This window comes from Pistacia vera, unplaced genomic scaffold, assembly GCF_008641045.1.
Source record: "Pistacia vera cultivar Batoury unplaced genomic scaffold, PisVer_v2 Contig240, whole genome shotgun sequence".
Lineage (NCBI taxonomy): Eukaryota > Viridiplantae > Streptophyta > Magnoliopsida > Sapindales > Anacardiaceae > Pistacia > Pistacia vera.
Window position 1 is genome coordinate 744,267 of NW_022196047.1, and position 144,179 is coordinate 888,445.

At 35.3% G+C, this 144,179-nt stretch overlaps 4 protein-coding genes across 5 annotated transcripts; all 4 read right to left on the bottom strand.

Moving 5' to 3' along the window:
- Positions 1-27,358: 27,358 nt before the first annotated feature.
- Positions 27,359-32,040, bottom strand: LOC116131732 (selenium-binding protein 2-like). The gene is made up of 7 exons (XM_031417397.1): positions 31,748-32,040; positions 31,066-31,261; positions 29,944-30,171; positions 29,421-29,652; positions 29,216-29,323; positions 28,820-29,092; positions 27,359-27,920 (listed from the first exon to the last, which is right to left on the bottom strand). The coding sequence occupies exons 1-7, from the start codon at positions 31,893-31,895 to the stop codon at positions 27,639-27,641; spliced, it is 1,467 nt and encodes a 488-aa protein (XP_031273257.1). The 5' UTR covers positions 31,896-32,040; the 3' UTR covers positions 27,359-27,638.
- Positions 32,041-33,990: 1,950 nt separating this feature from the next.
- On the bottom strand, positions 33,991-35,931 carry LOC116131742 (pentatricopeptide repeat-containing protein At4g14050, mitochondrial). The gene has a single exon (XM_031417411.1). The coding sequence runs from the start codon at positions 35,929-35,931 to the stop codon at positions 34,099-34,101; it is 1,833 nt and encodes a 610-aa protein (XP_031273271.1). The 3' UTR covers positions 33,991-34,098.
- A 2,039-nt stretch (positions 35,932-37,970) lies between these two features.
- Positions 37,971-64,959, bottom strand: LOC116131730 (probable acyl-activating enzyme 16, chloroplastic). The gene is made up of 18 exons (XM_031417394.1): positions 64,536-64,959; positions 63,749-63,940; positions 55,707-55,821; positions 54,443-54,530; positions 51,978-52,189; positions 49,282-49,400; positions 47,939-48,088; positions 47,684-47,751; positions 45,882-45,987; positions 45,065-45,223; positions 41,728-41,781; positions 41,570-41,650; positions 40,860-40,997; positions 39,825-39,984; positions 39,007-39,086; positions 38,741-38,886; positions 38,372-38,429; positions 37,971-38,287 (listed from the first exon to the last, which is right to left on the bottom strand). Exons 1-18 carry the CDS (start codon positions 64,719-64,721, stop codon positions 38,195-38,197), a joined length of 2,205 nt encoding a protein of 734 aa, XP_031273254.1. The 5' UTR covers positions 64,722-64,959; the 3' UTR covers positions 37,971-38,194.
- Positions 64,960-84,120: 19,161 nt separating this feature from the next.
- On the bottom strand, positions 84,121-87,021 carry LOC116131752 (probable glucan endo-1,3-beta-glucosidase A6). 2 transcript variants are annotated; one of them, XM_031417437.1, is made up of 3 exons: positions 87,013-87,021; positions 84,542-85,826; positions 84,121-84,158 (listed from the first exon to the last, which is right to left on the bottom strand). In XM_031417437.1, the coding sequence occupies exons 2-3, from the start codon at positions 85,752-85,754 to the stop codon at positions 84,121-84,123; spliced, it is 1,251 nt and encodes a 416-aa protein (XP_031273297.1). In that variant the 5' UTR covers positions 85,755-85,826; positions 87,013-87,021. The 2 variants fall into 2 exon arrangements, with proteins under 2 accessions (XP_031273297.1, XP_031273296.1); XM_031417436.1 differs by lacking the exon at positions 87,013-87,021 and having other exon boundaries at positions 84,542-85,838.
- Positions 87,022-144,179: the final 57,158 nt, after the last annotated feature.

Genomic DNA, 144,179 nt, shown 5'->3' on the forward strand with positions numbered 1-144,179 from the left:
AGTCATGTGCACCAATCTAGCAATGATCAACGTTCCGATTATAATCGATGTTGCAAGCAATGCATTGACGAGCATGATAGCACCTATCAACCTAGTCATCATGACTCAACTTCGCGCATCAATGCGCATAATAGAGGGGGCTTACAAACAACAGATTTACAAACTTACCTACTCGAGGTAAGGCTGAACAGAGCCAGCCAGGGCAATCACAACGAAGACTTAGATCGAGTGCAGAAAATGTTCGATGACCTAAGAGCCCTCCAGAACAATGTAGTGGAAGAAATAGTGAGCTCTCCCTTCACATAGTAGGTTCGCTATGCCCTTCTTCCATAAGGATTCAGGGCACCAAAAAGTAAGTTTGACGGGAAAGGAGATCCTAAAGACCACCTCGACACTTTCAATGACATGATGGAGCTGCACCAAGTCTGTGACTTGGCAAAGTGTCGCTGCTTCGCGGTCAGATTTGTAGGGGATGCCAAGAGATGGTGCAAAAGACTCAAGGTGAACTCCATCAGTTCTTGGCAACAATTCTCCTCACTATATTTGTAGCAATTCCAAGCAAGGAGACAGTTCTCAATGCCGCTCAGCTACTTGAGCAACATTCATCAGGAAAGCGACGAAACACTAATCTCGTATTTAACAAGGTTCCAGAACGAGCAAGCAAAGGTCGTGGGTGCACCCGAAGAGTCAATCCAAACTTTCTAATTACAGGCATCAGGCCACAAACAGAGCTGTGGAAAGAGCTGCAAAGTGAAGATCACGTGAGCTTAGCCAAGTTTTATCTTATGGCTACAAAACACCAACGAGTGGAAAGCTCACTAATAGGCGTAGCTAGAAGCTAGTCGTGAAAAGCCCCAGACAAGTGACAAGGTCACTCATCAAATAAGTGGAGGGGCCAAGACCACAATAATAGGGACCAGAACAGGTCCCAAAAAGATAGAGAACATATAACCGCGGGGACAGGCAGCTTCTCCCACCTCTCGCAAGACGCAGAATGCACCCCCCTCACGCAAGACATAGCCCACATATATGAAATCTCTCGTAAGGCGAAGAGATTGCCCGCTTCAGAAAGAATGAAGGGGGCTTCGGGCAGAAGAGATCAGCAAAAATATTGCCAATACCACTGGGACATCGAGCACAATACCAATGAGTGTTGGGCCTTAAAGGATGTCATCGCTGACCTGATACGAAGGGGTCATCTAAAGGAATTTGTTAAAGAGTTACTAGCTCGCGAAAATGCTAGCAAACAAAATAACCAGGTCCAATAAGCCCCAGCCGATGCCAACAATCATGTCGCCTGACATAACGGGGAACTCAAGGCACAAGCAATATGCTCGAGAGGCCAGAATAGACTTGGCCCCCTAAGTAATGAGCTATGAATAGAAGCCACCAAAACGGCCCAGACAAGAGAGCGAGGTGGTATGATTCACAGTTGAAGAATGTGAAGAATCCCCTCGCTATAATCATGATGTGATCGTAATCGCAGCAAAGATCAATAATGCTAGAGTACTGAGGGTGATGGTCGATAATGGGACTACAGCGAACATCATTTTCTTGGAAGCTTTATGAGAAACAAGGTTCACGAAGAGAGACTTATGCGCATGTCCTTCGCCGCTCTATGGATTCACAGGGGACAGTCTGGTGCCCAAGGGAGTGATCTACCCTCCCGTGACTCTAGGGGCAGAGCCCAAGTGTTAGAATATATTAGTGTATGCCCTAGAAACCATTCGTGTTGTCGATTTCAAAGCATTTTGTCTTGTATCAATATATCATAAATAATAGAAGAAACAGATCTTCAATTCATATATATAAATTGATTCTTTTATTCAGTCATGCATTTAAAATAAAGTATGTATATGAACTGTCTAGATGATTCATTTAATCGATAAATGAATTATTAGAAAGGTTCCCTACGGAAGCAATATAATTTGGGCAACTATATTGTATATTAGGCATACTGGATGCTTCCAAAAGATATCATGAGTTGATATAAGTACGGATGATGATAATAGTCATGTCACCAGGGCATTAGTATGGATTAGCGGTTGATGAACTGTTTTTCGAACGTGACTGAATAATGACAAATCACTTGGAAAAGCATGTAGTCAATGATTTATCGTTTGGTTATATCAGTGCACGATGTAGTCCTTTGACCTGAGACATTGTGGTCGGATCCGATACTGATGCGTATGGTTTATACAGTGTATAAGTACAAAACTAGTCATGTTTCGTATGATAAAGCCTATTTGGTCATGCGTTGTTCATATGCGGAAATGAACGATGGTCAAGAAGGGATCCATTGACTCAGAAATATAGGATTAGGAGTACTGCTGACTCCATCCGAATTCGAGTTCTTGGACGAACGTCGATAAATGTTAGAAATCAGAATCTCTGGCCAGAGTCTATTATTAGTCATTCGAAAGAAAGTTCGTAATGACGAGTTCCGGACATATTGATCGACGATTCAGTAGAAGATTGAGTTTAGGATTTTGACGTTCTATGAATCCATACTCGATCAGGATATATCAATGGAGGGACTTTACCTGCATGGTACATATGATCTGAAATGGGTTCGATGAAGTATTTCTTCATCGTGGTTTAGGGACTATGGTGCATTGCTAGATGTTTACCATAGTCGTTGGGCCTCCAGACAGGTTTAAGGATTCATCCAGAACCGACTCACGGCTAATCCAAGGTGGACCTACATGGTCACACAAATAACCTTGAGAAGTTAGAGAATGATAAGAGAGTGAAATGATTATCCAAAGAGGGCTAGCACCTTTCGAGGGTAATGACAGGATTTCTATGGTAATAGTTACATATGATCTGAAATGGGTTCGATGAAGTATTTCTTCATCGTGGTTTAGGGACTATGGTGCATTGCTAGATGTTTACCATAGTCGTTGGGCCTCCAGACAGGTTTCTGGATTCATCCAGAACTGACTCACGGCTAATCCATGGTGGACCTACATGATCACACTAATCACCTTGAGAAGTTAGAGAATGATAAGAGAGTGAAATGATTATCCAAAGAGGGCTAGCACCTTTCGAGGGTAATGACAGGATTTCTATGGTAATAGTTACATAGAAAATTATTTGTGACATTTTAAGGGTTAAAATGGTTAAGCAATAATTAATTGTATTTAATTATTATATCTTAAAGCATTAAGATAAATGAGATGAACTAAAATAACCTTTTAATAGTTAAAGGGCAAAAGGGTAAAATTATGGTTTGTTAATGTAAACTAGTTTAGTTTACATGGGCCCTTGAATAATAAAGGGCAAATTAATAAATACTTGGGCTCCTTTTAAAATAAGATTTTATTGGGGCATGCAAGTGAAAAACAACTAATTACAAAATGGCCCATGTATATATAAATGCAAATGGTTGCATTTTAGGTTAGATTTTCATTTTGTTCACTCAAATGAAAAACAATCTCTCTCTCTTAAGGTTCGGCCACTTCTCACTCTCTCAAGGTGGTGTTAAAGTGTGGAGGATTCATCCTTTTGAATCTTGGCTTCATCAACCTTAAGCAAACGAGAAGGTATAATGTTTTCAAGCTTTGGTTGAAAAAAATTTGAATCCTATTAATCCAACCCTTTCATGCTTTCTATCTACATTTTCCACCACCTCTTCATAGTTTTCTTTCACCAAGATCAGGACGATGATGGCCGAATTCTTAGTGGTAGACTGTTCGACCACATACAATGTCATCCTCAGAAGACCGATCTTGGATGATTTGGGCGCAGTCACTTTAGTGCGCTACCAAGTAATGAGGTTCCCAACTCCTGTGGAAGTCGCGACGATCAAAAGCTGTAGAAAGGAATCTCGAAAATGTTAAAACCGGGCCAAATTTTGTACTAAAATGGCCGCTCCCAAGGACAATGGTCATTACAAAATTTGAGCCACACCCTAGACCTGTCGAGGATACCATAGATCCTCGCATCCATAGAGTAGACCTCGCAACAAGGCCAATAGAAGAGCTGCGAGAAATATGCGTTAGTGAGGAAGACCCAACTCGCATACTAAAGGTCAACAGTAGCCTAAGCAAAGAAATAGCTGATAATCTGGTAGGGTTTCTAAAGAAAAACCTCAACGTGTTCGTATGGGTGCATACGGATATGGTAGGGATCAGCCCCGAGGTAATGTGCCACAGATTGAACATCGACCCAACAGCTCAACCAATAAGATGAAAGAGAAGGTCTATGGATGCAGAGCGCTCTAAAACGCTTAAAGATGAAGTTAACAAACTCCTGAACATCAACTTCATTGGAGAAATGAAGTACCTGGTTAAGAAGTGGAATGGCAAGTGGCAAACTTGCGTCAATTTCACAGATTTAAATAAAGTTTGTCCCAAAGATAGCTTTCTATTGCCCCGGATCAACCAATTAGTAGATGCAACAGCTGAAAATGCACTACTTAGCTTCATGGATGCATACTTGGGATATAACCAAATCTCGATGTATCAAACCAATGAAGAACATACCTCCTTTATTGTTGATTGTGGGATTTATAGTTACAGGGTTATGTCGTTTGGCTTAAAGAATGCTGGGGCGACCTACTAGCGCTTGATGAACAAAATGTTCGCTGACCAAATTGGCAAAACTATAAAGGTGTATATCAACGACATGCTCTTCAAATCAAAGGTCGTCGAAAGTCACATTGAGCACTTGGGGTAAATGCTTGACATCCTCAGAAAATACAAAATGAAGCTCAATCCTCTAAAGTGTGCTTTTGAAGTAAGCTCGGGAAATTTCTCGGGGTTCCTTGTAAATCAGCAAGGTGTTGAAACCAACCCAAAGAAGATTCAAGCTCTTCTAGACATGAAAAGCCCGACCAGCATAAGGAAGGTACAAAGCTTGACAAGGCATGTGGCCACATTCAGCAGGTTTGTTTCCCGAGCCACGGATAGGTGTTTACCATTCTTTAAGACCCTAAAAGGGAAGAAAGGTTTCAAGCGGACGGATGAGTGCAAGAGGGCCTTCCAAGAACTGAAGAAACATATGGGACAACCTCCTTTATTATCAAAGCCCATCCAAGGAAGCCACTGCTATTATATTTATCGGTATCGCCATTAGCGCGGCCTTGGTACGTGAAGAAGGGGGAGTGTAGTGGTTAGTATACTATGTGAGCAAAAGGTTGCTTGACATAAAGACAAGGTATCCCAAAATCGAGAAGCTCGTCTATGCCCTCGTCATTGCCACTAGGAAATGTGGCCTTATTTCCAGGCGCACTCCATCCATATGCTAACAAACTTTCTGTTAGGGAAGATAATGCAAAAGCCCAAGGCATCAGGCAGGTTGACCAATGGATGATGGAAATGAGTTAGCATGATATCAAGTACATCCCAAGAATGGTAATCAAAGGTCAAGCTTTGGTAAACTTCATATCAGAATTCTCTTATTAGCCAGATGAGGAAATAAGCCCGCTAGGGGCAAGTAGCTTAGAGGGAAGTGAATAGCAAAAGCCAAAGCTCGATGATCTATGGTAGTGGACTATCTATGTAGATGGCCCCTCAAATGAGAAGGGGGCAAGAGCAAGGCTTTTGCTCGAAAGTCCTGAAGGAAACCTGGTCAAAGCCGTAGTAAGATTCGGGTTCACACCCTCCAACAACGAGGCTGAATACGAGGCGTTGCTCGTGTGGATTCGCCTCGCCAAGGAAATGGAGGTAGAGTCCATCAAGATTTACAATGATTCCCAACTCGTAGTCCACCAGATTACCATGAAGTACCAGGCAAAGGACGACAGAATGGCATCCTACCTCTAGCTGGTGAAGTCTGAGCTTGAGCAGATCCTTCGCAATTCTTCAGATCCCAAGGGAAAGGAATTCAGTAGCTGATGCTCTAACCTACCTAGCCTCTGCAATGAGCCAAGAGAAAACTGATTCGATACCTGTTAAGTTCCTCCCAAGTCTAAGCATCTCAATTTCACAAGAACCAGTCTTAGCGACAAGTCAGAGATACAGTTGGATGGATGCAATTATTGCCTACCTAAAGGATAGAATATTGCTTGAAAGGAGAAGTGAAGCTAGAACACTCCACGCAAAATCAGCTCGATACACGCTCATCAATGGCAAGTTGTATAAGCGTGGGTTTAATTCATCATTATTGCGATGTGTTGACCATGAGGATGTGGCGATGTGTTGACCATGAGGATGTGGACTATGTTCTGAGAGGGATCCATAAGGGCATTTATAGGAACCATGCAGAAGGTAGATCTCTAGCATACAAAGTGCTTCGTTAGGGTTATTACTGGTCAACAATTTTTTACGATGTAGTAGACTATGTGCACAAATGCGACAAATGCCAAAGGTTCGAAAATGTTCCGCAAGCTCCACCCCAAGAGTTAACTACTCTGACAAGCACCTAGCCATTCACAATCTGGGGTATCGACCTGATAGGCCCTTTGTCTCAAGGAAAATAGGGTTTTAAGTTCGCAATGATTGTTGTGGACTACTTCGCCAAGTGGGTAGAAACCAAGCCTCTAGTCACCATCACGTTGAACATGATGAAGGATTTCATCTACAAAAGCATCATTTATAGGTTCGGAATCCCCCACACTATAATAATCGACAACAAAAAATAGTTCGACAGTGAAGACTCCAGATCTTTTTGCGAATGGCTTGGTATTAAGAAGAGTTATACTGCTGTTTATCGGCCTCAAGCCAACGGCCAAGTAGAGGCTATAAACAAAGTTATCAAGCACACCATTAAGAAGAAGCTCAACGCCTTGCAGGGAAGATGATCCAAAGAATTGCCTGAGGCCTTGTGGTCTTACAAAATGACGGCCAGAAGCTCGACAGAAGAAACCCTATTCTCTCTATCATACGAGTGTAAAGCAATGGTGTAATGCTTTCTTTCTAGCTAGTATACTCGTAAAATAATCACTAAAACTCATTAAAAATATATATAAGAAAATACACATATATATACGAGTAATAAAGTATGGGCCCATTTTTAATTTTTCTTTATATACAAATATTTACAAAATATTCTCAAAAATAGCAACTTGACAGTGTAGCCCGACCCTTCCACTGAGTGACGTTCCGAGCGACCGCAACTCACCTATTACCTGCAAAACATTAAAAACAACGGAGTGAGCACTAATGGCTCAGTAAGTAAACCCACTATGCTACCCTTCTCTCTCTCCGTTGCTTAAAATTCTGAATTTTCTTTCCTTACATCACATTTCCCAATTAGTCTCTATTATTTCCCTGTTCTTCTCTTTGTTCTTTCTCTGTTCTTTCTCTATTCTTTCTCTGTTTTGCTCTCTATTTTTCTCTCTGTTTTTTAAATTTTTCACTACCCATGATAATGAGCATGGTATTATGCATATTCATGATGCAAATGCACAAATGCATAAATTATGCATTTTCTTTTCTATTTTTCTTATTCTGTTTTCTGTTTCTTTTTCTTTATTTCTTTCTTTCTTTTCTAGTCTTTCTTTCTATTCTTTCTTTCTATTCTTTCTTTCTTTTCTATTCTTTCTTTCTATTCTTTCTATTCTTTCTTTCTTTTCTATTCTTGCCGATCGGACTTGATTGAGGCATAGATTTGGAGCCTTGGCCATGTGAGTGAATTCTCTAATTCTGGGTATAGTCCTCATCCACACACACTTCTAACAGACTGTACATTTCTTCTTTCTAAATTCTGAGGTCGCTCACTAAAGGCGGCATGCATGTGGGACTATGTCACTCACGACTCCCCATCGCACCAACCTTCTCTTCTTTTTATTTTTATTTTATTTTTATTTTTTTTTACACTTCTTTAAGAAAAATTCAGATTTGAATATCTTTAATATTCTCATTTCTTTTTATTTTCTCTTTAACATATTTTAGGGCATTTTCATGCTCTTATGAATATGTATGCATGTAGATGGTTTCATGCTTATAATTCTTTCTAAATTCACATATTTAAATGCAATTATGCATTATGGAATGCAAACATGTCATTCTCTACCATCTACAAACACATCCCAAGGTAACACATAATCATACTCATACATGCACTTCTCCTTGGCATTTCATCATACAATTCATGTGCACAAATCAACACTAATTTGGCTACACTTCTATCTCTATTTTAGGCCACCAAAAATTTGGAATAAACTCCTCCATAATTAACACCAAATCTGCCCAAAATACACACTTCAAATTTTTCACTTCAATTCTTCCAAATCTCATCCAAACATTCATCAAATAACAACTACACCAACACAACTTCTCATGGATAGGTTCTAATCATTATTCAACAACAAATCCATCAACAATTCTACATATAACACATACATATGCATAAAGAAAGTTCTCTACACAACATAACTTAAATCATACTTAGGGTAGGATTTACTTACCTTTGATATGAGCAAATTCAACCCTTTAAGACTTACCTTTGATCAAACTCTCTTCCTCTTAAATCCTATGAGCATAAACCATCAAAATCAACACTTTAAAAACTAAAATTCACTTCTTAGTGCAAAGATCTTACCTATAGAAGCTCAAGATTGAAAATCCACTCAAAAACGCCCAAAACCTATGAATTTCCTTTGAAGAAGAATTGAAGAATTTGAGAGAATATGGAGGTGAAAGTGGTGTGCAAATGGGTAAGATTTGATATAACATAAAAATTATATATTAGTTTCCCATTTTGCCATTGCACTTTCTTTAAAATTCCATCTTTGTCCCTTAGTCAATTACCATAATGCCCTCATTTTTATTGCATTCTCCATAAAATTCTATCTCTTTTCACTCCCCACAATTTCAACTAATTTTGAGTGAAAATACCATTTTACCCTTAATGCAAGTTTAAGGCATTTTATTCACATTTTCTCAAAATAACTTTAGCAAAAATCAACTAGTGTATAAGAGCATAAATTAAATTACGTACCTCCATGTGGGCGTTACAAATGGCCCCTGTAAAAGTGGGGATCAATTCGTTCCGAAGGGAAGTTTACAACGAAGAAACAAACGAAGACCTTCTCCACCTGAGGCTAAACCTAATCAAAGAGCATCGAGCCAAGTCTTAGTTAAGGCTTGCTTCAAATCAGTAGTGAGCCAGGCGGTACTCTAACACCAAATTCAAGAACAGAGACTTTGAAGTGGGCGACCTAGTCCTCGGAAAGGTCGTCCAGGGTACTCAAAACCCAAACTTGGGGGCACTTAGGCCCAAATAGGAAGGTCTATTCAGGATCTCTAAAAAGCTCGCACAAAGAACCTTCCACTTGGAACGCCTCAATGGCGAAGCAATACTACGAGCCTAGAACATCGAGCATCTGCGAAGGTATTACCAATAAGGAACTCGGGTTCCAATCATGTTTTATTTTCTCTCGATCATTTTTGTAAGGTTGTTTATGGCCAAAATATTCTATCAATAAAAGAGGTATTATTCATAACTTTACTATGTTCGCCATTTTTATTCACTTGTTGTTTAGCATTTATCATTCATTGCTTCAAAAATCGTGACCTACACTCAGAGTCCAGAGTCTAGAAAAAGGCAACTTATCTCAAAAAGTCATGCCAAAATCCAACTCTATAAGGGTGAAATACCCCAAATCGATAAAGTTATACTTGGAAAAATTCAAGTAAATTACATCAAGGGAAATCGCCATAAGCCAATGACCAAAACTCGAGACGAACAATGGATCTGAAACCGGAGTTTTCGCATAAGATTTCCTCGCATATGTTCGAAAAGTTCCTCAAGAAGCGAGCTATGTATAACTTGGAGCAAATTCGGATTTTTCATGACAAGTCTGATTAAGACGATTGAAACGACTCTGTACGAATAAAAAAAAAAAAATTGTTTGACAAAGACTTGCAAAAATATCTTCCATTCATTATAAATTTTGATTACAAACTTAACAAAAAAAGAAAAGATACAAAAAAATTTTAAGCAGGTGGAGGAGCGGGAGCATCAGCGTTGGTTGGACCATGAAGCTCATCGCCAAATAGGAGAAAGGGTTCCTCGACGGTAGGAGTGACAACAACCTCTTTAGGGTTGGGAGCCTCACCCGAAGGAAGATCGATAACATTGGGGGGAAGTGTAGCTAAATGAGCTAGATCCTCGACCTCTTACTTATGGTCGGTTTCCTCCTCGCCTTCCTCAACTTCTTCAACTTCTTCAACTTCATCTTGGCCCTTACCATCAGGCTCAAAATCATCCGAGTATACATAAGTCATTCCCTGAGCTTCGGTCTTCATCCTATCGACCTCTTTTTGATAAGCTCGCGGAAGAAAGAAGAAGTCGATCAAGGGATGATGTAATAACTACTTCTTACTCAAATACTCATAAAAATATACATAATAAAATACATGTATAATAACATAAGTAGTTCGGCTCAAATTTTTCTTTTATTAAACATATACATTCTTTATCCAAAATTAGTATCATAAACAAAAACTATCAAAAACTATGTAGATAGTGTAGCCATTCCTCCTCGCGTGCCGACGTCCATCCGACCGTGTCCTCACCTAAATCCTGCAAAAACATAGAAAGACAACGAGGTGAGCACAAATAATGCTTAGTAAGTAAACCCTCTAGTCATCTATCCCCGTAACTCTCTCTCTCTACGTCTTTCCTTACAATTCTCATTTATTCTCTCTTTTATACTTCTCTCTGTTTTCTCTTTCTGTTTCTCTCTCTCTGTTTCTCTTTCTTAGAACTCTTTTCTACTAACTCTCTTTAGTAAGTCACGGCCCCATCTTACCGGGGGCACGACCTAGACTCGCTCCCGCTCTCCGTGACTTCTACTCGTTCTTAGCCGATCGAACTCGGTTATGCATGGATTCAGAACCCTTGGCCATGTGAGTATATAATCTCTCTCTCGGGTACTCATGGTTATAGCCCTCATCTGCATGCACTCCCACGGGCTACACCACTTATCTCTCTCATACTCATGCCGCTCTCTCAATGCGGCGTACATGCGGGAATACTCCACCCATTACTCACGGGTTCCCCATCTCACAACCTACTCTATTCTCTTTTTCTCTCTTTTCTCTTAATAAAGCTCACATTCAAAGTTCTCTACTCTTTTTATACTCTTTCTCTAATGCATAATTAATGCATATGGATGATTCATGCTCATTAATGCACTCATGAAATGCACAAATGCAATGTTGCATCAAGATAGTTATTCTGCATATGTCACACTAAAGAAGGAATAACTTGAGTTATACATATCATATTTCCATGATTTTGGTCTCGTTTTAAAGCTTAGAGACAGGGCTACAACTTTTATGTTTCAGTCTCAACCCAGTTCAATCTGTAAGATGCCCAAAAATCACTCAGAAGGTCATGGCTGTGACAGGGTAGTTTTCACTTAGGCATTTCATCAAACATAATGCATGCATAATTTAATTCTATTTTTGATACATCTCTACTTCTTTCTTTAACCATCCATTCATGGAGCAAAACTCCTCCACAATAAATCTAAACATGGCCAAGAAAAACACTTCAAATATTCTACTTAAATTCTTTCTAAATTCACTTGGTTACCACAACTTCACTTGGTTACCACAACTTCATTTCTACTTCTCATGGCTCAAATCTTCTCATCAAAAGCCATCAACTTATCAATAATATCATTCTCAACAATGAATCTCAAGCTCATAAACATAAGCATACATATCAATCATTTGATTGCTTGAACCTTAACTTGGGTTGGATTTACTTACCTTATGGGTAAATGGCTTCTCTAGCACTTCTCCTTCCCTTTTGTATCTTGTCTTCTTTCTACAACTTTAAACAATAACAACATAAGACTTTAACAAATCATAAGCAAATTCTCATCTAAAGCAAGAATCTTTACCTTAGGATGCTTTAGATTAAATCTCTACTAAAAACTACCCCAAAAATCCTTAGAAATTCTTGGAAGATTGAGTGGAGGATTGAGAGAAATTAGGGAATGAGAATGGCGGTGAAGATGGTGAAGAATGAAGGGCTTTCAACACTTAAACCCTTTTTAGCTCAACTTACATACAATCATTCCCATTTTGCCCTTGCTCTTTCTTGAAAATTCCATCTATGTCCCTTAGTCAATTCCAATAATGCCCTCATTTTTATTACATTCTCCATGAAATTCTATCTCTTTTCACTCCCCAATTTTTCAACTAATTTTGAGTGAAAAGATCATTTTACCCCTAATGAAAGTGGTAGCGTACCGAGTGCACCAAATTAATTAACCTTACTAACCTAACTACTAAATTGTATATAGGGTGAGCAAGGGCCGATCCCACAAGGAATGATTCGATTAAATCCTATATTATATGCCAATAACCACAATGAAAACAACACAATAAAACCCTAAACAGTGAACAAGACAACCCAACAGAGTAATGAAAGGGGTTTGTAATCAAGGCAAACTAAGCAAATCAAAGAAGTCTCTAATGGAAGAAAAAATCAGATTAAAAACAATCAGTTCTTGGTTCAAGATCCACCTAAACATACATTGGACACAAACTAACCGTAACACTATTCTATCTCGTTATTATGGAACTACTGACCCTAGGAAATAACAAGCTCTGTTACCCGAATTCTCCCTTAATCGTCACTACTGAAATAAGCTCTTCAAGTAGATCCTAACGCTTGAACAACCTAGAATAAGCTCTCTAAGTTTAATTCAATGGCAGCCTTAAGAATTAGGAAAATAGATCAATCTAAGCAACAATCACACAAGCTCGGATTATTTAACTTAGGTTATGTTATTCAAGATGACAGAATGAAAACTTGTCCATAATCATCTATCATCATGTGTTACCCATTGAATAGAAAAAGGACAATTACGGATCACAATTCCTAATTCTAACAGATAAAATTCCAATAAAATAATTCAGCAGTCCATTACTAAATCACCCAAACAGAAAATTATAAACAATTAAAACAGAATAACATAAACAATTCCAATAAAAACGAGATTAAGAATAATGTTACTGAAGTTAGGTTACACCAATGACATGAATTTAGGCTTCAAAATCCCCTTGAACTGAAGAAGGAAGATCAGCCTCACATCTTGACGTGGAAAGTAAAAGAAAACCGAAAAAACTAAAAACTACTGTTGTTCCCTTCTCTCTCCCTTTTTAACCTAACAATTCCTCAATAAATAACATGTGTTTTCCTTAATTATACCCCAAGAATCACGGAATTTCTTTCCTAGACGTTTCCTAGAAGATAGACTTCCAGATTTGTCAAAATCTTATCAGATATGGAAAACAAAATTCGTCTCCAGTTTGCACCAGGATTCTCGCAATGTAAAAGATCTTTTCTGGGCTCATTTACTTCATAAAAATTGTATTCCAGGATGTGTAGATGAATCTGGGCTTTTGAATCACCTGCTTTCGATACCTGACGCTCCAGTTAGGCCGATTCGAAGATTCAATACTCAGCCAAGAAATCCTTCCGCGACTAGGATTCCAGGTCCGGTTTTGCAACAACTAATGAAGACCCAAACGAACTCGGATTCTCGCCCATAATACCTTCTTGGAAATTTTGATTTGTCAACTTTACTTTTTCTGAAGAACACTTTTGCAATCGAGAAATCTGACTCTATGAAAAACCTAAAAAACACAGCACTGGTCAGAATAACAAAACTCTGGAATTTCCTAATCTTTTATCACTTATTTCCTAAAGTCCATCCAACTATGCCAAACTCACAAAATAAACTCTAATCAACTCAAATAGGCATAAAACATAACAAAAAACATAATATGCAAGGAATAAAAATATGTAAATTACACTCTTATTAGAAAGTTTAAGGGATTTTCTTCACATTTTTCTCAAAATAACTTTAACAAAATTCAACTAAAGGCCAACCAACCAAAAATAACAACATACAAGCTCAAATGAGAACAAATCAATAAACATTCAAGCAATGCAACAATAATTTAACTACATACCTCAAGCGAGGCATAACAGATGAGCTCCCCACAGTTTTTGCACAAGAAAGACCAACATTTCCCAAGCCCGTTTGGTGATGGCTTTATTTAGCTCTCCGATTTGAAGCCTAAGTTGCTTAGCCTATTCGGCATTTCGTCGAGCTTCAACTTCTTGGGCAAGGTCAAGCGAGACCTGTTTGAACTTCGCCTCCCAATCCAAGGCAATTTTTTGAACTGAGGAAAGCTCGGAGTTCAACTTATTATTGGCACCCCGCTGCTGTGCCAATCCCTTCTCAGCCTCAACTGCTTTGGCTTCAGCCTTTGCCATGTGGCCTCACTCACCTTAATATTATCAAGGAACTCCCTTTCCTTGACCCTAAAGGTTGCCATGTTTTCCCTAAGCCGCTCAAGCTTGGCATGTTCACTTCTTTCTCCTTCTCCGCAACTTGGGCCCTAGCTAAGGCATCCTCCTTCACCATCTCCACCAGCTGCCATCCCTGATGAGTGCCCTCCAATATGGGATAGCACTCATCATAGAGAAGCCTACTCGCCACGGTAGCCTAAAAAAAGAAAGGAGTGAAAGTCAGCGAGAAATAATAATAGCATGTATAAAAGGGGGAAAAGGACGAACTACTAGCACCTTTGCCGTATAACTACACACCTAAGCCAGTATTTGGGTGGGAGACGAATCCCTGACACCCGCGAAGGTTCATGGGGTGACAAGATCCTTGGCCACTATGGCCCCGATACTGATATGATCGGGGAGTTGATCAATTAATGCATCGACCGTAGCTCAAGCCGCCTCATCCATCTTCTTGCCTCCTTGCCGTGGCGAGCTGGATTTACTTCCCATGGTAGCGACAGCTTCGCGCATGAGAACAGACTTCTTTTTGGCCAAGTCGTTGGCCACACATTTCTTTGGAACTGCTAGCCTGCCCAAAGACCTTCTTGCCCGAGCCAACCTACTGCTCAGCCATCTTCTACTTTCCCGAGCCCCTCTAAGGCTTAGTCGATTTCTTCTTGCCCAAGCCATAATATAGCTCGGGTGCTTTCTATTTCCCCGAGCCTCTAGCTGGCTTGTGTACTTTCTTCGCCAACCTCTTTTGGGGCTTAGTAGTACCTATCCCACGAACTACCTTCAAGGTAGTCACGGGCTTCTTCTCACTTAGGCCTTCTCCAAGTTCGCCCCCGTTTTTCTTCATGCCAGTGACATCAGTGGGCTGCTTCATCATCGAAGCAGCCAGCGGTTTCTTGGCAGCCACATAAGTTGTCACCTTTTTCTTGAGACCTTTTGGTTTCTCGGCCCACATTTCTGCAAAAAAAAAAGAAACGAGCAATAAACGACCTACCTAAACAAAAGGAAGAAGTGCAAACAAGCGAACACTTACCTTTCTCAAGAATGGTAAAGAATTTGGCATTATCCTCACAAAATTCGTATGCCCTCAAATGAGGAAGCGAGATAATCTCCTTAACGTTGCGCTATCTGTCGGAAAAGTCGCTAAAGCGCTAAAGCCTCTGTAAGCTCGCAGCAAGGAGAAAATTTTGCTCAACCTTAACTGCAATGCAAAGAAGTTTGGTTAGTTTAACCAGCGAGCTTGAAAATGATCTTTGCACATAATGGGGGTCAAAGTCTTACTAGCTTCTGAAGCAAAAATGTCGGTCTCCCCAGCCTCGTAAAAGAAAAACTGAAAGTCCCAATGCAGGACCTTCTTTGGGACGTCGACCAAGCTGTTGAAACGTACTCCTTGCCTTGGAGAGGTAATACATCTGGTCTTGACCCTTCTTTAATCTATACAAATGGACGAGCTCCTCAACAGATGGCTTACCCAGCTCGACAATCATGTATACTATATACAAACTTATGATTATGATGTATGAATTCACGGACAACTGGAGAAGGACAATATCGAACCGTCTCAAAACGTTGTTGATGAAATGATGAGGTGGAATAGACACCCCACACCTCAAAAGAGTCTTAGAGATCGCCACCCATCCGGTGGAGAGATTCTTCTAGGGAAAAGTTCCCCAGAACCCTCAAGTTGAGTTAAGGTGCATAAGTCTCTCTTATACACCTCAAATCCTCGACATCAATCGAGGATTGTGATTCCCTCCGCACCTGTGAGCTGGAGACCATTTTGACTGAGCCAACTCCACAAAGGTGCGATCGGACGAACCCGCCATGTCAAGATCCGAGCTCCACGCATGACCTCCTTGAAAACCTTGGGGATTATGCCCTTGAGGACTACCGAGCCTGTAGGAGAATCAAACATGTGATCAATCATATGGATGTTGGACAAAGACATTGCTATAGCTCACCTTTGGGTACCTAATACAGAAGCGCACGTGTCAGAGCTCAAAAAACTTAATGACCTATCCACATTTTCCTTTCAGTTCAGGCACCCGAGATACCTCACGCCAGACAACAGACGTACGCAACCTACCAAGGATTCCAGCAGCCACCATGATAAACCCTCCTTAAACTCAGGATCATCGGAGACATACTTAAAACCCCTAATAAAGCCCTAAAAGACTCAATGCAGCCATGGCAATGGCCACCCTCAGCCACGAAAATCAAGAAAACAACTAAAGGAAGGGAAAAGAAACCTTATTGGAACAAGAGAATGGGATGAACTCGCTGGAAAGAGCACCGTGAAGACGAAGAAGCAGCAACATGGTGAGCAAGAACATTTGAGAATTTTTGCAAGATAAGTAAACTTTCTAACAAGCTCGCCCGTTTTTATAGTGGTTTGCATGGGAGAAGAAAGGGCGAGGCTCGATCATATGACGATCTATAGTGAATCTCGACCCTCCATTCGTCGAGCAATCTCGACCCTTGAACATGGCCACGTGTCAACCATCTGCTAGGGGCGATGAATCGTCAAACTGCCATGATCATAACTGCCACAACCGGGGCCTATCCTCTATCTTGCCATCTTTTGGGCTCAAAGGCTTTCCCCGCACGCTGGACACATTCCGCTATGGGTCCTTCTGGCCACGCCTCCTTCAGACCCTCATGGCTTTGTTTCGCTTCGTGGTCTTTTTTCCACCTTGCGAACGCCTCCCCAATGACTTAAACCTTGGTGGAAAAAAAACCACGACGCGAAACAAAGCTGTGAGGGTCTGAAGGAGGCATGGCCTTGGCCAAGGTTCAAGTCATGGGGGAGGCGTTCACAAGGTGGAAAAAAGACCATGAAGCGAAACAAAGCTATGAGGGTCTGAAGGAGGCATGGCCAGAAGGACCCATAGCGGAAAAATACCTTGGACGTGTCCAACTCGCGAGGAAAGCCCTTGAGCCTGAAGGTGGCAAGATAAAGGATAGCCCTCGATTGTGACAATAATCATTGTCGCACGTCGCCTCAACTCTGCGCGTGGACAGCTATAGTCGCCCACGCGCAACAAAAAGTAACTGCCAAAGGCTGTCGCATTTAATGCGACATGCCCGCGTGGAATTTACACAACTATCCTTTCTTTTCAAATTCTAAGTTTGTCAAAAGTGTCGCAAAAGAGAAAAGGTCCAAGTGTGGAGAATGTCAACTGGGCATGAGTCCAACTCTTAAAGCTCGACCAAATCTACATCCAATGCCCTACTAATGATGCCAAGCTTGATATCAAACCGAGCAACAGTCTTTGAAGCTCGAAACGAGCATCAAACACTATAGGGCAAATGTTGTGTGTGATTTTTCCACCAAGCTTGGAGTATTATGAGGTTATAGCCCAATCCAAGACTAGCTTGACTCTACCAAATGTCCGACCCAACATAAGCTCATCGAGCTATAAGTCGACCTAGCACAAGCTAGTCGCAACCAATCCTTACAGTCGTTCAACCAATTCACAAATAACTTCTGATCCTAGATATCTCGAGAAGGATCAGATCAACAGCAATCTTTGTGCAATCACAGCACCCAATCTTGAGAATATCGAAGTTGCATTTCAACTTAATTGTAATCCCTTTATTTTCGCTCTTTCCTTTGTACAAACTTTGTATATAAACCCTTCTTAATAATGAGAAAGAGGTTAGAAAACATTTCTAGGATTGTCATTGTAAGCTCTCACAGCAAATACAAAAAACAGTGGACATAGGCTCAAAAGTTCATCTCGTCGAACCACTTCAAAAATCTCTCTGCCATTTACTTTACTGCATTTATTATTCATTCACTGTTGGTTACTCATAATCACACACACACCAGTTCTGATCCCGTCAAGATCGATCAGATCACTCTAGTTGGTGCAGATTTCTATATCAACACTATTTGTATGAAAAAATATAACGAGATGAATATGAAAGAAGAGAAAATAAGTTAAAATTAGGAAGTTGGGAGGAAAAATGTGTAAAGAAAATATCTAATCAAGTCTGAAATTGGGGAAAATAAACTTAATTAAGCTTAGAGGGTTATTTTTACTTTTTAGTATTAAACGGGGTTTAAAGAGATTTTTTTTTTTTTTTTTTAATTATAAAAGAGGTATAGTTAGTTGTAGCTGGTGAAAATCAATTAGATAGGGGCTAAAATTCACTTCCCTAATTATACGCTTATTTTTTTACTCTCAAATAATTCAACTGACTAATTAATTTTTTATAAAATACTCTATTTTGTCCTTTACAAATAGGATAACAATTGTCAACAATTTTTCATAATATGAATAATATTATTTTTGCAATTTCAAATATGAAGTAAGTCTTCGTATCTTATTGATGAACCTAAGTACTTGAAATTCAACAAATCCGTAATTTTCTTCTCTTTTTTCTTAAAAATAATTTAGGTGAATTTTTTTTCGTTAACAATAATACGAAGTTTATAAAATAACTTCCTGTAAAAGTTTTCACAAACTGGAGCTATTATATTTATTGGGTGAATGATCCAGACTCTATCTGGGCTTGACTCTTGGAACTTGACCAGCCACAATATAGGAGTTTCTTCGTCGTGGGTATCGTTGAGGGGCTCGATAGTGCAAACAATGCACTCCATGAAGTCAAAGAGCTCATTTTCATAGGGTTTGGGCCTCTAAGGGTCTGCTTGGGAGTTTTTTTTTCACTGGTTTTGGGGGGTTTTTAATTAGACTGGTTTTGAGGTGTTTAAAAACCCCCACTTGCCAGATTTTTAATAGGTTGATTTTGACTGGTTTAAAAACCCCCCAAAACCAGTATATTGTATTTTTGAGGGGTTTATAAAACACTCCAATTCGGGGCATTTTGACTGGTTTAAAACTTTTATCCCCAAAAAACCCCTTTCCACTCCCTTTGTTGCACACAAATCTGTCGCTGCTGTTCACTTCTCTCTAGCACACAAATCTCTCAAATCTGTTGCTGCTGTTCACTTCTCTCTAGCACACAAATCTCTTGCTATTGCACACGAAGCGAGTGAATGGTTTTAGTTTGCTGCACACAACTCGTTTGAGTTTAATTAGATTTGGCATCAACCTTTCCTGTCTTTCTGTTCTCTGTGAATACAAGAGATAACGAGCCAAGAATTTTGGCCGCCACTTTTGCAACTGCAAGACCAGTAGCCCTCTAATAACTGTAAAAGTGGGGAGAAGATGGTACAGTTAGCATTAATGGTGCACTCTTCTTCTTGTTAATAAACTGGGAAATTAAAAGATTAACTTGTTGAGAGGATCTTTACATGTGCTGAGTAACATTAAAACTGTCTTGTCTTTGTTTAGATTAACTGTNACGAACTGGAGCTATTATTGGGTGAATGATCCGGACTCTGTCTGGGCTTGACTCTTGGAACTTGACCAGCCACAATATAGGAGTTTCTTCGTCGTGGGTATCGTCGAGGGGCTCGATAGTGCAAACAATGCACTCCATGAAGTCAAAGAGCTCATTTTCATAGGGTTTGGGCCTCTAAGGAAGTCGGTGGTTAGAATTGAGTTGGTTGGGCAACTCTTGTCTTCTATATATGTTATCATGATTTTCTACCTTCAGCTCCTTACAATGGTCACAATATATTATCTTACCATTAAATTAGGAAAAAAAAAATTGAAATCTTCAAAAGAACAGATGAATTGATAATTATTGTGTATTAGTGACAAGGTTGTAATTCCAAAAAATTATTGAAGACATATCAATGAGCTTTCTGTAAGATATCATGTTGTAAATCCATTAATTTGCCTTGAACCAAATGGGTAAACCTTTTGAGAGAAAACTGATAGTTGACCCACTTGTTATATTGATCCACGATTATTATTTCTTTCTATTTGGTCGAATCTTGTTTCTATTTCACGAAGATACACTGAAAAAAATGTTAATGCTTCATTTACAATGTATCATTCTATAGTTAAGCTTTTAGGCTTAATTTTATTTCTTACTGTTTCTTTAATGTCCCCTAAGTACCTTTCAAATGGATACATCCATTGACATGTAACAGGTCCAACAAGTTTACCTTCCAATGAGAAGTGCACAATAAGATAAACCATAATGTTAAAAAAATGCTGGTGGAAATATCCTTCCAAGCTTGCAAAGTATTAAAATTGAGAGAAAATGTCTGCCAAAGGATAATTTTTTTTTTTTATTAAGCCTATTGCAATGCCAACTAGCGTCACAATAGGGTAATATATATTATTTTTGTTTTAGAGAAAATTGTAGGAAAATGTCTTGCAAAAGACAAAAAGAAATTTTACTAAGCCTATTGGGACCAATGTGTCCGTATCGTGACCTATCGCGATAAGTTTCATCGTGAAAAATAAATTTTCTTGTACTATGGGAAGAAATTGAAGCTACAATCCCACATTGTTAAGGGGTGTGTTGTGCGGGGAATCCGGAGAGGATAATTCCCTATTAGGAGAGAAGATATTTAGATTGGCTCAATTTAGAAGGAAGATATTAAAATTGACTTGGATTCCAACTAAGACAGTCGAAGATCATGCAACTTCCTAATCTTACGTATTTGAATCTTACCTCAACTCTATCATGTAAATGGGTGCTATATAAACCCATCAGAACTTGTTTTCCTGGGGCGGGGCAATTATTTTAGGAAAAGATTCATCATTTGTAATTCTCATTCAATAAGAGAAACAGTGGACGTAGGCTCAAGATTCAAACTTGCCAAACCACTTTAAAAATTGCCTCTTGTCATTACTTGTATTTTCTCTTTAACTATTCAATTGCTGATTTTCATTAAATCACGCGCACATCCATTCTGGTTCCGACATGGTCCATCAGAATTCTTTGGTTGGTGCAGATTTCTGTATCAACATTTTGGAGCTAGAAGGAGGGTTTATCGTAGTGGCTGCTGGAATCCTAGGTAGGTTGCGTGCATTTGTTGTCTAGCGCCAACTATCTCGAGTGCCTAAACTGAAAATAAAGTGTGGATAAGTTGCCAAGTTTTTCGAGCTCTGACACATGTTTGCTTCTGTTTCAAGTACCCAGAAACGAGCTATAGTTATGTCTTCGTCCAGCAGCCACATGATTGATCGCATGTTTGACTCATCTGTGGGCTCGGCAGTCCTCGAGGGTATAATCCCTGAGGTTTCTAAAGAGGTCATCACGCGGAGCTCGGATCCCGATGTGCAGGGCTCGTCTGATCGTGCCTCTATGGGGTTGGCTCAATCCAAGCGATCTCCAGCTCACAGGCTACAGAGGGAACTACAATCCTTGATTGATGTCAAGGATTTGAGGCACACTAGAGAGACTTATACGCCTCAACTTAACTTGAGGGTTCTGGAGAAACAGAAGGTACCCAAGCAACATGATGGCTGAAGCAAGAAGAAGTAGACCAAGCCTCAAGGGGCTCAGGAAAGTAGAAGATGGTCGAGTAGCAGGTTGGCTTGGGTAAGGAGGTTGTCGAGTAGGCTGGCGGCCTAAAGAAGTCTATGGCTAAGGACTTGGCCAAGAAGAAGTCTGCTCCTACGGGCAAAACTGTCGCTGTCGAGGAAAGTAACTCCAGCTTGTCTTGGCAAGGAGGCAAGAAGATTGATGAAGCGGCTCGAGCTGCGGTCAATGCATTAATCGACCAACTCTTCAACCATATCAGTATCGGGGCCGCAGTGGCCAAGGATGTTATCACCCCACAAACTTTCGCAGGTGTTAGGGATCTATCTCCCACCCAGATGCTAGTATGGGTGTGCAATTATACGACAAAGGTACTAGTAGTTCGCCCTATTTACTCTTTTGTGCATGCTGTCATTATTTCTTGTTGACTTTCCATTCTTTCTTTCTTTAGGCTACCATGACGAGCAGGCTTGTGCAGGGAATCCAGAGAGGATAAATCACTATTAGGAGAGAAGATATTTAGATTGGCTCAATTTAGAAGGAAGATATTCAAATTGACTTGGATTCCAACTAAGGTAGCCGAAGATCATGCAACTTCCTAATCCTACGTATTCGAATCTTACCTCAACTCTATCATGTAAATGGGTACTATATAAACCCATCAGAACTTGTTTTCGGGAGGAGGGGCAATTATTTTAGGAAAAGATTCATCATTTATAATTCTCATTCAATTAGAGAAACAGTAGATGTAAGCTCAAGATTTAAACTTGTCGAACCACTTTAAAAATTGTCTCTTGTCATTACTTGTATTTTCTTTTTAATTATTCAATTGCTGATTTTTATTAAACCACGTGCACATCCATTCCGGTTCCAACAGGGTCAATCAGAATTCTCTGGATGGTGCAAATTTCTGTATCAACATTATAAAGTATGAGTCTGGCAAAGTGGTAAACATAGAGTTGTAGATCTTCAAGTAAGCTTTCCAACGGTTTAAGAATCATCCAAATCTGAAGTCTGCAGCTCAAGTTATTGTCAAGATATTGAAGCATATTTCAGATCGTGCGGCCAGATCTTCAGCTTCAGATCGCGCACCTAAATCTCCATGCTTTCTGATCGAGCTATGCTCTCAAATGAAGCTCTCCATGTTTTATGATCGAGTTGTGCTCTCAGATGAAGCTTTCCATGCTTTCTGATCGAGTTGTGCTCTTAGGTGAAGCTCTCCATGCTTTATGGTCGAGCTGTGCTCTCAGATGAAGCTCTCCATGCTTTCAGATCGAGCTGTGCTCTCAGATGAAGCTCTCCATACTTTCTGATCGAGCTGTGCTCTCAAGTGAAGCTCTTCATCCTTCTGATCGAGTTGTGCTCTCAAATGAAGCTCTTCATGCTTTCTAATCGAGTTGTGCTCTCAGCTCAAGCTCTCTGCACTTTCTAATCGAGTTGTGCTCTCAGATCAAGCTCTCCGCGCTTTCTAATCGAACTCTTCATGTTCTCCAATCGAGCTCTTCATGCTCTCTGATCGAGCTCTTTATGTTCTTAGATCGAGTGTTTTATGCTCTTTGATTGAGCTCATAAGCTTGCTCATTCGCTTGAGATCACCTGTTCAAGATCTCTCAGATCCCACCAAGCATAATTCGAGCTCTTTAGTTTGAGACTACAGCCTGTAGTGTGACAGCAATTTAGATCAAAGACATGAGTTTTTAAAGTCCAAACTCGTACTCCAAAAACTGGGGGGTTATTGTTGTGCGGGGAATCTGGAGAGGATAATTCTCTATTAGGAGAGAAGATATTTAGATTTACTCAATTTAGAAGGAAGATATTCAGATTGACTTGGATTCCAACTAAGGTAGCCGAAAATCATGCAACTTCCTAATCCTACGTATTTGAATCTTACCTCAACTCTATCATGTAAATGGGTGCTATATAAACCCATCAGAACTTGTTTTTGGGAGGCGGGGCAATTATTTTAGGAAAAGATTCATCATTTGTAATGCTCATTTAATAAGAGAAACAGTGGACGTAGGCTCCAGATTCAAACTTGCTAAACCACTTTAAAAACTGCCTCTTGTCATTACTTGTATTTTCTCTTTAATTATTCAACTGCTGATTTTCATTAAATCACGTGCACATCCATTCCAGTTCCGGCAGTGTCAATCGGAATTCTCTGATTGGTGCAGATTTCTATATCAACAAGGTGTTTTAGAGAAAAATTGAGACCACTAGCTAAAGGACTTTGTTGTGCTATTTCAAAGTTTGACTGAAAGTTTATACCTGGAGTAGCAAATACAATACAAACTAAGTGTGAGTTGTTCGTGTGCGTGGGTTTGTGAGTGTTAAGTTCTTAACTATTATATTTCGAAGGTCGTTATTGAAGAGTCTTTATCTGCAAAGTTTTAAACCCTCGGTGGAGAATGTGGAAGAGAAGAGACAAATCTAAAGAAGTTGTGTGAAGCCAGCACCTACAATTGTGAGTGATTGTGTCAATCATGAGTGAAGTATTTAGTAGGTCATCCTATGAGTATTTGATAATTTAACTTCATAGTGGACTTTTACTTTTCTTTTGTGGTAATTGGGTTCCCTGTGGTTTTTCCCTAACCACGTTAAAAATCGATGTCACGTGGATGTATTTTTGATTTGTTTGATTAGATTAATCCTAAATAAGTTGACTAATAACTAAAACATAATATGCTTTAGATTGTAATTGAACATTTATTGAATGCTAGGACTTATTAATGGGAGAACGACATTTTCCCATCCAAGGTTTGACGAAACAACACTTTTTCACCCTTTAAGTTTCAAAATGGCACTTTTCTACCCTTTGTCAAGTTCTGTTATTTATTTTCTGTTAATATTTGACTGAAAATACGAAAATATCCTTAAATTGTTTATTTCTTAATTAATTTATTATAAATTGAAATTTAGTTTAGTCAAAGTTTTTACTTGATTATTTATTAATTCAAGTGTAAAAATATTGTTTTTCTTTGTTTATTTATTTAATTAGAAATATTGATTTTCTATGTTAATTAGTAAAAATGAAAAATAATATAAATTAGTAAATTATTGAATAATAGTGATGGGATATTGATGACATTATAAATAAATATTAAGGTTATTTACCTTTAAACAATTCCATAACATTATTTCTAACTTTTTAGGTGGGGCTAATTATTTTTTCTTTTTTGACTTTTTGGCTAATTAAAAATAATAAAAATTTTATATAATCAAATATTTTAGGATATTTTCGTATTTTCAGTAAAATATTAATAGAAAACATAACAGAACCTAACTAAAGGTGGGAAAGCATCAATTTAAAACTTGAAAGGTGGGAAAGTGCTGCTTCGCTAAACCTTGGGTGAGTCCTTCCCCCTTTATTAATGAACTAGTAATTGATCTGGATGTTCAGAATTTATTCATAATCATGTTAATTGATTAAATAAGGAGTACACGACTTTTTCCCACCCAAGTTTTGGCTTAAAGACAAGTTTTCACCCGAAAATTTTCAAAATGACAGGTTTTCACTTTCCACCCATCCATCCAATTGTTCCATTATTTTTAACCGCTGAAGGATATAATAGTAAATTCAGTTTATTTTAATCTTTATCTCTTTTTTAAATATTAAAATATTTAAAAAATTATATAAATAAATAAAAATTTTGAAAGTAAAAAAAAAAAAAAAAACAGCGATTGGTCCACAAGTTGTTAGCCAACTGCTGCTGGTGGTTCTCAAAACCGTCCACGCCATCGTCGGCACTTTTGGGTGGATCTCAGGTCGATCTATCCAACAGTGCAAATAGGGGAGCCATTGTTGACGGCATTTGGCCGGAAAGTGGTAAACGTTTCCCGCTTTTATGGTCAAACACCGTCAACAACGACTCCAAAACAATCAAAAATCAACCACATCACCCGCCTTTCCCTTAGTTCAAATCATGGCCGCACCCTTGTGGATTCGCCTCAACGCTAGTGGTTGCTGAGATACTACAGAAACGAGTTCCAATCTCGCTTTTTTTCTTTTTTTTTTTTTTTTTTTGTCTCTTATCGACTGAAGGAGGTTAAGATTAGCGGCGAAGAAGGAGAGGGGAGTAGATGTGAAGATAAAACTGAATGGTGGTGGTGCAGGTACTGGTTTTGACGAAAAAACTTGAAAGAAAGGAGAGGTATTTGGGGAGAATTTGGGAAGAAGGAGAGGCAGGAGAGATGGAGAGATCCAATGGAGAATGAGTGATATGTATGAAGGAGGGGATGCAACTGGAGATGAAGAAGAAAGGTATTGAAATTGAATGGAAAGAAACAAAGGAGACGAGATGCAGAAAAATCCACGTCCAGAAATAGTGTGAGAAGAAGGAGAAAGAAGAAAGAAGGTTTTTGTTTTTCAACTTCATATAGGGGTTAAATGACATAATTTTCCTTTTAAGTGTTTATGTCCTTATACCGTTAAAAATAACAAAAAAATTGGATAGATAAGTGAGAAAATGTCATTTTAAAACTCTTCGGGTGGGAACTTGTCTTTAGGCCAAACCTTGGGTGGGAACATGTCGTTCGCCCTTAAATAAGAGGTGTAACTTAACTTTGACTAATCTTGATTGAAAAGATTAATTGATAAAAGATTTCCAAAACATGGAATTGGAACAATTACAAGGTATTGTTCAGAACCTATTAACCCCCATCTAGTTTATATATGTATATATGAAGTGAAGAAAATAAGAAAATAGTTTTGTCTTGTACACTTGATGTAGGTATTTTCACTTGTCCCTCATCCTTCAATTTCATACCCTTTTTATAGGGAAATTTAGTTTTGGGCAATTACTTATCCCTTACCCTTAAAAATCATGAAGCATTTCCTTGACCATGGCCCCTTTTTCTCTCAACTTCCTTTTTTTTAAGGAAGTGGATTTTATGCTGTGGAACACCTCTTATTTGCCCTTTGAGCTCCTTAAGCCTTTTATTTTGGGTCTAAAATAACTATTTTTTTTTAATATTTATTTATTACAAAATAACTGTCGTATAAGTGTGCTTTCTAAATCAATTTACTTGTTGCATTTTATATATATAGAATTATTTCATCTAAGAACCAATAATTAAGTCGGCAAACATAACTATTTCCATGCTTATCAACATGTATTGCCCATACATTTTGACCTTTCAAGAGGTTGTGTTTTGGTATAACTTGGATTCGCAATCCTCTTCTACACTCCATACATTTGGATTCACTTTTGCCAAGATGAAGAGCAAAGGTCATTACACCTTGTTGTCCTCTTGCATTTTGAGATTTACTTTTTATCTTTTCGGGAAATAGGATTGCTATGATGTGAAGATGGTTGATTTCTCAGTCATAATTGTCTTAATTCTTCTTTCTAACTTCATATTCAATAAGCATTGATAATAATGGCTGAGTTGTTGCATCGACATTACAGAATTTCTATCACTTTGTTCTGTGCACAAAAGTTTTTCTTTTATTTTGGGTAACAGTCATTCCATTTCAGAAATTTTTAGTACTTGAATGATCTGATTTTGGCCTCAAACTTTAAAAAAATAAGTGATACAATAAAATCTATATCATCGTGTTAACAGTCCTAGAAAAGATGCTTCATATATTCGGATGATAGATTCAACGTATAGAATTTGCACTCTTTGATTTGGCAAGCTTTCAATGACATCAAAGGAGCACTAAATTTCTGCTAGAACATCCTGTCCTCAAAACTAAACTGTAATATACAATGGCTAGTTGGACAAACAGCCATTAGCATGCGAGAAATATTTTTCATTTAGCCAAAACCTAAGAAGACGCAAGTTAAAATGTTATGAAAGTATCTTTTATTACTACTTACTAGCACCAGTTGCTCAAAGCGACTGGGCAGTTTTATTTACCAGCACTAATTGTCATCTGAGCTGATATGGAACTATCATTCCTGAGTAAAACAGACCGACTTTTATTACTAGCATAATAAACACATCCATCAATTTGTAATCTGCCTCAAGATGACGGCTAAAATCTACATTTATTTGCTAAATTGTTATTTTCTCCCAAGACAGTTCAGAAACCTTTTCATTGCTTGAAAGTTTTAGGATGCTTAAATCCATATGTCTGAAGTACAGTCACCACCAGGATACCTCATCTCATGGGCTAGGGAAGGACCATCAGGTTCAGCTTTGAAGTCCACGAAGAAGTTTGGGTTTATAGCCAGACCACCCTTCTCAGTATCAGCATCAATCTGTAACATGTGGGATCCCTTCTCCATGAGTTCAGGATAGAATTGGCGATCCCACGCACTAAAAAGTGAGTTGGTAGCATAGAGCCGCTTTCCATCCAAACTTAACTGTATCATCTGAGGTCCACCTCTCAAACGATGTCCCTATAAGGAAAAAAAAAAAAATAGAACTCGTCATTTCATACAAGGTAAAGTATATGGACAGGCCAAAAAAAATATTAGTATTAGTTGAATGTGTGCCTACAACATATACATAAAAAAGAAAGAGCGGGCAGGGGAGAAAAATGTATAATTTCAGAAGTGTATGATGTACAGCTTACATCATATAATTTTGTCACATGTTTATCGACAATAATAACTTGTTAGAAATATTAAACTGCATAATGATGCCTTGTAGAACAGCACTCCGATTGAATGGTAACACATAATCCACTTGCAAAGTAGTACACTCTTGCGTTTATAAAGACTACTTGTCTGGAAAGTTATGCAGTCGACAAGGCATTCATTGCGTTTGTCAACAGCTGCACTGAAGTGACTGGGAAACAAGAAGAGCCAACATGACCTCCCTAATATGCTCAGTCATTTATTGAGTATTAAAGATAGAAAATACAACCACAGAAAGAACTAGCTAGATTGCCATAATACTCCGGCCAGGTTTTTGCCTGAGCAAATAAAGGGTGACTACCTTCAGCATAAGTGAATCTAAATTTCCTGTCATGAAATGGGTACTAGTTTTTTGAGGTGAGGATATAAAGGAACCGGCCAGCCTTTCGGGTGAGGAAATAAAGGGTGATTAACATGAGCATAAGAAGCAAATCTAAATTTCCCATCATGAAATGGGCACTATTTTTCTTTTTTTGGACCTAAACAGAAAACCATCATGTATAAAGCACCTTAACCAACTTTTTTTATTCTGGAGCAAATTATTTAAGTGAGATGATTGACAGAGATACCACATAGCCAACGTTTTAGTTTCGCTACAATTCACATGAGTACAACCATACATCTGATAGCATTAAAATGGAAATGGAAATCACACAAACCTGGATCTCTGGAACATCAGCCTGCCATGTTTCACCATTGTCTTTCACAACCACTACTGGGCTTCCTTTTTGAATCAGCCCGCCAACCCATACTTGACCTGTCAATACAGGATTTTTTGGGTCCTCGATGTTATACTGTCGGATATCTCCATGAAGCCAGTTCACAAAGTAAAGAAATCGATCATCAAGAGAGATCAGAAAGTCAGTTATAAGTCCAGGCATTTCAGGAAGTATCCAATTTTGCACCTTCAATGGTTCCACTGATATAGCCACCTGCACAAGTATTTAACATATTAAAAGTGTTAAGGACTGGACCACTATAACAAGACAATACACCAAATATAAGGCCACACATTCTCTTACAAATGTACTTGTATAGAAATCTTATTTATATACCTCGTGGCTCCATGATCCATCTTGGGTTTTGAAAAATCTCACCATGTTACTTGTTAAGGCACACCCAACATACCCTGTATCTTTAGAGGGATCATGCAGGAACCTTGTCTGCAAATAAGTTTGATAAAAAGAAAATTATATTAATCTATAGTGACAGCAGCCACATATTAAAAGAATGAGATGTACACTTGTTTCTAAAAATTACCTCCAGGGGAATGACTCCAGAACTGCCAAGATCCAATGTTTGTTTTAATTCACCCTCTGGCCAGCTGTATACATACAGATGCTTTCCATAGAGACCATCTGAGACATGCTGAAGGTTGAAACCTTTGGTGAAAGCTGCAGGTGCTCCCCATGATGAGCTGATCATTGTCTTATGCCGCGGTTGGTACCAGAAATCATAGCCAAATTGAGGACTATGCCCTGGTTTCTCCCACCTGCAAAACACGTACAAGCCAAAGCCATAGAGTTACATACTATCTCCAAAACAATTTACTAGGTCCAGAATGCAATATATTTATGATTTTGCATTCATTTTATAATCAAAACAGTACCATCTCCACAAAATGTCTCAAGTGGATTGCAAAATCACTTATGATGAATGTTATAATTCAGCTTGAGTTTGAATCACTGAAAGAATGGAAGGAAAAGTCATAGTGTGAAAGGGCTCAAACTAGCATGATGCAACCAAATCACAACAAAGGGCTATATTAACAACATTGAATTACCTTCCTTTCACATTGAATTCTGAGTCAAGAAGAAGGAAACCATTTCCCTCAGCATTTCCGTCTTTATCTCCAATGCATGACACCATTATATCACCAGAAGCCAGGCAATGGGCTGTGTGTGGATATGCTAATCCTGTTTTCTGTACAATTTCTGCAGGTTCAACGACTTTATGCAAAGAGGGCGCCTTTGGATTTTTCAGTGTGTCAACTGCATAAATGCGACCAGATCTGAAAGGAACAATAAAATATAAATAAAAAGAGGATATCATACAAACTTTGGTACCTTAATATTAAGGTTAGAGAATCTATTGAAGAGATGGTTCCTAGTGCGACATTCCATGAAAGTAAAATTAGTATACATTGCTTTTAACAATCATTCAAGGCACTTTTATCCTGTAGAATGGTTTTAAAAAAAAAATAAATAAATAAATAAATAAATTGTAAAATCACTATAACTGATTTTGAAAATTGAAACTATATTTCTCTTCGAAGTCCAAGTAAATGGCATACAAAATCAAAATTAAATTCATATCAATTTTTAAGGAAAATAAGAGGACAAAAGGTAGACCTTTCAACAGAAGAAACATCAGACATCATCTCTACACTGGAACACACAAGTAAAGAAGAAAGCATGTAGAAACAAGTAAATTTGTAAAAATATATATATCAATTCTCTCAAAGTGATACAGCTGGGTGAACAGGAAAACAAAGGGGAATTGGTGGACCTACCAATATCAGCATCATCATCTAAATGTAGATCAAAGTAACAACTAGTTGTCAAGTAAGACTATCAACGACATGTGTGTTAGGGATAGTCATAGAAGGATATCTATGGTTAAAATGAACAAGTATAGATATGATAAGTATCCATTGCATGCACAATCAAGCACCCAAAATTATTCATTCAGATTATATTCTGACAAACTATAATCCAAATTCCAATTTGACTAATCGACTTGTATAACTACACAAAGAATCAACTAAAAGCCTCATGAATAGGATTCCCTAACGGTTAGATTAGCATTTCTTTGTGGAAGTGTTCCTCAATTCTGCATATAAATTACCAAAATAATTCAAGTTTTATTCCCCATCCCCGAAGAAAAAGAAAAGCAGTTCTCTTACACCAAAGAAGGCAAGACCAGAAAACGTCGTTGCGCAGATGAATCTCCGTGGCAAGAGCTGCACGAATTCCATCCAGAATGATGAAGTTCATCACCAACATATGGCATAGGCAGCCTGTGGATAATTTTTGAATAGGTAGATGAGGTAGGATCTACATCCACTGTGGATAGATAATCAGGCTTCTCTCTTCCAGTTCCTATGTACATATTGAACCATTAATAAGCCACTATAATACTTTGCAATTAACAAAATTGGTCTGAAAAAATATTGGGGATAAATCCACAGCAGTAATTTGGAAAGCTCTAGCTCATAGATAACAAGAGCAAAGAAAGGGCTAAAAATTCTATTTCATCTGAAATAAATTAGTACATAGCTGAGACATGGGGGTTTAGATTGAAGTAGCAAGTAGCTCAAAGCATTTCATAGAGGCATAAAAGGTTTGAAAAACAAGAAATTTTACTTTAAACCTCTCTAACACTCTTTTTCGTTTGGCATTTTCTATTCAGCAAATCAAAGAGAGCCAAAAAGAAGCTTAACCCCTTAAACTTCTTCGCAAACCAATTTTCAAAATAAGATCATAGAAAAACAATTTTCAAAACACAGAATAAAAAAGATCCACCTTTTTAACCAACCAAACATCTCAAGCAAAAATTTAAAGAAAAAAAATGTTAAAGAAGAATACCAGAGTAAACACAAGTAACATAGATAAGTTTCTCTCTGGGACCAGCCATGGCCTCAAGTGGGGTGGCATATCCGGGTCCATTCTTGCAGCATCCATTAGCATTATTGCTCACTGAACCGTTATGAATCACCGCAATATCAGTCGCCATTTCTTGTCCACAGTCACAACAACATGCAAGAAGTTGTATAATTTATGGTACTTGTACAAAGATTCATTACTTCTATTTTTGTAGTTTACGGTTTTTTCAATATGTATTTAGTCATCTTCTCCGTCGCGGTGCGATATGTCCAGGTGGGATGTATCGATTTTTGCGCTACTCTTATCGTCTTAAACAGTAATCTAACGGATAGTTTCTGTCCACGTGTATTATTAGACAATCAAAGTCCGTGACCGTGATGCGGGTTTGGTGTTCCTTTTGTCAAAGACTTTGACAAGGGATAAATGCCTTATATATTATTATATGGTTAAGACTTAAGCATGTGAAGATAGGCTTGCTTGAGTTGGAGACATTGGTAATTACATCAATAAAAATGGTATCTTTACAAATACTCCTACAAAGAGACTAATAAAGTAATATCATCCAAAAGAAAAAACAAAAAAAAAGAAAAAGAAAAAGGGAGAAAAATCATAAAAATCAATGATAAAGATTATATCTATATGTCTCATTTGTATTTGTCTTTATAAAATTAACATTGCTCTTACATAGACCTCCATGCTAGAGATACGTCCAACCTTTCTTGTTTCCGATAAGATTACTCTTTATCTCCATCTAGTTTGGAATTATTATAACTTTATAGCTCAATTTTGGAAATAATCACTTGAAAATAACTCCGAATATGTTTAGTCATTAAAAAAATAATTGGATCTGGAGGGCGGTGGTCAATGCCACTATTTCCACCCCTGATGGCCTACAGTTTCCATTTTTTATTTATTTCATAAAATAATTATTAAATTACTGTATATGTTTTGTAAGTGAAACAATATATATAACAGTAATTGAGGTATCTAAGGTTACATCGGAGGCTTAATTTTTAGGGCTATAGAATATCCTACAAATCCAATTAACTAAGATAATTACACAAATATGATAGGTATTTTTCCTACGACTCGAACACAAAATTCTTTGGATATAACGAACCTTAGTGACTAAAGAATTTGTCATCCGACCATTAAGAGAGAGGTTATATAACATAACGTGATCGTTCGGAGAAAGTCGATCCCAACCCCAACCCCTGAAGGGAGAGAGGTAAGTCCAACAACTTTATTTATAGTTAATTTGTCATTTACACATATAAAATCAGCTTTGAAAATAATTTGATTTAAAAGGTGTTGTTACTGGGCTTTAGAATCTTTTTATAAATCTGATCATAATTAGTATAAAGCTTAATGAGATTTAAAAAATCTCAGACTGGATGAATTAGCTCAACCTCTAAATTGCTTTCTTTTTTTTCTTTTTTTTTTTAATATGAAATGTGAAATATAAAAGAAGAAAAAGTGGATACGAATCCCATATTAAACATTTTAAGATATCTTTGACCACATTATTAAATTGAGATTAGATGAATAGGATAAAGAGTGAATGATTTGGCTTGGATGGTGTGAGTGTGATATGATGTGGATTTGATTATTTTTATTTAGATGATGGATTCTATTGTTTCTTTGATTCATAAAATATGATACCTTTAATTTAAGATAAGATAATTAATTTAAGATAAGATAATTTACATCTGTATATGATCTCTTTTGTTCCGCTATTATTGAATACAATTTAAGGGTACATTTTGTGATTTAAATATAATTTTAAAAAACTAACATACAAATTGAAACTTCTAAAAACTCATTTGATATAGGTTTCCAAAATTAAAATTACATATGTAATAAAGAAAATAACTATTTCCAAATTCTTTCCCACATTCATTGAATTGTAAAATATTTATAATCAGATATTTATGTCTCAATTTAAGCTAAAACTTCAAGGGGTTTGCTCCCCTTGTGATTTCGGATTCAAATCACAAGAACGGCTGCTAATATTGTTGGCCACGAACCACAGGATTTTCCCTGTTTCAGAAGCCTTGTTCGGGGTCGGAAGACTAGTCGAGATTGCACGTAAGCTAGCCTGGAAACCCCCGGTAACAAAATATATATATATATATATATATATTAAAAGGTTGAGGGAATGAATCAAATATGAAGTCCAGATTAATCTATGGAAAAGCTATATTCCAACATATGAGAGCAAGAAGTTAATATAATAGTTCATAACAAATGATGGTCGAAAAATCAATTATAAACTAAAACAATGGAAGAACGAATATGTCACAGCCTTAGATAGGACTTGAACACACTTAGAATTACCAGAAATCATTGCAAGAACACTTTCCATCCTTAAAATGATGATATCTGCTGGCATCTCGCACAACAATTTCTCTGTTTACAATACCGCTGATATGTTTCAAAACGGTATGACAATCTCCACAAACACGAAGATTTTTCACTATCCGTAAGACTGTCCCAGGAACACACTTTAGCAACCCATAAGCCACAGCCACCCTCTCACTATGCCAAAACAGCTGCTTCTCCTTCTCTTGCTGATCCATGTCATGTAATACCGAGCTAATATCAGGAACATAACCCCTTCTTCTCATTTCACCATCTAACTCCTTTAACAGCCCGAAAATCTTATCCTTCAAAGGATGATAAGGCTCCCCAGCATGAAACACTTGGCTTTCCTTTCCAGTGTCAATGCAACTATATCCCGGCTCCTTTTTCACTTCCATATGTGCCATCAACCTTCTCACCTTCGATACATGCTCCCACATAGCAGCACTGGCATAAACATTTGATAACAATATATAGGTTGAAGGATCTTCGGGTTTTAAGCTCAATAGCTGATTAGCTACCCTTGTTCCCATTTGGGTATTCCCATGCTGCTTGCAAGCACTTAATAAAGCTGCCCAAGTAGGTTCATCGGGCTTGAATGGCATTGCTTGAATGACATTCTCAGCCTCGGCAAGATGTCCAGATCGACTAAGAAGATCCAACAAACATGTATAGTGTTGCAATGAGGGACTAATCCCATAATCATCAGTCATAGATTTAAAAAGTTTACGGCCTCTGCTAACCAAACCTACATGACTACAAGCATAAATCAATCCAACAAAGGTCACTTCATTTGGCTTTACTCCAGCTGAAACCATCGCATCATATATGGCCAATGCTTCCTCAGCTCGTCCATGCTGAGCTGCACCAACTATAATAGAAGTCCAAGAAACAACATCCTTTCTTCTCATTCTCCCAAAAATGTTTTTGGCTGCAACAATATCACTACATTTTGCATACATATCCACTAGTGCATTACTTATAAACAAGCAAGACTCATAACCAAGAGCTATAACAAGGCCATGAATCTGCTTTCCAAGCTCCAATGAGGCTAAATTAGCACAAGAACCAACAATGCTTGAAAGAACTAAGGGGTCTACTATATCAACCCCTTCTCTTCTCATTTTAATAAACAAATAAAATGCATCAGTTCCATTGCCGCTGTGTACAAATCCAGATATCAAAGCAGTCCAAGAAAACAGATTTCTAACTGGGACTCTCTCAAACATCTCAAGAGCCTCATTTTTTCTTCCACTTCTAGCATACCCATATAACATGGCAGTCCAAGAAACTGAATTCTTGAACTTGATAGAATCAAAAACAGCCTGAGCATCATCGGGTAATCCACATTTTACATACATATCAACCAAAGATGATTTAACAACATCATCATCACAAAATGGCGATATCAGAAAACGGGCATGAACTTGCTTGCCTTGCCTAGGGGCGCCCAAGCTAGCGCAGGCCTTAACCAGGGTAGCGAATACGAAGTGGTCAGGCTGCAACTTATCAAGAGTAAACATAACGGGGAAGATGGCGAGAGTTTTGTGAGGGACATTGGCTTGGTTGTAAGCAGTGAGAATTGAAGCCCATGAGACATGGTCTCTGTGGAGCATTTCATCGAGCATGTGATGGGCGTCTTGAAAAAGGCCACATTTACCATATACGTCGATAATGGTGTTGGGTAACCGGCCACATTGAGTTAAGCCAAGTTTGAGAATTTGGGCGTGAAGTGATTTGGCGGTAAATGGCGTCTGTTTTCTGGCACAGGTTCGTAGTTGGGGAAGATAGTGAGAGATTTGCATTAATCCGCTCCTGCTTTTGCATTGTGTGGTTTTAGTACTTATTTTACTGAACAAAAGTAATTGATTATTTACACTTTCGTCCTGAAGGAGTGGAGTAGATTCACTTACGAACATTTTAGTCCAATTAGGTGAGACTTTTAATCAAAAGTCCATAGTACTCCTATTGTCTTATCAACATAAAATTAAAAAAATATTGAAAAAGGTAAAAGGTTATACTGTACAACTAAACAAATTTCAATTTTTCATGAGAGTAATAGTTGATATCCAAATATAATATAGATAACTTTTAACACATTATAAAACTTGTTTAATTTCATATTTATGAAACGATCAAAACATCATTTAAGTATCATTCATTATAATTATAAATACAAAAATTCATTAAACGAAAACTCAGATTGAACAACATAAAAAAATTAAAAACATTCAACTTTTTACCTTCTTTTATATTTTATTCATTTCTAATAAAATGTTAATAAGACAACAAAATTATTATAGAACTTTAATTAAAAAAATTCACACAACTATACCTTATACTTACTGTACTTGACGCAAATGGATCCAAGTAAAGGCTTGGATTCTCTTAATACAAGCTATATTGATTGCAATGTTTCAATAAATTGAGTTGATTTCCTAAAGCTAAATTGTATTGTTAAAGATAATTTTATTTTTCCCTTAATATTTTTGGTTTTCTCTTTGAGCAATACTACTCTTACAAAGACAAAAACAAAGAGGTCATACAAAGATAATTTCCACCCTTCATCTTCATGATTTCTCTCTCTCTCTTTCTTTTTCCGTTTTTTCTTTGTTTTTTCCTTCCTGGTGATGTCACTTTATAGCTCTCTTTGTATTGTCTTTGTAATGATAGCATTTTTCTTTCTCTTTTTGGAGTTTTTATCCATTGTTGAGTACTACGTGACAAGATAAATTATATACGTATATATCTTTGATTTGGATTATTTTGAGAAGGTACATGAGAAGGTAAATTGTAAATATCTTCAATTGAATTATTTTACAAATACCTTTCCAAATACGATTAGTTTCTCTAATTTTGTATCTTTCTTTTTCTTTTATCTTTATTGAGATATTGTTAACTAAAAGCAGTAGCAGTTATAGTATAATAATAAAACACTTTTAAAAAAAAATTATGTTACCATTGTTTAAAAACTATTTATAAAATAATTACTATTATCAATAGATGACAATTTTTCAAATAAAAAAAGAAAGAAGATGTACATTTAATTTAAATATAAATTTCCTCTGTCAAGTTCTGTGTTGTTTTATGTACGTATCATTTACCAATTCAACTCTTCATTTACACATTAAAACCACATAAAACAACATATTACTTGATATAAAAAATTAATATATCATAATGACATATTATTTGGAATAGAAAATTTAATATCATTTGGAAAGTTTATTATTATTCAATTTCAAAACACACAACAATTGGACAAATTTTTAGTTACATATGGATAAAACAATAAATCTATAAGAGTAAAATTAAGTTTAATTTATAAATAAAATAATCAAAATCTAGAAAAAAAAAAAAAAATTAAAACAACCAATACAAATTAAAAAAAAAAAGGGTCAAAAGTAAAAAACATCAAAATTTTTAATAAACTAAAAATTTTTCATTTAAATTTATAAAACTTTTAAAATTTGTGATAAAGGCTCTTTCAAAGTTCATCAAATAACCTTCCCTAAAATTTCATAAATTTGTCAAAACCATTCCGTGCAAACATTCACCAACGAAAAATTGAACTAATGCAATCTCTGCATTTTAACCAAATAGTAGAAGACGTCAACTAATTATCGTAACTTGTAGGGCATTTCACTGAACGAAAACCCAAAATCTTATGACTTAACTTTCTAACAAGAACAACAGGATAAATAAAAACCCCTCAAACTTCATATGAAACAAGAACAATCTGTATAACAATATTCGGGAAAATCAAGAGAGAAAATTACACAAATAGCCGTGAAATTCATAGCTTGGATTTAAGATCACTTGACATATTACTAATATCACATAGTTTATTCAATAGATTTTCATGAACATTATGCCTACAGTCGTATATTTAGCTGACAGATTACAGTTCAACACATAAATGAGTGTAACAATTGCAACTAACTTGAATGTAATGACGATGCTAGTGTACAATAGACAGGGCCTTGGAGTTCTTGGGCTATGTCTATGTATATTATATAAACCTTAAAATTTTTATTTGGTATACAAAATATATCATTGGTCGGAAATTTACTTGTAAAGATTCGCTATTTCCTCCTTATATAGGGTTACAGCTCTGTCCCTTCGAATTTTCATGGTTGGGGTCATCAAACCATTATCAATCTGCAATCAAGGGGTATAATAAAGCTAAAGTCAGATCAAGTTCAAATGAAAGTCATGATTGTACTGCTAGGCTGAAAATTTTACCGTAAAAGGCTCCTCCACGACAAGGAGTGGTCCGATCTGAAATGAACACTTAGCAGTCCTGCATAAAAGAGAATTACCATAGATAATGATATACCAAGCGAGGCTATAATATGTTACTAATTTTCCCAATTTCAGAAAACCTTTCAAGAATTTCTGTAATTCATTTATATTCCTATCAAAAGATATCAAAATGAAGCTGAAAAATGAATACAAACAATGGAATAGATAAAGTAAACATAGCTATCCTAACACTTGAAAGCAGAAATTAGAACAAGTCATATTCATGCAAACAAAACAGAGAAAATGACACATCTATCACCATATAAATTCTTTCCAGAAACTAAAGGAATAAGTCAAGTTGAGTATTACCACTTCCTAACTTCTTCATATAACAAACTGGTGACCTTTTCCTTACTAAGCTCACTAGCATTAGCATCTATGATGGACAACTTTTTTGCTGTAATAAGCACCTCTTCTTTGTTTGGAACAATGATAGCTCCAAGGCGGCGTTGATCCTATAGATGAAAGATGTCGATTGATAAAAATTAAAAACAACTCAAAAGTGGAAACCACAGATGATTAAGAAACGATATGCAGAAGCTGCAAAAATATAAATGAAAGATATGAAGAAAAACCTGGCCAATGACAACAATCTGCTGAATAAGGCTACTCCTCAAGGCAGCTTCTTCGAGCTCTAATGGTTCAACATTTTCACCTAATTTCTCCCAAAGGAACTTTTTTAGTCAATGCAAATCTTAACAAAAGGAGAGCTAAAAATTTCAAAATATTAAATATAAGAACAAAAAATTGCAAGCTACTTTGCAAAAGTGAACCAAACAAACCAAATCAAATGACCCAAAATGTACAAATTATCAAAATAAACGAGCATGCAATGCGACTATGTCAACAGCACTACACAAGTGGGCAAAAAAGGACTTTTTTTTTTTTCCAATCGAAGTGAAATTGTCCTTGTTTAATTTATTCCTCTGAAAAGAAAATATTATTCAGCAGTACGTATATAAAAAATAGCTTAATCATGACAAAGAAAAAATTAAAAGTGAAAAATTGATATACACTCTAGCAAGTACTTGACACAGAAAATTAGTATGAAAACTCCATAACCAACAGAGTTAGATTCTGACTGACTGAAGCTGTTAAACAAGTGTCAATCATCCATAACAGAAGCTAAGGGGATTCAAATACGTGTGAGTTTCTAAAAATCATAAAATGTTTAATCCTTATAGATTATATGTTTGATATGGGAGCACATCCCACGAAAGTGATGTGTAGATATGACTGCTATGTTAAACTGCACAAAAGGTATAACTGAATCTGTTATCAGTTAGGTACTGTTTCAATGGAAATACATTTATGAAAACATGAAATAAGAATATCTATCTATCTATCTATCTAATTAAATGTCATGCAAGAGAACCTTCAAACTTAGGTATACCTGTTGAAAGAACTATAGTGTCCTTAGCACGTCCTTCAAGAACCACCACACCTCCACAACGATGACTTCGCCCTCTTGTGTGATGAGGAGCAATCCAACCTATATCACCAGTATTTAGCCAGCCATCCTCATCTACGATTTGCTTCGTAGCCAATGTATTCTAATCCAACATTAACACAAAATCATCACATAAGCATGATACATGAGAAAATTATGACAACTTGACAAGTTGTTACACCAATTTATAAACAAACTACAGGGAAAACAGGTAGAATATTAACGATTTCAAAATTTCTGTTGACATTTTAGAAGATTAAATAAGTTGCAACTCTGAGTCTGCAACTTCTTAAGATAACAAGTTAACAACACTCTTCAGCTCAACTACATATGTATAGTCTACAGTACAGTAAACCAGACATACTTTACTCCAAACAATGTTGCAGCCAAGATTTCTTAAGAATAGTCAGAAGAGCTTTAATCAAGAGAATATTCAGAGTTCCATTTAAATGCTGAACTCTACCTCCTTGATAACCATTTATGATTTAAAATATTTACTAAATAACTGCCACAATTCCTAGACTACATTAATCACTGCTCTATTCCAAACAAGATTGACTTTTAACTTGACTAGTTGGCATAATAAATTAAAAACAAAACTCTTTTTTGTTCATTGACTTAACTTTTTGACTCCATATTTACTAACAAAATCCTTTTCCATGCAGTTTCAATGCTTACATTAGAAAGTATAAAGTAAATACTTCTAAAATGAATAAACATTTTGGTATGCACAAAGAAATTAGAGACAGTTTATGTTATGGTAGGAAAAATATATATGAAACAATCTCTATTCCTTTAAATGATGATGATAGTGAAATTCTTGTACTAAATGAATTGCATTTCACAAACTCTATTTTAACTACTTAACCCCAAGACCGTGGATCCAGTAGAGTAGCATGAAATATACGCACACAATTCAATTGCTATAAAGCTTGGAGGAAATGCATTTTTATAATGATACTATTTGGCAAAGAATACCTTGTAGTAACCTTTCATCACTTGTGGACCCTTAGCTTTTACAATGCCCTTTGAACCAGGTGGAAGAACTTCACCAGTTTCAGAATCAACAATTTTGAATTCTGTGTCTCTAATTGGATGACCAACTGAGCCAAGAACCTTCAAGGTTAAATTTGTGACATTGTCATACTATGTACCACTCCATCTTGGTGCAGATATTAAAGAAACCAGAAGAACAAAAGATGAATGAAACTAGATTACATCAAGACCAAAGCAAAAGCAAAGGTCAAAGGTTCATTTAAAAAATGGTAGGATAATCTTTACTAGCGAAAATTAATGTCTTAACTAGAATAGGGCTTCTGTTTCTAAATAAACTAAGACATTTAAAATACAAAAAAAATTTGGGCTAAATATTTATGGTAGATGTAAAACAACACAAAAGTTGATGCTTCTTCGTAGAAATACGACTGTTCACTTTTCACAGGATCTTAAATGAAAAATAGTTGGCCTTTACTTAGAGATAAGCTTTCTAAGATATGAGAAATTAATAAATTGGTCTACAGCAGCTTCAGGAACCAATAGTTTTTCTGTTACAAACGTTCTTTTGTAAAAAGGATAAATAATCAAATTATATGAAAGTTTGTGTGCGATTTATTTGCAATCAAATACACCAACTCTTGGTGCAAGTGAAAAACAAGGTTAAAACTTTTAACATAAAATAGATGACTTACATTACAACTAACTCGTCGAGCAGCAATAACGGGGGATGACTCTGTTAAACCATATCCATTCTGCACAATCACACCAATTGCCTGCAAGTATATAAAACAACTTTTAGAGGAAACCAAACAAAAGCTTGTATTCCATTAGCTAAGAATTCGCATCTAACCTCAAAAAACTGGTCAATGTGCATTGGCAAACTACCACCCCCACTTATACCAGCCTGTAGAGAGCAAAGATCAATGGATAAGCATTACAAAACTTCCATGGTATAGTCAATAAAATAAAGAGAAACCTGGGATTCACAAAGAGTAGGAAAATTGGAGCCTCATAGCTACCCCACAGATAAGGAAAAAAAATTTATAAATTAGGCCAGTTAAAACAGTCATGACAAATTTCCTAGAAGTTCACCTAATTAAGAAAAAAGAAAGAGTTGATTCCATATTGTTGTAGGCACTTAGGTTAGGTAACCCGGAATAAGGTGACTATGAAACAACTCCAAAAAAGAGCATAGGGTGATTGACTAGCCAAAAAATTTAAGGGTCAATAACACAAAATACAAAAGTATAAGGAGAAAAAAATAACAAATAATTCATTAATGGAAAAAAAAACCTTGGATATCCCAATAGCTGAATGGATTTTTTTATAGACAAGCCTTTTCGCCATCATATGCAATGGCCACAATATTGCAGAAATAATTCTTGCCCACAACCAGTCGATCATTGAAATAAGAGGTGAAGGTTGTTCTGGATTCCTGCTCAAGCACAGTCCCTAACAAAATCAAAATCAATCAGAGCAACAAATTAAGGGTAAATCTGTGTCAGTTATATAAAAGAAAAAAATAGTATAGAATTAGTTTTACATGGTTTGATTCAGGGGAAAAGAATAATATTTATTCAGATGTTTTAAGAAGCAGGCAGTCATGGAAATTTAAAATATACATCTAGTATATGGACTATCAACAGATTGGTCCAGGCTTCCTTGGTGACAGTGTGGTGGATTCTAGTTCTATTGGCTGCTAGAATAAACTTTTTGATACTGACAAAAACCTTTATAAATTATTGATCTTCCCTGAGGACAAGGCAGAATTATCATCAATGTACCACATTCAGCTAATAGACTAGTAAGAGACTTCACACACCACATAACCCCAGAATAAAAAGTCTAGTGCATTTCCATGAGTTCTGTAACGTTAAACAGTATAGGAGATTTCCTTTATTTTTATTTGCCACAGTTTCTGTTGATGAGAAGGAGCTTTAAACCACAAAGATTATCATTAGGTAGGAAATTAGCATCTATTATCCATTTATCTTATATTTCATGTTCAAAGATTTATATAATTGAATTAAAAGGGTAATCAGTCCTTGAAAAATTTAGTGACATCCAGATGAAAAAAAGTTTAAGGACAAGATAATGCTGAGTGTCAAACCTCATATATTCTCTTCAACCCCATATATGCCAAACTGATCTTTATAAGTGTTAGTGCAACAATTCTTTGGGCAGTGGAGCTTGTAGAAAGCTGCTTTTGAATCCCACTGCAAAATGAATAGGAAAAGCTTAAAGGAAACCATTCGAAAACATAAAAGTCAACCAATAAAAATAGGTCAAGTAGTTCAAGCAACAAGCCAAGCAGAGAATACAGAAGTGCATAAAAATCATTTAAGTATTAAATTTCAGACTTCCAACTACATTTGATAGAGTATTCTTGGATAGAAGACAGGAAATATGGTTATGGATCTCAACTTTGCATTAAATAAAAAGATGAGTGGATAAAATTCAAACCAGGCACCAAAAAGAATCATAAAACCAAGGAAGGGAAAACCAATTTTCACCAACAGTAGATCATCCCTTGAACCAAAACCCAAAAAACATAACATCAACCCAAAACCGCTTATCAATTGAGATGCGTAAAGAAAAAACAAGAGTCTTGAAATTCCTCAGCAATTGAAGCCCAAATGGAAACAAAAAGGCATACTGCATGCCCAACTCACTATTGTTATCTTCTCTCTTTTACCAAAAATGCAACTGCTTTCTAGTCTAATCACCAAAGAGTAGTTGAAACAATGCATGTCCAAAGAGTTTTAACTTTCTTTCCTCTCCTAAATGGAACAACATTCTCCATAAGGAGTGTATCCAAGAACTCTGAATAGCTCAAAACATCTTAGTTTTTCTACAAGCTCTTGCCCATTATTTTGCAGCCACAACAGTGTAGGAAAGTAACAACACTTGTTTTCTTTCCCCAAAATACTAATACCAGACGCCTATTTAGTACTCCTACTTTCATAATAATTTTCTCAAAAGATGCTGACAAACACAATATCATATCTTGGAAATTCAAAGTCAAATTCTTACAGAACATTCTTTTTAAAACAAATTTGTAAAATAATACCTAGTAGACCCTTAAGATCCGCATTGGTTACTGTTTAGTTTCAAGCCACATAAAAAATGTTTTCCTTCTACCATGAATTTGTTGGATTTGTGACATCCCAAGTACATATAGGCAGTAAAGGAATGAAATCCACCAATACTATGAGATTGTTCCACTCTCTGTTACATAATTTGGCTGCCAATCACTTTCTTTCGTTAAAAATTAACCAAATTTTCATGGAAGGCCTCTGTCTACATTATAGTATTAGTGTGTGTAACTTGTGTCCTCCTTCATATCATGAATTAAACTCTTAAGCATCAGTATTTGTGCCAAATAATTTCAAAGACTAATGACTGATTGCAAGTTAAAATAATGTAGTACACACAATGCAGTGTCTTGAAAATATTATATCGACATGTATCTGGAAAAATTCAATGTAAGGGTTTGAACTCGTTTAAAGGTCTATGCAAGAGTTTACTCTTGGTGTGACCTTTTGCAGATTTCATCTGTAAAGATATTAGTTTCAAGGATGCAAAAGTCTTAAAGAATGTATGGTGAAAAGGTATCGAGCAATATGGGATATCCACAATTTTAACAGATATACAAAACTCGAAATTAAATTACATAAATTTAGAGAATCTATTTGATTGGTCTTCTAATCAATTGATCTTGCAAAAATAACTAAATCCCACATGAAGGAATTTTTCTTTTTTTTTTTTTTTTAAAAAAAAAAAACCACTTATACCAGCCTGTAGAGAGCAAAGATCAATGGATAAGCATTACAAAACTTCCATGCTATAGTCAATAAAATAAAGGGAAACCTGGGATTCACAAAGAGTAGGAAAATTGGAGCCTCATAGCTACCCCACAGATAAGGAAAAAAATTTTATAAATTAGGCCAGTTAAAACAGTCATGACAAATTTCCTAGAAGTTCACCTAATTAAGTAAAAAGAAAGAGTAAATTCCATATTGTTGTAGGCACTTAGGTTAGGTAACCCGGAATAAGGTGACTATGAAACAACTCCAAAAAAGAGCATAGGGTGATTGACTAGCCAAAAAATTTAAGGGTCAATAACACAAAATACAAAAGTATAAGGAGAAAAAAATAACAAATAATTCATTAATGGAAAAAAAAACCTTGGATATCCCAATAGCTGAATGGATTTTTTTATAGACAAGCCTTTTCGCCATCATATGCAATGGCCACAATATTGCAGAAATAATTCTTGCCCACAACCAGTCGATCATTGAAATAAGAGGTGAAGGTTGTTCTGGATTCCTGCTCAAGCACAGTCCCTAACAAAATCAAAATCAATCAGAGCAACAAATTAAGGGTAAATCTGTGTCAGTTATATAAAAGAAAAAAATAGTATAGAATTAGTTTTACATGGTTTGATTCAGGGGAAAAGAATAATATTTATTCAGATGTTTTAAGAAGCAGGCAGTCATGGAAATTTAAAATATACATCTAGTATATGGACTATCAACAGATTGGTCCAGGCTTCCTTGGTGACAGTGTGGTGGATTCTAGTTCTATTGGCTGCTAGAATAAACTTTTTGATACTGACAAAAACCTTTATAAATTATTGATCTTCCCTGAGGACAAGGCAGAATTATCATCAATGTACCACATTCAGCTAATAGACTAGTAAGAGACTTCACACACCACATAACCCCAGAATAAAAAGTCTAGTGCATGTCCATGAGTTCTGTAACGTTAAACAGTATAGGAGATTTCCTTTATTTTTATTTGCCACAGTTTCTGTTGATGAGAAGGAGCTTTAAACCACAAAGATTATCATTAGGTAGGAAATTAGCATCTATTATCCATTTATCTTGTATTTCATGTTCAAAGATTTATATAATTGAATTAAAAGGGTAATCAGTCCTTGAAAAATTTAGTGACATCCAGATGAAAAAAGGTTTAAGGACAAGATAATGCTGAGTGTCAAACCTCATATATTCTCTTCAACCCCATATATGCCAAACTGATCTTTATAAGTGTTAGCGCAACAATTCTTTGGGCAGTGGAGCTTGTAGAAAGCTGCTTTTGAATCCCACTGCAAAATGAATAGGAAAAGCTTAAAGGAAACCATTCGAAAACATAAAAGTCAACCAATAAAAATAGGTCAAGTAGTTCAAGCAACAAGCCAAGCAGAGAATACAGAAGTGCATAAAAATCATTTAAGTATTAAATTTCAGACTTCCAACTACATTTGATAGAGTATTCTTGGATAGAAGACAGGAAATATGGTTATGGATCTCAACTTTGCATTAAATAAAAAGATGAGTGGATAAAATTCAAACCAGGCACCAAAAAGAATCATAAAACCAAGGAAGGGAAAACCAATTTTCACCAACAGTAGATCATCCCTTGAACCAAAACCCAAAAAACATAACATCAACCCAAAACCGCTTATCAATTGAGATGCGTAAAGAAAAAACAAGAGTCTTGAAATTCCTCAGCAATTGAAGCCCAAATGGAAACAAAAAGGCATACTGCATGCCCAACTCACTATTGTTATCTTCTCTCTTTTACCAAAAATGCAACTGCTTTCTAGTCTAATCACCAAAGAGTAGTTGAAACAATGCATGTCCAAAGAGTTTTAACTTTCTTTCCTCTCCTAAATGGAACAACATTCTCCATAAGGAGTGTATCCAAGAACTCTGAATAGCTCAAAACATCTTAGTTTTTCTACAAGCTCTTGCCCATTATTTTGCAGCCACAACAGTGTAGGAAAGTAACAACACTTGTTTTCTTTCCCCAAAATACTAATACCAGACGCCTATTTAGTACTCCTACTTTCATAATAATTTTCTCAAAAGATGCTGACAAACACAATATCATATCTTGAAAATTCAAAGTCAAATTCTTACAGAACATTCTTTTTAAAACAAATTTGTAAAATAATACCTAGTAGACCCTTAAGATCCGCATTGGTTACTGTTTAGTTTCAAGCCACATAAAAAATGTTTTCCTTCTACCATGAATTTGTTGGATTTGTGACATCCCAAGTACATATAGGCAGTAAAGGAATGAAATCCACCAATACTATGAGATTGTTCCACTCTCTGTTACATAATTTGGCTGCCAATCACTTTCTTTTGTTAAAAATCAACCAAATTTTCATGGAAGGCCTCTGTCTACATTATAGTATTAGTGTGTGTAACTTGTGTCCTCCTTCATATCATGAATTAAACTCTTAAGCATCAGTATTTGTGCCAAATAATTTCAAAGACTAATGAGTGATTGCAAGTTAAAATAATGTAGTACACACAATGCAGTGTCTTGAAAATATTATATCGACATGTATCTGGAAAAATTCAATGTAAGGGTTTGAACTCGTTTAAAGGTCTATGCAAGAGTTTACTCTTGGTGTGACCTTTTGCAGATTTCATCTGTAAAGAAATTAGTTTCAAGGATGCAAAAGTCTTAAAGAATGTATGGTGAAAAGGTATCGAGCAATATGGGATATCCACAATTTTAACAGATATACAAAACTCGAAATTAAATTACATAAATTTAGAGAATCTATTTGATTGGTCTTCTAATCAATTGACCTTGCAAAAATAACTAAATCCCACATGAAGGAATTTTTCTTTTTTTTTTTTTTTTCACTAAAAGTTCCTTGATTGAAGTTGACACGGTACAGAATGTACTTGTTTAAACATCATTATTTTACAGTAAACAAAACCATAATGTTCTTATACGGGTGATTAATTTGAGGTTGACATAAAACTGAGAAAAGGACGTACCTGTAGAGCGTCTCATATACTAAAGGAACAGAAATCAGGTAATGTGGTTGGTAACGTTGCAAATCTTCCTACCAATAACAGAAATAAATGCAGTTGAAGAATATTGGCATAAACTTCAGGATGGCAAGAAAAAAAAAAAATATGAGACAAAAAAAATCATGTTCAGTCAATCGCATTTAAGATGTTTTCAGATTGTTGAAACACCTTTCAAGGTATTAAAAAATCCTCAAAACACCACAAAGAGAAGAATATTACCTTCAAATTCCTCACACTTGTGTACATCTGCTCAACTCCAAGTGTGAATATGAAATACTCACAAGCTCGCTCATATGCATGCCATGGAGGAAGCAAGCTTAGAAATCTGTCCCCAGCCTCAGCAGGCACAACATCCCATAAGGTTCTAACCTGGAACAAAATCAACAGAGAAAATGTCATACTAAAGTAATGACTAGGACAAGTATAAGACCACATGTACCAAGTCCCTACCAGAGAAGATACAAACTATAAGAAAACAATGTTCTTAATGTCAACCTCATGGCTCCATGCAGGCAATAAAAAGAAACTTAATATGCAGCTATCTCAGTAAATGATCATTTTCTTACAGATACAAGTACCAGTAGAAGTGATAAAATGATACAGCAAAAATGAATTATTCTCCACTGAGTATCAGCAATTAACCAGTGATAAAATTATTAAAAAGTTAAAGAGGCAAATATTGAAATAATTTGCCTTTTTCCCTTTGGTTCAAAGGTTCTGTAACTGTGATAACTCAATACAGTTGACCTTATTTCTAACAATTTAAAATTTTTCTTTCAAGAAGGCCGCCAGAATTGTTTTAGGAGTCACTGCAGGACCCATTATTAAAAATCAGATAGGACATATGCTAAAAAGGCTTTGCCGTTATCAATTGCAAGATATATCATAATTTCCAACATGTCAAACAATTGAATGTCCTAAAAGTGACTGTGAATGTGCCCCAATGATTTAATTACAATATGATATATCTCAACCCCATGGCTAGGTAGTGCCAAATTCTTTTCAAAGAAGAAGCTCCTATCCCCGGATTAACAAATTCTAGAATGAAACAAACTTGCTTACAAATCACATATTTTTGGTTTTTCAAAAGATCCTTTCAATATTCTAGTATTTGGCGGCCTAGTTAGAATACTTTTTTTGAAACAACCTACATAAACTTTATTAATTAAGGTATAATAAAAATTAGCAAGAACTAATCCATGGCTCCCCAGCAGGTTATAGTCATATAAAAATAAAAAAATAAAACAGAAGAAAAAAATACAAAGTTATGATAAGTTACTGAGTGCACTCTCTAATTGTTGTTAAAATTTAAGAACCTTTAGAATAAGCATTGATCTATTTACCTCACGGTAGCTGTATTCTACATTTGGTTTGCCACATTCTCAAATTTATTGGTTAAGTTTAAGTAAGTCATAACCCATAGGCAGTAATATTTAATAGCAGTAACTGAGTTTACATCTTGGTTTTTATTTGCTCAGCAGAAAATGAGAAGGAATTACTAAATGCAGCTAGTGCCAGATTAATGCTACAGAAAAATATAGAGAAAAATCAAACACTTCAACCTGGTGCAAGAGATTCTTATGTGTTAGCATAACGCCTTTTGGATTACCAGTCGTTCCACTTGTGTACACAAGCGTTGCAACATCATCAGAACTGATGGTTTCATAAATGTAGTGTTGCCCTGCAATCACATCAATTAGTTGAAACGCCACATACCACCTGTTGGACTGAAATCAATTTAGGAACAAAATTGAAGTTCTTAATAGAAAAAGAAAATAAACATTCTATTGCTATAGAAAAGGCTAAGGTTTCGTGAAGAGGTGGTTTTTTGGCTGTATTTTGGGTTTTATGGCCAGTGAGGAATAAAAAAACTTTTGAAGAAACTAATGAAAATGAGGAAAGGGATAGAATTCGATTTTATGCTTCTTTATGGTCTTCAATTTCAAAAAAGTTTTAGGATACTTCTTTTTTTCTTCATTTTAAGAGATTGGAATTTTGTAGTGGCTAGTTTATGCCTTTTCTGTGTTTTTCTGTTTTGTTTTGCTTTCAACGATGGACTATTAGTGCCCCATTTTTGTATATTTTCTTATTAATAATATACTTAAGTTCTATCCACAAAAAAAAAAAAAAAAACCAGATAACAACAAAGAGTTTGTAAGAAGAGGCTCAAGACTAGTCATTAGACTCTAAGATGTTACTCATAGAAGCAAACTTAATTCTCACCATATAACATGAGAGGTTTAACAAAAATGATTCTAGCCTTTGATGCAAAAACCAAGCATGATTGAAGAACTATTAACCTTTTCAGAAGCCAAAATGTCAGAAGAAGGAATCATTTGTTCCAATAGGTGGCCCTAGTAATGGATTTTAAATTATTATATTTTATGTATTTTATTTGTCAGGTAAAGAATAGCAGTACAGTAGATATTCATGTCAATTTGAATTCCTGTTGGCTTTCATCAATGGATGTGATTCAATATTCTCTAGCGACAGCTTTCAGGTTTGGGGTCTCTAAAATTGCTGTGATTCTTCAAGGAGGACAAGCATGTTATTGAGAAAGTTTGAGCTATTTTTTGAGGAAAGCTATTGGATTTATCCATCATTCTTTATGCTTCTATATCCTTTGTTTAGCTTTGCATGCAACTAAACTTCGCTGAGTTTACAGCTTAACTTAGCGAAACTCATTTAAATTCAGATAAGCTCCACAAATCCAAGACTTAACCCTCCCACCTTTGCTGAATCAAAACTTCCCAAATAAACATAACCATCTTTACATCCCCTAACTCCAATCACCAAAAGTAGCATTGATATGCTAAAACCAAAACAGTTTTTGAGCATCACCTTCTCCATATTGACGCACAATGTGGTTTGAGTCAAAGTGATGCAGGAAGCTTATGACAAAGCAGAGCTAGAACTCAGACAGTTAGACGAGAATTATGAAAGTCATGTATGCATACACCATTAGTCAGCATTACTTCAGATCTTTTCATTTGGTTGTAGATGAATTCATAATAGTCCCTCATGTGAACATCCTTCTTCTTACTCCAGAGCAGCTACACAAAGGCATAGCTCACATAAACTGGAGATATATGAGATGCAATATAAGAGATGCAAGGCATTGCACCACTGGTCAGGTTTGAGAACTCACTCCTGCTTTCAGCTATTAAGGGCTAGGCTTCCTAATTTTTGTGTATTAAAGATTACAGTATCGAAGTTCTAAGAGAATTAAGGTTCCTCTTCAATTAAAATTTTCTCGTATAAAAGACTTAGGTTTCTCGTTGCACCATAAACATTTATCTAACTGTAATTTGTGAACTACTTGTTGACAGAAATCAGAAAGGAGAAAAGAAAGAGGGGAAATATAAAAGTAAGGCAAAGAAAATTGGGACAAAGGCTCTCTTCTTTAGAGGTCAAACCCCAATGCAACAGAACCATAATCAACAAATGAAGTAAAAATCTAAACAACTTTGACAAGTTAAACCCTAAGATATATAAGACTAAAGTTATCCTACATGCATGCTTGTGTCCCACATTAACTTATCCACTAAGGACCAAATTCTGGTTTCAATAAAACTAACTAATAGGACTTTGGTTTGCCTAGAGCTTATAAGCTTTACACCATCCAAAACTGTAAAACCGGATACTTTTAAAGCTGGTCAAATCTTTACGGCTACTGAATCGATATAAGAATATGTGGCTAGAAAGCTTCAGTTCAGAAATTCCAGGTTGCTTGCACTAAAGTTCATCTGATGAAAGAAAGAAGCTGGGAGGTCTGATCTGTTTGCAACAGTGACAAATAGATGAAGAGACTTTAGAGAAAACTTGAGAAGAGCAACAAAGAAAAAAAAAAAATGGAAAACCAAGGCAGCCCACCTAGGGTTCTGAGATTCACATATTTCCAACTCTTATTAACTATAAAAAGAACCAGCTCATAGTTTTATATAGGAAATAAGGAAACGATAATACAAAAACAAACCTTCGTCTATCAATTTCAACAAACACCCAACCAACTCTGCAATAAATACCCTACTGCCACCAGCTTCAAAACATGTTTATTTTGATTTGACAGTAATTATACATCTCAATAGGTACGTTTTAATTCAAAATGCTGATGACTATGCACTGCCCACTTCCTATGACAATTTACAACCCATTTTTGTTTGCAATAATGTCAATAAGAATTTAAATCATTGGCTCAAGTAATGTTATTATAAGAAGTATGCTATATTAAACTAAGTATTCTGATCAGTCAACTTACTTGCATTATGAGAATCGGACAGAGTTCTACGGTTCTCATGCCCCAATTCTATAATCTCCTCGTAACTTAAAACAGGTAATCCGTTAACAATATCAGTTGCCACAGATGATTTCTTTCCCCAAAGTAGAATTACAAATCTCATAGATGCCTTGGAGCAGAATGTTTCTGCGATCCTATTGTAAAATTCAGGATTATCCACAGCAAGTGCAACACTGGTAATGACAACATAAAATCAGCACTTTTTAATTACATTAACAATGAAAAGAGACAGAATATACCAAAAAAAAAAAAATCACTTAAATACCAACAGTAATACCGCAAAACTAGTAAAATATTCTGAGCAAAGCACATGAAAACCTATTCTGCATATATATATAGATCCTGAAGGTTAAAACGATCTCAAGAACCCTCCAAATATAATCACTTGGGGGCTATCAATTACCTACCTAATGATGAAAGAATCATTACTTCACCAAAACACTATCTTTTGCAAACTATTAGATGCATAAAGAAGATTGGAAGATATTTTTATTTAATATGTATATACCATAAATGAATTATCCATAGACAACAAATTTCAGTAATGTATGCAATTAGAATAAGTCTATACTTACAAAGAAGTCTACAAAGAAGCTTACAAAGTGAAGGAAAAACGGAAAAAGAGAAAGAGAGAGAGAGAGAGAAATGATGAAGATAAAGGGTGGAGGTTAACTTTGTATGCCTCCTTTGTAGGCTTCTTTGTAAGACTAGCACTGCTGATGCAATTATGAGAATCTCATGAGATTTCAACTTTTGATCAAGTGCATGATCATATCCAGATGAACAAATGAATTTAACAAGCCTGGTACACGATAATTTTGGAAAATCAAGATAAATTTTACAAAAAGTTAAAAGGATCGCCAGCATAAAATTTGATCATTATAGAAGATGCATAAAATTTGATTCTCGATGACTATGGGTGTGTTTGCTTTATTATTTTGAGTAGTAGTTTGAAAAAGTTGAGTTGGGTTATTATTACGAGGATAAGATTTGAATTTGAAAATGTGTTTGGTAAGATTATTTTTTAATCCCCTACATTTGTTAATTTAGATAAACACCCTCTACAATATAAATTTTAAAATAGACAAAAATACCCCTACCCACCCATTAAATGTCGGTGGCCGGCCACCACAGTTGGAGGGTGGCCGAAAGTCGTCAGAATGGCGCGCGAAGTCGGTTGGGGGTGTTTAGTTAAATTAACAAACTTAGGGGGTTAAAGAAATTTAAATATTTTGAGTTGAATAGAATATGATTGAATTTTGAGAACCATGATTATTAGTATCCTACGATACAATTCGATAGGGGTCGCCAATGATACGTATCAGAGAATGTATCTTAAACCTTTTGATACATTGATATATATCCTACGATACGACTTTATTAATTTGGGCTGAAGGCCCAAAAAAAATTTCGGGTCAGATCCAAGTCACCCAACCCGATTCACTAAAACCCGTCTCAGATTTACCCATTTTGCATGGAGAAATAAAGAGGAAAATGTGTTGCCCATTTTGCATGATAATAATAACACAAGTGGAGATATAGATATTGACACTGATCTTGAAAATTATATGAATGGTTGAGAGGAAATGATATAGATTATTAATTTTGTGATTAATTTTGATTATTTAAAATTATAATTTAAAGTCAATAATATTATAAAATTCATTAATTAATCTTGGGGATGATATTAATTTTTAGAATTTTTTATTATTTTTTAAAAGATGTATCCTACGATATGATACAATACGCGATACACGATTCAAAAAATTAGGTTTTTGATATACGATACGATATACGATTTAACAACCATAAGTGAAACAAACATGTATTTTAAATAGAATGCAATAAGAATAGGGAAACAAACACAACCTATACCATTCCTATTATTAAGTTATCACTAAACCTAAAACCTTAAGCTAATATTTCTGGAGCCAACATTAGTATTTTAAATCTAACTATGCCAATCACATCATCAAAAACAGCACAAGACAACAACAAAGACATCACAATCAGAACCTATAATAATTTAACTAATCACAAAGACCAATTGGTCAACTTAGCTTGAATCATGTCAAGTTACTACTCAACCCAAAAGCAAAAGCTAATAGGCAAGACTCCAACAACTAAAATTTCAATAACAACTGTCTAGCAACTTTCAGACAAATTGTATATGAACTCCTTATGCTTAAAAGGAAGTTTAAAGTGAAAAATCATACTTAAAGGTGTCATAATCCATAAAAGTAAGATAAGCAGCAAATCAATACCCTGGTAGATAGCCCATATTGTACATATACTACATATAAAATGCATTGCAGCGTTGTATTTGCAGAAAAGAAATCAAATTTTCCTGAAGAAGTCAAGCTTAAGTGTAGAAAACAGACATTTACTTAAATAAGCAAAAGACTGAAAGAAAACTTATCCTGAACCTTTCAGAGTGACTGTATATTTGCAATAGCTCTTCAACGGAGGACCTTGACCCCCTTACAACATTTATTGCTCCTGTTGCCATCATACCTAGGGAAAAATAACACAAATATAAGTTCAAATTTTCTGAAACTCAAGCGCCAATAAGGTTCTAACAAATAAATATCCATACATACCTACCCACAAGGTATCAATGTAAACAAACAAACAATTTTCAAGTTTATTGCCCACAGGCATAATAACTTAATGCTCATCATCACATCCTCCAAAAGCTATCAACGCAGATTTCTAACTGCATATCCTTACCCTGGCACATGGAGGATAGAAGGATTGCCCATAAAATCATAGTAGATGGTTACCCTGTATATTATATTAATGTCTATTGACTTTATAGCTAAAATGGAAAATTTACATAAGGTGAGGGTAATTAGAGTCCAGTTTCCAAGTAAACTTTCCACATTTTGTGATCAAACAAAAAAATGAGAACATTGTACTCTTTCACAAATGGAATGAGGACTTTAGAAAAAAAGATATTGGTAAAATATCTATTTATTAGCTTGAATGATGTGGAATATTGCACTGTCAGAAAAGGAACCCACAATAAGCTTCAGGCAAACTAGAAATATTGAATAAGGAAATAATATTCTTTCGAATGACTTAAGGCATACAAAACAGTTAAGAGAGAGCTATAAAAAATTTATACAACTCCAGGTTTCAAAACTCCTGTAAAGCACACTGTTATAGAAAAATGGAGTCCAACTTGGAATTTCAACATCTATATTCTCAAGAATGAGGTATGTTTATCATTTATAAGATGAGAATTTAAGCATTTTGGCTCAATATACATGAAGCAACCTGAGAATGGTATGAAGAGAGAGAAAGCTTGGTCATTTGCAGATTGGGACTGCAGAAACATTTCTCTCTCTATTCTGACATTCATCAAGTCTGGCATAGACAAAAGCAACACTTCACTTGCTCAACTTAAAAAGAATTACCTTTTTCCTTATTTAGTTATACAATAAAGGAAAAGTTATGCGTTAGAAAAAACTAACACCGCAACCAAAATAATCCAGGAAAGGAATTTATAGGTCATTCTCTAGATATTCATTGCTCAGGTCTCAAAGTTCTAAGATACAGTGGTAGAAGAAGCATCAACGATAAAAGGTGTTTACTTTTCCAATATTTCCTAAAATTTCTTAATTTATGTATCCAATTTCAACTGAGAAAAAGGGACTAATTAGGCAAGTATATTAAACTGTTGCCTACCTTGATCTGCAACTAACCAGCGGTATGAGTTATCAGCAAAGAGTGATAGCTTCTCTTCAGGCTTTACTCCAAGAACTCTAAGACCTTCAGCAAAGTCCAAAATTTCCTGCTCCAACTGTTATAACAAAGAAACAAGAGTTGAAAAGAAATTTGAAAATATAATAAAAACTGTTTTTCTCTTCAAAATGCAAAAAATCCAAATTTAAATAATTCAAATATTTGTTAAATAAATTATTAACTTTCAACCATCCTACAACTCTTGATAAGTTTGGTCCATTTACAAAATCTCAGATAGATATCATATTCATCTAGCATGGCATCATCTTCAAAATAAAAGATAAGCTAAAAAGTTCTTTATACCAATGCGTTAAAGAATGCAATTAAAAAACTAATTGAAGAACTCAACTCTTGTAATTGTGTTACTCTCTATATTTCACTTATGTCAACAGTACAACCTAACTCAAATATATACACACACTCAAAAATTACAAATATACCCTTTACACTATATATATACATAGTTTCCAACACTCCCCCTCAAGTTGGAGCATATATATCTGTCATGTCCAGCTTGTTACAAATATAGGTTAGCCTTTTACCAACTAGAGACTTCGTGAAGATGTCAGCTAGTTGTTCCCCTGTTCTAACATGATTAGTAGCAATTAACTTTTGTTTAAGTTTCTCTCGTACAAAGTGACAATCCACTTCTATATGCTTAGTCCTCTCATGAAAGATTGGATTGTTTGCTATATGTATGGTTGCTTGGTTGTCACACCACAAGTCCATAGTCCCTGGGTCACCAAACCCAATTTCTCTAAGAAGATGTCTTGTCCATATGAGCTCACACGTAACTTGTGCCATAGCCCGATACTCAGACTCTGCGCTTGACCTAGCTACAACCAGTTGCTTCTTACTTTTCCAAGAAATAAGATTTCCTCTAACAAAAACACAAAACCCAGTCACAGACCGTCTATCCACAGAGGATCCTGCCCAATCAGCATTTGAAAAACCTTCTACCTTATTATGACCATGATCACTATAAAGAATCCCACGTCCAGGGGCTCCTTTTAGATACTTCTAAATATGGAGGACCGCATCCCAATGAGATTTCCTAAGAGATGACATAAACTGACTCACCACACTCACTGAAAAAGCAATATCTGGACAGGTTACTGTAAGGTAGTTTAACTTTCCAACTATCCGTCTGTACCTCTCTTTATCACCAAACATTTCTCCATCCTCAGCATTCAATCTCACATTAGAAACCATAGGAGTGTCACAAGGCTTAGCCTCACTTAGACCCATTTCGGTCAACACATCTAACACATACTTGCATTGAGAGAGAAAAATCCCTTTCTTACTCCAAGAAACCTCAACTCCGAGAAAATACCTTAAAGTACCTAATTCTTTTGTGTGAAATTTGGAAGCCAAACAATTTTTCAAACTTTGAATGCCAACATCATCACTGCCAGTGATTACAATGTCATCAACATAAACAACCAAAAGAATGATGCCAGAACTAGATTGCTTAAAAAAGACAGAGTGATCATAAGCACTCCTGTGTAAACCAGACTGAGTCACCACTTCGCTAAACCTCCCAAACCACGCCCGTGGAGAATGCTTTAAGCCATATAAAGATTTCCTCAGTTTGCATACCTTTCTTGACTCCCTCTGAGCAACAAACCCCGGAGGTTGCTCCATGTAAACCTCTTCAAGAAGGTCAACATGTAAAAAGACATTTTTTACATCAAGTTGGTGAAGAGGCCAACAATATGAAGCTGCAAGAGAGATGAATAGTCAGACAAAGGTCATTTTAGCCACTGGGGAGAATGCCTCAGAATAATCAATACCATACGTCTGGGCATAACCTTTAGCAACCAACCGAGCTTTCAACCGAGCCACAGTCCCATCGGGATTAGCCTTCACTGTGAAAACCCATTTGCACCCAATAGCCTTTTTATTTTCGGGCAACCCCATTAGAACCCATGTATCATTATGTTCTAGAGCCAACATCTTTTCTTCCATAGCCCTTCGCTACCCATCATAAGCAATTGCTTCAAACACAAAGTTCAGGAAAGGTATGCAAACTGAGGAAATCTTTATATGGCTTAAAGCAATCTCCACGGGTGTGGTTTGGGAGGTTTAGCGAAGTGGTGACTCAATCTGGTTTACATAGGAGTGGTTTCAAAAAAGGAAACATCAGCTGAGATAAGGTACTTACCTAGGACAGGAAAAAAACAGCGATAACCCTTCTGATATCGGGAATAACCCATGAATATGCACTTGAGGGATCTAGGTTCAAATTTGGATGCATGAGGTCTAACATCTTGAACAAAGCACGTGCACCCAAACACTTTAGAAGGAAGAGAGAATAAAGGCTGTGATGGAAAAGGGATGGAGAACGGGATTTGACCACCCAAAACAAAAGAAGGCATGTGATTGATCAAGTGACATGCTATAGAGATAGCATCTGCCCAAAATTCTGTAGAGACTCTCATGTGAAAAAGGAGAGTACGAGCGACTTCTAATAAATGACGATTTTTGTATTCAACAACTCCATTTTGCTGAGGTGTATAAACACATGATGACTGATGAATAATACCTCTAGTAGACAGAAAAGAAGAGAAGGGAGCAGAAAAGTATTCTTTGGCATTATCACTTCTGAGAATTTTAATAGATGAAGTAAATTGATTTTGTATTTCAGCATAAAAGGTACAAAATATGGAGAATAGTTCAGAACGATTTTTAATAAAGTACAACCAAGTTACACGTGAAAAATCGTCCACAAAAATAACAAAATATCGATATCCAAACTTAGACAACACAGGGCAAGGACCCCAAACATCAGAGTGTATAACATCAAAAGAGGCTGTGGCTCTTTTGTTTATCCTAGGGCTATAGGACACTCTATGGTGTTTTCCAAACTGACACGCCTCACACTCAAGGTGTGACACTGACCCTACATTAGGACACAGCCTTTTCAAAATGGGAAGGGGAGGATGACCAAGGCAACCATGTAGTATGTGTAGAGATGAATCACTGGTACACGCAACAAGTTGAGAGACAGGAGTGGAGACATCATCGAGCATATACAGGCCACCTGATACACGGCCCCTACCAATAATCCGCCTCGTCCCAAGATCCTGAAATATACAATGAGTAGGAAAAAAGTAAACACCACAATTGAATGCATTAGTAATTTGACTAACTGATAAAAGATTAAAGGGAAAATGAGGAAGGCACAAGACAAAGGAAAGAGACATAGATTTGTTGAGATGGGCAGTACCACATCCAATAGTAGGTGCAGTAGACCCGTTAGCTAAGGTAACCGAAGACAAATTGGAAGAAGGTGTAAATTAGGAGAGAATACATGTATCGCCTGTCATATGGTGGGTAGCACCAGAATCAATGACCCAATTACTACTAAAAGTGGACAAACAGGTTGTATGATTACCTAACTGGGTTAAAGTAGTGGTAGTCGATGGGATGGAGGACTGGGAGCAAGAATTCTGAGTGAGACGAGCATATTCTGCTGTAGAGATAGTAACCTGTGATGGGGTGGGTCAGAGACCATCTTGAGTTACAACATGAGCAAACTTCTGAGTGTCTTGCATATTCAAGGGCTTGCCATAGAGCTTCCAACAATTTTTCTTTACGTGACCCTCAGCACCACAGTGAAAGCAAGTACGAGAGCCATTACCACGATTGTTCTTAGGATCACGACTTGTCCCTTTGTTACCTTTGCTATCACTAGACTTCGTGCTAGCTAGGGCCGCATGATCAACATTAGGATCCTTAAGGGTTTCTTTGTCCTTAGACACTCCTCGATCTTCCCCCTTACTAACTTTGAGAAGGCGAGCAAAGACATCCGTAAGAGAGGGAAGTATCTCACCGATAAGAAGTTGTGTACGAGCTATCTCATATTCCGGTCTCAACCCAGCCAGAAAACATTGCACTACCAATTGTTCTTCTTGTGCTTGCATCATTTTCATGTCAGTAGGGACAGGAAACATAGCCCTTTTTTCTTTAAAGGCTTGTTTTATCTCTGTATAATGTTCGAGCAATGTCTTCTCTTGCATATTTGCTCGATAGATCTTCAATAACAATTCGTGGGCATGAGACAAGTCTTGTTTACCAGCATATAAGAACTCTAGATACTCCCATAACTCCTTGACTGTATCACAGTGACCAATCACATCATCCACGGACGAATCAAGAGTGTTCTGAATCTAATTGAAGAGCTTATCATCTTCCATGAGCCATCTTTTTCGAGTTTTATTATCATTTTCTATTTCCTCAGGTGGATCCTCGATTAAATGGTCTCCCATATCAATGCTAGACACATATCGTCGGATAATCCGCTTCCATTGAATATAATTCCTTTTTCCTAATAATTTTCGATCAGTAATTTTGGTGGAGGAAGTGACAATTTCAGTCACCATCTTCTTACCATCCTTTGCCATACTGTCCAGCAAAGAACTTTTAACTCCACAAATTCACAACAATCTCAACACCTAACAACCCAAGCAAACACAATAACTCAAACAACCAAGATTCACAACAACTCTGGTATCACATTTTCCAACTCCAAGCCAACACAAAGCATTCCCATTTTGACTAAAAACTGCACCAAACCAACAATCAGAGAAGAGAGAAATGATTTACTGCACCAAACCAACAACAGAGATGAGAGATTTACTGCACCAAACCAACAATCAGAGAAGAGAGAAATCTGAACAGAATCAGCCCTCGCCAAAAAAAAAAGAGAAACAAGGTCGCCGGAGATAACAGAGGTCTCCGGAGAGATCAAGAACAACGAAAAACAGAGTCAGACGTCGCCGGAAAACAGAAACAGAGGTCAGACGTCGCCGAAAAACAAAGGGAAGAGGTCAGACATCACCGGAAAACAGAGGGAAGAGGTCAGACGTCGCCGAAAAACAGAGGGAAGGGGTCAGACGTCGCCGGAAAACACAAGGAAGAGGTCAGACGTCGCCGAAAAACACAGGGAAGAGGTCAGACGTCGCCGGAAAACACAGGGAAGAGGTCAGACGTCATCGGAAAACAGAAACACGCAAATGGGTTTAGGGTTTACCCGTCCAGAGCTCTGATACCATGTTACTCTCTATATTTCACTTATGTCAACAGTACAACCTAACTCAAATATATACACACACTCAATAATTACAAATATACCCTTTACACTATATATATACATAGTTTCCAACAAATTGCAAGCAGAAACTTAAATTCTTATGTACATTTAAGATGGTATTGATCTTTTCTACTACAGTGTAGACCTCAGTCAGTTCACCAAAACATTTACAGGATCTTACTGCATAAATATCAATGGGTTAAAGAATGCAATTAAAATCAACTTATATTTTTAGTGATAACTAACTGAGGAACTCAACTCTTCTAAATGCAAGCAGAAACATAAACTCGTATGTACATTTAAGATGGTATTGATCTTTTCTCCTACAGTGTAGATCTCAATCAGATCGGCAAACCATTTACAGGATCTTATTGCATAAATATCAAAGTAGTTTAGCATCACCTTCCGACAAAATAAGCTAAGGAAATATCCTCAACATCAATAAATTAAAGAGTTCAGTTATACACAAGTACAGATCAGTAACAAACAACTACCTTTTTTATGATGACTAACCAAACAAATCAACTATACTAATTGCGGGAAAAAACCTTTTAATTTATGTCGAACCTGTGGTGGCAGCAAATTCACACAGTTGACTATCGAAGAATTATCAATACCAGTAACCATCTTCACCATAGATTTTAAGGGTATCTAGAATCAATTGATACTTCAGAAGACCTATGTTCCACAAGTTAATACTTGTTATTATTTTTCAGTAATATAGAGACAATGTGGCATTCTTGACTTTATGCATTAAGAATATTTGGTTCATCTTATCTATTAAAACAGAATTCTCATATGCGGAAAAGAAAATAGTTATTATGCTATTTTTTCTCTTGCTTCTTTAATTTTCCTTTGATTCTTACTCCCTCATTTTTGTTCTTGAAAGCCCTAATGAGAACAAGTAACCTTGTACTCAATAAACCAACTCCATCTCAGGGAAGAAAAAACCAAGATAAACTGAAAAGACATATTCCAATGAAACAAAGTCAGTGACAGGAAAGTACTGAACTGTTAATGTCAGCATCCATAGAATGCTTATATCAGCCACAGAAACAAATTTTGCAAAAAAGAGGAGAGGTATGTACAATTCTTTCAATAGATTATATTTAGAATTTTTAGAATCCACTATCAATTCTTCAGCAATTTCTGAGAATTTCCTAGCAATTTAAAGGGATTTCAGGACTTCAATTCCCTTCCCCCTCCCCCCCTTCCCAAAACACACCCAAAGAAAAAAGGAAAAACACAAAAAAATAAATAAATAAATAAAAAATAACTGATTTTGTTTTGTTCCTAAGGTTCACACGCACAATGCAACTGCCAGTGGCTCTTGCTAATCTTGTGTGAAAATTTTCAAAATCTCAGTTAATCTAATTCATGGAAGTGGACTACATGAAACTAATGGAAAGAAATCGAAGAAGAGAACAAAGAAGAAAATACAGATGAACACTTGTGCAAACTCTTCAAAATTCATGGTTATTTGTTCACTTTCACAAATGCTCTGCTATAGTGCTCCAGGCCACTACCAGCATTGAAATAGTCAGGATTCCCTTCGTGGCAACAGAAATACATCCTTTCCTCTTCACACTACATGAAAAAAACTAAGCGCTAAATTACCAAACTAGACATCATTCATTGTATTCCCAGACGAGTGAAATTAATGAGCCACATAGTCCATATGCATTGGCACAATGCTAAGATTATGTCCACTCTTTCTCCATCTCTCCCACATGCTACCTCCAACTAACACATCTTTAAGAATTCAGCCCAATCTTACAGTCCAACCAACAAAAAGAGAGAGAAAGAAAACGAGACCTTTCTAATGTTACTTACCAAGGACGCCTAGAGAAGGATCCAAAACTATATCCCATCAAACCTTATAAGAAGATTTCAGAGCAAAAATCTTATTCCTATCCAGTTTACAAACATATTATATTTTCACTGTGCCATGTCTTGCAGTATATGTAAGAGTCCCTACAAATTGTTCACGTCTTTAACCATCGACCTTGAAAAGACATCTTATAGTCTAATCCATATATTACCCTCCACCCAAAGTCAAACTCATAAGAGAGAATAAGTGATTGATCTGCAGCTCCTACCAAGGGCTGTACTGGTAAGGAAAGGATGAAGTACTGGAAGTTGTCACTCTAACTTTGTTAGCACAGTGATAGCTAAATCTAGAAAACAACCACATGAAGGCATTTCTCCATACCATGATCATACTGAAATGTACAGAGCTTCACTCCTATCTTCAAATAAAAGCAATGAATATCATCCTCCGTTATACACTTCCACAAACTAACATCAGAGAAACTTCTGATTTCACTTTAGTTCATCTACCCTCCCTGATTCATACTTGGCATGAACAAACTCCTCCATACAATATATTACTCTATAGCCTAGCCTGCAGCCGCTTGACCAGTAAAAACTAGTAAAACTCCCCCAATTTCCTGACTCCTTGCCTCCCACTACAGACAGAGAGAAAACCTCTCCTCTAAATGAACAAGTTGAAACCCGTTACATTCTCCATGCTCTTTTTTTAAGAAATCCATTTGAATTTTCCACCTTTAAGCGACTAGGAATTGAAGTTTCTCAAACTTAATAGAATAGTAACATCAATAAATTACATAAATATAAAGTATTATCACCCAAAGCACAAAAAGAGTAGCTAATATCAGCCTAAAGAGAAATATGCAGAGTAGAAGGTGCCATCATTACTCTAAGCTCGCATCTGCTTTGCAAGAAATTGTGCTTAAAACTGAGCAGGAGACATCTGTTTAAGACATATCTGTGCTCTATAGCTTCTATGTGTATCAAGCATGAAACAGATAAAATGCCTGAAGAAAATCTAATTTAGCAAAAGGGAGATTTGTAGGAAAGCAAAACTAACCTGTTTATAAGTTATACTTGAAGGCGGATCATGGTATGGATCCACAAGCGCTACCCGGTCACCATACTTTTCCGCAGAATATCTCCAAATATCAGGAACTGCTTGCCAATCATCAGAAGCCGATGCACCATTACTTGACAGCAATCCCTTCTCTAAAAGAGGTGAGCACCTTCTTATCTGCCTTGCCTCTATCTACAACAAAAAATAATAGACATGGATGGATATTACGACTTCTAATGATATCAGTGAAACTTAAACAAATTGATGGTCAAGAATTTCAGCAAAACTGATCAATGAAATGAACAACTTGAGAATTCGTGAAAGCAACTGAAAGTCAGGTAAAGATAAGATTTGAATATGTTCTGTGCATATGCATCATTAGGCTATAAAATTTGGAATTAAAAAAAAAAAACACTCTGGAAAATGAGGAATTGATGGATTAACATATATAAACTGGAAAATACTCTTCTTTTTTTTTTTTTTTTTTTTTTTTTTTTTTTTTAATCAAAGCGGTATTTATATCATTATGGAACTTTGGCCAAATCAAAGCTCTTACAAAGTAATCATAGCTTTATAAACAGTGGAAAATTCAGTAACTGGATGGATAAAACAGCAACCTAAGAAGACAAAACATCATAAACTAAAAACATCAAAGACAATGCTGACACTTACACATATCGCTAAGAAGTTATGACCTAGTTCTAAACCTAAATTAATCTTGCAAAATCTCATTTGAAGTAAATTCAAAATCATAAACTATAAACAGCAAAAAGATTCATTGGATTACCTTAGATTCACAGTAAACTCGAAACGGACGAGTCGGCAAAACATGAATTCTGTTACCAAAACAATGTCTCGGAAAGATTGTTGAAGGCTTGAATTTGAAATTGGAGCAAGAGAATAGAAGGTTAAAGGCATGGCGATGATCTGAAGAGCACAAAACCAGAGTTGAACTAAAACAGACGCTCGCCATTAAATTCAAAGAGTAAGAAGATTCAACTAAACAAACACAAATACATAAATGAATATAAAATAGTGTATAATTTCTGTGAAGGGCGATGGTAGCAAGAAAGAAAGACGCAAAAAGTGGTGGTGTTTTCACTCTGTCAGAAATCAGAAAATGGGATCTCCGAGTTTGTTAATAATATGCCAACTTGGTCAACCAATGATCCAATGGCCGTTTGGTGTCTTTAAAAGGGGGAAGAAGCTAACTTCATGGAATTTGGATAATACGTAATCCTTTTTTACCACGACATATAGTCCACAATTAGGCAGTATATAATGAATTTCATTTCATCAAATACAAACTAATTAATTACAGAGTTATCACATAAAGAAAATTAATAAAAAGTGGTTACCAACTTATCTTTATTCAAAAAAATTTAAAACAAAGCATGATCCTTCGTCGAGTATTATACAACTTACACTATCAACATTTACACTGCAACAATACTTCACGCAAATTCCATTTCAAATTATAATATTGTTTTCTCCTATTTTTTATTATTTTTTTAACTTGAAAAATAAGTGTTGAGGTGTAATTAAAACTCTTATAATTATTTTTGTCGCCAATGTAAGTTATTGACTTTTGAGAAATTCTAGAGACACCCTTGAATGTTTGCAAATTCATGTATCAAATTTTTGATAAACAGAGAAGATGGGTTTGGAGACAAAGCTCAACAACAAAGAAAGATTTTTGATAAATTCCATGATTTTTTATGAAGGATTCTAATAATTATACATGTGGCATTCATTTAATATAAACAAATTCATGTAATAGGAAAGCCTAAAAGTTATTTTAGTTAAAAATAATTATATAATTTAATTATCATATCTCTAAAAATTAAAAAATAGAATATTGGAATAGAATGTTTTATTATAAAAAATAATTAATAATTTTATTTATATTCAATGTTATATAACCTAGTTTAAAGTATTGTCTTAGATTCCAAATATGCTGAAAACCGCATCATATATTATCCTTTTAAAAAAATTGTGATATTAATTAACTTGGTATATAAATGCTTAATATATGTAAACTTTTTTCAAAAAATTATAACCTCTGTCTACATGCAAACACATGGTAGTTTAGAGTACTTATCATTTTCGTTTTTCAGGTGGATCCTCAATTAAATGGTCTCCATATAAATGCTAGACACTATGTCGGATAATCCACTTTCATTGAATATATTCCTTCCTAATAATTTCCGATCAGTAATTTTGGTGGAGGAAGTGACAATTTCAGTCACATCTTCTTACCATCCTTTGCCATACTGTCCAGCAAAGAACTCTTAACTCTACAAATTCACAACAATCTCAACACCTAACAACCAAGCAAACACAACAACTCAAACAACCAAGATTACAACAACTCTGTATCACATTTTCCAACTCCAAGCCAACACAAGCATTCCATTTGACTAAAACTGCACCAAACCAACAATCAAAGAAGAGAGAAATGATTACTGCACCAAACCAACACAGAGAGAGAGATTACTGCACCAAACCAACAACATCAGAGAAGAGAGAAATCTGAACAGAATCAGCACTCGCGGAAAAAAAAAAGAGAAACAAGGTCCGCGGAGATAACAGAGGTCTCAGAGAGATCAAGAACAACGAAAGAACGAGTCAGACGTCGCCGAAAAACAGAGAAACAGAGGGTCAGACGTCGCCGGAAGAAACAAAGGGAAGAGGTCAGACGTCGCCGAAAAACACAGGGAAGAGGTTAGAACGTCGTCAGAAAACAGAAACACGCAAATGGGTTTAGGGTTTACGCATCCAGAGCTCTGATACCATGTTACTCTATATTTCACTTATGTCAACAGTACACCCAACTCAAAAATACACACACTCAATAATTAAAAATATACCTTTACACTATTTATTACATAGTTTCCAACAAATTGCAAGCAGAAACTTAAATTCTTACGACATTTAAGATGGTATTGATCTTTTCTACTACAGTGTAGACCTAGTCAGTTCACAAAACATTTACAGGATCTTAGCTGAAATATCAATGGGTTAAAGAATGCAATTAAATCAACTTATATTTTTAGTGATAACTAACTGAGGAACTCAACTCTTCTAAATGCAAGCAGAAACATAAACTCGTATTTACATTAAGATGGTATTGATCTTTTCTCTACAGTGTAGATCTCAATTAGATCGGAAACCATTTACAGGATCATTGCCTAAATTCAAAGTAGTTTAGCATCACCTTCGACAAAATAAGCTAAGGAAATATCCTCAACATCAATAAATTAAAGAGTTCAGTTATACACAAGTACAGACAGTAACAAACAACTACCTTTTTTATGATAACTAACCAAACAAATCAACTTTACTAATTGCGGGAAAAACCTTTTAATTTATGTCGAACCTGTGGTGGCAGCAAATTCACACAGTTGACTATCGAAGATACAATACCAGTAACCATCTTCACCATAGATTTTAAGGGTGTCTAGAATCAATTGATACTTTAGAAGACCTATGTTCCACAAGTTAATACTTGTTATTTTTTCAGTAATATAGAGACAATGTGGCATTCTTGACTTTATGATTAAATATTTGGTTCATTTATCTTTAAAACAGAATTCTCATATGCGAAAAGAAAATATTAGTATGATTTTTCTCTGTTTCTTAATTTTCCTTTGATTCTTACTCCTCATTTTTGTTCTTGAAAGCCCTAATGAGAACAAGTAACCTTGTACTCATAAACAAAATCCATCTCAGGAAGAAAAAACCCATGATAAACTGAAAAGACATATTCCAATGAAACAAAGTAAGTGACAGGAAAGTGCTGAACTGCTAATGTCAGCATCCATAGAATGCTTATATCAGCCACAGAAACAAATTTTGCAAAAAAGAGGAGAGGTATGTACAATTCTTTCATAGATTATATTTAAAATTTTAGAATCCACTATCAATTCTTCAGCAATTTCTGAGAATTTCCTAGCAATTTAAAGGGATTTCAGGACTTCAATTCCCTTCCCCCTCCCCCCCCCTTCCCAAAACACACCCAAAGAAAAAAGGAAAAACACAAATAATAAATAAATAAAAAATAAACTGATTTTGTTTTGTTCCTAGGTTCACACGCACAATGCAACTGCCAGTGGCTCTTGCTAATCTTGTGTGAAAATTTTCAAAATCTCAGTTAATCTAATTCATGGAAGTGGACTACATGAAACTAATGGAAAGAAATCGAAGAAGAGAACAAAGAAGAAAATACAGATGAACACTTGTGTAAACTCTTCAAATTCAGGGTATTTGTTCACTTTCACAAATGCTCTGCTATAGTGCTCCAGGCCACTACCAGCATTGAACTGTCAGGATTCTTCGTGGCACAGAAATACATCCTTCCTCTTCACACTACATGAAAAAAACTAAGCGCTAAATTACCAAACTAGACATCATTATTGTATTCCCAGACGAGTGAAATAATGAGCCACATAGTCCATATGCATTGGCACAATGCTAAGATTATGTCCACTCTTTCTCCATCTCTCCACATGCTACCTCCAACTAACACATCTTAAGAATTCAGCCCAATCTTACAGTAACCAACAAAAAGAGAGAGAAAGAAAACGAGACCTTTCTAATGTTACTTACCAAGGACGCTAGAGAAGGTCCAAAACTATATCCCATCAAACCTTATAAGAAGATTTCAGAGCAAAATCTTATCCTATCCGTTTACAAAATATTATATTTTCACTGTGCCATGTCTTGCAATATATGTAAGAGTCCCTACAAATGTTAGTCTTTAACCATCGACTTGAAAAGACATCTATAGTCTAATCCATATATACCCTCCACCCAAAGTCAAACTCATAAGAGAGAATAAGTGATTGATCTGCAGCTCCTACCAAGGCTGTACTGGTAAGGAAAGGATGAAGTACTGGAAGTTGTCACTCTAACTTGTTAGCACAGTGATAGCTAAATCTAGAAAACAACCACATGAAGGCATTTCTCCATACCATGATCATACTGAAATGTACAGAGCTTCACTCCTATCTTCAAATAAAAGCAATGAAATCATCCTCCGTTATATACTTCCACAAACTAACATCAGAGAAACTTCTGATTTCACTTTAGTTCATACCCTCCCTGATTCATACTTGGCATGAACAAACTCCTCCATACAATATATACTCTATAGCCTAGCCTGCAGCCGCTTGACCAGTAAAACTAGTAAAACTCCCCCAATTTCCTGACTCCTTGCCCCCCACTATCAGAAGGCCAATAATATGAAGCTGCAAGAGAGATGAATAGTCGGACAGAGGTCATTTTAGCCACTGGGGAGAATGTCTCAGAATAATCAATACCATACGTCTGAGCATAACTTTTAGCAACCAACCGAGGCACAGTCCCATCGGGATTAGCCTTCACTGTGAAAACCCATTTGCACCCAATAGCCTTTTTATTTTCAGGCAATCCCATTAGAACCCATGTATCATTATATTCTAGAGCCAACATCTCTTCTTCCATAGCCCTTCGCCACCCATCATGAGCAATTGCTTTAGACACAAAGTTCAGAAAAGGTATGCAAACTGAGGAAATCTTTATATGGCTTAAAGCAATCTCCACGGGTGTGGTTTGGGAGGTTTAGCGAAGTGGTGACTCAGTCTGATTTACATAAGAGTGGTTTCAAAAAAGGAAACATCAGCTGAGATAAGGTACTTACCTAGGACAGGAGAAAAACAACGATAACCCTTCTGATATCAGGAATAACCCACGAATATGCACTTGAGGGACCTAGGTTCAAATTTGGATGCACGAGGTCTAACATCTTGAACAAAGCACGTGCACCCAAACACTTTAGGAGGAAGAGAGAATAAAGGTTGTGATGGAAAAAGGATGGAGAACAGGATTTGACCGCCCAAAACAGAAGAAGGCATGCAATTGATCAAGTGACATGCTGTAGAGATAGCATCTGCCCAAAATTCTGTAGACTTTCATGTGAAAAAGGAGAGTACGAGCGACTTCTAATGAATGACGATTTGTGCGTTCAGCAACTCCATTTTGCTGAGGTGTATAAACACATGAATAATACCTCTAGTAGACAGAAAGGAAGAGAAGGGAGCAGAAAAGTATTCTTTGGCATTATCACTTCTGAGAATTTTAATAGATGCAGTAAATTGATTTCGTATTTCAGCATAAAAGGTACAAAATATGGAGAATAGTTCAGAACGATTTTTCATAAAGTACAACCAAGTTACACGTGAAAAATCGTCTACAAAAATAACAAAATATCGATATCCAGACTTAGACAACACAGGGCAAGGACCCCAAAAATCAGAGTGTATAACATCAAAAGGGGTTGTGGCTCTTTTGTTTATCCTAGGGCTATAGGACGCTCTATGGTGTTTTCCAAACTGACACGCCTCACACTCAAGGTGTGACACTGACCCTACATTAGGACACGGCCTTTTCAAAATGGGAAGGGGAGGATGACCAAGGCGACCATGTAGTATGTGTAGAGATGAATCACTAGTACACGTAACAGGTTGAGAGACAGGAGTGGAGACATCATCGAGCATATACAAGCCACCTGATACACGGCCCCTACCAATAATCCGCCTCGTCCGAAGATCCTGAAATATACAATGAGTAGGAAAAAAGTAAACACTACAATTGAATGCATTAGTAATTTGACTAACTGATAAAAGATGAAAGGGAAAATGAGAAAGGCATAAGACAGAGGAAAGAGACATAGATTTGTTGAGATGGGCAGTATCATATCCAATAGTAGGTGCAGTAGACCCGTTAGCTAAGGTAACCGACGACAAATTGGGAGAAGGTGTAAATGAGGAGAGAATACCTGTATCGCCTGTCATATGGTGGGTAACACCAGAATCAATGACCCAATTACTACTAGAAGTGGACAAACAGACTGTAGGATTACCTAACTGGATTAAAGTAGTGGTAGTCGATGGGATGGAGGACTGGGAGCAAGAATTCGGAGAGAGACGAGCATATTCTGCTGCGAAGATAGTAACCTGTGATAGGGTGGGTAAGAGACCATCTTGAGTTACAACACGAGCAAACTTCTGAGTGTCTTGCATATTCAGGGGCTTGCCATAGAGCTTCCAACAATTTTTCTTTATGTGACCCTCAGCACCACAGTGAAAGCAACTACGAGGGCCATTACCACGATTGTTCCTAGGATCACGACTTGTCCCTTTGTTACCTTTGTCATCACCAGACTTCATGCTAGCTAGCGCCACATGATCAACATTAGGACCCTTAAGGGTTTCTTTGTCCTTAGACACTCCTCGATCTTCCCCCTTACTAACTCTGAGAAGGCGAGCAAAGACATCCGTAAGAGAAGGAAGTGTTTCACCGGTAAGAAGTTGTGTACGAGCTATCTCATATTCCGGTCTCAACCCAACCAGAAAACATTGTACTACCACTTGTTCTTCTTGTGCTTGCATCATTTTCATGTCAGTAGGGACAGAAAACATAGCCCTTTTTTCTTCAAAGGCTTGTTTTATCTCTGTATAATATTCGAGCAATGTCTTCTCTTGCATATTTGCTCGATAGATCTTCAATAACAATTTGTGGGCATGAGACAGGTCTTGTTTACTAGCATACAAGAACTCTAGATACTCTCATAAGTCCTTGACTGTATCACAGTGACCAATCACATCATCCACGGACGAATCAAGAGTATTCTGAATTTGATTGAAGAGCTTATCATCTTCCATGAGCCATCTTTTTCGAGTTTTATTATCATTTTCTGTTTCTTCAGGTGGATCCTCAATTAAATGGTCTCCATATAAATGCTAGACACATATCGTCGGATAATCCACTTTCATTGAATATAATTCCTTTTTCCTAATAATTTCCGATCAGTAATTTTGGTGGAGGAAGTGACAATTTCAGTCACCATCTTCTTACCATCCTCTGCCATACTGTCCAGCAAAGAACTCTTAACTCTACAAATTCACAACAATCTCAACACCTAACAACCCAAGCAAACACAACAACTCAAACAACCAAGATTCACAACAACTCTGTTATCACATTTTCCAACTCCAAGCCAACACAAAGCATTCCCATTTTGACTAAAAACTGCACCAAACCAACAATCAAAGAAGAGAGAAATGATTTACTGCACCAAACCAACAACAGAGATGAGAGATTTACTGCACCAAACCAACAATCAGAGAAGAGAGAAATCTGAACAGAATCAGCACTCGCCGGAAAAAAAAGAGAAACAAGGTCGCCGGAGATAACAGAGGTCTCCAGAGAGATCAAGAACAACGAAGAACAGAGTCAGACGTCGCCGAAAAACAGAAACAGAGGTCAGACGTCGCCGGAAAACAAAGGGAAGAGGTCAGACGTCGCCGAAAAACACAGGGAAGAGGTTAGACGTCGTCAGAAAACAGAAACACGCAAATGGGTTTAGGGTTTACGCATCCAGAGCTCTGATACCATGTTACTCTCTATATTTCACTTATGTCAACAGTACAACCCAACTCAAATATATACACACACTCAATAATTAAAAATATACCCTTTACACTATATATATACATAGTTTCCAACAAATTGCAAGCAGAAACTTAAATTCTTACGTACATTTAAGATGGTATTGATCTTTTCTACTACAGTGTAGACCTCAGTCAGTTCACCAAAACATTTACAGGATCTTACTGCATAAATATCAATGGGTTAAAGAATGCAATTAAAATCAACTTATATTTTTAGTGATAACTAACTGAGGAACTCAACTCTTCTAAATGCAAGCAGAAACATAAACTCGTATTTACATTTAAGATGGTATTGATCTTTTCTACTACAGTGTAGATCTCAATAAGATCGGCAAACCATTTACAGGATCTTATTGCATAAATATCAAAGTAGTTTAGCATCACCTTCCGACAAAATAAGCTAAGGAAATATCCTCAACATCAATAAATTAAAGAGTTCAGTTATACACAAGTACAGATCAGTAACAAACAACTACCTTTTTTATGATGACTAACCAAACAAATCAACTATACTAATTGCGGGAAAAAACCTTTTAATTTATGTCGAACCTGTGGTGGCAGCAAATTCACACAGTTGACTATCGAAGAATTATCAATACCAGTAACCATCTTCACCATAGATTTTAAGGGTATCTAGAATCAATTGATACTTCAGAAGACCTATGTTCCACAAGTTAATACTTGTTATTATTTTTCAGTAATATAGAGACAATGTGGCATTCTTGACTTTATGCATTAAGAATATTTGGTTCATCTTATCTATTAAAACAGAATTCTCATATGCGGAAAAGAAAATAGTTATTATGCTATTTTTTCTCTTGCTTCTTTAATTTTCCTTTGATTCTTACTCCCTCATTTTTGTTCTTGAAAGCCCTAATGAGAACAAGTAACCTTGTACTCAATAAACCAACTCCATCTCAGGGAAGAAAAAACCAAGATAAACTGAAAAGACATATTCCAATGAAACAAAGTCAGTGACAGGAAAGTACTGAACTGTTAATGTCAGCATCCATAGAATGCTTATATCAGCCACAGAAACAAATTTTGCAAAAAAGAGGAGAGGTATGTACAATTCTTTCAATAGATTATATTTAGAATTTTTAGAATCCACTATCAATTCTTCAGCAATTTCTGAGAATTTCCTAGCAATTTAAAGGGATTTCAGGACTTCAATTCCCTTCCCCCTCCCCCCCTTCCCAAAACACACCCAAAGAAAAAAGGAAAAACACAAAAAAATAAATAAATAAATAAAAAATAACTGATTTTGTTTTGTTCCTAAGGTTCACACGCACAATGCAACTGCCAGTGGCTCTTGCTAATCTTGTGTGAAAATTTTCAAAATCTCAGTTAATCTAATTCATGGAAGTGGACTACATGAAACTAATGGAAAGAAATCGAAGAAGAGAACAAAGAAGAAAATACAGATGAACACTTGTGCAAACTCTTCAAAATTCATGGTTATTTGTTCACTTTCACAAATGCTCTGCTATAGTGCTCCAGGCCACTACCAGCATTGAAATAGTCAGGATTCCCTTCGTGGCAACAGAAATACATCCTTTCCTCTTCACACTACATGAAAAAAACTAAGCGCTAAATTACCAAACTAGACATCATTCATTGTATTCCCAGACGAGTGAAATTAATGAGCCACATAGTCCATATGCATTGGCACAATGCTAAGATTATGTCCACTCTTTCTCCATCTCTCCCACATGCTACCTCCAACTAACACATCTTTAAGAATTCAGCCCAATCTTACAGTCCAACCAACAAAAAGAGAGAGAAAGAAAACGAGACCTTTCTAATGTTACTTACCAAGGACGCCTAGAGAAGGATCCAAAACTATATCCCATCAAACCTTATAAGAAGATTTCAGAGCAAAAATCTTATTCCTATCCAGTTTACAAACATATTATATTTTCACTGTGCCATGTCTTGCAATATATGTAAGAGTCCCTACAAATTGTTCACGTCTTTAACCATCGACCTTGAAAAGACATCTTATAGTCTAATCCATATATTACCCTCCACCCAAAGTCAAACTCATAAGAGAGAATAAGTGATTGATCTGCAGCTCCTACCAAGGGCTGTACTGGTAAGGAAAGGATGAAGTACTGGAAGTTGTCACTCTAACTTTGTTAGCACAGTGATAGCTAAATCTAGAAAACAACCACATGAAGGCATTTCTCCATACCATGATCATACTGAAATGTACAGAGCTTCACTCCTATCTTCAAATAAAAGCAATGAATATCATCCTCCGTTATACACTTCCACAAACTAACATCAGAGAAACTTCTGATTTCACTTTAGTTCATCTACCCTCCCTGATTCATACTTGGCATGAACAAACTCCTCCATACAATATATTACTCTATAGCCTAGCCTGCAGCCGCTTGACCAGTAAAAACTAGTAAAACTCCCCCAATTTCCTGACTCCTTGCCTCCCACTACAGACAGAGAGAAAACCTCTCCTCTAAATGAACAAGTTGAAACCCGTTACATTCTCCATGCTCTTTTTTTAAGAAATCCATTTGAATTTTCCACCTTTAAGCGACTAGGAATTGAAGTTTCTCAAACTTAATAGAATAGTAACATCAATAAATTACATAAATATAAAGTATTATCACCCAAAGCACAAAAAGAGTAGCTAATATCAGCCTAAAGAGAAATATGCAGAGTAGAAGGTGCCATCATTACTCTAAGCTCGCATCTGCTTTGCAAGAAATTGTGCTTAAAACTGAGCAGGAGACATCTGTTTAAGACATATCTGTGCTCTATAGCTTCTATGTGTATCAAGCATGAAACAGATAAAATGCCTGAAGAAAATCTAATTTAGCAAAAGGGAGATTTGTAGGAAAGCAAAACTAACCTGTTTATAAGTTATACTTGAAGGCGGATCATGGTATGGATCCACAAGCGCTACCCGGTCACCATACTTTTCCGCAGAATATCTCCAAATATCAGGAACTGCTTGCCAATCATCAGAAGCCGATGCACCATTACTTGACAGCAATCCCTTCTCTAAAAGAGGTGAGCACCTTCTTATCTGCCTTGCCTCTATCTACAACAAAAAATAATAGACATGGATGGATATTACGACTTCTAATGATATCAGTGAAACTTAAACAAATTGATGGTCAAGAATTTCAGCAAAACTGATCAATGAAATGAACAACTTGAGAATTCGTGAAAGCAACTGAAAGTCAGGTAAAGATAAGATTTGAATATGTTCTGTGCATATGCATCATTAGGCTATAAAATTTGGAATTAAAAAAAAAAAACACTCTGGAAAATGAGGAATTGATGGATTAACATATATAAACTGGAAAATACTCTTCTTTTTTTTTTTTTTTTTTTTTTTTTTTTTTTTTAATCAAAGCGGTATTTATATCATTATGGAACTTTGGCCAAATCAAAGCTCTTACAAAGTAATCATAGCTTTATAAACAGTGGAAAATTCAGTAACTGGATGGATAAAACAGCAACCTAAGAAGACAAAACATCATAAACTAAAAACATCAAAGACAATGCTGACACTTACACATATCGCTAAGAAGTTATGACCTAGTTCTAAACCTAAATTAATCTTGCAAAATCTCATTTGAAGTAAATTCAAAATCATAAACTATAAACAGCAAAAAGATTCATTGGATTACCTTAGATTCACAGTAAACTCGAAACGGACGAGTCGGCAAAACATGAATTCTGTTACCAAAACAATGTCTCGGAAAGATTGTTGAAGGCTTGAATTTGAAATTGGAGCAAGAGAATAGAAGGTTAAAGGCATGGCGATGATCTGAAGAGCACAAAACCAGAGTTGAACTAAAACAGACGCTCGCCATTAAATTCAAAGAGTAAGAAGATTCAACTAAACAAACACAAATACATAAATGAATATAAAATAGTGTATAATTTCTGTGAAGGGCGATGGTAGCAAGAAAGAAAGACGCAAAAAGTGGTGGTGTTTTCACTCTGTCAGAAATCAGAAAATGGGATCTCCGAGTTTGTTAATAATATGCCAACTTGGTCAACCAATGATCCAATGGCCGTTTGGTGTCTTTAAAAGGGGGAAGAAGCTAACTTCATGGAATTTGGATAATACGTAATCCTTTTTTACCACGACATATAGTCCACAATTAGGCAGTATATAATGAATTTCATTTCATCAAATACAAACTAATTAATTACAGAGTTATCACATAAAGAAAATTAATAAAAAGTGGTTACCAACTTATCTTTATTCAAAAAAATTTAAAACAAAGCATGATCCTTCGTCGAGTATTATACAACTTACACTATCAACATTTACACTGCAACAATACTTCACGCAAATTCCATTTCAAATTATAATATTGTTTTCTCCTATTTTTTATTATTTTTTTAACTTGAAAAATAAGTGTTGAGGTGTAATTAAAACTCTTATAATTATTTTTGTCGCCAATGTAAGTTATTGACTTTTGAGAAATTCTAGAGACACCCTTGAATGTTTGCAAATTCATGTATCAAATTTTTGATAAACAGAGAAGATGGGTTTGGAGACAAAGCTCAACAACAAAGAAAGATTTTTGATAAATTCCATGATTTTTTATGAAGGATTCTAATAATTATACATGTGGCATTCATTTAATATAAACAAATTCATGTAATAGGAAAGCCTAAAAGTTATTTTAGTTAAAAATAATTATATAATTTAATTATCATATCTCTAAAAATTAAAAAATAGAATATTGGAATAGAATGTTTTATTATAAAAAATAATTAATAATTTTATTTATATTCAATGTTATATAACCTAGTTTAAAGTATTGTCTTAGATTCCAAATATGCTGAAAACCGCATCATATATTATCCTTTTAAAAAAATTGTGATATTAATTAACTTGGTATATAAATGCTTAATATATGTAAACTTTTTTCAAAAAATTATAACCTCTGTCTACATGCAAACACATGGTTAATTTAAAAAAAAAAAAAATGTGAAAAACCTGATATTTTACAAATGATTGGGTTAGTTTGAATATATATAATTATAAAGTAGGAATCTAGGATTTAGCAAAAGCTACGTAAAACAATATAACATCTTTTGGGCAACTGTGCCCGCTCATTCTGACAAGTGCTAAACTTATGCCATGACTTTTTGTCTATACTGGTTTTAATTTACAAATTTAGCCCATTTATCAAACATGCACTTCATAATGTTTGATTATGATAGATTATATGAGTGTGGATTTTATTTAAGGATAAATTTAGTTGTTTACCAATTATATCCTTAATAAAACAAAAAATAATATATTCTTAATATATAATGTTAAAATATATTTGATTATACAAACTTTAATAGTCTAACTTTTAACTAAATGATTTATCAGTCTAATTAAAACATGTTAAACCATGCTAGTTAGTGCTACATTTAGTAGTCTAAGCACATTTCAATTATTTTTGTCCTTTCTATATTTCGCAAGTACTATTAAGTTAAGTCATGTGATTTTATAGTTAAATTTATTTTTAGAAAAATGTTATCCTTACAATACAAAGAGAGTTACAAAGTGATGCCAATAAAAAGAAAAAATAAAGAAAGAACGGAAAAAGAGAGAGAGAGAGAAATCATGAAAATCAAGGGTAGCAATTGTCTTTGTATGCCCCATTTGTATTTGTCTTTGTAAGACTAACATTGCTCTTATGTTTAAACAATATAAGTAATGTTACATTTACACCATCCATTACACAATTTTTATTACACCATGATGTGGCATATCCCACATCCACACAAATTTTTAATTATTTTAAATTTTTAATATATAATAAAATAATTATTAGTAAAATGGTGATGGTGTAATGAAAATGATGTAATGGGTTGTGTAAATGTAGCATTACCCTATATATATCACTTATAGAAAAAAGAAAAGGAGGGCTTTTTTCACATACCTCCCCTATATTTTCTGAAATTTTAAACATTTATTGACTTTTCATCACAAACCACCCTATAACTATGGTGGAAATCAATGATACTATGCATCCAAAAATTAACTTTTATTGTAATTTCACTAACACATGACAAAATAGGCATCTAACTTCGGGTGGTTTGGATGAAAAGTCCAAATATTAGCAGACACTGGCAATTTTAGAAAACATAAGGGAGATTAGTGAAAAAGACAGTTTTAAAAATATCTTTTGTAGTAATCAGTTATTTTTAAACCTATATAAATAATTATTTTATATAAAATAATTTTATAATAATGTACTTGATTAAAAATCTATACATAGATTAAATTTCTCTCAATAAAATGGTTTCTAATTTGTAAATAATTCAAATAACCATTCCTTTTTCCTTTTGTTATTTTATTCTTCCAACGGATTTTATTTAAAAAACCAATTGTGTTTGATTATGAGGAAATTTGGCAATGTAATAATATGTTAACTTTGTTGGAATTTTTGAAAAATTCATGAGATTATGTGGTAATCTTAATATTTGATCCTTTTTTCTAACCCTATGCATTTAAGTACATGCATAATTAAGGGCTAAATAGTAATATAACTATATCCACTATTGGATTATTATATATAAAATATTATTTCAGTTCAATGAATGGAGAGCACGGTCAAGACGATTATAACTAAAGAAATTTCATAAATATATATAAAGACAGAGAAAGTCTTCTTCTTATATGAGTGTCCTGATATTTTCTTTAATCAGGATATTTAATATGAGGTGTTAGATTTTTTCAATGGTTGAGATCGACTAATACTCATATTAAAATTAGTTAGCTTACAAAATTCATGGGAGAGAGAAAGTGAAAGAGATAAGGTTGATAAATTTAAAACATTCCCCCGCCCAGGACACTTTCCCACCATTTATCAGGTTCTGTTAGTGTTTTTTGTTAATATTTAACTAAAAAGATGAAAATACCCTCAAATAGTATTTTCTTAATTAGTTTATTATAAATTAATAGTTAAGTCAGAGTCTTTACTCTCGATTATTTATTAGTTCAAGTGTAGATATATCTTTTTTCCTTTATTTAAGTAATTAAGAATATTGATTTTCTGTGTTAATTAGTAAAAATGAAAAATATTGTATTATGAAAAACATTATAAATTTAGTAGATTATTGAATAATAGTGATGAGATATTGATGGCATTATAAATAAATAAATATTAAGGTATTTTAACTTTAAATAATTTCATAGCATTACTCTTAATTTTTTAGGTTGGGTTAATTATTATTTTTGACTTTTTAATATTTGATTTTTTGGCTAATTAAGAAATAATAAAAAATTTATAAAGTCAAATATTTAAGGGTATTTTCATACTTTTAGTAAAATATTAACAGAAAACATAATAGAACCTAACGAATGGTGGAAAAGTGTCATTTTGAAACTTGAAGCGTGGGAAAGTGTCGTTTCATCATACCTTGGGTGGGAAAATGTAGTTCTCCCAATTTAAAATAATGTACAACTGTAACATCAAGTATTTTTTTTAATTTCAAGTTTTCAACAAATCTTAACCCTTAACAAAATCCAATGTTTCAAATTTAAGTTCATGATGGTAAAAATTATCAGGACATTATGAGAAGAGAAAAAACCTCTCTCTCTATCTATATAAACAATTTACACGATAGTTTATTGGTAATCATATTATTTTATGGTTGGCTTTATGACACCTACATCAACCATAATCTTTAGTATAAATATTGATTTTTAGACCCCCTCTAAAGTATTGTTTTTGATAAATCATGTGTCGTTAAAAAATAAAATACTAAAGAGATTTTGTTTTATAACAACTTAGGGGTATTATATTGAGTAAACTACTTTTTCCCACCTAAGGTTTTCCTTAATGACACTTTCTCACCCAAAAGGTTTCAAAATACTATTTTCCACTCAAAGTTTATATTATGTTACTACCCAAGTCGATTCTGACCGATTACGACAACAAAAATTCTCTCTGTCACTACCATTTGAACCTCTGGTTTCTTCTCTACAAAACTCATCTTACTCTGACACTTGATTTTTCTGTTCTTAGCTAATTTTCGGCTGATTCTAATGACAAATATTCAATCAGTCACCACCATTCGATCACTAGTCTCCACTCTATAAAATCTTTCTCACCATGTCTCCTTGTAGCTCATCAACCGTCGGTTGAGAAAGTGAAGTGTATTTTGGGTATTAATGGAATATACAATTTGGGTGGGAAAATGATATTTTGAAACCTGTTGGGTGGGAAAATGTCATCAAGGCAAACCTTGGGTGGGGAAAAACCGTTTACTCTTTTATATTTAAGAGAGTAACTTAAATTAATGTGTAACAATTTTTTTTGTGTTTAATTTTACCCTTCAATTAAAATTATTAAAAAATCCATCTATAGTCTTGTCTTTAGAAGCATGTGAAAGTACAAATAGACAGGCCTTTCTTATATGAATTTATTATCAGGTTTTTGTTCTCATTGTCTTGAAAATTATGCAGATGTTGTACGTTTATAAATCTAGAATAAAAAATACAAATGATACTATTAAATATTAATGACTAAAAAGATGCCATATATAGAAGGCAAAATGTTGTTTTTTCACAGCCTTATCAACATATTTTCTCTTTCTTAAACAAAAACATTTAAAATTAAAATTTTAAACTCAAATTTCTCTTTCAAACATGATTTATTTATTTATTTTCAGTTTTATCTCATTCAACACTTTAATTTGATTAAATTAAGATTTATTTTGAAATATATATACATATATCATTGATGATTTATTTTAAAAATGTTTTCAAATTTCAAGCAAATATATGAAGCACGTTTTCATTTTTTTAATTTTAAAATACTATTTTTGACAAACATGTTGAAAACGATTTCACTTTCCATCTATATTAATAATTTTTTACATTTTCAAAAAGTACAGAACAAAAAGGAAACATTAATGCACAAAAACGAGATGTTATCTTAACACGCCTGCATTACATATGTGACCACACCTGCATTAAATGCTAAGCAGAAAAGATAAAACCTCTTTTTGAGCGATAAGAATTTCCATTAAGGAGATTGTGTTATTAGAACATTCAACCCTTAGTCAACAAGAGTTTGTCATGCAGGAGATTGCATCTTCGCACCCGTGCACTAAGACGACAGTTCATGCCTTCAATAGCTGCTCGTGATCGCAGCAATGCGATAGCTATCCAAGCACAAGGCATGAGGTTTTGAAGTCCAAATTTGAATTCAAAAAACTAGAGGATAAATATTATGCAATAAATCCTTAAAGTACGGATTCACGTCACATGCCGTTATTGTTATGCAATGGAAACACAAACTCTAACGTTAGTTATTGAATATAATAATAACAACTAGTAAAGTAGAAATAAATAATCAAAATAAATGTAAAAATAAATAATACCAGGAATTAACGAGGTTCGGTATTATATACCTACATCCTCGAGTGCTACAAAAGAAAACTTCACTATCTCCAAAGAATATTACAAACTTTTTAGGCAATACTACAAATACCCAAACTATATAGGCATAAAAATAATTACCCAAAACAAATGGGAGATACAATAAAATTTTTCAACTAAAGAGTCTTTAATGAAATAATCCTATACAAGAGGGGTATAATGGAAATACATTTTGAGATGTTTATAACTATGACTTGAGTCCTTATATACAGGCCACTAAAGTTTCCCCACTTTCATTCCTAAGCAAAAGGGGACATACTAACCTTTGACTTATTTTATATAAGTCCCTAAACCTTTCTTCATTTTTACTTCTACCTCATGTGAGATTTTGCTAAATGAGTCATTTTTCTGACAGTTATTTTAGGTTGATTTTATTTACAAATTTACTATTGTAATAGTATATAAGCTTACTTTTCACTCAAATTAGGGATTTGATTTCGTTCATACTCTATAAGTCATACTTGCACATAGCAAAAATGTAAAAAGCTATATAAGAACAGTAGATGTAGGATTTGTATTATGTATTCAAACCACTTTAAAAATCTTCTCTTCGTGTTATTATTTGATTTCATATTCATCTATCGATCCAGTATCAAAATCACAATTTTTATATAAACTCTTACGTAAATCCCACCCCGGATCCTATATACTTTTCGTTGGTGCGAATCACAGAACTATACAATGTTGCATGTCAAACATACCCCAAGTCACTATCTTGATCCTGACTTTTAAATAAAATAATAAATACATCTATGTAATAATTTTTTTTGAATACTTCAAATTTTTGTTTCATCTCCGTTTAAAATTTAATCCAAACTCGATTTGATTTCATAGAAGAGAAATCTTCACCACTGAAAAACTAGTAAACAGATGAACAAAACTAACAGATTGGTTAAGTTCTTCTATTTCAACAAGAGTCTATGAGAAAAAACTTCATTATCAACCCAAACATGATGAAATTGTAATCGGAGTAAGGAAATAATTTTTCCAAAACCAAATCCATAATTAAACTCGAGTTACCAAAATCCAAAATTATAATTATTCTAAAAAAAAAAAAAGATAATAAAAAATGGTCCATATGGATTAATGTGATCAAATGAACTTGAATAAGAAATTAGAGTTATATATTTTAATGCTAATTAAGTAATTTTTAAGTCATAAATTTTTATAAAATTTTTGTATTAGAATAGCTTGATCCATTAATAAATAGCATGAATTTACAATTAATGGAGCACATAATCAGACTGTATCTCTAAAATAATTACATATAATTTACAAGTAATTTTTAACGTAATAAGGATCACTTATTTTTTAGTAGCACTATTAAAATTGTATCCCGTATTTTGTGTCCATATGAAGTAGCGTAGCATTATTTTGAATTTACAATTAATGGAGCACATAATCAGACTGTATCTCTAAAATAATTACGTATAACTTAATAAGCAAAATATGAGCGATAATATTAATTATTTTTCTAAAAGAAAATTAATATGACTTTTAAATCAAAATTTATTTGCCGTGGAAAGTTTTAAAAAGTAAAAACCGTACCCAAAACACCAACTCCCTCCAAGTTTTGTTCAATGAACAAGGATACAATAGTCTTTTTACTCCTTTCTCACCTTCCTTTGCTTTTTTCCCTTTCCCCCCGCTGTTCCTATTTTTCATCCACCATGTTTTTCTTCCTGGCTTTTCCCAACAAATTGTTTTCATAATTGTGAGTGGCCCCAAAGTGACGTCAAATCTCCAGAATAATTCAACTTCTGTCAAAGCAAAAGATTAAGAAACGAAGTGACATCTAGGAAGTTTTTTTTGTTTAATTTAAATCAAATTTAATTATTTAAAATAAAATTACTAGTAGACCCACAACCAAATAAATTTATTGGACCTTTGTTTCATTATTATTATTCTATCATATTTTATTATTTTATTTTAAAAATCTAAAATTATATTTATTTCAATATTCTCAAAGTTCAATTTTACTTTATTCAATTCTCATAACATTAATAATTATCTTTCTTGTAAAGATAATTTAACTTTATTTTAAAAAAAAATACTATAATAGTAAAACAAACTGAGTTTGTTTAATATTTTGATATTTATTATTCAGATCTATAATTATTGGAATATATAGTCATAATCATGCAAATCAATTATCCCATTTATTATCGTATTGGAACTGAAAATGATACAATTCAACCTCATTCAATTCAAAGAAAAAGAGATGAGAGTACAAATAGGGATATAAATGAGATTTTATATGGTGAAAGGGTTAAAATTGACAAATTACAATATGATGGTCAATTTTCTTTGAATGACATCAAGGGGATCATTTTACCAAATAACCCACGGAGAAGTAAGAGGAGAAAAGATAAAAAAAAAAATTGGTCATTTTCTATATATATCAGCTCCTTATTTCAGTTCATTAGCTTAATGCCTTAAACATCTTAAAGAGTCACACTGGGGAAATTGCAACTGCCACGACCTGTAAAAACAATTATCCAAATACCCAAATTAAATAAATAAATAAATAAAATAAAAAACTAGAAAAAAAAACTAATTAGTTTACATGTTAAGTTAAACATAGTCTTGCATAGGATATAATCGGTATTCAGAACCTTTTGTTATGAAAATATTTGTATCGGTAAAAATTAACAAAGAAATATTGGAGAATTATTTATGGGTACAATTTGAAGGTGAATTACTAATTGCTAGTGTAAATGTACTTTTCATTATGCACTACTCCTTTAATGTTTAATTTAAAAAGTTTATCACATCAAAATTGCGGATTTCTGTTGATTTTATTAGAAAAGTATAATCAAATCAAATTTATCACTTAAAAAAAAAAAAAAAAAAAAAAAAACTCACTTGGGTTTCTCGTGGTCTGTTGGGCCAGTCCATTGAAGTGGCAAGTGGCACCGATGCTCCTAAATTGCGCCCAATACGAACTGAATGCAAAACTAGCATGCCAAAACACCGATAATGGCTCATAACACTCTTTCCCTGGAACCAAAGCATCACATGTCTCATTTCCCTGACTGCATGCATACGTTAAAGCCGTGCTGAGGCTCATGACGTCCGCCCCTCTAGCCGCCACACACCAAACTTTGCCTTTGTATGGCTGATTATTTTGCGGCGCCGGCAGTGGCTTGTAATCAGATAATTCTCGCTTTCCCGTTAAATCAATTTCATAAATTGATATACCATCCGAGTGAAATAAACCCCAGTGCCTCTCAATCCCCGGACCAGGCTTCTGGTTCTCGTCGAAAAGTGAAAAGATGAATGTTGGAATCACTAATCCGGGTCTAGCAGGCGTCCCTAAAGCTGGCTTAGTAGTCATTTTCTTGATGAGGTTTCGGTTGTAAGTAGCTGCATTGTAAATATTGGCTCCTACTTGCTCTATATCACCATTGTTAGGCCACCCAGTTTCCGATATTGCTATTGGGATATTCGAGTAGCCGAGTTTTTCGACTGCGAAAATAACTGAATCGAGCATTTGGTCTAGAAGATTTGTGTAAACAAGGCCAGATGTTGGGTCAATGTAGTTTTGTGTCGCTTTAAAAAGAGCGAAATCAAGGCTGATGTTGATTGAGTTTGTGGACCAGGCAAAATAAGGGTACACATCAATGAAGAAAAAAGATTTTGTCTGGTTCAGGAAATTTAGCAATGGAAGCATCACTAAATTTGAAATATCAGACCGAAATTCTCCACTTGATGGAGGAAAACTGGTTTGGAATATGTCCATGGCCAAAGGGGTACCAACTTTAATATTATGAATATTTTGAGTTATGAGAGAATTCTTGATTTTGTGCATGGCGGGTACTAGATTGTGCCATATTTGTTGATCTTGTGGGGAGGAATAACTGAGGATTTCATTGCCAACGAGGATAAATCGGATCATGGTTTCAGGATAGTAGGCGAGGACATTATTTTGGACCCACTGGTCTGCTGAAGTTTGGCTAGAAGAAATGTCGATAATTTCATGGTTTTGAACCATAATGGAGACTTTGAGATTGGTTCCCGAAAGGAGTTTCAGGATTTCAGGATTGGCGTCATAGATTTTAACTTGGCCTGCTTCCATGGATTTGATGAGTTGAATGGATTGATATGGAGACGGCAGATTGTTCCCTAACTGACCATAATTGATGCCAATCTTGTTTGAAGTTGCAGCACCTATCAAGTGAAATGATGATAATTTATTAGTGAAAACAATAAAGAGATCAGAATCCTCTACTGATCTGAGCTCAGAACTGATATCGATAAGCTAATACATGAAACTTACTTGAGAGAACAAGGAGAGAGAGATAGACGAAGAAAGCAATAGCACGAACCATTTTCCTACCAATTGTGAGAAGTAATGGGTCGTTTGGTTGCGCTTTTAAAGGGGCTACAATACAACCAATGGAGATTGTGTTTATTTGGGTTTAGTGTTAGAAAAAAAATGAAAAGTATCCCAAAAAATGATATTGGTGAGGGGCTTGAAATGAATGTAAGATTGTCTTGTGTATTTTGAGCAAGAAAAGTAGTAATTAAAGAACAAAATGCAGTAGATATGAGTAATAAAGTAATGCAGACATGTAAAGCAAAAGGAAAACGTAAAGGTTATGAGCTTTGTTTCTTCTTGGGTTCCCTTGGTCTGTACTGGCGTCTCCTAGCTACAAATAGTTTCGGAACAGCAGTGAAGAAAAATAGATGATAGTTGATGCGTATTAATATTATATGAATCACGAAACATATCCATACCAGTACTAAGATTTTTTTTCTTATCAACGTTCTACAAATTTTTCATAATTTTGTTTTAATTATGGAATTAATAAAGTAAAATGAGTGTATCTAGAGATATTGAGGGTGAAAACTCAGATACGTCATGCAAATAGTTATTTTTTAGGATAAAACCCTCAAACTAGTGGCAAATTAAAAAAAAAAAAAAAAAAAAAAAGGTTTGTGGGTTAAATCACTTGGAATACTTTTTTAAAATTAAATGAAAAATGACACAAATTTCATTTTTATCAATAAACAGATACCTTTATCAATCAAATTACACTTTTTAGTTAAAAAAAAAATTCCGTTTATTAATAAAAAAGGTGTAATAAAATGTTTGTTTATGGATATAAAAGTGTATGTTGCTCGATAAATGGTGTACGTTTGTTGATACAAATAAAACCTTTTGTCTTTATTTCTTTAATCTTCTTTTTAAGAGTAATGTTATACTCACAAATTTTTTTAGAAAACTTTGACAAGTAACAATTGGCTCGACCACAATTTATTATAGATTTATCTATTATAATAAGTTGAAAGTAGTAATTTGACCAAAAAAATATTTGAAACGATTGGACTACAAGTGGTGAACTGAAACTACAAGGACTTAAAATAGCTGTATCTTGTGAAACTGAAGAATAAGGGATTCTGACAATGCTGGAATAATGAAATTCTAAATTGCATGGTTGCTTCGCTTCCAACGGGTGTATCAGTTGCATGCCACATGGCATAAAATTAATAAAGTGGCATAATTCCCCACAAAGTGAGACTTTTGGGGGCAAAACTGATTTTCTCTCCAATTTTGTGTAATTCTCGTGTTTTTAATTTCAATCCTATAGTTCCATCTTAAACCTTTTTAGGTACCTTTGTTTATATTCTGCCAACCGAACGCATGTGCTGGCTTTATACAAACAATTTATTTAATGAAAAAATGTTTTGGTGGTGATTAAAGAAAAAGAGATGGTAGGTTGACGAAGAAAAGACTCCAACAAATAAAATTAGGTGCAATTGCACTGTTTAACAACCCCAACCCACTCCACTCCATAATTATATATATACCTTCTTTCATAAAGCCAATAAATAAAGGATCATTTTCATTCCAATAACACACATGCAAATGCAAAGATAGATTTATGATTCTGGGTTTCTCCATCCATGGCTTCTACTTCTCAACCAAAGCTATACTTACAAGGAGAAGTGAGCTCATTTAAAGAAAACAAGTCTTTTTTCAATTTCCTATCTCTACCAAGGCCTATACACAGATTCATCACAAGTATTAGAAACTTTTCTCGTCAAATTTTTGGTGAGTTGATGCATATTTTATTTATTTATTTTTTTCATATCTTTAATTGCCCTTTACTTAAAATGCTAGTATGCGATCCTTTACAAGCTCGTCCATTGGTTAAATAATTCATCCTTTTCTTTATTACAGTGAATAAAGAAAAAAAGGAGGCAGAAATGGATATTGGATATCCAACAGATGTGAAACATGTAGCACATATAGGACTGAATGGAAGTAGTTTTAGCAACACAGAATTAATTTCATTTCCTTCAATTTCTTTACAGCAGTTTGAACTTGCAATGGCTGCTCAGCTTCATCGCCCTTCAAACCCTTGATATCCTTGTTCAATTTCAATTTCAATTTCATTCTTCTCTAGATACACGCGGAAAACTGTAATTTTCTTTTCTTTTAATTGTTAATTTGACAATATTATCTTCACAAATGTTGAACCTTACTGAAATTTATCTAACTTGTTTTCATTTAAAGTACTGCTTGCCCAATTAAATATAACCCACCGGTTATGGATACATCATCTTTGATAGTTTTAACAGACAATAACTAATTGAAGCTATGCAAGCAATTAAATATAACCCACCGGTTATGGATACATCATCATTGATAGTTTTAACAGATAATAACTAATTGAAGCTATCCAATTAATGGGAGCATGCAGTTTACTGGAATTCATTACGGTACAGTCTTCTTCATGACTTCATACACATTCTTACATTTTTCTAGGAAGAACATTTCTTCTCATAAAACAATGCTCTAAGCAAAAAAGTTAATATCAAAACATTAAATACAATTCTTAATGAGATTCACACATGTCAAAGTTTTAGTGGTTTGTGGTACCAACCCAGCTTGCTGAGCTGATACCATTGTGGTATTCAAGCTTTTCTCTATGACAAGAAGCTCAAGATTGGAATTGTTGAGAGTTTCCTCCGCCCAAGAATGTAAAATTGTGCTCTAAGCCTCTATTGAGGAGGTGCAAACCAATTAATAACAAGCTTTTATAGAAGATAAGAGAGCTGGAGAATGTTAGTGCAAGTCCATAAAAAGGTAAAGGTCCTCTTGCCTCAAGGCTTAAGAAATACGACATGAATTGTCTTAACTACCTCCAAGGCAAGTGGCTGTTATTGGGCTTGTGTAGGGTAAAGCGCCTAAAATCCTAGACATTAAGTTGCAAATACAACTAAGAAACCTTTTGTTGCTCAAAGTGGTAGGGGGAGAGAGCAGTAAAGATAAGTATGGGTTTAAGGCAAACTCAAAGGCAACCATAAGAGAGATTTTGTCCTAGACCCTAAATAGCTATAATGAAAGTTTACATCCCAAGATTGCTATCACAATTAATTAATTACAGTAAACAAAACAATTTCTTAAATCCTTCACTCAAATATCCAATCCACACAATCAACAAGGAAATTTAACTGGCTAGACATCCCAAGTTTGAATTTAAAAAAATGACCCTAAAAAAAGTTTGCATTTTTTTTTTTAACTTTAAAAACCTGACGTGGCACACTTAAGTGTAACTAAACATGCAAAAAGGGGCTAGAGTGAAAAGATTGATACGTACATGGGTAATAGTTAATTAATGGAAATTTGTTTAAATTTTGAAAATTAAAAAACAACCCCCTCACATTCAAAATCGCTTAATCAAAGGAGGCCACCCAAAAAACGACCAACGAAAACACCCCATCTCGCTACGATTTTCGGTGATTAAAGTTCCCGATTTCCAGCCAATATTTGATCTTAAATCTTCGTAACGCTGTTAGTTACACAAAGATCATGGCTAATATTAACAAATAGGAGGAAAAGCTAACCCCACTCCAAATCCTAGAGTCCCGCGGCGGCAGCTGTTCAAAGGTTGTCGAAGAAGACGCTCCAGTGGATCATCCGATCAGTGAAGGTGGTCCAGCGGTAGAGGACAAGACGGCGACACAAAAACATACAGGAAAATCCGAAAATGGTTCTGAAGAGGAGGACGTCGGCAGAAATTCACGTGAGGAGGAGGACGCCGATTAGTAAAAGGTACATTTTTTACCATTTGATGAAAAATTATTGGTTTGTGCGAATTTAGGGGATATGTAGTTGGTTTTGATTGTTACGGTGGTTGTGGCGTTTTGTTGAGCAATTGGCGGGCATCGGGGGAGTGACTTTGTTTGGGTTCCAAAGGATGAGGGAAGGCAAGGGAGGCCATAGAGAGGTTTTTTGTGGGAGGTTGGTGGGCTGGGGATGGCGGAATAGGGGGGCTGGGGGCTGCCCTGCATATTGCACGGTTGCGTGCGCATAGTTGTGTGCTCACGCAGCTATGCGTGGCCAGACCTACAATATGCAGGGGAGCCCCTGGCCCCCTTATTCCACCCTCTCTTGCCATTGCCAGCCATCTTCAGCCATCAAACCTGCCACAACAGCCTTTGAAGGGCCTGTATTGGCTTCCCCGGTCCTCTCGAAGCAAAAAACACCCACTCCCCGATGCCTATATCCCCCAAATTAGCAGCCTATTGGTTGTTTGGGTTTCTTTTTTGCTGATATTTAGCTTATATCGATTGTGCAGTGTTTCCAAAGCATAAAATATAAAGACTATCGGTTCAAGGTTGTAAGCGATAGGATACCATACTTCCCTGTAAGTGTGACAGTTAGGTCGAGTTGGCAAGTGTTTACGAGAATAAATGATATTTTAGGTGAACAAAAGAGGGGTATGGACCGATTCAAAGATAGTTGTTTCGGTCATTTTGTGGACATAAGAGACAATTGGAGTAAAGTGTTCTGAGGGCAGGCAGTACATTTTATGTTGCTGCACTCAGTTAAAAGCAAAAAAAGAAATGAAATGTGGTTTGTGGTGGATGGGAAGCCACTACGTTTTGGGATGATGGAATTTTCCTTGATGATAGGCCTAAGATGTAGGGCATTTCAAGAAGCAGAAGAGCAAGAGAGAATAAAAAAGAGTAGGGCAGCCGAAAACTTGGTTAGAAAGGTTTTGGCGGGGCAGACGTCTATTACGACACGCGATTTAGAGGAGAGGTTAGGAGAAGATGGGTATACCTCTTCGGAGAAGTTTAAGATGTGCCTAGTATGGTTCTTGCATTCCATCCTAATGACTTGTGACTTAACAAGAGCCATTAATATGGATTAGGTAGGTTTGCAAGCAAACAAGAGTTCTTTAATGCTTATCCGTGGGGAAGGTTATCATTTTAGCTAACCATTGAGTCCTTGTGCAAAAAAGACATGACAATAAAGCATTATCAAATGTCGAGAAAGAGAGGCCGAACACTTACAATTTGTTTGGCTTCCTATAGGCAATGCAGGTAAATATTAATAGCTTTTTGTTATATTTTTTGTATTATATGTGCTTTAATTATGATATGGACTGTTTTTTTACAATGTAGGCTTGGATGTATGAGGCTGTCCTTGTCCTGGCTAAGGCCAAGGGAAGGGGGCGAAGAAGACTTCGGATGAGCCACCGCAATTTCCTAGGATGTTGTGGTGACACACTAAGAAATGTGCCTATTGGGACTATGACAAAATTGAAATGGAAATTCAAGCGACTCTAGTAAGATTAAAGGATTAATCTTTTCAATATGCACTTACTTTTAAATGTGGCTTAAATTTGATTGATTTTTTTTCTTATTGCAAGGAATCATTCGTCCCTTCCTCACCCCTACTAGGGGTGAATTGGGAGTGGAGTATGATACATTGTTCGCAACACTGGATGATGTAACAGATGAGGGGATAGACCGCCTAATGTGGGACCTAGAAGGGGTCACGCATTTGAGTGCAGCTGTAGAACCACTGCTTGAGCATGTGTTTGAGGTTGAGGAGGATGAAGCTCCAATCAGTGGGAGGGGGGGGGGGGGGGAGGTTTGTACTCCTCCACCTAATTGGCAAACTGGTACAACAAGTACTGATTTGTTGAGGCGTCGGCGTCGGTGTGGAGAGAATAAGGTGAATGGTCTCTTTGATAGTTTTACAACTGCTGTGTATGAAAGGTTTGAGAAGATGGAAGACTAGATGAAAACGGTGGAGGAGAAAGTTGATAGGGTGGAGGAGGAAGTTGGTACGGTATTGAAAGTGGTTGAAGTGCAACCTCAGCATAGAAGAGAGAGCCAAAAGAGTAAGCACGTAAAATCTTCTTACATGGCAGTAACATATGGAAAGAAGAGGAGAACGAAGAAAAAAAATGAGGAAGTCCGTGAAAGTAGAGAAGCGAAAATGGAGGAGGGTAAGGAGGAAGGCAGAGGAAGTGGGGAAATGAAAATGGAAAAGGGTTAGGAGGAAGGCGGAGGAAATGGGGAAGTGAAAACGGAGGAGTTAAAGGTCGATTTGTATAGGCCAATAGATAAGGAAAAGAAAGAAATATTATATGCCAATTATAATGAGAAATATTCTATGCCTATTATAATGAGAAAGGAAGCGATGGTTGTGTGAAGTGCAAGACCGGGGATTATTCCCGAGAGTGGTTTGAAAAGATGTTGACAATGGGCAGGTGGCTCGACGACCGGTGAGTTATTTTCCCGTATTTTTGCTTATGTTTTCCATGAGGTATTGTATATTGAATTTCTAAGCGATCTCTTTTTTTTTTTTTTTTTTTTTTTTTTTTTTTGTGAGGAGATCACTTAAGGAAAAATAGTTCTACGATGTTTGAATAAACACTTATCATGTTGTTTTGATTTGATGCATCATATTGATGAGGTATTGGCACTTATGATGTTGCGACAGAGCAGTAATGGTGATATTTTGTATCCATAGTGTGTCATCATCGATGTGGCCTTTGGCCAAAGCCTAGTAAGTACACAAAAGATGCTAATGAAAAATGCCAATGGTGGAGGTACAACAAGGGGAGGCAAGCGGAAAAGAATTGTCATAGAGGACTTTGATGGTGTCCTTGCTGATTTTCGGTTTGATGAGAGGATGATACAGTATGTATGAGGGAAAGACCCAAATATGGCAATAGTTGGGCAAACATGAAAAGAGTATACTACATCGTGAACATCAAGGATATACATTGGGTAACTATCGTTTGGCTACTGGAGGAGGGATTGCTATAGATTCTTGATTGCAACCCAAGCATTTGTCGGGAGAAGTAGTTGGACGCGGAGATGCAGTCACTATGTAGATTGTTTCCGTGGCTATTGCGAGACAATGGGATGTTTCAGCATTTGGGTGATGAACTACTGACGAGAAAGTGGCCACACAAGTGTGTTCCTATCCCAACAAATGAGGCGAGGTAAATTTTGTATAAAACTTACATAATACAATTGTTCTGTAAGCTAATTATAATGCTAATGTCTTCCTCCTATTGCAGTGCTGATTGTGGGGCATAGACATTAAAATTTATTGAGTTTGACATGACCAACACCCCAATGGATAGCTTGAATGACGATACAATGAGAAACTTTCGGGAGCGCTTGGCTGTTGAGTGCTTCCATAGGCATATGGATCCGTTAGTTACTACGCAAGGTATGCTTATGATCACTAATCTATACCAGTTCTTGATGTATCACTTCCTTTATTTTGTGTTTGTTAGTGATGTTGTAGGCATGGATCATTGATTCATTGGCTGGTGTTGTCGGCCAAGTCTAAAGATGTTTTCATTATAATGTTGTTTTCATTATTAATACAAATTCTGCTAATGGCTGTTAGGATTGTATAGCACGCCATGGAAATTATCAACCTTTTGACTGGCTAGAACCCAATCCAAGTCATTGTTGATGCTGTCATCAACAGGTATGGAAGTTGGACTTAGAGTTTTGTAGTTTATGTGAATTGCATTTTTTATTGGGTTGTCTTGAATTGGATTAGCTGGTGTTGTTAGGCGTCAGACTATTGATAATTGGGTTGTGGTGCATTAAATTGATGTTATGTATGATTTGTTGCCAAGGCCAAGGCTGGATAATGTTGGAAGGGGCGTTGTAGAAGAAGATGAAGAGACTGATGTTGATGCCGAAGGGGTGCTGGATAATTTTAGAGGATGAGGAAGTGGCTGAAGACAATGATGAAAAAGGAGGATGGAGGCTGTCGACACTGCGTTTATTGTGGGTGTATATAGGACATTTATTTCTTGTTTATAATGTTTATTTTCATGTAATTGACACATTTCAGATTTATAGAAGAGCAATTCAGTATTTCTTTCCCTCTTTTGGCTTTGAGTTTATTTAGTAATCTTGTTAAATGGAATTTGTATGTGTTGATGCAAATAGGTTGTCAAATTAAGGAGAAACTATAGAATTAATGTGCTGATGCAATTAGGTTGTCAAATTGAGGAGAAAAGATGGAATTAATATGTGTTGGTGATTTTAGGTTCTCAAATTGAGGAGAAAAGATGAAATTAATATGTGTTGGTGATTTTAGGTTGTCAAATTGAGGAGAAACGATGAAATTAATATATGTTGGTGATATAATGTCGTCAAATTGAGAAGAAAAGCTTGAATTAATATGTATTGGCCATGATCGCTTAAGTGACGCCGGATATCGTGTAAAACCCCTCCATAGCCGGGTATTTCCTAAGTATCCCTTGGTCATTGAGAATCTAGAAAAGACATGCCTAGGAAATGAGTTTGTTTCAAAACCTATACTTTTGTTAGTTTTTTTTTTTTGTTTTTTTTTTTTAAAGCATATTATTAAACATCCCATATCCATAAAATGATTCAAGAAATTTAGCCTTCTACAGAGTTAATAACATAAGTATATAATATCATTTACTAAAATCAATTAACCTTTTTCATTCATTTGACAAGGAAATTGTCATACTAGGTTTATTAAAAACATATTTACTTCAATATCCATAAACCAAAAACCATTTGGTGTTTATTTTACATCAAAATTCAAAACATTAGAGAAAACATTCATTCATGCACATGTCATTCCCCAGTAGCCTCTCCCAGCTTCAAGCTTTAATCCTTACCTGCAAAACATTTTAAAAAATTTCGTGGGGTGAGCACTAATCGCTCAGTAACGGAATATGACCATTTATAAACTATTAAGGTTCATTATACAAGCATATTACTTAGGACTTTACCTACCTACAAGACATGACCTTCATTCATTGCCATTATGAAGTTCATAAAACATGTCATAAACTTGGACTTTCCTCATAAACATAAGTCATAACATAACCATACATAATATAACATAGAACATATATGACTTATGCAATATTCATAAACATGGCATGTCTATTTCTTTTGTCTATGTACTTGACATTTTCATTAGTCTTTCTTATCCGGTCGGATTCATTTGAACCATTACCTTGTTTTTGGTCGTCACCTCAAATGACTCATGGTTTTCACAAATATTTCATTCCCCTGATCTTGGTTTACACCTCAAGAGACTCATGGAATTCATTCTTTAATATTTCATAAAAATTTTCATAAGTCAACTAAATAAGTTATATGCATTATCATCATGAATGCAAACATATAGGATAACATCTCCCATGCTCAATCTACTATTCATTCATTTGACATGTACCCTTGGCCAATTGCACAATTCATCAATCAATTTTGCAAAACTCCTTGACATGAATGTCTTCCTATTAAATTCATTAACTTAATTCATTCGATTTCTCATAAAACAAAAGGAATTTCAACAGTAAGATTATTCAATGGTTTATTAGAAATTATAAAAAAGATGGGAATTTTTATTAAGGAGGTGGACGTCATACAGTTCGTCACTTTTCAAGCAATTTTTTTCCTCATCTTCCAATTCGAATTGATTCTTGGCTAAAACATAAAATTTTTAGGTCTATTTCTAAAATTTTTAATATTTTAAGAATCAGCTCAATGCAACTTTTATAATTTCAGTTATGACTGATTCAGCAAAGCATGTACAGTATAAGTCTTAAAAAGCCAAATCATAATTCGATTCATTTTTAACCATGTCACATTCATTTGTACATTCATAATATTTGCCACATCACTCTAAGTATAAAAGGCCATAAAAAACTCCCTTTTTACAAAACCAAAATGTGCCAAGACATCGTCCAACTACAAATCTCTTAATTGACATAATCATCCTCCATATGCACACATACACCAATCAACACACCCATTTAAACAATCCATAACCAAAGCGTAGCATCACACTCAAATTAACATAAATAAATGTAAGTTTCATCAACCTTAGGTGTTATCAATTGTAGTCATAAGGGAGATTTTTTTCCTTACCTTAGTATTCAAAGCACAAAGACACTCCTCCTTAGCTCCAAAGGTTCATATTTTCTATCTTACACACATAACCACTTATGAATTTCTCTTTTAACTAAAAATCACAACAAACTAGGGTTTTAAAAATCACCTTAAACCCTGAAATTGAAGTTCTTTAAGTGTGGATGGTGATCTCCTTCGAAATTCAACTTGAAATCCTATGAAAATTTTGAGAGAGAGAGCTTGAATTAAAGCATTTAGTGGAGGAAAATAAGACTTGAAGAAGAAAGTTTGGTGTTCAAAGAGTGTTGGCCAACTTAACCAAAAAAAAATCTTATAAACATTTCATTTTTTTAATTCCCAAATGGGATTGGCCATCAAAAGTTAGATATGAGGGTCATTTAGTATAAATTTTGCATATAAGGGCATTTTGGTCATTTCTACTACAACATAATTATTATACTCCTTTAATGTCATTTGAATTCTCTTTTCTACTTGGTGACCAAGTAATTCCATAATTAACTAATTTACCCATCATACACTTTTATGGATACTTGATTCCTATAAATTATCGTGAAAAGACCATTATACCCCTTAGGAACCGTTTATGTCGTTTAACCCTACTAACCTCCTTCATGACCCTTTAACCATATTTCTTATCAGTATCACAAATTCCTAACACTTTAAAACATTCACGTCTCATAATGCATGCAAAATGACCATTTTACCCTTTTATTGATAAAAAATCTTTTTAAGGGTAGAATTACATACCTTATAGCATCGAAATGCTAATGCAGGGTTTACATATCGCTTAAGCGACCAAGGCTAAATATATTGGATCGCTTAAGAGAGACTTGGATCGCTTAAGAGAGACTTGGATCGCTTAAGCGATTATGCACTTGGGATGATCTTGATTCTGCCTTTGACTAGATCACTTAAGCGATGTATGGTATCGCTTAAGTGACCAAGGTTAAATTTACTGGATCGCTTAAGCGATTTATGACATCGCTTAAGCGATGAAGGCTTATATACACTGGATCGCTTAGGCGATAACTGCATCACTTAAGTGATCCGTTTTTTTTTTTCGATTATTTGACAACCCCATATTAAGTAATGTTAATGTTAACTTTAGACGTTCACAACATCACAAGATTCGGGAGAAAAGAAGCAAATTAGCCTTGATCGCTTAAGCCACATCAGTTATTAACACATATTGAGTTTTATGTCATAGCATACTAGTTTGACACGTTAGTAGAAACGTACCTCATTTTACAAATGAAAAGGACTAACAAAAATAACAGAATAACACTAGATCATTCAGTTTTATGTACGGTGCTGATTGACAAAGACCCCAGTGTTATTTTCACATTCTATTGAAATGAAAAAAATAATCAATAATAATAAATATTAAATAAATGATAAGGATTAACAAAAATAATAGAATAACCATAGATCATTTAGTTTTATATACGGTGTTGTAACTCTACAAAACCATCTGCACAAACAATCTTTTGACTGGTCATTCACAGTTCGTTTAGTCCTTGAAATAACAACTCTTTTTAAAATCAAACCGAGAAGAATCTCAAAGGAGTGTAAATTTATCAATGCTTTGAAAATTTCACTGTCTTCTTTTTTGTCCATTTTTCAACTCTGAAGCCATTTTCTTGCTCTAACTCTTAACATCTTTATGTTCCGAAGAAAGAAGAAAAAGATTTATTCACTAAGCTTGCATGGTTTTGTAGTTTTCTTCTACCCAAATAATCTCAACCTTTGAATTTGAGAATGATTATTGTCAAGTACAAAGGAAATTGGCCATGATTGCTTAAGCAACGTGGGCTATCACTTAAGTGATCACGGCTTATGTATACTTGATCTCTTAAGAGATCTTTTACATCGCTTAAGCGATCCTGTATTTGAGAATGAAATATTCTAAGTACAAAAGTAAATTAGCCTTGATCACTTAAGCGACATGTTCTATCGCTTAAGCGATCACGATTTATGTCTATTGGATCGCTATTGGATCGCTTAAGCAATATCTGACATCGCTTAAGTGATCCTGTATTTGAGAATGAATTATTCCAAGTATAGAAGGAAATTAGTCTTGATTGCTTAAGCGATCATGGCTTACATATACGGTATAATTTGTGATTGCTTAAGCGATATCTTGAGTCACTTAAGCGACCAATGCCAATTTTCTTTGTACTTGACAATTCCTTCTCAAATTCAAGGTTGCTTAAGCGATGTGGGATATCGCTTAAGCGATCTTGTACAGATAAGCCGTGATCGTTTAAGCGATATACGACGTTGCTTAAGTGATCAAGACTAATTTCCATAGTACTTGACAATAATTATTCTCAAATACAAGATCGCTTAAGCGATCCAGTATACATAAGTCGTGATTGCATAAGCAATAGAACACGTCGCTTAAGCGATCAAGGCTAATTTCCTTTTGTACTTTGAAAAATTCATTCTCAAATACACGATCGCTTAAGCGATCCAATATACATAGGCTGTGATTGCTTAAGCGATAGTCCACGTCGCTTAAGCGATCAAGGCTAATTTCCATTTGTACTTAGAATAATTCATTCTCAAATTCAAGGGTAGAGATTTGGGTAGAAGAGAACTCGATAACCTTTCAAGCTTTATGAATAGATCTTCTTCTTCTTTCTTCGAAACATAAAGATGTTAAGAGTTAGAGCAAGAAAATGGCTTCAGAGTTGAGATATGAACGAAGAAGAAGACGGTGAAATTTTCAAAGCATTGATAAATATTCACTCTTTTGTGATTCTTTCTAGTCTGATTTTAAAAAGAGTTGTTATTTCAAGGACTAAACGGAGTTTAAAGTTTATGCAGATGTTTTTGCAAAGTTACAACACCGTTCATAAAACTAAATGATCTATGGTTATTCTATTATTTTTGTTAGTCCTTTTCATTTATCCAATATTTATTATTATTTTTCAATATCCTAACCCCCATTAACTCTGAACCCACCCTTTCCACCCTAAACCGTTGCAACCAACTAGCCTGTAACAAATTTCAAATTTTATTACAAATTTCAAATTTTATTACAAATTTCAAGTTCCATCCATATCAATCAGATCGAAAGACAACTCATACAACAAGTTTTCAACGGTTGGCCTTGGAAACTCTCTCGATTCACTAATAAGTCTTCAACGGTTGGCGTTGACAACGCTCTTGATTTCATCATTCTTCTTGATGACATAGCTAGAAATACAAGGACATAAAATCAGTTTAATGCACCACAAAAGATTGACATTTAGCCAAAAGAAACATAATAAGTCATCAGATTGCTTAAGCGATCTAATGTTCGCTTACGCGATCTGGTGATCACTAGATCTGGTGAGCAAAAGATCGCTTAAACGTTCTTTTGTCACTTAAGTGATCTGCTGTTCACTAGATCTGATCTAAGCAGAAGCGATCTGTTGTCGCTTAAATGATCTGGTGTTCACCAGACTTTATCTGAGTAGCAGATCGCTTAGGCAATCTTTTGTCACTCAAGCGATCTACTGTTCAGATCTACAGATAACAACCGATTGCTTAAGCGATCTACTATTATCTGCAGATCTAACGACAGGTTGCTTGCTTGCTTGCTTGCTTCTGATCGATTCAAACCTAATTTTCTTGATCTGCCTGTGATTGATTTTGGCAACTGTTTTTCTTGTGGCCAGGTTGACCACTTATTCATCCTTCGAGGAACCTCACAGACTGATGGAATACGCTTAACTTTTTTTCTTCTCTTTTCTGTCTTCTTGAATGGCAGATGAATGATAATGTCAAGAAACTCTGGTAGCACCACCCAGTGCTCTTCTAGAGGAACTGGATATATCATTTCAGAATAAGCCAGCATGTACTAGTTTGCCATATAAAGAGGGGAGCAAAGTTCTGTGTAAATTCTTGAACCAAAATTTGGCTTGCGTTGGTGTTTCAGTGCTGCTAGCGCATGAGGACGAGGTAAACATTGAATGTCAAGCACTTTACAGCCGCAAGTTTTACTCAGAAGGTAAATTAGGGCATCCAGACCATAGCCGCGCATGGTGAACTCTTGAGCATTGAGAGGATAGGTAAATAGTGCATTTGACTTTTCCATACGTTCTGGCAATAATTTTTCAGCTGACGGAACAAGGGTTGTGGTAAAATTATCTGACTTCGTACGACGTTCATGGAACTACTGTGACAATGTCCTTTGGATTGCATCAAAAATGGCAATAATTGGAAACTCTCTTTCTATTAACAACTTCGAATTTATGGACTCGGCTATGTTTGTGGTCATGACATCGAACATTCTTTCAAGAAAGTAAGCTCTACTCCATCGCTCAAAAAGCAACATTATGCTTAAGATACTTAGCAATTCTATCATCCTTGATTCGGATTTACCGGAAGTTCTCCTTAAACTCATCAACTCGATAAGTTTTTGCTGCCATGTAGTATGTGTGAAGGAGGCCAACACACTTAAACTTTTGTTTTATATTCTCGCCAAGGTGCCTCATACAGAATCTATGATGTGCTTGAGGGTAAATAGTGGCAATCCCCATCTTTATAGAATTGTGCCTGTCGAATATTATGCATAACTCATCACTATCAAGCAATATCGTAAGTAATTGCTGAAAAAACCAAGTCCACGACTGATCGTTCTCAAAGTCAACCACACATGCAATGAGATATGTGTGATTCTCGTAGTCTTGTGCAGTGGCTACCAACAATGTACCTCCATACTTTCGCATAAAAAAACAACCATCAACAACCAACACCTTTCTCATGTTTACAAAACCCTTTATAGCAGCATCGTAAGCAACAAAAAAAATATTTAAACCTTATATTCTTGTCCCACCTCAAAGTCATCTTGCTACCTTGGTTTGTCAACTCCAACATATAACGGTATGCTTCTAATACTACGTACCCGTGCTATAGCGTGCCCCTCACAAAATCTTGTGCATGTTGTCTCCCTTTCCAGCATTTCCAGTAACTAACATTGCATCCTAACTCTATGCGCACAAATCTCTGAATGTCCTTAGAAGATGAACCTTTCCCTTCAACAAACTGACTTTTGACAAATTGTCCAATAACATAGGTTTGTCGATGCTCGCCTGAAATATGTCTCAACCCACATGTGGGCTCACGGGTATATGTGCTAACAATAAATTTTTCGGACTACGCCAACCTTCTATAATAAACATGCCACTTGCACTTTCGGTCACGACATGCAACCATCACTACCGATAAATTAGACTTTTTGGTGATGAACTCAAAATTACCTCTCAAAGTAACATGTTTTAGCTTCCTCACCACTTCCTCCTTGTTGTCAAATAAATACCCTATGCGCAGGTCTAATCCATCAGTAAAAACACGAGGTGATTCACTAGTACCCGCAATTGCCGCCTCTGAACTTGCATAAACGACCATAGTGCTCTCTTCCTCACAAACTACACCTTCTGTATAATTTGTATTTATAAGAATCTCTACATCTACGGGAACATGTACGGGGTCCTTCTCGTCCACATTTTCATTCTACCTCACATGAGCAACATCTTCTACAGTGTCCTCCTCACCACCTAAATCATTGTCTACTCTTGATTTTTTAACAAAGAAATCAATGCCCTTGTAGTTAAAATTAAAACGAGCATTCTCTCTACCAACTTCCTAGTTATCCCCTTCCTTTGAACCAATTTCCAACAGTTTATCCACAAATGAAACCCTTAAAATCGGCCTCGGACCATTGTCACCCATGTCAAACATATATAACTTCACACTTTCATCTGACTTTAATATAGCAGGGGGTACCTTATAATGTTCAAGAACTTTGCTTAAAACATACTTCACAACTATATCATTACGTGAACAACTCAAATCACCTCTTCTAATTATTTCATCAATCAACTCATCAAAACTAACCTTTGTGCTCACAACAATTGGTATAACTTCTTTGCTCTTCCCAATCCTCTTCCAGCAACTTTCTTCCTCTATCCACTCACCAAAATATTCAACACCCAAAACAACTTGTCCCATGTCTAATAATAGCCAAGTACCTATAATGCAACAAAAAAAAATTATGAATCGATATATTAAGGTTGACAAGATTTTAAAAAGCATCTGCAGAGTCGCTTAAATGATGTGGTGTATCGCTTAAACAATTAGGTATATCACTTACTTATCGCTTAAACGACCTGGTATAAATAAGTCTGATCGTTTGAGCGATCTTATGGCATATACTTGATCGCTTAAGCAATCTACTACCATATACTAGACTTATAGCAAATCGCTTAAGCAATCTTCTGTCATATACCTTATCACTTAAGTGATTTGCAATCTACTGCATTATACCAGACATACCAGATCGCTTAAGCGATCCATCAGATCCAAAACACATTTTTAGTCATATCCACCTACAATCGGTGCTACCACCCCCAGCTACCCACAATGCAAGAAAATATTCAACAAATTTCACTCCTTTCAACTTGCATTACATCAAACACAACCTAACAACCTAAACAACAAAATCAAAATCATAACTCAAACCCAATCCATCATTAAATCTTTGTAAATCGAAACATAAAATGCAACCTGGATGAAATGTCAGGAGGAGGAGGAGGCGTATATTTGGCGAAGAAGATGTTAATGGCGAAGGAAGAAAAAGGTGTTAATGGCGGAGAAAGAAAAAGATGTAGAGGAAAGAGGAAGAAGAAGACGGTGTAGATGAAGCTAAGAAGAAACAACAACCAGGGGAGGGCACAATTTTGATGCGTTAATGGTAGGAGGAAGAAGAAGAAGGTGTTTGAGTTTGTTTGCAATAATTTTGGGTTTTTGGGGACATAGTATAATTTTTAAAAGATTACACAATACTTCATTAATCCTAATTAAACATTAATCATGTTTAATTACCCTTAATTAATAATGAGCCTATTTAGTTAACACTTTAAAACTTCATATTCTTTTAATTAAATTTGAACCTGATGTTGTCTTTTAATAAAAAGCCCCCACTATCAACCTTGAACTTACAATTATATTTTTTAAGGCTGCACTTTTTCATAATAAATCTAAACAAACATTTAATAAAAAAATTTCCAATTAAAAATCAATTTGGTTAAGATAAATGAACATAATAAAATATGTAACGACAAATGTTTATTTAAAACAATTTTTTTAACTAAGATGTTTTAAAATTTATATTATGAGATAAAAAAAAAAAGGTTCGAAAATTATAATCAACCTTTTGATATTTATAATTAAGACAAAATCAAAGTAACGGTAATTTGGTAATAAGTCTTTTCCTAAAAAATAATTAAAATAATTTTTATAAATGAATAATAAATTATGTGAAAACTATTCTAGCATTGAATGATGACTAAATGATTTATAAAAAAAATAAAATTAAGGAATAAAAATAAATTGTTTTAATCTAGTAAGTGATGGGAGGGGTAAAATACACTTTTTTTTTTTTTTTTTAATTTAAAATTGGATGGAAACTAATATATAACTAACGGCATGAGTATTTTTAATACTTACTTTCATAATGAAATAGATAAGTTTAATACTAATTGATTTTACAAGGGTGTAAATAAAATAAACCCATTGTTTGGGAATCTAAAAGATTGAGAATTTTCCCTTAAAAATGAAAGAGGGAAGAAAGAAGAAAGAAGATCAACGGTACAATGAGATGATTCTTTTTAAAAAAAAAATTAGGTCCTGTTTGATTTATGATTCAAAAATAACTTTTAAAAACTAAAATACAATTCAAATTTTTAAGTTGTATTTTAATATTATGTCTGATATAAACTTTAAAAACTGGTTTCATATTAAAAGTTGTAGAAAATTGTGAAAATGATTTTTAATCGTTTTTTTAATTTTACATTAGTTGTTAGGATGTGAAAATTGGTTTTGAAAACAATTCTACTCATTTTTACCAAAACGTGTTATCATAACATTTGTTGTATCCTTTTTTTTCAAAATCAAATAACTGTATTTAAATTCTATATCATATGGACCCTTATTTTTTCTAATAAGCCGATTGAAATTTGAATAGTTTTTATTTAAATTAATTTATGGAATGTGTATTATTTATTTCTAATCAATCAATTTGGATATAATTCAAAAGATAGTTAAATTGAAAATTTTAGAAATCAATTATTAAAGTCAATTGATTTTAAATGTACTTGAATTGGAATAGAGCTTAGATTGAAATTAATCTTTAATTAAGTTTGATGGGATCTTTTTTAAACCGCTTAAGGTTTGGACAAAGTCCGAAAAACCGCCTCAGGTTCTGGTAACTATGCTCAATCCCCAACCATCCAGACTATCTAGTTAGTTTTAATAGGATAAAGGGTAAAGGAGTAAATGTATAAATTTTTATTGTTAGTAAGGGTTAACACTGTTAGACCCCTTGAAACTCACAAAACTATTTGACACCAGAAACTTTTCCGGTGAAGAAGTTGCATTTCACACCTTCCTTCTTTCTTCGCCTTGTTACTCAAAAGTACATATGTTGGTAAGTACATGCCCAACAATTTTTTTTTCTCTCTAGGGAATACAAACTAATAAAGTAATTTCTTTTAATCTTTGTTAATTCAGCATTTACAATGGCAATGGGTATATGTGTTCCTTTCTTTGGTTACTTGCTTGGATTCTTTGAGGGCTTGCTTTCGCCCCAATAATATATTTTGTAAGCATTGTCTTAGACATTTCCAAACTACAAAAGCTTGCAAATTTTTATACTATCAATTAAAATTTTGTTATGCTCTCAGCTCTCCTGTGTGATGTGGCTTGCCATCCACAAACCAAAGAGATTTAGCTTATCTTAGATAATAAATATGCATATATATATGCATTGTCTTTCAAAGCTGCATATTTCTGGGTATTCTGTGATGATTCTAGCACCCATTGGTGGGCTAAGATCGATAATCGTTTCTACCAAAAATTATGATTTTTTCTCATAAATTGCTTGGTGAGACAAAAAAAATGAAGCTGCTATGGGTGGATGAAGATTATGATGATGATGATGAGATGAGCATGTTCTATCACCCATTGGTGGGCTAAGATCAATAATCGTTTCTACCAAAAATTAGGAATTTTTCTCATAAATTGCTTGGTGAGAGATAATGTTGGAAAAGTAACCCGTCTGACCCGACTCGGCCCGGCCCGCAGCGGGTTGGTATTTTTGGCGGGTCGGGCCTAACCTGGCCTACCAGTTGTTAGGGTTGGTTGGCCCAGCCCGACCCGCCAACCCTAACTCGGCGGGTTATGCTAGGGGCCGGGCTGGGTTAGCCCCCCCACCCCTTTTTTTTTCTTTTGTTTTGTGTAATTGTTTTTAGTTAACTTTTCAAATATCAATAATTCAATTAAATTAATATTTTTTTTTGTTAACAGTTCAAATATTAATTCAATTTTAATACAATAAAATTGTAATATAAGAAAAATTACATTTATTCATTTATCAAAAAATAAAATAAGAAATTACAACAATTATTGCCTCATTAAAAACCTCACCAAGAAATACCCAATGGGACAAAAACTTGGTAAATAAAAAAGATTGCAATAATTGATAATTAATTTACAAGTTACAATTTACAAAACAACTAATTTGGGGGTTGACTAGGACCTCCTTCATCCGTATCATCTATATTACAAAATTAAAATGATTCTATTAAAGTATCGTCGACAACCTCGTATTGATCTTGATGGCGCGACCATTCCCAATCTCGAAGACATGTGAGGACTTCAATCATTTTTGGTGAAAGTTTAGTTCTCCTTTCATTTAAAATGCTTTCACTTGCATTAAATGTTTGTTCGGATGAGACGGCTGAGACAGGAACAGCGAAAACATTCAAGGCAAGTCTTGATAATACAGAAAAATACATTTTCTGGTTTTCCAATATTCTAAGACATCAAAGTTGGCTCTTTGTTGTGGATCTGTTGGTAACATTTCGGGGGTTCCCAAATATTGTTGAAGCTCATTACTCTGTGACTGCACGGAGGACAGTATATTCGTTGTTGGTGCTTCTGAAGAGGAGGTTGTGCTTCGAGTTTGGGTCCTCCTCGGCCTATTAAATGTACTCCAGGAGTAGAAGTCTTCATTTGTTTCTTCTGATGCAACTTCCCTGGGTATTTCGCATCTTTGTGGGTTCCCATTCCTGTTTTCATATTGGAAATATACCTCTCCAAGACAATCTCTTACCTCTCCTAGTTGATTGGCATATACTTCGTTTTGTAAATTTTCAGTTAATGTATCTAAACCATTTTCTAAACCTGCTACTTTAATTCTAGGATCAAATATATCACCTAAACAATAAAGAAAATGAATGGGTTTCCAATATTTTAAAAAAAAAAAATTTATATTGCCTTTATTGGTTCCATTAAAATTTCATTGTTTTTGTTTTTTTCTAAATAACTTTGAAATTTTTATAATTATATGTATTACCAATAGACTAGTAGGATAATATACACTAGAGAGTTGTAAAGTGGATTGGTAAAAAAATTTAAGAAAAGAAAATTTTAGCTATATGCCAATCATTTTCTACCAAATAATGAGGACCTCTATTATTTGCTACAAAATAACTAATTAAATTTGCATAAGGCAAACATGAATCAAGCATTAAATAAGTACTATTCCATCTAACAAGCATGTCTAATGCAAAAATTCTAGGAGACATATTTGATTTTGTACAAACATCTTGAAATTCAGCATTTCTTTTATTACTACTAGTAATCCAAGCTAAAGAATATCTAATTCTATCAATATTATCTCTAATTATTTTCATACCACTTTTCACAATTAAATTAATAATGTGACATGCACAACGTTGGTGAAAAAACTTTAAATTGTTATAAAAAGGATAATTAATTTTAAAAAAATCTATAACTATACTATTAGCACTTGCATTATCTAAAATTAAACTTATCACTTTATTAATAACATCATAATCTTCTAAAACTTCAACAATTTTATTATAAATTTGTTGACCACTATGATCCACATCCATTAATCTAAATCATAATAAAGATTTATTAAATTTAAATTAATTATCAAAATAATGACTAGTCACACAAATATAATCTTGTTTAGCTATACCACTCCAAATATCGGCAGTTAGAGTCACACTAACATGATAACTATGTATTTTATTTTTTAATTCTAATTTCACTTTCCCAAACAATTTTATTAAATCATTTCTAGTTGCAATTTTAGAATAACTTTTAAATCCTGGAAAAAATGAATTTTTTATAAATCTTTCAAAATATTTATCTTCAGCCATATTAATAGGTTGATCAGTTGCAACAATATATAAAGCTAATTATTCCCTATATACATCAGAATTATAACGCCAAGTAGTACCTATATTAGTTATTTGAGTTTGATTGATTTCTCTATTTCCATGTTGAGCAATATGTTTATTAGCATGCCTTTTTAAAGTACTAGTACCATTACCTGAATAAGCTTTATAAATATTTCCACAATACTTGCATCTTACTTTCTTCACTTGAACTCCATTTTTTGTCTCGTAAAACTTATCGAAATGCACCCAAATGTCTAATGTGTGTTTGTTGTCGGTTTCGACAGCGGTTGATGAACCCGCTTCTGCTTGAGATGAAGTTGGACGAGGACAACGATTACGAGGACAACTTCTAGAACCACCGGGAGCTGTAGCAGCATGGGGAGGAATCGGGGATATATTTTGAGGTGTATCAGATTTTGAGACTGGGAAAGCAGGAGTATTTAAATCTGCTACATTTATGTTAGTAAATTCAGCGGGACTAGGATAGTAGTTTCCTTCATCATCGAAATTGATGGGAGATAAATATCTATCCATTGTAGTTAAAAAAAAAAAAATTGATATAGACGAAATAAAAAATCAAAGAAGGAGAATTGGAATATGGAAATATGAATTGAAAATTGCAAAAACTAATAAAAATTAAAATGAGAGCAAATTGACAACAAAGAGAATAATTGAGAGATTTTAATAGAGATTAGAGATTAGAGAAAATGAGAGAATTTGGGATGTGAGAAAATATGAGAGTTTAGGGCCAATTTATAGAAAAAAATGGGAAAAGAAAATGATGAAAAAGACCCTTCCAACTGCTATAAAACGGCTATATTTTAAGGGTAAAAGGGGTATTTGTATTTGAAAAAAAAATTATTTTGTTTTTGGGCCAACAACAGCCAACCCGCAGGTCAACCTGATGGGTTGGCGGGTTCTTCCCAAAAAAAAACAAAACAGCAACCCATCGGGTTGTCGGGTTGCCATATATCAACCCGGCCCGCCCAAGGGTTGCATGCGGGTTGGGTTCAACTCGGACCGCCTATGAACCCTCTTTAATGCGGGCCGGGTTAGGGGGGTCTTGTTCCACCTGTAGTGAGAGAGAAAAATGAAGCTGCTATTAGTGGATGAAGAATATGATGATGATGATGATGATAAGATGAGGATTTTGTTGGCTTGAGGCACATCTAAGCAGTAGTTTGTGTAATTTGGTTGTACATAAGAGTGCGTATGTCAATGTGTATGTGTCAACACCTTGCTTAGTTATATGTAATAATATTAAGCTGTCATTCAACATTTCAGACCCTCATTTCATCACCTTTTACTCTTATTTGTCTATGTTAGACATTATTAATATCAACAATAGTTTTCTGTTCCATCTCTACTTCTGATATATTTGAGAAAAATAACATATTGACTTGCTTTAATTTTTATTTTGTCAATAATATTATTGAATCGATAAACAGCGAAATATGTAACAAGGACTTTTTCCTATTTAATGGGAAATATGGAACAAACAGTGAGGCTAATGCATTGTTGTTGTTAGCCATTTGCTGGTTAAACCCACAATTAAAGCACTTTCTGACTGGTTGAACAAACAAACACACTGAAAAGTCATACTATAATATGGATCAAAATTATCAAATAGCTCTCCAATTCATATGTGAAAGGTTGACATGAGAAATACATGATAAATTCAACAACTCCTGAAATTGGATAATGAAATGGCAATGTCAATAGAACATGCCCTAGGCTCGAATTACCCTACCCAAGGAAGAGGTAGTCTGCTATCCAGCTCTGCCCCACTATTTTTGCTGTCCAGCTCTGCAGTCATTGAGCAAACATCCGAGTAGCTTTAGAATTTGCAGGCTAATTGAGATTGGGATCACAGAGCAATGACTGCAATAAGAAATAGATAGACAACTGCCAAGGTCGCAATCACATGCTGTAGCTTTGTGCCCACAAGGAGAACAAGCTGCACACATGCATACCAAATCAGAATAACAAAGCATGAGAGATCATACATGATAAATTCAACAACTCCTGAATTGGATACTACATGGCCTACCATACCTCCATCAAACAACATACTACACGGCCTACTAGAGTTCAACCAAGGACTGCAACAATTAAAGCTTAGAATCTGCAACTTTGGACACAAAACTGCGCACAACACTTTACAAACAACACAGAAGACAGCCTGCACATACTACATATCCAGTCTGATAAACTCAGCATAACCCATCTGCTTGAAAATGTATAAAATGCAATCAACAGGTTGCTACCCCGACGACACCTTTTCCTGCTCACCACACATTCCCGGAACCTACAAGAATTGCAACATATACAATTTCTTCCTTAATTGAATAACTTCGCCATGGGCATACCCTCCCATAAACACATAAACTGCAGTTATTTGAATTTGCTGATCTGTAAAATCTGCAAACTTAACTCAGGAACTGCAGAAAATGCTGTAGTCACGCTGCTGCTCCTTACGAACCACTTCCCACAGGGTACTATTTCTGCACTTTTGCTAAATCTGCACAGCCAGCAGACAATGACCTTATACAACCTTCTGCACAGCCAGGATAATTGCACCACCCAAAAATAAACAGAACCAAGCATATACCTACTGTTGCACCTCCAATTCTCCTACACAAAAGCTTCCAACAAAGTTGAATAAAGATAACTCAACTTGGACAATAAGGCCTAAAGGTTAGCCTCATTTTCAGGACAAAGGAGCAGGTCAAACATGTGAGTAATTTCTTTAATATACTACTTTAAATCTGCATCAAAGGTTTGTTCACGCAAGTTTAAGGAGAGCTACTGATTTTTTTCTTGAAGTCAAATATCAGTTGAAGAAGAAACATATTTAGACCATACATATATTTCATCATTATTATAATAAGTATTTCGACATTATAAAACTAACCCAGAATCTCAACTTGTGTTATATACCTTTTCTTATAATCAAAGACTGACAAATGCAACGCTCAGAGTAACCACACACAAATTAAACAATTACTCAAATAGTCTGCAACAATCAAACAAATAAAATAAAACTTCCGTTGTAAGTTTAGCATCTTTGAAAAAGAAAACATATAAGCTAATCCTAGTGGTCTATTTTATATATTCAAAATAAGAGAGTAACAGAGGACTTACAAACATGAAATAATTTTGGTTCCACCATGCTATCAGAATCTCTTTTCTGGGTTTAAACCAAATTCAGAGAAACAACAATGAATGGAATATAATCATAAAAAAAGATTATCAAAAGGTTTATTAATGGAAAGAATGAGAAAGAGGCTGAAAGTGGAAAGTGTGGAACGCGGACTTTTGTTTGAATATGATGAAAGTCCTAGCAATACTCAGTTTAAAATGATTAAGAACTGGTGATATTGACTAGCGGTTGATCGGTATTCAAAATTTTGAAATTTTAAATAAACCAACTTAACAGACATAAGTTGTGATTCTCTTATAAGAAGCAATTCCATATTCCTAATTTCTATTTCATTTGAAAATTGATCCTTAAATTACCTGTGCGTTTATGGAAAACGTTTGATGCTTGAAAATTCAAAGTTGGTATCTTTGCTCATATACAGAAGCAATGTTGAAGTTCATCATCTGAGACAACTTCATCAGCGAAGATGATGCACCGCCTTCAATATAGGTTCTCTGTTCTTCAATTTGGCGCGAACAAGGACCACACAAACAATGGGGGCAGTTTATTAAAACAAGCTCTCAAGTTTGAATTTAATTAAAAAGTTATCAAGTTTTAAAGTTTTAACTAAATAGTCATATTATTGATTAAGGGTAATTAAACTTGATTAGTGCTTAATTATGATTAAAGAAGTATTATGTAATCTTTTCAAAATTATACTATATTCCCACAAACCCGAAATTGTTGCAAACAAACCCAAACACCTTCTTCTTCCTCCCGCCATTAACGCATCTCTACCTCTGCATCTTNAAAAAATTTAAAAAAAAAAAAAAAAAAAAAAAAAAAAAAAGGGCAGAAAAAAAACTTTCAAAAAAAAAAAAAAAAAAAGAGATAACAAACAAAAAAAATTACCTCCACGACATTGATTTGGGAAGAATAGTTCTCCCATTTTTTAAGATTGCACTCTTCCATCTTTGATACTATGAAGCAACACCAACACCAAGTTCAAAAGGCCTTTTTGTTTTTGGATGTGATGATCTGCCGAAGAAAATAAAGAAGAATAAAGATAACTCAACTTGGACAGTACGGCCTAAAGGTTATCCCATTTTTAGGACAGAGGAGCAGGTCAAGCATGTGAGTAATCTCTTTAATATACTACTTTAAATCTCCATCAAACGTTTGTTCACGCAAGTTTAAGGAGAGCTACTTGATTTTTTCCTTGAAGTCAAATATCAGTTGAAGAAGAAACATATTCAGATCATACATATATTTCATCATTATTATATTAAGTATTTCGACATTATAAAACTAACCCAGAATCTCAACTTGTGTTATATATCTTTTCTTATAATCAAAGACTGACAAATGCAATGCTCAGAGTAACCACACACAAATTAAACAATTACTCAAATATCCTACAACAATCAAACAAGTAAAGTAAAACTTCCATTATAAGTTTAGCATCTTTGAAAAAGAAAACATATAAGCTAATCCTAGTGGTCTATTTTTTATATTCAAAATAAGAGAGTAACAAAGGACTTACTAACATGAAATAATTTTGGTTCCACCATGCTATCAGAATCTCTTTTCTAGGTTTAAACCAAATTCAGAGAAACAACAATGAATGGAATGTAATCATAAAAAACGATTATCAGAATGTTTATTAATGGAAAGAATGAAAAAGAGGCTGAAAGTGGAAAGTGTGGAACGCGGACTTTTGTTTGAATATGATGAAAGTCCTAGTGATACTCGCTTGAAAATGATTAAAGAACCGGCGATATTGACTAGCGGTTGATCGGTATTCAAAATTTTGGAATTTTGAAAGTTTGAATAAACCAGCTTAACAGACATAAGTTCTGATTCTCTTATAAGAAGTAATTCCATATTCCTAGTTTCTATTTTATTTGAAAACTGATCCTTAAATTACCAACGCGTTTATGGCAAACGTTTGATGCTTGAAAATTCAAAGTTGGTATCTTTGCTCATATACAGAAGCAATGTTGAACTTCATCATCTGAGACAACTTCATCAATGAAGATGATGCATTGCCTTCAGTATAGGTTCTTTGTTCTTCAATTTGGCGTGAGCAAGCACCACACAAACAATGAGAGGAGTTTATTTTCTTCAACACAAAATTGGCATGGTGGGAGACGATAGCCGACAGTGGTAGTGGTATTTTCTGATTGGAGGTAGTGGAGGGTTTGCGCTAGGGAATTTTCTTAGTGGGAATTACGAGCTGATTTGGGACTTGATTAGTGGGAATTATAATTCTTCTAAATTAATTTTAATTATATATAATTTTTATTTTTTGGGGGAATAGATTTAAGGGAAGGAGGGATTTTGAATCAATTTTTTTTTTTAATTTTTGGGACTGGCAAACGTGGTAATTAACTGATGTGGCATATGAGATGACATCTGCCACATCAGCACCATGTCAATTAGTATGGGAGATTAGTAAAGCTAGCATTACTTGAATTTGGCAACCCTTGGTTTCAAAATCTAAAAACTTGCCACCCATCATTGATCTCCAACTTGGACTAACAAAATCCAATTTTGTCCTTTAAATCTTTATTAGGAGATAAATAACTGAAAAAATTATGTTTTTGCGTAGGAAGCAATCTTGGTCTATTTTCAATGATTTCTATAGTGTTTATACTGGTTTCGTGACTATGGTGCTTGGGTATAGTGGACGATGAATCAATAGTGTTCGAATGATTCCATTGATGGAGAAAAGATGACAGACAACTGGGGGTTTGGTGTTTGTGTTTGATTGTGCAAAAGACTCTTGGTTTCTCTTTTTCCTCTAAAAGATGATAAGTGAATTGTTAAATGTGGAAGCCTGAAAACAGCGTCGTTTAAGTAACTCTAATACGGCGTCGTTCAGGCGTATTAGTGTGGGCAAATGCAGACCACAGGATTCGTTTCAGATTGGACGGCCAGGATCACTCACAGAGTCAACCATATATAAGCGCATGATACAGTCATTCTAAAGAGAGAGAAAACAAAAGAGGCTAGGGTTATTCTTTGAGTCGGCTATTCTCTCTGTGTTAGGGTTCAGATTCAATTCCAGATTGTGAGTATCAGTCGAGTGATTAGGGGATTTAATCATTCAGGTGAGAGTGTTGTTCTCTCGGGTTTGGGATATTCTTAGAGTATCTTGTAAGGCTGAGTGCTGTTGTAAAACGGGTAAATCTGGTGAGTGGAGTCTGTGTAATCTTGACTGGTTTCTGGTAATCGAAGTGCAGCGAGCTCATACCTTTCTTGAGCTCAACGTGGATGTAGCTTATCCATAAAAGGATAAGTGAACCACGGTAAATTGTGGCGTGTTCTGTGTGTTTGATATCTGTGGTATTTCTTGTGTTTCTTGATTTGATTGTGTTGTTTGATTAATCAGTTCTTGCTACTTAGGCATAACATGAATGAATGATCAATCAAATGAGAATGCCCTTGAATAAAAAAAGCTCCAACCTTTATATAGAGGTTTGGTGATAAATGGTAAGATTTTAATAAAGAGATAAATAGAATAATTAATAGATAGACAAGAGAAGAGATTTATATGAGAATATAAATCATTTAAAATAACTAAGACTTAAACAAGTGTAGGTTTATTTAGGAGAAATCTTTATTAAAAAGAGAGATAAATGTTGAGTGAATATCTGATTAATTAAATAGAGATAATTGAAGAAGTAAAATTATGTAGAAATAGGCATGCCTAAGTTTACTGGATTAATGCAAATAAAAGAGAATATAATTTAAAGATTTATGTGAAAGATTTTTTGGATGAGAAATACTCTAGAAAATCATTTTATAACTAATAGATTATTAAAAAAAATAAGATAAATGCTTAAATGAAGATTTATACGATAAATGTAAAAATAAAATTAATTTGAGGGTTAATTTTATTCGCTCCTATGAAATTCCCAAGTCTAGCTACCCACCAATTTTTAAAAAGGATTAAATACGCCCCTACCATTAAAACACAGTTGGCTCAAGACAAATCAAAAGAATTAAATAACTTTATTTCCCTATATTGTTCAAGAAAAAGAAAATGATGAAAAAGAGATTTCCAGACATATGTCGCAAAGTTTCTCGTAAAAGGATTTTGTAGTGTTCTCGAGCTACCAGTTGTGACACAACTCGATTTCATTTCAGTAAATCGTGTCTCACACTCAATACGAAAGCGCAAGCGTTATTGCGTTTGCAAAAATTCAACACTTATTATCGTGGAAATTCTTGAAAAGGGCCTCATAGCATTGTCGGGTTGCCAATTGTCACGCAACCTGGTTTCATGCAAGTAGATCGTGGCTTACATAATATACGAATGTGTAAACGATATTGTATCTTCGAAAATCATCGCTTATATATCGCAAAAGTTCTCGTAAAGGGCTTTTGCTGCATTTTCTCGTTGTCGGTTGTGACGTATCTCGATTTTATGCAACTAAACAATGTTCTACACTCAATATGAAAGTGCAAGCAACGTCTTATCTTTGCAAAATTCACTGCTTGTATGTCACAAAACCTCTCGTAAAAGGCTTTCGTAGTGCTTTAAAGGGCTCAATTGCTATTTAGCTCAAGTTTATGCAAGTAATTCGTGTTCGACACTCAACATGAAACTGCAAGCGTCATTGTATTTGCAAGAATCACTATATACATGTCACAAGGTTCCCATAAAAGGCTTTCATGGCGATTTCTAGTTACCGATCGTGATGTGACTCTACTTTGTGCAAGTAAACAGCATCGTACACTCAATATGAAAGTTCAAGAGTCATCATATTTATGGAAATCAAAGGCTTTTGCGGCGTTTTTTGGTTGCCGATTGTAACGATACTTGATTTCATGCAAGTAAACAATGCTTTACACTTGATAAGAAAGTGCAAGCATCATCATATTTGTGAAAATCATCACTTATATGTCGTATAAGTTCCCACAAAAGGCTTTTGAGGCATTTTCGAGTTGCCGATTGTGACGCATCTTAGTTTAGTGCAAGTAAATAGTGTCTTATCATCGCATTTGCGAAAAGTCACTATACATATGCCTAAAAAATTGTCATAAAAGGCTTTTGTCGCATTTTCCAGTTGCCGATTGTGACTATACTCCATTTCATGCTACTAAATAGTGTCCTACATTCAATACGAAAGTATAAGCTTCATCGTATTTGCAAAACTCAACGCTTATATATCGCAACAGTTCATGTAAATAGTTTTCTTAGCATTTTAAAGTTGCCGATTGTGACATGAGTCTATTTTGTGAGAGTAAGGAGTGTCTTACACTCAATAAGAAAGTGCATGCGTCATCATATTTGTGAAAACTATTATACATATGATGTAAAGCTCTCGAAAAAGCCTTTTGTAGCATTTCGAGTTGCCAGTTGTGAATATACTCGAAAAAGGCTATGTAGGTAAACAGTATTTTACACTTAATACGAAAGTGCAAGCGTCACTGTGTTCTTGCAAAATTCATCACTTGTATGTCATAAAAGATCTCGTAAAAGGCTTTCGAAGCGTTTTAAAGGGTTGAATTGTTAAGCAGCTCGAATTTATGCGAGCAGACTGTGTCTAACACCCAATATGAAAGTGAAACTATCACCATGCTTGGAAAAATACTATATGTATGTCACAAAGTTCTAACAAAAAAGCTTTTGTGGCAATTTCAAGTTCCTGATTGTGACAAAACTCGGTTTTATCCAGGCAAACCATTTCTTATAATCAATACGATTGTGCGAGTGTGCACCGTATTTACGAAATTCAAGGCTTGTATATCGCAAAAATTCTGGTAAAAGGCTTTTGTGGTGTTTTCGAGTTGCTAATTGTGACACAACTAGGTTTTATTCCAGTAAATGGTGTCCTACACCAATCGTCGTCTTATTTGGTAAATTCACCGCTTAAATGTCGATACCGTTCTCGTAAAGGATTTCATAGCATTTTCGAGTTGCCGATCACGACGCTACTCGATTCTCTGCAAGCAAACACTACCTTACTCTCAATACGAAAGTGTGAGGGTCCTAGTATTTGCAAATATCATAGCTTACATGTCACAATGTTTCGCATAAAAGTTTTTTGCAGCTTTCTGGAGCTACCGGTTATGATGCAACTCGATTTCATTTAAGTAAATTGTATTTGCGGAAATTCAATGCTAGTATGTCACGAAAGTTCTCAAAAGGGGACTCATAGCATTTTTGGGTTGCCGATTGTCACGTAACCCAATTTCATGCAAGTAGACCATATCTTACAATATATACAATGTGTAAGTGCTGTCGTATCTTTGACAATCACCACTTATATGTTGCAAAAGTTCTCGTAAACGGCTTTTGTTGCATTTTTCAATTGCCGATTGTGACATATCTGGATTTTATGCAAGAAAACAATGTTGTACACTCGATACGAAAGTGCAAGCATCATCTTATCTTTGTGAAATTCACCGTTTGTATGTCACAGAGCCTCTTGTAAAAGGCTTTCGTAGTGCTTTAAAGGGTTCAATTGCTACGCACTTGGAGTTTATACAAGTAATCAGTGTACAACACTCAACACGAAACTACAAGCGTCATTGTATTTATGAGAATCACTATTATACATGTCACAAGGTTCTCATAAAAGGCTTTCGTGGCAATTTTGGGTCGCTAGTCAGGTGCGACTCTACTTTGTGCAGTTAAACAGCGTCGTACACTCAATAGGAAAGTGCAAGAGTCATCATATTTGTGGAAATCAAAGGCTTTTGTGGCATTTTCCAGTTGCTGATTGTAACAATACTTGATTTCATGCAAGTAAACAGTGCTTTACACTTGATACGAAAGTGCAAGTGTCGTCGTATTAGTGTAAATCACCGCTTATTTGACGTAAAAGTTCCCGCAAACATCTTTCGTGGCATTTTCGAGTTGCCGATTGTGACGCATCTCATTTTAGTGCAAGTATTAGTGCCTTACACTTGATGAGTGCTTGGAAGTACATTCATACTTAGTGATTTTAAGGGTATTTTGTGAGGAAATTAGGTTTAATTGGTTAATTTTACTTAATTTATGTATCTCTTTTATTTTCTAGAATCACGAGTATATTTTGTGAATTTTCAGGTGTTTAGGTGCTGAAAACTGAGGATCTCAAGCATGGACATTGAAGAGGAAAGAATCATACGTGTGTAGGAACAAACGGTTTGAGAATCAGAGCTCAAACGAAGAAGTTATGGATTTTTAAAGATTGTTCGCCGTAGTAAAACTATTCATGCTCCGCAGCAGAACTATTCATGCGCCGCAGCAGAACTATTCCCATACCGTAGCATAAAATTGCAAAATGGACAGAAACTTCATGCCACAGTGCCAATAAATCATGTCGGGGTGTACTTCGTTAATTTTATGCTTGGGAGTTTTTCTACCATAATATGCTGCACTAAAATGAGCATAACTTGAGCTACACAACTCCAATTGACCTGATTCTAGTGGCGTTGTAATGATAATAGATGGGAGCTACAGATTTTATGTGATTTTGATCCATTTTACCTGGAAGATTGTTAAAAATTGATCCGAAAGTTACATTCGACAAGCAGACGTGGGTTCTAGAACATGCTTCAATGTTTCTACAATAATTTGAGTTGTAGACCTTATATTTGGATGATTCTTTAGCATTGGAAAAATAATTTTAAGACCTACAATTAATATTTCCAAAATTTTTCTAGATTCAGAAGCTAGGATGTTCTATTTTGGATACCTTTGTGCAGCTCGTGTGAAGGAATCCTAATTTCATTAGGATTCTCCTATTCTATTTCACCTAGAACTAAATTTTATTCTCCTATTTTGTCTAGGATTTTTTCCCTTACTTTTCCACAACTCTAGCACTATAAAAGGATGTCTTTAGTATTTTTAGGGAGACTTTTACTTCAACTTGGAGAGAATTGGAGGCAAAGAGAAGAGATCTACCTAAGGTTTCATCTTTTTCTCTTGTACTTCATGTTTTTGATACTTTTCTAGGGATTCAATATGGCCTAATAAGAAGGTTTTATGTCTTTATTAATTCTATTTTTTTTATCAATCCATTGCAATTCTAGTTTCATTCATTGTCCTTTATTCAATCTTTAATTGATGTTATTGATTATCACCTTTAATATTAATTAATTGATTGTGTGAGACAAGTTAGACTACATGCCGTAGTTAATCTTAATTAGCTCATGTGAATGAATGATTAGTATTTTGTGCATATGCCTTGACAAAATGCAAATTGGTTCATAATTTCTTGAATGATTAGTATTTGTGCATACACCCTAACAGATGTGCCTTTATTCAAGATTTCGAGTGCTCTCCCTAGCGAGTCTTGTGTTAGAGATACTAGGTTAATCTCGAAATCCTTATGGCAATACCTCAATTATGTGAGTGCGAACCCTAGAAATTGGATTGAGATAACAATAGTTTGATAGTTGACATACAACTAGATTATTATGGTGAAATTGGATACCTAGGTTTTAGTTCATTGATTCTTAAATTAGTTTCGAATTTGTTCTCTGTCAGTTTGTTTAGTATTAGTTATTTTTACTTTAAGTTGGTTACCTCATCAATTCTTTAGATTTATTTAAGTTTATTTGTTTTAATTAAGGCATAGCTTATTAGGATTAATTGAGTGCTTACAAATCTCTGAGGGATCGACCCTTGCATGTGCACACTATTTTAATCCTGACAAGTATACGAACCACAATTGCAATATAGTATGCACATGCAAGGGTCAAACCCACAGAGATTTGTAAGCACTTAATTAATCCTAATAAGCTATTGTTGAGTGTTAAAAATGCGGATTTATTTCATGATTTGGGGGTGAAATTATAAGAAATTCAAGTTTTAATGCATTATTTAGGATGAGTTTTCTTACTTGTTTTATTATCTCCTAGAATCACGGGTTTGGTTCTGTTTTCAGGTATTCAGGTGCAAAAAGATGGATTATTCGTGCTTGTGTTAGTGTTCGGACATCCTGGACCCGCTGAGTGCGGATAAATTAAAGCAAACAAAAAAAAAAAGTGAAATTTCGCATTTGAGCTGCACCACACTTTTCTGAGCCGTAACGTGAAGACGACGAAACAGAAATTGAGCCGCAGCACACTTTTCTGCATCACGGCATAAAGTCGATAAAATCCAACTTGTGCTGCAGCGCAATTAATCTGAGCCACGGCGCAATTCAAGTGAGCCACAGCGCAAAACTTTGGGCTGCGGTGCAAATCGCAATATTTGTAAAAACTCCGCATTTTCAACCCTAATTTGGGCAACCATTATTTACAATTATGCCATTTTGCCTAAAAACTATATAAAGGCAACTTTACTCCATTTTTCATATATATTAGGTTTTAGAGAACACTTTTTCAACTTTGGAGGCTTGGGAGAGAGTGATTGATTGTGTAAGGCAAATCTCTGATAATCTAGAGTGGATTTTGCATCCAAATGTGTAAGTGTAAGATCAAAGTTTGTTTTCTTGTATTTATGAGTAGCTCAACTCTTTCCTAGTGTATCCAATGTAGTCTAATTAGACTACTTTATGTTTATTGCTTAATCGAATGTTTAATTGATCCAATGGTATCTTAGTTTCGTTCATTCATGTTTATTGAGTTAATTAATCATTATTATTGCATGATTGCCTTTGATTTATGGTTGAATGGTTGTATGAGTCAAGGTTAGGCTACACGCCACTTGCTAATCTTGAATATCTCTTAATCTATGATCGTAGTTGATGTTTGATTGTGTTTAATAGTTGATTGATTGACTATATGAGTTGGGGTAATGTGAGGACCCGGATTCGGCTCATGGGCTATCCCAATCTTGGGCTCTTTCCCTCATGGGCTTTCCCAATCTTGCCCCGGAGCTAGCCTGATGGTACTCACCTCTCTTGTCACAAGTACTTAGCCTGCAGGTCTTGTGTTCGAGAGGTGGGGAAGGCGAAAGAAACCCACTTGCAGGGGTGGGGATATCCAAGTGAGTGAGGCCTATGGTACTCACCTCTCTTGTCACAAGTACTTAGCCTGCAGGTCTTGTGTTCGAGAGGTGGGGAAGGCGAAAGAAACCCACTTGCAGGGGTGTGATGTCCTAGTGAGTGGGGCCGCCGGGGCAAGATTGGAAAGCCCATGAGGGAAAAAGCCCAAGATTGGGAAAGCCCATGAAGGAAAGAGCCCAAGATTGGGATAGCCCATGAGCCGAATCCGGGTCCTTACAATAAAAAGAAATGTAATACCCAAGATATCAAAGGTATGTTCCTAACTCAAAATAGTCCTTTAGATGTTAATTTTATGTTAAAAAGCATAAAATCTAACAGCAAAATAGTCAATTCATTTGGAACGGTATGAATCAATATCCACAAAGAGGCTTAGGGGCAAAATGTTATTTTGCCTATGAGAAGCATTGAAAAAGTCAGGATGAGTAGGCTTCATTGCATTTAATGGCTTAATTAAGTAATAATTATGTCTAGTTTGAAATGACCAAAATGCCCTTATTGAAGATTAAGGACTTATGAGTTTCAATAAAATAATTAGGCCAATTGCATAATTTGGAAAATAATGAATATTTTCCTATAATGAGATGAATTTCGTTCAAGCCAAAGGGAGAGCATTTCTTCAACATTTCTTCCATTTTCCTCAAATCTTCCATGAAACAAGCTTCTTTCTCTAGGTTTTCAAGGAGTTTTGCATAATTTTTCAAGGAGAACAAATAGAGCCTTGGATCTTCAATTTGAAGGGTTTACGGTAAGGATAAAAACTTTAGTTTTGATGTGATTTGAAGATTTGAAGTAGATATGGTATAATGTTATATATGAAGGATTAAGGTGTAAAAAAGTCAAAGGCAAAGGATTTGTTGGAGAAAGTCTTTAAAAGGTAAGGAAGAACCTCCCATGACTTTAGGGTTTATGTTAGGGTTTGTAGATTTTTATGAAACCTTAAATTAAAGCTTTAAGGCATAGATTAGTTGATGGCAATGTTAGTTGAACTCATTTTCTACTTATTGCCTTGAATTCATTACATGAGTTATGGCATTTATGTTTTATGAGTTGTTATGTTTGATTGAAGAAAAGGAAGTGTAGATGCTGATGTGGCAAAACTTGTAGTATGGAGGCCACATGGTGTTGAATGGTTGCTATTAGAAGTGTTGATGTGTTGTTTGCATTAGCTTACAATGTTATAGCAATATGGATGGTTATGGGAATGAGATTTTACACTTTCTTTAAGATGTTAAAGACTATTAAGGGGAGGTTTCTTTGATCCATAAGTTAACCTATTGGTTAATGTCAATAGGAATTGATGTGGCATAGTTAATATGAAATTCGGATTTAGTGTGAGCTTAGGGGTTTTGTTAACCCTGCTTCAGTATTTCGATCATAACTTGAGTTATAAAATCTAAATGATGATTCTTGAAGCATTAGAAAGCTAAGACAGACCTATAACTTTTATGTTTATGCCAAAGCCAATTCGTTTGAGAAAAGGATGGAAAATGGCCTGAAGCATAACTAGTTATTAAGTTTAAGATTTAACATAATCAATTCTTATGATTATAATGATTATATGTATTATTGTATTATGCCATGTACTAATTGTACCCATTAGTTAGATGATCTTTGAAAGATAACATGGTCATGATGTCAATGCATGATTAATGTTATAATGGCATGAAGATGCAATGTAATACATGTTTTAAGATGATGTATGTGAGCAAGAGGTAATGTAAATGGATTGATAATCCATAGATGAATTAAAGTATAAGCTCACCAAAATATGTATTTACATGCCATAAGATGTTAAAATGCAAATGCATGACAGAGATGCATATAGACATGATGGAAAACGCGTAAGCATATCCTCGTATACCGGTTGAGGAAAGATGAATATATGCTTTAGATGCTAAATAACGCGTAAGCACGCTCCTGATGATATGAGCTCTAGATGAAATTTGAGGCTAGATGATATGAAGTGCTTAAGATGCTAAGAAAAGTCCGATCGGCTAGACGTTAAATGTTTCATATGCATTTAGTTGCATTACATGAGTTATGTGTTTTTACATCATGAGATGATTTTACTCATGTTAGATGATTTTAGATTTGTCATTGACATGTGATGTGTGTGACTATGTTTACATACTTATTTGATGTGTACACATTGTGTTTATCTAGCCATGGGATAAAATGATGAAAGCATATGACTTAGTAATAAAAGGGAAGTATCCCTAGATGTAAAAGATAATGATGTGTGTAACAAGATATGTTAAATAAGATCAAATAGTACATTCAGAATGAAATAGATCATTCCTTACTGAGCGATTAGCGCTCACCCTTTCATTATTGATTGCTTGCAGGTAGACTAGAAGCGAGGATGCTAGAGACAGCGGGACTACACGTGAGGGGAATGATTTATTGTCATCTCGATGTTTTTATCTTGATGTAAATAATGTAAATGTAAATATTTGAGAAATCCCTTGGAAGCTTCCACCCTATAAATATGTTTTGATTGTGTAATTTCTTAAAGTTTGTAAATTATAAGTTTGGATCCTGCATGACATTTTATATGCATGTTTTGGATATTATTATATATCCTTATATAGATTTTTCTAAATCAACTCGTTCTCCAGACATGTATCCTCGGGATTCTCATTGAGGGATATCAGAGGATACCTGACTGGAGGGGGTTTTACATTGGTATCAGAGCAAGTAGTTTTTTACTTTAAAAAGGGGTGTTTTAAGATGGTTTCTATTCGGAGTCAGGCTTTATGAGAGTTGATGACAGTATCCCTCATGTAAAGTTCCGCTCTCAAGTTGTCCGATCGCTGTAAGTATGTTTACCTAATTTTATGTAGGATTGATTAGATGATTAACATTATATGTGTGACTGTGAAAGGGAATAAATATGAGGAAAACCAAGAGATAGATCCAGGTCGCAGTGATGTTTCAAATGCACAAGATGTTCCAACTCACCTGAAGCTCCTAACCCGCAGCTGCTACTTCAAGCACTCGGGTTTAGATGTTGCAACATTGGAGCGTATGATTCAAGAGGCTGTTAATAGAGCTTTAGGAGAACCCCATCGGAAAGTACAGTGCTCTGGTGACAATAGTGACAACCAATGTGGTACCAAGTCAAGCAGCAGGGACGAGTACTCTAGAAGCAATGGTTGCCCCAAAGCAGATTGAACCAATTTATGGCCTCTCAAGTAAACATCAGCCTCTAGAATTTAGTGGCACTAATGATCCAGTAGTAGCCGAATAATGGATCAAGTTGGTGGAGAAAGCTACTGCTCTATTTCCTATGACAGATCAAGAAAAGATCCGGTATGCTACATACCTGTTGAGAGGAGATGCTATGACTGGTGGGAGCTTAGGAGTGACTCAAGATACCACCACTCTCACTTGGTCAGGGTTTAAGGAATGTTGTGGAGCAGTACCGGACAGCAGACATGATATCCTCAAACTACAAAATTTATTAGTCTGCAACAAGGAAATATGACAGTCAAGAGTATTCAATCAAGTTCAACTCCTTGGCTAGTTTGCACCCACACTGGTCAGTACACCACAGACCCATTGGAGATTTGTGGGGGGACTTCATCCCACTATTGCCAGAGATGTATGTTAGGTCATCAACCCTCCCAAACATATAGTGAAGCACTCACTAGAGCCATTAGAGCAGAGGTGTACTTACAGAAGGAGACCAAATTAGCTCTTTCCCCAACAGTGGCAAGTAGTCCCTCCAGCTTGGCCAATCCAGTAGTGCAGAACAAGTTGTTGGTAAGACGATAAGGGTAAGGCAAGAAGGAGTCTTACCTAAAGCCACAGGAAAGACATGAAGAAAAGGCCAACAAAGAGGTGAGGTCAGTTACTAAAAATGTCAGAGAAGACCCGGGTGAATGTCTAGTGGGGACCAATATTTGTTTCAGGTGCCGCCAGCCAGGTCATATTGCTAGAGTTGTCCCATTGGTTCTGCAACTTCAGTACCTGTAGTTGAGGCACAACAACCAGGTATATAATGTGGCCCTAGCTGAGCTCCAAGAATTGAAGAAGCAGTTACAAGAGTTGTTAGGCAAGGGCTTTATCAAGCGAGTCATTCTCCATGGGGTGCTCCAATTCTATTGTGAAAAGAAGATAGGTCATAAGGATGTGTTATAGATTACCGTGAACTGGTTTTCAAAAATGATCTAAGGTCAGGATACCATCAGGTTAGAGTGGCTAAGGAAGATATACCGAAAACGGCTTTCCGAACAAGGTATGGGCATTATGAATTTGTTGTTGCCATTCGAGACTAATGCACCTGCAATTTTTATGGACTTGATGAACAGAGTTTTTCATGATGTCCTTGACAAGTTCATAGTGGTGTTTATTGATGATATCCTATTTTATTCCAAGACTTTAGAAGAACATGCCGGCACTTGAGATTTGTGTTACAAAGATTCGAGAGAAACAGTTGTATGCTAAATTTTCAAATGTGAGTTTTGTTGGATCGGGTTACCTTTTTGGGTCATGTGATCTCTAAAGATGGTGTATCAGTGATCCTAGTAAGTAGAAGCGGTGTTCGAGTGGCAGAGGCCAAAGACAGTGAAAGAGGTTAGAAGTTTTCTGGGCTTAGTAGGGTATTATAGGAAGTTCGTGGAAGGCTTTGCAAAGATAGCCAGACCACTTACAGCTCTTACCAAGAAAGAAGTACCATTTCAATGGACAGAGGCATGCGAGCAAAGCTTTCAGGAGTTGAAGAAAAGATACTACAGCTCAATTCTTACATTGCCAAAGAAGGCATTGATTATGTTTTAACTTGATGCCTCCCACAATGGTTTAGGCCAGTGTGGATGCAGCAAGGGAAAGTCATTGCTTAGCCTCTAGACAAGTGAAAGACTATGAGAGCAGATTCCTACCCATACTTGGAATTAGCCAGTGGTTTTTGCTTTGTATGGAGTGAAATGCAACATATACACTGACCATAAGAGTTTGAAGTATTTCTTCACTCAAAAAGAGTTGAATATGAGACAGAGGAGATGGTTAGAATTGGTGACAGACTATGACGTGTGACATCAGATACCATCCAGGGAAAGCTAATGCAGTAGCAGATGCCCTTAGTAGAAAAGTCTCTTTATCTCAAATCACTTACAGGACAATTACACAGGAGATCCTCCAAGATGAATTGAAATTGTGATCAAATAGGATTGGCCTAAATGGAGATCAAACCCACTTTGGTGGAGGATGAAACAGGGTAAAGATGATACCTGAGATAATCCGCCAACGGATAATGAGGGTAAAGACACGAATTTAAATAGTCAATGGGGCACTGATGTTAGAGATAGAATTGTACCTCAAGATGAAACTAAGGAATAAATCCTTAGTGAGGCACACAATACACTTTATACAGCCCCCCTGGGAGTGTAAGATGTATCAAGATGTGAAGAAAAGTTATTGGTGGTCAGGTATGAAAAACGACATTGCCGTTATGTTGCCAGATGTTTAACGTCAACAAGTAAAGGCAGAGCATCAGAGACCACAGGACTACTCCAACCCTTAGAATTCCTAAATGGAATGGAGGATATCTCAATGGACTTCATTATGGGACTTCTTAAAGTTCAGCAAGGATATAATGCAATCTGGGTGGTGGTGATAGATTACCAAGACAGCTCATTTTCTACCTATGACGGATAAAGAGATGCATTTCGATTGGGCAATTATATTTCAAAGAGATTGTGAGATTACATGGAGTACCAAGACGATCGTATCAGATAGAGATACCAGGTTCATATCAGCTTTCTGAGTTGGAATGCAGAAGCATTGGGTACAAAGTTGCCTTCAGTACGGCTTATCATCCTCAAACTGATGGTCAAACTGAAAGGACCACCCAGGTGATTGAAGACATGCTGAGAGCTTGTTGTATGGATCACAAGGCAAAATGGAGTGATGTACTTCCACTAATAGAATTTGCCTATACACGCTACTAATCCACTATCCAGATGGCCCCATATGAAGCATTATATGGAAGAAGGTACAGATCCCCTTTGTATTGGATGATATTGAGAAAAAGACTCCTTGATTCAAGCAGTTGGACCAGAGATGACCCAGAAAATGATTGTAGATGTTAAGCTTATTAGAGAAAGAATGAAGCAAGCTCAAGATCGACAAAAGAGCTATGCCACCTAAAAAGAAAAGAAGTGGAATTCCAAGTAGGCGACAAAGTTTTTGTAAAAGTTGCGCCTTATAAACATATTATGAATTTGGAAGAAAGGCAAGCTCGCTCCACGTTACATTGGACCCTTTGAAGTATGGGAAGGTAGGCAAAGTAGTTTATAGACTTGCGCTGCCAATGAGCATGGAAAGAGTCCTTGTTTTCCAAGTCTCTTTGTTGGGTAAGTATGTTAGTGATCCTTCACATGTGCTTCAGATGGAGGAAGTGGAATTACAGGATAATTGGCTTATGAGGAACGCCCAGTCAAATCCTTGACAAAAGGTAAAAGAGCTCAGAAACAGCAAATTCCACTAGTTAAAGTACTTGGGAGGAATCACAACAAGAAAAGCTACTTGGAAATGGAACAAGATATGAGAATCGATACTCGGAGCTGTTTCTATAATTTCGAGGACGAAATTATTGTAAGGGGGAGGAAATGTAATACCCAAGATACAAAGGTATGCCTAACTCAAAATAGTCCTTTAGATGTTAATTTTTGTTAAAAAGCATAAAATCTAACTAAGGGCAAATAGTCAATTCATTTGGAACGGTATGAATCAATTATCCACAAAGAGGCTTAGGGCAAAATGGTTATTTTGCCTATGGATAAGCATTGAAAAAGTCAAGGATGAGTAGGCTTCTTGCATTTAATGGCATTAATTAAGTAATTATGTCTAGTGTGAAATGACCAAAATGCCCTTATATGAAGAATAAGGACTATGAGTTACACAATAAAATATTAGGCCAATTGCATAATTTGGGAAAATATGAAATATTTTCCTATAAATGAGATGATTTCGTCAAGCCAAGGAGAGAGCATTTCTTCAACATTTCTTCCATTTTCTCTCAATCTTCCATGAAACAAGCTTCTTTCTCTAGGTTTTCAAGGAGTTTGCAAATTTTTCAAGGAGAACAAGATAGGAGCCTTGGATCTTCATTTGAAGGGTTTACGGTAAGGATTAAAAACTTTAGTTTTGATGTGATTTAAGATTTGAAGTAGATATTGAGGTATAATGTTTATATGAAGATTAGGTGTAAAAGAAGTCAAGGCAAAGGATTGTTGGAGAAAGTCTTAAAAGGTAAGGAGAACCTCCCATGACTTTAGGGTTTATGTTAGGGTTTGTAGATTTTTATGAAACCTTAAATTAAGCTTTAAGGCATAGAATTAGTTGATGGCAAGTGTAGTTGAACTCATTATTCTACTTATTGCCTTGAATTCATTAACATGAAGTTATGGCTATTTATGTTTTATGAGTTGTTATGTTTGATTGAAGAAAAGGAAGTTGTGCGATTGTGGCAAAACTTGTAGTATGGAGGCCACATGGTGTTGAATGGTTGCTTTAGAAGTGTTGATGTGTTGTTTGCATTAGCTTACAATGTTATAGCAAAATGGATGGTTATGGGAATGAGATTTACACTTTCTTTAAGATGTTAAAGACTATTAAGGGGAGGTTTCTTTGATCCTAAGTTAACCTATTGGTTAATGTCAATAGGATTGATGTGGCTAGTTAATATGAAATTCGGATTTAGTGAGCTAGGGGTTTGTTACCCTGCTTCAGTATTTCGATCATAACTTGAGTTATAAAATCTAAATGAGATGATTCTTGAAGCATTAGAAGCTAGACACAGACCTATAACTTTTATGTTTATGCCAAGAGCCAATTCGTTTGAGAAAAGGATGGAAATGGCCTGAAGCATAAACTAGTTATTAAAGTTAAGATTTACATAATCAATTCTTATGTTATGAATTGATTATTAATGTATATTGTAATTATGCCATGTACTAATGTTTACCCATTAGTTAGATGACTTTGAAAGATATACATGGTCATGATGTCAATGCTGATTAATGTTATGAAATGGCATGAGATGCAATGTAATACATGTTTTAAGATGAGTATGTGAGCAAGAGGTAATGTAAATGGATTGAAATCCATAGATGAATTAAAAGTATTAAGCTCACCAAAATATGTATTTACATGCCATAAGATGTTAGAAATGCAAATAGGCATGACGAGATGCATATAGACATGATGGAAAACGCGTAAGCATATCCTCGTTATACCGGTTGAGGAAAGATGAATATATGCTTTAGATGCTAAATAACGCGTAAGCACGCCTCCTGATGATATGAGCTCTAGATGAAATTTGAGGCTAATGATATGAAGTGCTTAAGATGCTAAGAAAATCCGATCGGCTAGACGTTAAATGTTTCATATGCATTTAGTTGCATTACATGAGTTATGATGTTATTTACATCATGAGATGATTTATACTCATGTTAGATGATTTTAGATGTTGTCATGACATGTGATGTGTGGTACTATGTTTCATACTTATTGTATGTGTACACATTGATGTTTATCTAGCCATGGGATAAATGGATGAAAGCATATGACTTAGTAATAAAAGGGGAAGTATCCCAGATGTAAAATATAGTGATGTGTTAACAATGTTTAAATAAAGATCAAATGTACATTCAGAATGAAATAGATCATTCCTTACTGAGCGATTAGCGCTCACCCTTTCATTATTGATTGCTTTGCAGGTAGACTAGAAGCGAGGGATGCTAGAGACAGCGGACTACACGTGAGGGGAGATGATTTATTGTCATCTCGATGTTTTTATCTTGATGTAAATAATGTAAATGATAAATATTTGAGAATACCTTTGGAAGCTTCCACCCTATAAATTTTTTGATTGTGTAATTTCTTAAGTTTGTAAATTATAGTTTGGATCCTGCGTGACATTTTTATGCATGTTTTGGATATATTATTATTATCCTATATAGATTTTTTCTTAATACAATCGTTCTCCAGACATGTATCCTCGGGATTCTCATTGAGGGATATTCAGATGATATCGGACTGGAGGGGGTTTTACAGGTAAGGCTACACGCCACTAGCTAATCTCAGATTGCTCTGATGAACGATTGATTTATGTCTTTGCGATGTCCTCGACAGATGTGAGTTGGTTGAGTTGTTTTGGTACTTTTATGCATAATGGGTTTTTGTGATTAGATAGGCTACACGCCACTAGCTAGTTTGGTTATGAAAACACTAGGTTGATCTGGTTGCCGCGGCATGACCTTACCTTGGCAAGTATCAACCCTAAGATTGGATTGATAAACATCGTTAGATTAATAACATAAAGTAGGATAATTATGATGAAATTGGAACACTAGACCATTTCTGATTGTTGATCACTCGTTTAGATACGTTTTTACCTTAGTTTTCATTTTAGTATTTTTTGTTATTTTTATTTGAATTTTAGTTAATTTAGATTTTATTGAATTGTTGGATATTTTTATTATCTCACTTGATTTCACTGTTTTAGTTGTTTTTACGCAGTATTAGATTAATTGATAGCTCAACTCTCTATGGGATCAACCCTTACTTGTGCACTTTACTGCAATAGTGACCTGTGCACTTGCAGAGGAATTAAAGTTGTTTTTAACCAAACAAGTTTTTGGCGTCATTGCCGGGGAGTTGGAGTTATTTGATTTCTTTTAATATTTGTGATTTTATTTTTATAGTTAGATTTTATTTTATTTTATTTTAGTTGTTTTTTTATTATTTTCTAGTTGTTTTGTGTATTTTCGTGTTACACTTTTTCTTTTTTTTTGAGTTTCTTTTGAATCCAAGGTCACTGATCATTGGGTGAAGAAGTGCTTCCTTATTTTGACAGGGTGAATTTGATTGGTAGAAAGAGAAGAGAACCTAAAAGTTCAGAGGAATCAAGTGTATCAAATTTAGAATCAGAAGAAGAGATGGTGAATCTGCCCGCCCGATGAAGGAGTATGTGCGTCCTACCATTGGAACGTCGCCCTCCTGTATTGTTTTGAATGTTGCAGCGAGGAATTATGAGCTGAAGAGTATCCATTTTTCAGATGCTTCCTTCATTCCATGGGATGGCCACTGAAGATCCATTAACATTTATTAGAGATTTTTACTCAACTGTGCAAACTTTCCCTTTGCACGGTTTGATTGGAGATCAATTGAGGATGAGATGCTTTCCATATACATGGAAGGATGTAGCGAATAGTTGGTTCATGTCATTGGCACCAGTTTCACTTACCATTTGGGACATGGTCTACAACAAATTCATAGGTAAATTTTATTCTCATGCGAAGACTGTAGAACTAAGAGGTAAAATTGCTACTTTCTCTCAACTTGATGGTGGGCCGTTCCATGAGGCTTGGGAAAGATTTAAATTGATTTTAGTTCTCAGTTCACATCATAGATACCTTTTAGAATTATTGAATCAGTTTTTCTATGATGGACTTGATGCGTTGTAACTATAACATGCATAAATAGCAAGTGCACTAGTCGCACAAAGTAATAAAGTGGTGAGTGAGTATCGTTCCCATGAGGATTGGTTGCTAAGCACTAAGTTTTCTACTGCTTTCAAGTTAGAGCAATCGAGTTGTTTGGATTAATGGGAGAAAATTAAACTTAAAGCTAAAGCAAAATTTCTAAATATTCAAAGCTAAATTATGAAAGCAAGATTTAAAACAAGGATAAAATCAATTCAAACAAACGGGTAGGGTTTTGACTTCATTCGGACTTTATAGGTTAAACCTAAGGATTATACTAATTCCATATTCACATGCATTGATTGTAAATCGAATTCTCTAAAGTGTAAAATATACCTTCTCAGGCTATATTTCCTTACTCTTCCCTAGTAAACTCGCACCCAACAAAATCAAGATTAATAGTTCAAAGCTCATTAAGCACAAAGAATCCTAGTTTGATTTCATTGATTCTCAAATCTATCTCTAGCATTCAATACTACAATGGTGATTGCCCAAGAAGCTTAACACGATTCATTTCTCAATCTCATCATGTTCATCATTAATAACATTAAAAACAGAATAAACCCACAATCATTGCAATAGCATATGAAAATAATAAAAATCAATTGCTTAATCCATGAGAATCCGAACTACATCAAAACCCTAACCCAAAATGGGTTAGTTCATAGCTAAATCAACAACACAAACAAAAGAAACGAAAAACCCAATGTTCAACATAATGAAAATAAGAGAAAGGACAAGAGATCTCCCCAAATGACGAATCCACTGGTTTTAATCTCGAATCTTCACCCTTTTCAATCAAAGTTCGCCCAAAATCAACCTAAGAAAATGAAAATAGCTGCCCTCTACTAAAAACGAATGACCCTTTACAAAAATGACTAAGTTTTGCTTTTATACCTCGCCCAAAAACCTAGGAAAATGCCTAAAAATGAAACTGTGCATTTTGGAATTCACAGACTTCGCCGCGGCGACAAAGTGAAATAAAACTCTCGTGCGCAACTCTCTTTCGTCACGGCGAACATTCATGTGGAATTCTGAATTTACAGAATTGCCCTCCACTTGCTTCTTTGCTTGAATCTTCGATCTTCGACGCTCTCCTCATAGAAACAAGCTTCATAGTGCTCCACTCTGCTTCAGAACTTTCCCAACTTCTGAGATCCGTTCACTTCTAAGTCCAAAAACTCCAATTCGCTCATTATTTGCATAAAATGTCCATTTTAGCCTGAAACACAAAATATAAAGAATTAAGTAGTAATTCAGGTCAAAATGAACTAAAAAGTATCTGAAATCTGACTAAAAAGTCTAATAAAAACAGTATAATCCACAGATTATCAGGACTGACACAAGCTTGCCAGACTATAGTTGATAATGTTGCAGGAGGTGCCATGGGAGAAAAGACTGCAGAGGAGACATACAAGTTGTATGAGATGCTTGGTGCCAACTCCCAATAGAAGAGTGTTAGAGAGAAAGCAAAGGGAATTTATGAAGTGAGTGCTAACACCGAGTTGATGATGCAAGTGTCTGAATTGTCAAAGCAAGTCAAGACCATGTGCAACATGATGATGGGGCAAGGACAGAGAAGTTCCAATGAGGTATGTGCTATTTGTGGTAATGTTGGCCATATTACTAATGTTTGTCCTTCAGGTGAGAGTTTTCCAGAATTTGTGGAGCAAGCGAACATGATGAACTCTTACAACCAAAGACCCCACAATCCGTATTCAAACACATACAATCCTGGGTGGCAGAACCATCCAAACTTTTCATGGAGAAACAACCAACTATAGGGAAGTTCTGAACACATCATGCAACCAAAGAAGCCATCATTGGAGGAGACATTGAATAGTTTCATTCAAGCTTCTCAAAAGAACAATCAAAACTTCAAACAAAGATTCCAACAACAAGATGCAACCATAAGGGAGATGGAATTCTAGATAGGCCAAATTGCAGAATCATTACAAGGCCATGTTCCTGGGAAGTTACCCAGCCAACCTGAGCAAAGGAAGGCGGTCACAGTTTTGAGGAGTGGTAAGGCAATTAACAAGGACATCAATTATGAACCTAATAAGCCTTTGTTTAATCATGCAAGAAAAAAAGAAGTCAAGGGGAAGCAACAGAGTGAACCAGTTCAGAGTGAAGAGATTGACCCTCCATATGTGCCACCGAAGCCCTACGTTCCATCCCTCCATTTTCTGGGTCATTTGATTAAAAGCAAATGGGATAAGTCATTTTCTAATATCTATGACATTTTATCTAAGGTTAATGTGAACATACCCTTGCTTGAATTGGTCAGGAAATTGCCGGCTTATGCTAAATTCTTCAAGGAGTGGAACACCCAAAAGCGTCAGTATGAACCTAACGAGAAAGTCTTCATTTTTTAGACAATGAGTGCAGTTATGCAACACAAGTTACCACCCAAATTGAAAGATCCTGGGAGTTTTATTATCGACATTACAATTTGTAGTAAAAAGAAGAAGCAAGCTATGTTGGATTTGGGTGCAAGCATCAATCTCATGCCGTATTCCACGTATCAGCAGTTGGGATTAAAAGGACTAAAGCCTACAACAATTGCCTTGTAGTTAGCCAATCGGTCAATGAAATATCCCAAAGGTATAGTTGAAGATGTTTTAGTTCAATTTGATAAACTAATTATTCCTATTGATTTTGTAGTGATAGACATGGAGGCATTGACAACTAGAGATAAGGAACAACCCATTTTGCTTGGACGTCCGTTCATGGCCACGATGAGGATAGTTATAGATGTTCAGCAAGGAAATTGCGAATGAAAGTGCTTGATCAAACCATTGAGCGTTCGGTTTTCCATTCCATACCTTTGCCGTCTAAAAAATGCTTAAATGTTGACTCCTTGAACCCAACCATTGTTTCTAATGTTGTGCAAGAATGGAGTGAAGACAAGTTAGGGTTAGCTTTGCTGGTGGAGGATGGAAATGTTGATGATGCAAAAGTGAAGGCATTTTTGGCAGGAATTGATAGAGTGAGATCAAATGCCTCTACTGTTGAGTTAAGGATGCCACCTTGAATGACGACTGAGCATTCCATCTAGCTTAGGACGATAAACAAGCACTTTTCAAGAGGCGACCTGAATGTTTCTTTTCCTTTATTTGTTTCATTTTCATTTTATTGTTTTTGTTCAGTTTTTTTATTTTATTTTATTTTATTTCAATTTACTATTTTGATTGTGTTATTTTGTATTTTATTTTATATGTGTTTGAACTTTTAGGAAATCTAACACTTGGTTTAATTTTTCCAGAAAAACCACTTAACGTCGCGGCTCAGATTATTCAGGCCACAGTGCAATTTCATCGTCAAACTTGATGACGACACAAACGTGTAATCAGGTCGTAGCGCAAATAATTCATGCCATGGCGAAAATGTGCGATTTAACATTCAACGACGTAAACACACCTCAGTGCAAAAATTTCAAGTCGTGGCGCATTTACGCCACTCTTCATTTTGCGCGTGAAAACCTGAATCATGCCACATCGCAAAACTTTGCGCCACGGCGCATTTCGTAGACTATAAAAAGATCAAATCAGTTTCAGTTGCGCTGAAGCACAGTTCTCTCAACTTGTTTTCTATTAATCATCTAATTTTCTTGCTGAAAATCACTCCTCACACATCCTAAACACTTGATTTTGCAGAGATTACTCCATTTGAGTGTTTACAGACGCTTCAGCGGATCTAGTAGTATGAGTTATCTCAGTCAGGAGTGGATTTGGGACAGTTATATTTCCCGTATACCCAGGGGGTTTTTAGTCGAGGGCACCTATTGGTGATGTTGACATGGCTGGAGATAATGATGATGGTGGTGGTGGTGATGGTGACCAAAAATGAGAGCCTAGATGGATTTGTTGATTGATTTCCCTTTTTTCATTTTCTTTTCTACACTTTCGTTTTTAGTTTATTTTGTGTGTGATTTTACTTTTCAGTTGTAAAACTCTAGTTATTTTATTATGATTTTGATGTTATTTTCATTTCTGTTTTTTTTTTTATTTCCATAAGTATTATGCGAATTAACAGACATGTGTCATTTTCTTTTGTGTTGGTGGATTTCATGTTGATTACAAGATATTCATGCAGTGGCATTACTCCCAGACTTTACGATTTGTTACTCAAAAGGGGGGTAACTCATTTCTTTCCTTTTACCTCTACGTTGTTTTGTGGCTACATTAGGGACAATGTATGATTTTGGTTGGGGGTGGGAAAGTATGAAATTTTTGCATGCCTATAAATTTTTTATTTATGGAAGTTTGTGTTTATTGGATGATGTCAAATGTCTGTGATGTTGTTGATTGTAATGACATGTAGTATTTAGAAGAGGTGATTTTTACACTAATTCAAGAATTATCCTGGATGTTGATTTTCGCTTGAGTTCGGAACTCTTGGGTTTGTGGTTTGTTTGGTTGGTTGGTTGGTTCTAGCTTTTGGAGGTGTTTTGTGGTTAATTTCCTATGTTTTTATGAGATCCCTAAACTCTAGAACTATTTGATGATCACTTGAAGTGAAATCCTAAACAACACATGATTTAAGAAATGACTTAGGCCATCTTTGGACCGTTTGTGCCTTTCAAGCCAACCTTTTATGCTATTATCCTTAGTCACCTCGTTGAGCCTTATTGTATATATTTAGCCTTGATTTTCTTTTTTTCAACCTGCAATAACCTATCCCATGTAACTCTTAAACACATTTCCTACCTATGATTTTCTTTTAAGAGGAATTAATCTGAAATTTTGAAAGTGTTATGTGTGTGGCTTCGAGATTGTATAAGACTTTTGTGAGGATGTTCGAAAGACCGGGTTAGGGATTTTTGTCTGGAAAAAAGGGAATTGGGTGATATCATTGCTTCCTAAATTATGTGTTTTTATTATTGATCCCGAAAAAAAGAAAAAAGAATAAAAAAAAATCAAGTCAATAAGGAAGTATGAAAAGGGTAAATATTCGATTGTGGTTGGGGAGAGTGATGCAATAAAAAGAAAAAAATAATAATAAAGGGTTTCGAGTTTAAGAGAGTAAGTTGTTTTGAGCGATTGTGTTCTTTGAATTGTAAGATTTTTCCTCTTAATTGCTTAAATGCCTTATGTTCTTTCATAACCCATTACCTTAGCCTAACGATACAAGCTTAATGAAGTCCAAACGATTTGAGTTGTGTGTTGCTCTAAATTAGTGGAGAGTGATATGAAAAGTAGGCCTATGGAGTTGTGTTTTTAATGTTTTCTATTATATGGGGTCGAAATGTTGTTTTCTTTTGGAGATCGCTATGAAACCACCTATAAATCTAGGATTAATGGTTTGTGGATTGACTATGATGGAGAGTTGAGGACGAAGGTGAAATTGATTTTTAGGGTGTTCTTGGATGTGTGTGATCATTGTTTGTTCTGTTGCTATGTCTGTATGCAATGTATGAGACATATTTATTGTTGTATCTAGGAAATCCATGTTTTGTATATATGTGTGTTAGGAAATGGTAGGATGTTTGTGGGTTGCATCACTAAAAACCATCACGAGACTATAACTCATCCAGCAGGGAGACCTGGGGGTTTAAAGGCTTATTGCAATCATGTCAACCTATGGAAATGGTTTAGTTAGGAATAGATTTTATCGCTTTTATTACTAGGGACTAGCAATAAGCTGGTTGGGGGTTGTGTTGAGTGTTAAAAATGTAGATTTATTTTGTGATTTGGTGGTGAAATTGTAAGAAATTCAAGTTTTAACGCATTATTTAGGATGAGTTTTCTTACTGGTTTTGTTATCTGCCAGGTTCACGGGTTTTGTTCTATTTTCAGGTATTCAGGTCCAAAAAGATGGATTATTCATGCTTGTGTTGGTGTTCGGACATCCTAGACTCGTCGAGGGTAGATAAATCAAGGCGAGCGAAAAAAAGGTGAAATTCTGCATTTGAGCCGTAGTGCGCTTTTCTGAGCCGCGGCGTGAAGACGAAGAAACAGAAATTGAGCCGTAGCACACTTTACTGCATCACGGCATAAAGTCAACGAAATCCAACTTGCGTTGCAGCGTAATTAATCTAAGCCATGACGCAATTCAAGTGAGTCGTAGAGCAAAACTTTGGGCCATAGTGCAAATCGCAAAATTTGTAAAAACTCTGCATTTTCAACCCTAATTTGGGCAACCATTATTTATAATTATGCCATTTTGCCTAAAAACTATATAAAGGCAACTTTACTCCATATATTAGGTTTTAGAGAACACTTTTTCAACTTTGAAGGCTTGGGAGAGAGCGATTGATTGTGTAAGGCAAATCCTTGATCATCTAGAGTGGATTTTGCATCCAAATGTGTAAGTGTAAGATCAAAGTTTGTTTTCTTGTATTTATGAGTAGCTAAACTCTTTCCTAGTGTATCCAATGTAGTCTAATTAGACTATTATATTTATTGCTTAATCGAATGTTTAATTGATCCAATGGTATCTTAGTTTCGTTCATTCATGTTTATTGAGTTGATTAATCATTATTACTGCATGATTGCCTTTGATTTATGGTTGAATAGTTGTATGAGTCAAGGTTAGGCTACACGCCACTAGCTAATCTTGATTATCTCTTAATCTTTGATCGTAGTTGATGTTTGATTGTGTTTAATAGTTGATTGATTGACTATATGAGTTGGGGTTAGGCTACAGGCCACTAGCTAATCTCAGATTGCTCTGATGAATGATTGATTTATGTCTGTGCGATGTGCTTGACAGATGTGAGTTGGTTCGACTTCGTTTTGGTACTTTTATGGATAATGGGTTTTTGTGATTTAGATTAGGCAACACGCCACTAGCTAGTTTGGATTATGAAAACACTAGGTTGATCCGGTTGGCCGCAGCATGATCTTACCTTGGTAAGTATCAACCCTAAGATTTGGATTGATAAACATCGGTTAGATTAATAACATAAAGTAGGATAATTATGGTGAAATTGGATACACTAGACCATTTCTCATTGTTGATCACTCGTTTAGATATCTTTTTTACCTTAGATGTCATTTTAGTATTTTTGTTATTTTTATTTGAATTTTAGTTAATTTAGATTTTATTGAATTGTTGGATATTTTTATTATCTCACTTGATTTCACTGTTTTGGTTGTTTTTACATAGTATTAGATTAATTGATAGCTCAACTCTCTGTGGGATCGACCTTATTTGTGCACTTTACTGCAATAGCGACCCGTGCACTTGCGGAGGAATTAAAGTTGTTTTTAACCGAACAGCTATGCCGTAATTAAAACAAATAAACTTAAATAAATCTAAAGAATTGATGAGGTAACCAACTTAAACTAAAAATAACTAATACTAAACAAACTGATAGAGAACAAATTCAAAACCAATTTAAGAACCAATGAACTAAAACCTAGGTATCCAATTTCACCATTGTAATCTAGTTTTATGTCAACTATCAAACTATTGTTATCTCAATCCAATTTCTAGGGTTCGCACTCACATAATTAAGGTATTATCGTAAGGCGTTCGGGTTAACCTAGTGTCTTTATCACAAGGCTAGCTAGGGTGTATAGTCTAGCCTAATGATTAAAAACCCATTAAATACAAGAGCACTCGAAATCATGAATAAAGGCACATCTGTTAGGGCGTATGCACAAATACTAATCATTCAAGAAATCATGAACCAATTTGCATTCTGTCTGAGCATATGCACAAAATACTAATCATTCATTCACATGAGCTAATTAAGATTAACTAGGGCGTGTAGTCTAACCTTATCCCACACAATCAATTAATTAATAAAGGTGATTAAGCAATAACATCAATTAAAGATTGAGTAAAGGACAATGAATAAAACTAGAATTGCAATGGATTGATAAAACAAATAGAATTAATAAAGACATAAAACCTTCTTATTAGGCTACATTGGATCCCTAGAAAAGTATTTAGTTACACATGATTATAAGGTAATCAAACCTCAAACCTTTCAAAAACATGAAGTATAAGAGAAAAAGATGAAACCCTAGGTAGATCTCTTCTCTTTGGCTCCAATTCTCTCTAAGTTGAAGTAAAAGTCTCCCTAAAAGTACCTACAGACATCCTTTTATAGTGCTAGGGTTGTGGAAAAGTAATGGGAAAAATCCTAGACAAAATAGGAGAATAAAATTCAGTTCTAGGTGAAATAGAATAGGAGAATCCTAATGAAATTAGGATTCCTTCACACAAGCTGCACAAAGGTATCCAAAATAGAACATGATAGCTTCTGAATCTGGAAAAGTTTTTAACATATTAATTGTAGGTCTTAAAATAATTTTTCCAACACTTCAAGAATCATCCAAATATAAGTCTATAGCTCAAGTTATTGTAGAAACACTGAAGCATGTTCTAGAACCCACGTCTGCTTGTCTGACGTAACTTTTGGATCAATATTTAACAATTTCCTAGATCAAAATGGATCACAATAAAATCATAAAAGTTGTAGCTCCATATCTTATCTTTACAACGCCACTAGAATCAGGTCAATCGGAGTTGTGTAACTCAAGTTATGCTCATTTTAGTGCAGCACGTTCTAGCAGAAAAACTCCCAAGCATTAAATTCATGAAGTGCGCCCCGACATGATTTATTGGCACTGCAGTATTAAGTTTCTATCCATTTTACAATTTTATACTACGGTGTGGGAATAGTTCCTCTGCGACGCATGAATAGTTTTGTTGCGGTGAACAAATTCAAAAATCCATAACTTCTTTGTTTGAGCTTCGATTCTCAAACTTTTTGTTCCTACACGATTATGATTCTTTCCTCTTCAATGTCCATGCTTGAAATCCTCATTTTTCAGCACCTAAACACCTAAAAATTCACAAAACATACCCATAATTCTAGAAAACAAAAGAGATACAAAAATTAAGTAAAATTAACCAATTAAACCTAATTCCCTCACAAAATAGCCTTAAAATCACTAACTATAAGTGCACTCATCAACACTTAGTAAGAAAGCGCAAGCGTCATCGCATTTGTGAAAAATCACTATACATATGCCGCAAAAGTTCTCATAAAAGGCTTTTGTTGCGTTTTCCCGTTGATGACTGTGACTTGATAATCCTAGGATTATACTTTATTTCCAATTGATTTTATTAGGGTTTTTGAATACTTCTCATTAGATTTGGGCCTGAATTGTTATTTCAACATATTTTATGTTTTAGGCCTAAACGTGCTTTTGGAGCAAAATGAAGCAAATATGAGTTCACTGACCCAGATTTGAGTGTAATTCAGAAGATTGGAGAAGTTCTGAGGTTGATTGGAAGCACCTTTGAAGCTTGACCTAATTGAAAATCAAGAAGATTGAAGATTCAAGTGAAAAAGTGAGCTGAGGGTAGTTCCATAAATTTAGCCGAAGAAAATTAGCACTTCGCCATGGCAAGGTTTCTCCTGGAATTCTTGGCAACAACCTATTGCCGTGGCAAAAAAAATTCCTTGTCGCGGCAAAGTCTAGAAAATTTGTAATTTTAATACTCTTCGCTTTGCTTTATAGGCGGTTTGTCCTAGGGATTTAGGTTAGTATAAAAAGAAAGTAAGTCATTTTAGAAGGGGAGTTCATCATTTTAAAGAGAGTTTAGAAGAGGAGAAGAAAGATTCAAGATTTGGGCTTCAAATTAGAGATGATTTCTCTGTCTTTTCAATTCCTTTTATGTTGAACTCAGATTTCTCTATTTTGTTTATGTTAGATTTCATGTTTATCATGAGCTAACTTGTTCTAGTTAGGGTTTTGATGGATCCTTGATTTAACTTGCTAAATCTATGAATTTCTTATTGTTCTTAAAATCTATTATTGTGATTAAGTGTTTATCTTCGGTTTTTGTGTGTGTGTGTGTGTTTGGATGTTAGGTTTTCATTCAAATGACTTGTTGAACATGTTGAGGGTAAGAAGAGATTCATATGTGGCTTCTAGGGATGGATACCTAAGGTTGAACGAAAACTAGAGATAGATAAACACGACCTTTGTAATCTTGATAGGATTCCACAATGCTTAAGAGGCCTTAAATTATTAAGCCTCAAATTTTGGGTGCGGAGGCTTAATAGGAATAGATGGGATGGTATAACCCAAGAGGGAGTGCCGAACATCTTAAGGAGTTTGATTTTTAGTCATCACAATAGAATTTGAACAATTGGAATTCATAGGTTAAGTTAGTTTAACTTGGTGAAGTTAAAAAACCTAACTTCTTCATTTTAAGTAAATTTCATCCATTTGCATTAATTTAGTTTTAATTTACAATTCTAGCAAGTTTTAATACTTTGTTTTAGTTTAATTAATTTTGTCTCCCATAAATCCATTTTTTGTGTCCTTCAATTAGTAATAGATTAGAAAATTTGGAAGTCAATTCACAATCTTTGTGGGATGATACTCACTTTATCACTTTATTACTTTTTGCGACTAGTGCGCTTGCTATTTTTGCTTGTGAACGAAATCATAAGCATCATGACAATACTCCATTTCATGCAACTAAACAGTGTCCTGCACTCAATACGAAAGTGCAAGCGTCATCATATTTGCAAAACTCAATGCTTATATGTCACAAAAAATTCATGTAAATGGTTTTTGTAGCATTTTAAAGTTGCCGATTGTGACGTAAGTCTATTTTTTAAAGTGCATGTGTCATCATATTTGTGAAAACCACTATATATTTTACTGTAAAAGCTCTCGGAAAAGCCTTTTGCAGCATTTTCTATTAGAGTAGGTGCTTTAGAGCCAATCACATATTGTAAATTGACTCTATGTATCATGTTATTTTATTAATAAAAGGCATTTTTATTATATCATCATTCTATATGTATTCCTATATATCCTTAGAATGGTAGAACTGTGACGAGGGTATCAAGTGTTATAAATCTCAATTGTGAGGACCTTATGAGCACATAGTGGCCATTCTAGAATTGTCCATACCCTCGGTATTATCCTGACAAATGACCCCATCGAAAAGTAGTGATAGATCTCACATGTCAAAGTTGTTTGGTGACAACTTCATGAAGCGCATGGGTGCTTGTTATTTACAAGTTCACTCGACTGGCCCATAGAGGATTCCATATAAATGGTAACCCCAATGTCTATAGAATACATCCTCTAACGGATGGTGGTGCATGTGATCCTTAGACTTGAGATCACCAGAGCACCCTATGTAAATATTTGTGTAGTATGACACTTGCCTAATGTAATCCTATTTAGGGTTATCAGTATGGTAGTGATTGGCTATATTAAGAAGTACACTATGGTTATGGTGGGTTGGCAAAGGATTCGTCACTCTTGGGTACAAGAGAAATTATCTCACTAAGTTATTTAGTAAATGGCAACGACCTTAAATCTATGACCACAGTGGAATTGAGTTGTTGCTCAAATCCAATTTTATTTGGTCGTTGGTTCGATAACTGAATACGAATATGTCAAAGTAATTTATATTTGAACTTGACACTATTTATATGCTTCAAACCTTCATGAGACAATAGATGATCAAGTGATTGAATTGCACAGTAATCATACCGTTAATAAGAAACTACTTCGCTGAATTTGAATCTATTAGGTGGCCATGATGCCTTGCTAGAGGCCAATCTTGGTCAATGTGTAATGAGACAATTAATTAGGTGTTAATCGCAATACTATCCACTGCCAATATGATAAGGAGTCTATGGGTCACACATTTAGGAGACAGTTTGAAGATTAAAGTGTAAAGGGGCAATTTCATCTTTTTAAGATGAAAGGGTATTTTTGTAATCTTGCAATAAGATTAAATTTGTTGGAAGGTTGTCGCCTATGTCCAATTTTATATTGGAATTTAATTTGTGAGATTACATATTTATTTGTATAAATATATACATTTAATTGTATTATTATTGGAATTGATATTTATATATATTAAATAATTAATGGATAATATATCTATATATATATATATATATATATATATATATATATATATATTCAATTAATTAACTTTTCCACTTAATTTAATCCTAGCCGCCTAACACTAAAGTGGAGAAACTTTTATAAAATTTACGGCCCCTTGCATCCTTGAAACAAACTTTAATCTAGCATTAGATTGTTTGTAATGTCCTGTCGTCGTGTGGATACCGTTCGTGCAATCTTGTTCTTGGAGTGAAAGCGAATCTGCGAAATCGAGAGAAGGAACTGCCTAAGGCAGGTAAAAACAAATAATATGTAATTTATTATTTTGTTTATAACATGTAAATAATGCAAATCAATATAAGGACCAATGGGGTTTTGCATATTAATCAAAAAATTTTAAAATTCCGTTGCGTATGATTCGATTAGTGCCTAACAGTAGTATCGGAGCCTCTTATATCTGATTGCATTGTTTAATTTGTGATTTTAATTGTGTGATTAGTTGATTGCATGATTAGGGTTTTTAATTTGATTAATTTGTTTGATTGATTGGATTAAAAAATTGATATTTGTTGTGTTGATTGTTTTTGCATCTATTTTTATTTTTGTTGAAAATAAAATGTTTGTTTTTGGAACCCTAGGAGCACCACCATATGTGGTGGTGCACTGCTGCCTTGAGTGATTACTCATTGAGATAGCAACTGCACGACAACAACTACGTGACAGCTACACGCAGCAACACAGCAGTCACACGCTACTGCGCACGATGGAGTAGTGGCCACGCATGCAGCCTTGGCCGTGCAGCAACTATTGCTCCTTTGCTAGACACCGCCATGTGCGGTGGCTGCCATGGGCTGTGCGTAGTTGCACACGGCCAAATCCCAATAGCCGTGTGCTTCCATGCATGGCCTTGACCTATAGATTTTGTTTTCACACAAGGTCCTGATCTACGCACAACATATCAGTTTTGGACAGCCCACTGCACTCCTCGATATATCGCTCTTGATCGCACTACAGAGCATATTTTGGAGCGAAACAAAATTTCACGTGTTGCTCTATGTGTGAGGATCATGTCGGTAAGCTTGTGCAGGTTCTTTGACAGGTGTAGCAAGGGGTTTCGATTAGTTATCGAACAAGTAGTTTTTCCTACACATTGTCATGTGTGATCTTGCTGCATGTTCGACAATTGAACATAACTGATGCTATAGTGACTCAAATGATTCATGAATTGCACCATTAGTTTGATGAAATGTTGGTGCATGTTCAACATGTCTTTAAATGCTGATGGTCGAATGCACCGATTCATATAAAACTGCTTAACTGATAGCTTGCGTAATGGTTCAATGGGCTTAATTTTTGGGCTGTTTTCGCGTTGTTGCGCATTGACAATGCGCTAAGCAGATTCTATAATATGTTGTTGCATATTATAAATATTTTGGAGGCTCAATATAGTGAAGCTCGACAACAAGGGACTAAACTATAAAATCTAAAACTTGTTGGGTTTAAAGTTAAACAACAAGGGGTAATTAAATTTTACCAATCTGTCAGAATTAAGTTTTTGATTTTATTATGCATATTCTAGTGTTTGAATTTGCATGGTGTTTGGTGC

Coding starts and splice junctions, on each gene's coding strand:
- LOC116131730 (XM_031417394.1), bottom strand. CDS start 64,721: ATGGCGAGCGTCTGTTTTAGTTCAACTCTGGTTTTGTGCTCTTCAGAT. Junction 55,822..63,748: donor CAAGTATAACTTATAAACAG/GTTAGTTTTGCT, acceptor TTGTTATAACAG/TTGGAGCAGGAAATTTTGGA. Junction 38,887..39,006: donor AGATTGTTGTCATTGGCCAG/GTTTTTCTTCAT, acceptor TTTCATCTATAG/GATCAACGCCGCCTTGGAGC.
- LOC116131742 (XM_031417411.1), bottom strand. CDS start 35,931: ATGCAAATCTCTCACTATCTTCCCCAACTACGAACCTGTGCCAGAAAA.
- LOC116131732 (XM_031417397.1), bottom strand. CDS start 31,895: ATGGCGACTGATATTGCGGTGATTCATAACGGTTCAGTGAGCAATAAT. Junction 29,324..29,420: donor CTGGAGTCATTCCCCTGGAG/GTAATTTTTAGA, acceptor ACTTATTTGCAG/ACAAGGTTCCTGCATGATCC. Junction 29,093..29,215: donor ATGGATCATGGAGCCACGAG/GTATATAAATAA, acceptor ATACTTGTGCAG/GTGGCTATATCAGTGGAACC.
- LOC116131752 (XM_031417437.1), bottom strand. CDS start 85,754: ATGGAAGCAGGCCAAGTTAAAATCTATGACGCCAATCCTGAAATCCTG. Junction 84,159..84,541: donor ACAGACCACGAGAAACCCAA/GTGAGTTTTTTT, acceptor TTGTTTTTACAG/GTCGTGGCAGTTGCAATTTC.